At 42.5% G+C, this 132,877-nt stretch overlaps 1 protein-coding gene across 1 annotated transcript; it reads right to left on the bottom strand.

The window, feature by feature from the left end:
• Window positions 1-12,337: 12,337 nt before the first annotated feature.
• NWD2 (NACHT and WD repeat domain containing 2) lies at window positions 12,338-118,737 on the bottom strand. The gene is made up of 7 exons (XM_074991781.1): window positions 118,585-118,737; window positions 69,494-69,582; window positions 55,503-55,619; window positions 20,172-20,375; window positions 18,364-18,508; window positions 17,468-18,057; window positions 12,338-16,597 (listed from the first exon to the last, which is right to left on the bottom strand). Exons 1-7 carry the CDS (start codon window positions 118,733-118,735, stop codon window positions 12,665-12,667), a joined length of 5,229 nt encoding a protein of 1,742 aa, XP_074847882.1. The 5' UTR covers window positions 118,736-118,737; the 3' UTR covers window positions 12,338-12,664.
• Between the last annotated feature and the right edge of the window lie 14,140 nt (window positions 118,738-132,877).

Raw genomic sequence — 132,877 nt, 5'->3', positions numbered from 1 at the left:
TGATTTGGTATTTGATACCAAGATGACACCCACGCCACTGCAGAGGAAATGCTAACTAGAGATATTTTAGGAGATATTTCTGGAGATACTGATACTCCTGGAGATTGCAGGCGGAGTTTTGGAAGCAACTTGTAGCATCACAACAACACTGCACAATTCTAGTTGGTCATTGCAGAGTTGTGGGTTGAACCATGAACACAATTTTCTCTAATCTGATGAGACTTTGGAAGTATTCTACAAAAATCCTTTCTCTCTGTCCGTTTTCATTTGGGGGCTTATGAAAATAAGTGTGATAGTACTGAGTACTGCTGCTGTACTTGTAGGTGCATTGCTGTCATGCATTAGAAAGTAACAATATCTGTATGCATGGGACTGTGCTACTTTGCCAGCACACATCGTGTCCTTGCTGCGAGAAGAGAACACTGATCATGCTAAAAATGTGGCGATCAGTCCTGCTTGCCTTATACACGTGAGGAATCCTACTGACAGCTCATGTATGTAGAGCAAGTGGGAGTTGTCTGTGGTGATTTTGCGTTATGTGCAGTGGGGACTGAATAGATTTCAGAACATCAGACCCATTTCACTCGTGGCCTCTATAAACTGGACACAGGCTCAGAAGATGAAACATTAATGTGTAAAACAACTGCGCCACCTAGCCTCAGTTTCTTACAGCTCCCCTTTCTCTAGCCACATATTCAAAGGCTAAACATAAGATGACAGTAAGCAAGTTAACAAAAATTGTTTGACAAGTATCAGAGAGGTAGCCGTGTTAGTCTGTAGCTTTGAGAACAAGAAGTTTTGTGGCACTTTGTAGACTGACAGATATTTTGGAGCATAAGCTTTCGTGGGCAAAGATGATGAAGCAGGTCTTTGCCCATGAAAGCTTATGCTCCAAAATATCAGTTAGTCTATAAGGTGCCACAAGACTTCTTGTTGTTCTCAAAAATTGTTTGGGTTGTGCTTGATGTAAATGAAGAAAGTGTGTTATGCAAAGCTGAGTTTAGTGAGCTGGTATGTGAGCTGAGTGCTCACACTGTCTGCTAACTCCAGTAACTGCCACGGAAACTGTTTGGTGCATCTTAATTCTTAATTCCTCCTCCCAAGCTTTTAGAGTTGTTGAAAATAATCTGAAAGAATTAGGAATGTTTTAAATATAAACACCTGCATTAAACTATGATGAAGATTTGCACTGCAAGTTCTGATGGTAGCCTGAAGGAATCATCAGTCTCTTAAAGATAAATGGACTTTGTAAAAGGAAACAAACAAACAAAACCTTTTGTGGAGCCCAGGTCAGCTGACTCCAGCATGCAATTGATTTGTTCCTGCTCAGGCTGAGATTTATCCCCCTGCTGGGTTTCAGGACACAGGCTCCAGCCTGAGCCTAAATAATGACACAGGTAGTTTTAGTCCATTGCATAAAGCCTACAAGCCCAAGTCAGCCAGACTTAGTTCTGACACTTACTGCAGCAGGTTTTTATGTTTCTGGGTTTTTTTAAGTGTAGGTTTACCCTCTGTGAGCCTGGTTTGAAGGTGACATCTGGTATACTCTGAGACACCACACTGGGTCCATGCCAGGGTATCAGTTGGTGGCTGTTTCATGGAGCAGTGAGTGGCATCTTTTCACAGGGCTCTCCAACATCTGGCCCTTTTCTACCAAGCAGGCTACCCTGGTGTGCATCTGTGTAGAGTGTGTCAGGTTGCCATCAGTATTTCAGTCTGCAGCTCCCATTGGCTGGGAACCATGGCCAGTGGGAGTGGCACTTGCAGAAGGGACAGAACGGCCTGGCTGCACCTCTGCATAGGAGCTGGAGCTGGGAGGTGCCACTGCTTCTGGTAGCTGCTTGAGAGAAGCACCTTGCCTTAAGCCTGCACTGCTCAGTGCCCCTCCCCCGAACCCCAACTTCCTGCCCCAACCACGATCCCCCTCCTGCCCTCTAAACCCCTCTGCCCCAGCACGGAGCATCCTCCTACATCTCAACCCCCTCATCCCTGGCTCTGCCCTAGATCCTGCACCTCCAGCCAGAGCCCTCACCTCCTCCTGCATCCCTACCCTCTGCCCCAGCCTGGCACCTGCCGTCCACACTCTGAACATCGGGTGTCTGGACCCAGCTCAGAGCTCTCATCCCAGCCCAACCCTCAATTTTGGGAGCATTTGTGGTATGCTGTACAATTTTCTTCCCCAGATGAGGCCCTCGGGCCAAAAAGTTTACCCATCCCTGTCCTAACAGGCCAGAATTGAAGCTGCTCAGGCAAACTTGATTCTGGCACTTCCTAACTTTGGAGCATTTAACTTTTCAGTCTGAATGAGATTCTTTAAAGATAGTTGTTTTGTGTGTAATTGCCTTGATGTTTGCTAAGCAAACTAGGAAGAAAATCCCCAAACACACACTCCACCATATGGCATCATATTGACACCCCCAGCTACAGTTCCTCAGCAGGCTTGGAGCCTTTAGCTTCATGACACAGAGTTCTGCCCCATGACAGTAACTGAGAACAGCGATAGAGTGGCATCCTGCAGGCCAGCATTTGAGGGGGAATGAAATATTTTGCTGGTGGGATCCACGGACCTTTACTGAGGACTGGTGAGATTCTGAAACTTGGGTTCCATTCTGGGCTGTAGAGGGGAGCATCCTCAACTAGGCACTGGTTATTCTTTCCATGGGCGGTGTGTGAACCTAGAGCTGGGGGAAGTAAGCTCCACCCCCTCCACTACAGGCCGCCTACAGGAGCCAAGCCCCACTCCCCATAGGAGCAACCCTCCAAGCTCCGCAGCCCCAGAGCATAGGGAGTGAGGGCTACATGTGGACCCAGTCTCACCGGCCTTGCAGCAGGGGGCATGAGGGAGGCCTGTGGCCACAGCTTCTTCAGCCTTGGATATGGGAGTCTGCAAGGAGCTGCTCTGAAGTGTGTGTGTGGGAAATGGGAGGGTGTGGCCAGGGCCACACCTGGCATTTTGGAAGGCATTGTCTTCCCCAGCCTATGATACCTGCCACCATGCTTCTGCCCTGGTTTCTCCAAACATGACACCTTTTGCCCCTCTCCTCTTATCTGTCCCAGTCCTGTCTCTTCCCCGGCTCCTCTTCCCAGTCTCAATATCTTAATCTACCCGGACCAGTCTCCACTCCTCAGGCTTCTTACCTCAGTCCCAGGCTTGTTGTTCAGCAAATCATAGGTTTGCCTTTGCCCTGCCCAACCAGAGTCCATTTTCCAGTCCGATTGGCCTTGTCTAGCCAATCCTCATTTTCCCAGTCACAACTTCTTATCCAGTCTGTGTCTCTTTCTCACTGGTCTCCAGTCACCCCTGCCCTTTTCCCCACGTTCCCCATCCTTTCTGGTCTTCCTCCACTGGGCTCCCATCGGTCTTAGTGGGACCGCTTCCCAGCTCTGTCACAATCTCTTTATCCAGCTAGTGTCTGTTCTGTACTTTGCACCCTTTTTGTCAGATCTGCCTCCCTTTCCTTTCTATCCCCGCTGCCACTCCTACTCCCACCCCGACTCTGGTTCCCACTTCATCTCCCCTCACTTAATGGACTTTCAGGCTCCACTCCCATTTTTCTCCCCAGCTCTCAGTCTTTTCCCTCATCTCATCTCCCAGTCTCCCCACAAGCTCCTTGTCTGATTTGATTCCTCCCTCGAGCAGCTCTGCCTCTTTTAACGTGGGCAAAACAAGTTATTTTCCCCTAAATTCTTTCTTAGAAATAGCCAATCTATTTTGGCTGAAATCCACCCCCCGCCCCTGACCACTGCTCATGTAAAGAAAATGCTCAGTGTGAGGCAGATACCTGGCATGGAATATTTCAGCTGAAATCATGAAAGTTGGGTACATTTACAAATAATTGAAAATTGTCTCATAATAAGCATCAGGGAACCTTAATAGTAGGCAGCACTTCTAGCCCCATCTAAAATCTTAGACCAGACATTCCCAATCTGAGGTCCATGAGGATATTGTAGGGGGGCTGTGAAAAAGAAAAGATAAATAAAAACGATCACAGAAAATATTTTAAATAAATTGCAGAGTTACAGTTATTTTAACATTAAATATCTTCCAATAATGTTGTTATTTGCTGTCCAAAAATCTATACCAAGGTTTCATTTTTCATTTAGTGAAGCGTACGTAGCGACTAGGATTGGCTTTGATGGGGGCTGCAGTTTGGGAGGGCGATTGGAGGGGTCTGCAGATGGTTTGGGGGGTGATTGGGGGTCTGCACTAGTAAAAAGGTTGGGAACCACCAATACAGACAAAATAATCTGGGAACATCATTTCTGGGGCTGTTGCGTTTTAATTTATACTGTGATACTCCTGCAGTGCTCATTGAGACTCATTTATCATTATCATTGAGGCCTGAACCCTGGAAACTTTCAAATGTACACATCACTTTAAACGTGTCACAGCTCCATAACAGTCAGTGGGACTTTCAAGTGAGGCATGTGCGGACATGTATGCGGAATCAGGGCCTTGGTACGTAAACAACCTGAGCAGAGGCCTACTGCCTTTTGTCTGTGTGAAAATAATATCAAGTCTAGTGCGTGGGCGGTTATGACATACTCCTGTGTGCGGTTCAGGATCTAGGCATTTGCTTTTAGGTGAATCCAGCTCCAGGTGGACAGTCTCGGATAGCAAACATCTCTGCTTCATCACAGCACAGACACGGCATGGCAGCAGCCACAGTGAAAGCTTCCTACCATTGTTCCTTATGAGATGGCTCAGGGTGTTACCTGGAGGGACCATAGCTAAAGGGCTAGCCTCTATAGCATGTGTTTTAATTGGGAGGGTGGATGATTAGCATTTAGGAACATTAGTCTGAGACCTTTAGTTCATTTCACATAGGCCACTAAACTGTTGTCAAATGATATTGAATGATTTTCAGTGACTACCAATGCGACCATGTTTGAAAAATTCAGTGTCCCATTACCACCTTCGTCAGCCACTCAGTACTCTAGAAAGAATTATTCCAGTGCATTAAAAATATTTGTAACCTTGAGTGCATTCTTCAGTGGATTATGACAACTTTAGTGGGTTGCATTTGCAGTCTAAATGCTTGACAGTGGTTCTTGACACACTGATCCTACATTAAAACTATCTAAATGGCCTTGCAAACATTTTGATACGATTACCTGAAAAATAAGTTAAAAAAAAACCCCACCAAAAAAACCCACCAACCTGGTTCTTCTAAATACAGGGACTCCAGAAAGTATGTCAATGAAAAGCCCTCTCAGAATGTTGCCCTCTCAGTCACCTAACACACTACCTGAATACTTGCTGAGCTGGCTTTTTTCAGAATTTTAATGACTTGTGTTATTTGCATTATAGTAATGCACAGTGCCCTCTGTGAGGGCTGGAGTTCGTTCATCGTGTGTGGTGCACAACCCTAGAAATCATGAGCCCTGGTTCAGTGATCTTACAGCCTAATGTAAGATGATGATTAAGACTCCGTCCTTTAAGCCAGCTTTGGGCCCTTGTTATTTTGGTTCAGGGATGTACTAATTTACAACAGCCTCCTGAGGGCTGGCTGTGGGCGCATCTGCAGTCTGGAGCAGCTCCGAGTTCCTATAGCAACAACTCCCAACATGTCCTCTCCACAGAGGTCTGGGAGGAAGGACTTTGTAATTATGCTAGGTCAGTACTTATTTGGTGCCGTAGCTTGCCAGGTTTGAGCCCCAGTAAGGCTAGGCATGAAAGTTCATAGCATGGGCATCTCTGAGCTCACTGCATCAGTTCTGAGTGTGAAAAAAAAAGCTACTTGCACCCAAGCAACTCTTTTGTTACAAATTAAGCACTGCCCTGTGCTGTGCCTGTTTCGGGAATGAGCAGGTGCTGGTCTTACACTGAAGGAATTTCAAATGTGTGCTTCCCTAGGTGTCATGAATAAATCCAGGGAAAGGCTTAACCCTTACAGTGGCCTCTCTACAGGGGGTGGTCAGGCAAGCCAATGAGAAGAAGAGAAGCTCTTTTGAATTGAGAAGAATTGCTGTCTTAGGGGGTCTTTGCATGGCTGGTGCAGAGGAGACACCAAGAGAAATGATTGCCCTTTAGCAGTTGAAATGAATCCAGTAAGTATTCTTGCCATCTCATAATTAGCCACAGATATGTAAGTAGGGGGGAAGCCTTTAGCTATACACGAGGAGGTGATTTGTTATTTTGAAACTGGTGTGGACTTTTTCAGTTGTTCTGCCTGGTTAATGATTTTTTCCCCTGTACTCTATTATTGCTAAGATTAATCCCAGAGAACTAATTCTCTGTGCTGCAACTGAAATGCTTTTCTCTCGTTTTGTGAATAAATTACTTTTTTTTTTAAGGCAATGATCTGATTCCTGTGCCCTAGAGAAGCGTGTGTGTATATCCATGCCTTAAATTGAAAGGCCAGCATGAGATTACAGCACTTTGTTTCCAAGCTCTCTGCTAAGGGAAGGTTAAGAGCTTGGGGTTCACCCCACAGAAAGACATCCCAAGTGTGTCTTCCTGGGTTAAAGGGGGATTTTCTCACTTGGATGGTGGTGGCGACTACCCCTCAGGGTCAGGGAATCTGTGACCTTGGGGAGTTTTTTAAGCAGAACCATTCTAGGGAAGGTATTTTTAAGGTTTGGTGGGCCCCCGCTTTCTGCACTCAAGAGCGTCAGAGTGGGGAGGCAGGCCTGACACTTGGCTGAAGTAATTTTCTGAAAACGGGTTTGTCATGTCTTCCAGTTTAGTTATAGGGAGGCCCATTCTTCCTGATTGGCAAAGGATTCACTGTTTGTTACTAGGTACTCCTGTCTCATTCCTGATAGACTCACTACATGGCTTTGCACTGAAAGCCTGTAACCTGTCAATAGTCCTAAAGGTTGTATTATGTACATATGCATAATATTTAAGGAATAGTGTGACTATGCTGAAAAAATTGTGCCAGTGTGGTCTTGGAATGAAAGTTGGTCACCAAGGAATTGTATGTCTTGGCAATGGCCCATTCAAATGGGAGGAGATTTCACCTATTCTTTGTTAGCTGATTATTTCATATATTGCTTAATTATCCACCTCTGAACCAACTCAGAAAAATATATGGGAAAACCTCAAGGCTATCTGTCAGTGAGCTGGAATGATCTGAGAACTTTGGTGTGAGAAACTACTTTATTAGATAGGGAAGGTGACTTAAGTTTAGGCTGTAGTTCACATTGTATCATTTGATGTGTAGTAACGAAGAGATAGCCAAGCAAGTCTATATGCTATCAAAACAAAAAAGCAGTCCAGTTGCACTTTAAAGACTAACAAAATAATTTACTAGGTGATGAGCTTTCATGGGACAGACCCACTTCTTCAGACCATAACCATACCAGAACAGACTCAATATTTAAGGCACTGAGAACCAAAAATAGTGATCTAGGTTGACAAATCAGAAAAATATTGTCAAGGTGAGCAAATCAGAGAGTAGAGGGGCAGAAGGGAGAGGGGAGTCAAGAATTAGATAAAGCCGAGTGTGCATAAGAGCCCCTATAATGACCTAGAAAATTCCCATCCCGGTTCAAACCACGTGTTAATGTGTCGAATTTGAATATAAAAGAGAGTTCAGCAGCCTCTCTTTCCAAACTGCTGTGAAAATTCCTCTTCAATAAAGTTTGTGTTTTACTGAAGAGGAATTTTCACAGTAGTGTGGAAAGAGAGGCTGCTGAATTCTCTTTTATATTCAAATTCGACACATTAACACGTGGTTTGAACCAGGATGGGAATTTTCTAGGTCATTATAGGGGCTCTTATGCACACTTGGCTTTATCTAATTCTAGACTCCCTTCCCCTGCCCCTCTGCTCTCTGATTTGCTCATCTTGATAATATTTTTCTGATTTGTCAACCTTGATTACTATTTTTGGTTCTCTGTGCCTTAAATATTGAGTCTGTTCTGGTACGGTTATGGTCTGAAGAAGTGGGTCTGTCCCACGAAAGCTCATCACCCAATAAATTATTTTGTTAATCTTTAAAGTGCTACTGGACTGCTTTTTTGTTTTGATATCACTTGATATGTAACTGTTTCCATCACTCACCCCCATTTCTATTTAAATTTGTTTTCTTAAATATCCTTTTGTTTTATTATAATTAATTGAACTGCTGGGTGCTACCCAGGAATGGTGTAGTAAGGTAGAGCTGGTAAATGGGGATGTGCCATTCCTTGGGAATATAGTGATGTGGGGCTTGTTATCATGGTGGACATGCTGAAGGGATATGGGAGCTGGTATTTAACCTGCAGGGCAAAGGCAGAGCTGGTGTAGCCCAGAGGACAGGGTTGCTGACAGGTCAGTTGTGGTAGGGAGCTCACCCTAAGGCACAAGCACAATTTAGTCATGTTGGAGGCAGCGGTAACAAGGTGACTCACGGCTGTGGGTGCTCTAAAAAGTGTCACAAATGTGCAGTCAGGAAAAGTTACCTGCTGGTGTTGAGGAATAGGAAGGTATTTCTTCTCGTTGGAGAATGTCAGTTATACAGTCTGTTGATTCCATATTGCTTTTGTTCCTGAAGGCTTCTATGGAGAACAGACTGAGAGGAAAGGGACTGATATTTAAATGTAGACATATCCAAAGTGAACACTACAGTGTACTCCCAACCTGCAAATGCAGGCCCAAGCCTTCTATCTGTGCACAAACCATGCTTGCTCCAGGCTGGGAGCCCAGGGCCCCATGGAGGTGGACAAAGAATCGCTGGGTGTCAGCCGATGCCCAGGTGCCAGCTAAAGGTCCAGTGGGGCAAAGGGTGTGATGCCACTACGCTAAGCAGCCAGGGCAGGCTGGGTTCTTTTGTTTGTGTTTAGTTCGGGTACAGCAGCAAGAGGAAAATACACTTATTAGAGGCTTTAACAATTACTTCTTTATTTATACAAAGATAGAAACAATTTAACTCACAGGTAATTAAAAAGTACACAGAAATATGAATTTGTTATAACTTTAGTAGCAGTTACTAGGAAAACCGCTGGCAGCGGTTTTACAACAGAAGCGGCTGCCGCGAGTAAAAGGGGTTCTAAACTGACCACCCAATTTTATGAATGAAACCAAGATGGCCGCCGAGTTTGTGTGACAGGAAAATGATTTTCTTGCGGTTACTAATGTTTAATGAAGGTAATTGCTGACCGCAGCTTGCCAATTAAGGTACGGACCCGCTGTGGTTTGACAGGCAGGATAATGATTTTCTGCGGTTCTATGCAAAAGGTAATGGCCGACCGCAGTTCCCTAATAGAACTAAATAGCAAACGTGTTTTACAGATAAGACAAGGGCGTCTCGCAGTTTGATTGACAGGCTAATGGTTTTTAGTAGTTTATAGCTAGAAACAGTTAGTAAACGTGGTTTTAAAAGGGAAAACAACACAATTTAACTTAAGAAAAGTATTAAACAAACTAGTTAGCTTAAATCAATACAATTAGTGTGTACACAAGAAAAAGGTACGTTGCAGGTGTGATTTTCAGCTCTGCCTCTTAGACCTGGTGGAACCAGAGTCTTTTCCCTCAATTCCTATAGGAAAGAAGTGTAATACAGGTGTAATTCTTACCCCTGCCTCATAGATCTGGTGTGACCAGAATCTTCCTCTCAATTCCTTGGGAACGAGTAGATACGAACCAGGCGTCCCCATGTCGGGAGTCAATACCGGACCTGGCCAGCAGGTGTAGGTGATTGGCGCTCAAATGGGGTGGGGTACCAAACACCTTTTTATACCCCTTTGGTCACATAGGCTTCTTCCTGGTCTCAAGTGGCCAACTGGGGAGGAATGTGTTTGAACCCCAGGTTTCCCAGGGCAGGTGCAAGGCTCAATTCGCACCTGTGAATTGTGGACAATTGGGCACCTTTGGAGGTGATGGGCGGAGGTTCCTCCTTTTCCTGGGGCCTTGATCAGGCGTGTCAATTACCGATATCAGCCAGAAGGGCGGCCATTAGCTAGCCCATTCACTGTCTGGTTTCTGTGTATGCTAGACAGTCTGGGTGAGACAGCACACCTGCGTTCCCAGAGCATCAAAGGCTGTCTTTCTCCCTCTCTGTCTCTCTCTCTCCCCCAGTGGTGGAGGGGGTGGAGAAGAAAAGGCCAAATGGGGGTTCATATCTGGCTACACTGGGTATCCAGTTTTCTACCCAAAGTGGTCAAAATAGATCCTGACGAGTCTGGGTTGGGCTGTAAAAAGTCCAGTCAGTGGTACAGTGGGGGCCCTGGGCTAAGGCGGATTTACTACCTGCCCTGGCTCTGCATGGCTCCCAGAAGTGACCACCACGTCCCTGCAACCCCTAGGCCCATTGGCAGTAAGGGAAGCTACATGTGCTCTCCTGCCCCGAGTGCTGGCTTCATAGCTTCTATTGGCTGGGAACTGGGACCAATGGCAGTTGCAGGGGGCAGTGCCTATGAGAGTGAGGGCAGTGCACAGAACGTCCCTGGCTAGCCATGCACCTAGTTGCTGCAGGGACTTGTCAGCTGCTTCCTGGAAGCTACTAGAAACACCACCGGGTCCCCCAAACTCCCTCCTACACCACCAGCTCCCTGCGCTAGCCTTGAGTCCTCTCCTGCAGCCAGTCTCCTTCCAGGAGCCTGCGTTCCTTTTGCTGCTGTTGGCCCTATTGCTGACAAAATACTTCGAGCCCTCACAAGCTGTTTTGGGCAGCACTCCTGGTGACAAACAATGTTTGCTCTGCTCTTGTCATGGTGAAACATTTGTTGTTCGGGGAGGGGTAAGGTTTAAGCACTCATGAATGAGAAAAGTTTTCTCAGTCAATTGCTAGTGTAGACACCTCCCTGCAACCCCTCTGTAAAGCCCATGCATCACTTATACTTTACTTGTCTCAAAATAATGCTCAGCGTCTACTGAAGCGTCGCTGATTAGCACATGCTGAGCATCTGGCCCTAAAAATGTAACCCCCTTCAGAAATTTCTTTACAAATTAAAGCCACACATGCAGAGATCTTTTTACTTAGTTTATTCATACAAACAATGATTACACAAGACTTTATATTGTTTGAAGACTGCAGTAGATTTCTAATTTAACAACTCTGTAACAAAATTTAACTAAATTTAACATTTATGAAAATATAAATCTCTGATTGGGTAATCCTTCCCAACAATACAAAGTTTACATAAAAACATTCAATATGATCTATTAGTTGCAAACAAGTTAGGAAAATTTATTCAAGTCACTTGATATACTATATTGGCTTTTACATAGAACATTCACACACTATGTTAAACCCTAGGTTGTCATTCATTTCTTGGAAATTTTAGTGGCATGGAGTTCTTCTAAATTCCCAAAAACAAAAATGTGTTTTTTTTTCAAATTCTTTGAAAAGTTTGCCAAGGACATGCCATGTTTAAGATGGGGGTGTTTGTGAGGGAGCTTTCTCACTTTTTTTAGGTATAGATAGACACTTCTTTTAGATAGGTCAAACAGTTTTTTTTTAAAAAAAAGTTGACAGTAGTTCTCAATTTCTGCTTTGAAACTGATAAAATTGTATAAAAGGCTCAGAACAGTCCTAAAGCAGGTAATGGAACACAAAGGGCATACATACAGTATGTAGAAGTAAGAAATCCATTACAAATTGGAACAATAAAGAACCTTTGGATAGCTTTAGAGTGTATGGAATATTTCAGCACATATACAGGCATATTCTGTTAGTCCCAGAGTATTTGGTCATATGATGTGTGTTGAACACAGGAAATAATAGAAATGGTAGTAAGGCAAACGTTATCAAGAATAATACATGGCATGTCTGAAAGCTTTGTATTAAGATCATTATGGGGGCTTGACATATTCCAAGTTTCTATACAAGAAATAAAATATCCTTTTAACATAAAGATAGAAGTGAATGGGGTATTTGACTGTTAATGCCCTTTCTCTTTGAAAAAGTATTTGTTTTATCCAGTACTCATATGCACTGTGCAAGAGACAGAAAAACAAAACAGTTTCAGGGTTACACTTCTTCTTTTATGACCTAGATAATAACTAGTTTTTATCATTTTTATCAGACTATAGTAAAATCCTTGCATGCAATGTTTTTAAGTTTCAGTACTTTCAGTTAGATGAAGAGTGATTTATTACCGCACACGTAGAAGTGTTTGCTGATTGGCTTCTACCCCTTTCAGCCCAAAATTAATTACATATTTTGTTTAAAAAGTAGGTATTTTTTTAAATGATGGAATGCATCAAGTGTTCCAGATTGGCAGGTGACATCTTGTCATTGCACCATCAAGCAGAAAAATATTTTTGCAAGTGGGTATAAACTTAAGGTAACAGTTGACCTAGGTGTGTCCACAACAAGAGTATCTGGATTATAAAAGAGGGGCTTGCCTCTTCTCCAACAATAAATGGAGTTTCGTCTCTAGCTAAAACTCTGCCAACCTCCAGATAAGATTTTCTAACTGCTGTAATGGTATAACAATTGTAATAGTATTGCTAGAAATTGTCAGTCAAGGCCCTGGATCCAATGTTGGATTAAACCTTATACTCCAAAATTTTAAAAACCCTGCAGCCCGTTGGACAAATCATTTGTTTCACATTTGGTTTTTTTGCTTGTTTTAGTTCACATAACTGTAAGAATATTTATTGAGAAAATCAGCATTTCCGCCTTCTGCTGTTCTTAGTCTTTCAAGGAATGCACACATACTTAATTTTTAATCAAAAGACTAGCCTATGCACATGTACTATGTATTCAGGAACACTAGTGCATGCTTATAATCAGTTATCAGCAGCAAAATTCTGTCCTCTGCAATCTATAGCTGAGCACACTTTCTCATAGCAATAGTTGTGTTTTTTGGGTGTTGTTGTTTCACTTGTCTCAGGATCTGTGACCGTGATGGGGCTATCTCTTGCAAACACCTCAGTAGACTCTCTCCAAATGCAGTCTGCATTCACCTTGAAGGTATAATTGTGACACTTTGGCCTAATCACTTGTGTTGCATTACTGAAAATTTGACGGCTGTTTGAAGTAGCAATTTTAATTTTCAGTGCGGCATCTACACGATCCACTACAGTGTAAGTGCCTATGCTTCCGTCATCAAAGCCAACAATAATATTCAAATGCCTCTGTGAAAGAGAAAGAAAGGTTGGAGCTTTGTAAAGGGAACAAGCACCAATGCTTTTACCATCAGCAAGTCTCATTACTGTTAAGCTAGAGATGGCACCATTGTCGTCATCATCCTCGTTACGAAAACAGATGTACACAAGATAGCGGCCATCACGGGACAACCTCTGCCTCCAGATAATGCCGGGAGCATGAACTACTCGAAGTTTTCCACTGTGTAAATCAAGCACATTGATGTTCTCATCACCCCGGGAGAGAATTCCTAGCTTCCCATTCGGGGATATTTCAAAGTCGTCTAAATCTTTTAAGAAATTATTAGGCAGTTGTACACGCCTGCAGATTACTTCCTCTGTAAGACTCCAGATGTTCACTGTTTCGGTGGATGTTATAAAAACTACAATATCTGGGCAGTCTGGGATTGGTTTAATATTAACAATGGTTGCACTGTCATCACAACAAAACTTCTTGGTTATACTTCCTGTCCAGAGACTTACAGCCAACACTTTATTCTTTGTCATTCCAACTACAAATGTATTAGCAGTAGTTATAAATGCATTCTGTAAGGCAACTAAAATATTGCAAACTCTGTGACCCGTGGCCAGTCGCCACACCCTGGAGGCATTTTGTTCACAAAGCGAGACAACAAACTGATCGTTGTGTGTAATCATCAGCTCAGATATTCTTTGTCCATTAATGCGGAAGATATTTTCACCAGTAATTGTGTGCCATACATATTGACTACATTTGTCATCTGATGTAATCATTATTTCTCCAGAAGAGGTCAGCACACAGTTTTCAACAATACCTTCATGCTTGAACACAGCTTCAATGAATCCAGTGCCGAAGTTCCACTTATGTACAGATTCAGAACCATCCAATGTATAAATTAATTCACCTCTAGTTGGCAACACCAGTCTATGAATGGGCTTGCCAGATTTGTCAATATTGGACATAGCAGTTATGATATCTATATCCCAAATAGAAAGGACACCACTGGTGGATAAGGATAGCAGCATGTTGTGGTGATTAGACTTAATTAGCCTCACTATGGTTCCTGAGATTTCCTGTAAGCTTGCCATACACTGTCCTGTATCTCTCCTCCAAACAAAAATAGCTGAGGTATTTTCCATAGAAGCAATTATACAGTTGCCATTTTTGGATAACACAGCAGATATAAAGCGTTCATTGTGTTTTGCTCTAAACTTTTCAGCCACTTTCCACATGCCAGTGTCGAGAAGTTCTATACTAAGGGCCTTACAAATTAAAATTGCACTTTGGTCTTCAGCAAGTTCAATGCTGACCACTTCGCTGCCTTCTCTCCTGCAATCAAAGTCTTCTGTCAATTGGGGATTTGTGATTTCCTCAGTGTTCCACACTGAAAGGCCACCTTCGTTGTCCACCATCACCATTTCTTGAACAGTGTCCAGAACAAGAAGAAATTTCACAAATCCACCTGAAAATTCAGAGGTCACTGTGGACAGTTTCTCTCCACTTCCCAAATGAAATATAGTGGTGGTGTTTAGATACTGTCCGCAGAATGCATAGACTCCATCTAGAGAACACTGTACACAAGTCACTTCATACCAGCAGTGGAAGTGATAAAGAGGCCACCCATAAAGTAGATCTATTACAGTAACATCTTTGCTGGCTTCCAGCCAAGCAAGTGCATGATTAATGGACAGTGTAAATCCATTTATTAAATTTGAGCCTCCCCCAATTCCACAATGTTTCGATCCCTTAATTTCTACTTCAGACAAAAGACAGGAATTTAGGTTATCATAAATCAAAAGTGTGTTCTTTGTCGTAGCCACTACGAGATATTTTTCATCACTAGTAAGTTTAATCCCTAAGATAACAGATGGAGCTGTTGTAATTTGCCTTAGTAGCTGGCGTGTCTCTACATCCCAAGTACTGATGGAACCATTTTCAAGAGCAGCAATGACTGTATTTGGATTAATGGTGGGCAGGATCTCAGTGACCTGCATGCAACTGGATGACAAGGGTAGCCGCTCAGGGCTGTAAGTCACATCCATGGAGGAGTGCAAGGGAACAATGGAGCAGTATTTGGGTCCATCTTTGTCACATTCTAGAAGAAGATGCCTCAGTTTAGGCAATGAGCTAACAACTGGAAGGAGCCTCTGTTGCAATTCAGCAGATAGCGAACCTGGATATTTTGTTACTTTGAACTTTATACTACGGAGGGTGCTTGCCAGAAATTTCAGCTCCTTTTCTTGTGAATAGTTATAAGCCAGTTCTATGTCAGAAAGTGCTTTGTCAAACTGTCCTATTTTAATCATTGTGTACAGCCAGCTGAAGTTCATGATGACACCATACAGGAGATCATCTGTTCTTCCACATCTTGTCAAGTGATGCAAAAGTTCTGTCATTTTTCTGTGATTGACAAAAAAGATGTCAGGTTCTAATGGATTACACTGGAACACCCATGGTTGATCAGGGGCTTGCCTGTCAAAGGAGGCAAGATCCATACAGTGCTTTTCATCATTCATGCTTCTACTCTCACTGTCAAGGCACCCATTCAAATATTGATCTTCACTATAAAAAGATTTCCTCCTTCCACCTGACCAAACACCAAGGAAATACTCTGCCATGATAGTATGCATTTCTTTTACACCTTCCTCACTGTGGAGATACAGTTTCTGGGCAATAAGATGCAGGTGCCTATTTGCCCACACTAGAAGAGTTACATTTTTCACTTGTCGCTCCATCAAATATCCCTTTAAGCCCTCCTTAAGTCTTGCAATGTATATGTACGGTACCCTCAGTGGATTACATTGCCTGGCATTCTGGTTCAGCTCAGACATAACAGTATTGTCAAGAGCTAAAATATCTTCCAATTCCATTTCACTCAAGCCAGATTTGGACATTGTGATGTAGCCCAGCGCTCTCGACAACAGCTTTATCCCACACTTGTTTTCTAATGACCAGAATAACTGTTCTATGCTTTCATGAACAGTGACACAAAGGGAAGACGCATCAACATCTTTGTGGGATCTCCAGTTCCTAACCTCTCTGAAGGTTAAGTTCACAAACATAGGCAGTGTGCACTTTGAAAAAGCTTCATTGACATAAATTTGTTGACCTGATGTTACTTTCCTTTTAACACGGAGCAGCTGATGTTTCAGTACTTGGCTGCACATCTTTCTGTCCTTTGAAATTAACTCAATGTATTTGTCCTCGTCATGAATAAGGCACCTCAGTTTTTGCAGGATCCCATGTTTGTTCGGCAGTGTTGACATGATTATTCGTACTGAACGGGGAAGATTAACGGGGAGCCACCATAGTTTCCTTGCATCATCATTATCTGGAAGCTGCTCTAGGGCATCAAATATTATAACCAGTGGTCTGTGAAATGAAGACTCATTCAACAGATTTATAAACAAGTCCCGAAGATCATGAATCTTTTTAGGGTAACTTTGTACTAGGCAACGGTAATTAATTGCTAATTGTTCACAAACACTTTGAAGCAGATTCTTAAGATCTGTACTCATTTCTGTGGATCCCAAAAATCTTACAACTACCACAGGGTCAGATTCTGGTCCCATCTCCTCCTGCAGCCAAGTATAAGCCTATAATGTAGAAGCATAATTGAGTTAATGTCTAAGGTAACAAAGCCAAAGGAAGCACAATAACAGAGCACATAAATGTTTGACAAACAATATTAACTTGTTTGAAAACCAAATTTATTTTTGAAGTGTTTCTATTTGAGTTGAAATATTAACAGGGGGATTATAGGATGTGTTAATATTATATGTCAAGAATATTAGATTCTATGTCATCTTTAACTCAAGCAATGCTGCCAGAACACTTAGCAATACAGCAGTGTAGCTAAGATTGTCAGTGGGGACCATGTCACAGCAGCATGAAATGTGCTTCTCACACTTTACTATCATCATCAGTGACTGGAAGGGCATGCACAAACTAAACAACTCATGAAATAGACACAAATTAATGAATGTCTGGACTAATTCTTCAAGAGAATATGAAACAAATTAGCATGTCTTGGAAACATGTTTTACTTCTAGGAAGGATATATGATAATAAAATTGTGTCAAATCCTTATGACAGCTGGGAACAAGAAGGAAAGGACTCATGATGTTACAGTGGTGTATTTGTAAAGCTGTTTATATCACAAATAAATTCATTCTTACCAGTTGTCTAGGAATTAGATGAAATATTCACCTTTCCTTAAAAAGCTCTGCTAGCAATTATGTTTTTGCTGGAAATACAATATGCAGAGGTGGCAACTAAGAGGCATGCTGCCTCTTTCCTGAATAAATATTTAGTAATGTGCAGAAGACTGGATTTACTGCTGTATCAAAGACTAATGTTAGATCTGTTGATACCATAACAAGGAAAATGGGAATTAATTTGGTCTACATTTATTTTCTCTGTTAAGATAAGCATATTATAAAATATAATTGGTGTTTATATTTTACCTTCTTTGCCACTTCAGCTAATAAGAGGGTTTTTCCAGTGCATGGTCCTCCATATATGATAAGAGGGTTAATATGTCCTGTTTTGCTGTGCAGAATATATTTATGAACTATGTTTAGTGCCTCACACCTGTACTCATAGAAAGAGGAGTACGTTTTACATAAGGATGAGTGTTGAAGGACTTCATCATAAAGCAAGTCTGTCTCAGTGTCAAAATTCTGTTGTACTGTGGCCTGAATTATATCAATCATGTCTTCGTAGAACTGTTTACCAAGTCCTTCAATGTAGTGGTTCTCCACTTCTTGTGAATAACCAAGTTTCATGTCACAGTGAGTAACAGAAGTGTATACTCGGAGATTAGATGCTGCGACAATAGTAGGAATAAATTCATCCCGGAGTTTGATCAGTTTCTCATGAGCTTCTGGATCCCGCAGAACCTTTCCACCCACATGAATTACATCCATGTACTTTCCCATCTCTGGAACTTTAACAAAACGTTCAATGTTCGCAATTTTCCGAATGTAACAGACACATTTTTTCAGAAATGCTGGCGTTTGTTTGCCCAAGGCAAAATCAAACTCATCTTCAACAGCTGGAGGGAGCGAAAAAAAAAAGAATAAAGGAAAATTAACTTATTTCAAAATGGAGGGGAAATTTTCAGTTCCCTTTAGATGAACGAGCAAAATATATAAAACTTATTAGGTGAAGTTTTATTTAGTAGTAGCTATAATACAGGGCTTAGGCCCAAGCATGTATATATTTATTTTTCTTCTCTTTTATATGGTGTGTGAGAGAAATGACAATCAAAAATATACTTTGGAAATTGTGGAAATATTGCTAGGCTATGTTATGAATGCACAGATATAGACTAGTTTGTGTACAGTATTCTAAACTTTACCAGAAGAAAGATATCTCTTTGCTTGGCTGTGTTTCATTTTTCCTTTTTCATGCAGCAACTTCACAGCAGTCTTAAAAATCTTCTTAATCTCTTCTGCTATGTCCTTCCATTTGTTTTCTTTCACAGAATTTGAAGATGATTCCATCTTTTAAAAATATTCATAGTTAAACAGTAGCTGTAACATCAGTTTCTACAACTTCAGGAAGCAATGGATTAATATTTAAGGTAATGATATATATAATAAAGGAGAATACAGTATATAAAATAATGCATACATTAAAAAAACTTCCTATATATTCACTCTTAACCTTTTATATTGGATAAATCATAATTTTATAAGTTACTCTGTTCTGAATATAAAACATAAGACTTCCTGAACTAACATAGTGGGGAAAACGAAAATGTCTGTAACATTATTGTGGGAGAAATGAGAATATCTAATAAAATATGAAGAGAAAGTAGGATTTAAGGTCAGGACTGGAGTATTATTATTTGGGAATAATATCTGTAGATTAACTTTCATCCTGGGATCTCAGATCTGAAAATTAGGTGCAAGGCATCTCAGCCCCCTCCAAATTAAGTGCCACCTTTTTATTTGATGGTATTTCCATTCTTCTTTTGCAGAATGTGGATTGTAATCTGACTTTATATTCTGTCTGTTACTTCTGTTTTCTTTACTGGCTGTAACGCTGCAGTAATATTGACTTGTGAAACTTCTTTTGGTTACCCTTGTGAAATGAAAAATCTGTAAGGTATTAGAAAATAAAATACAAAAAGCCCTTTCTATATATCTTTAAAAGTCTATTTTGGGGTTGGGTGTAGATGTTATGTAAATTGTATTTTCCCCCCCGATAATAAATATTTTAGAGACTCTGTTGCATTATACTTTCTTCAACTCTTTAAAGTCCTTACTGCTCAAACATTCTTAGGCAACAAAAGAAGTATTGCATTTTGTAACAGTAAATGCATGCTGTATAGTAGTTTCATTTCCTTTTCAGTGTAAATACAGTCAATACACACTAAAATAAAGTGACATTTTGGTATTGCTTTGGGATATAGCTCTCCACTAAAGAGTTTATTTTCCTCTTGGGGGGCCAAATTTTGCTCTTAGATATAAAACAGCACTTGCCATGTGAGGGTAGAACTTTGTCCTGTACCATACATAGGTATGAGCAAAGTTATGTGGGCATATGGAAGTGGAGACTAGATGGGACTGTTCAGAAATATTTTACCAAGAAACTTCTTTTGCGTCAACTTTATAGTAATATGAACCCCCAGTTCAGGGTAGTCCTGGAGTGTGTGCTCAGTTTGGATCATTTACTTAGCTTTAAGCATGTGCTTAAGTGTTTTGCTGACTTGGGGGCATGGGGAGACATATGCATTAGCCATGTAAGCCCTATCCTGGACTTTTGATGAGGGCCCAAAGAAAGGGCTGGGACAGAGAGAATCTTTCCCACTTCAGCAAGGCGGATGGATAGAGACGCCTATGAAGACATTCCTCAGTTGCTACAGAAGGCTCATGAACTATGTTTGCAGCCCATTATCACTGCCCTACAAAAGTGACAGTGATAGTCAGTGGACCATTCTTAGACCCAGTAGCCTTGGCCCATCACTCCCTGTGGTGTCCCAAATTTCATTCTTTATGATCCACCAGACTGTTCCATCACAGAGCAACCTCTGCAGTGTACAAAGAGCTCATAGGTTGTGGAGGTTCATTATGACCCCTAAATTGTTTTCAAATGATGTTGGTGAATTCCATCTACTGTGGCCAACTGATGTATGTTTGTTTTATTAAGGACATAACTTACCGTGTTATGATTGTTCTTCGGCATTTCAGATTTTGGTCTGAGGTAATAGGCTGGTGGCACTGCATTTTCATCTCTGCAATACCACTCTTCCAAAATCCTTGTCTCTAGCTTTGCCTCCACAGCAGCATCAAGGATCATTTCAAATTCTGATGATTCAACTTCTCCAGGTATTCGGATGGTCCCATATTTTTCTCCTAAGAGGCCCTGTGTATTTGCAATAAAATATGAATTTACTTTCCCTTTCCAGTGATGCTATAACCTCAATCAGGTCATGGCTAGATACCTTCATAAGAATCAATACAACATTAATAGTTCTATCACCTTGAAGTTACTGGGAAAATAAACATAGTTAATGCTTTGTAGGATTGGTTTTTTACTACTCTCTATAGCTAATATCAGTGTTCATTTATATCATTTTTCCAACTTTCACGTATTTAATTTTTCATAATTCTGGGCAGTTGTAGAGGTAACAGATAATTATTTAATGAAACAGACATTAAGAGTTAAAAAGTTAAAGCTTTATAATCATTAAATCATGATCTGTCAACAATATATCGAAACATACAAAGTAGATATCCTTAAATCAAGCTCTGAGTTCTTCAGGAGTGTTTTTCTTTGCATCTCTGTACATTTCTATCATCATCTATGGAAATAATTTTTCACCAGTTTGGCTGCATCTACATCAGCATGTTATTTTGAAAGATTTTTCAAAAGAAGGGGGCTCTTTCAAAAGACCCCATGGAGCGTCCTCACACAAAAAGTGTTCTTTTGAAAGTAAATTGAAAGAATGCTGGGCTCCTTTAGAAATCGCTTTTCCTTTCCCGTTTCAGGAAGTGTCCCCTTTCGAAAGCATCTTTTGAAAGAAAATGTGTGGAGGCTTCACAGGCCCTTTTTTTCAAAAGAGCATTCTTCATGGGGCCTGATTTTTTGATTCTGGCCTGTTCTTTCAAATGGGTGGGGGGGCTGTGTGGATGCTCTCATTCAAAAGAGCAGATCACTCTTTTGATCTGCGTTTTAGTGTGTGGACGCACTCTTTTGAAAGAAGTTCTTTCGGAAGAGATCTTCTGGAAGGGCATCTTTTGAAAGATCTCTGTAGTGCAGACATAGCCTTTGTGTGTATTCAGTGAAATCAACTGTTATGAATGTTTACTGATAAAAATCAAATACTTACAAGCCTAAATATAGCAGATGCTGAAATCTTATCAGGAGGTGTGTTTTTAACTGCAGTTTGGTTTTAAGGGCTTGGATATTTAAATGATATGATGTTGACCTAATATCTTCCATAACAGTAAATGCTAGCAGAGAAATTTAAGTGTCAGGGACACTAATATACTGCAAATGAAAACATATACAGGTTGGACCTCTGTATTCTGAAGCTCTCTGGTCTGGCAACATCAGTGGTCCGGCATGATTTTAGTCAGTCAGATGTTCACTTATCATGGATGTGGCCAAGTTTCCTGTGGTCCCATAAAATTTTTGTTTAGAGCCATCAGTTCCGGCTCTCTGTGTTCTGTACTGTTCTTTAGCTGTAATTTTTGCCAAATATCTTCTAAAAGCCCAGTAAGCAGAAGGAGTGTTGGTAATGCTGCCAGATAATATTGACCTCCCAATGTATGGCAAATTCTCTGGTTCAGCACCAGTCATGTCCCAAGGGTGCCAGACTATAGAGGTTCAACCTGTACTCAAAATATATTTTATTAGGGAAATAACTGTATATTAATATGATATGACGGCACAGACCATAGGCCTGTGAAAATCCTGTGCAGCAGTAAGAATGAAACCTCCTCGATTTGGACAAGGTAGAAAAGAAGCATCAGGTTTTCCAGAATAATCGGTTACTAGTCCTATTGCTCTTTGAGTACTCCAGGTGTTCCAAATAGTGAACAGCTGCACTCTAAGCAGTATTAATCTCTTCCTTTTACAGCCAGCTCTGTGCCACTATAGTGATAAGGCCAGGGATGGATATGCCAGCTTTATGACCAGACTCCAGCAATAGCAATGTGGCGTAAAGCCACTCATGGCCATGTAGAATCTGGCTCAGGGTCTTTCTTACGTAAAAAAATATGTTGTTAAAGCAGAACAATCTAAAGATTTCAAACAGTTTGAGTGAGTCATTTATAAAATCCTCATTATAGACATGTATTTTTAATGTAACTTTCTTCCCATTTTTATGAGCCTAATTGTCCTTACTTTCCATGAAGTCTGTGTATCTAGATTACAGCTTCCTTAACTTCTGTGCCTTCCTCTCATTTTCTACCATAGAACAGGCATTTTCATTTTGATGAAAAGTCACATGGCATCTTCAGCCTGATCCTAATATTATTAAAATGTGACTATATGGTTTGCAGCAAAAATTACCAAGATTACAGCTTTAGGAACATAAGCTGCTTCACTGCCTTCAGACTCTCATTAGCAGAAAGTCCTGAACACATTTATCCAAATAGCCACTTGGTAAATGAATGCATGTAAACACAGGAAAGAGAGAAACTGGTCAAAACTAACCTAAATAGTCCGGTGCCACCATTTTTTGTATTAACAGAAGACTTGTTTAAAATATCAGTGCTGAGACTTCAGGAGTTAAATTATATTTCAGAAGTTAAGATTGGGTTATAATAACTCTTGGATAATAAATTCCTGGAGGTAACCCATCACTAGTATTCCACAGAATGAGCATTGGAGGATAATCATATAGGAGATAAAGCTATTTTCTGCAGCCTCCAAATAGAGGTTTTAAGATCTGCAGCTAGCTGACATTAATTGTGGACACTGTGGTTTATTAATAAATATTAATATTAATATTTTATTATTTTTATATGAAATTAATTTATTACACAAATATCTTAAAATGCTTTCCATCTTAGCCAAAACTGTCTGAATTCTTATGTGAAAGAGTTTTTGCTTTGGACAAATTAATGTATTTGTCCCAGCAGTTCTGTACTCGGTTATGCAGTCTGCTTTTACTCTGAACTTCAGATGACTCTAATGTGTTATCAATGAGCTTTAGCTGAACATCGGCATATTAGTAATAACAAATTGTTTGTCCTTTAACCTGCAACCCTTAGAGAAGTGTGCCCACATGTCCAGAAAGGAAGTGCTTCTAACTGAGATAGTGCAGGTGTTTTCTGTGACTATTCAAGAAAAGAATGTATCAAAAGATGGTTTAAACTAACCAGGATTTAGTCTAGTAGATGATTTCTTTCACAATGATTTCATTACAGATATTTATTCAATTAATAAAATAATGGCTGAATAGATGAATTGATAGTTTATCAGTCGAGTGAACTAGATACCATGAAAAAAGTCCCTGGCCAATAGGTTATTTTCCTTGTCTCTTTTCTGTGAAAACACACAGTATATTAGTAAATGCATATTGAAGTTATAAATGCAAAATTACATAACTTATCAAGGATGCTCAATTGACAAGATGGATGAGGAACACTGTATAGCAGGTGTTTTCTATCACCGATGTAGCAGCAGAACATTAATGCATGGATTAAGAGCATTAGGCACTAACTGTGGTCAAAGTGGTCCCAATAGTAATAAATTAGAAATATGACTGGGTTTTTGATTCAAAATAAGATTAAGCATGAGAGGATTTTTCTTTGTTGTGACCAGTACTTAAGGGGTCAGTATTAGGGCATTAATCAGAAGTGATCTTCCTTCTAATTTTTTTCCATCCATGTATAGAATAAATTTTATGTGCACCAAGACACGCACAGATGTGCACTACCAGTAGAGAGACATGGTGCTGGCTGTGGGCACTGTGGACGCTCTGGTAATCAGCTGGGCGGCATTTGAATCACTCCTGGGTGGCTATCTAAGTGCTGACATGGGAACATTGCTCAGAAGTGATTGGAAGTATAGCTGCCGTCACTTCTCCAGTTACCAAGAGCTGATATGCTTGTTTACTTTGTTTTCTCACAGTGCTGTATTAAGGATTGATTAACTGTCATACTTAAACAAGCCTTCAGGGGAGTTATTTGACATCATGTCTTATTAGCTCTAAACACAACAGTGTGAAATCCAGGCCCACTGAAGTCAGTGGGAGTTTTCTCATTGACTCCAGGGAGGCCAGGGTTTTACCCTGTATACTATGTTTGATTTATCGTCTTTCAGTGACTAGTTTATGTAAAGATTTTGAGGTAAGTACAAAGAAGTTAAAGAGAGGGAGCAAATGAATAGGAAGGAAACCATGTCATTCTCTCTAATTGAATTTGATATGGCTTTTCATTTAAGGGATCTTTATACAGACACTTCCCTAGAACTACATATGTAATTGTGGTCTGGGACTCCGGCGTGCCCACTGGCAGAGGGCACAGGGGATGCACAGGCTTTCCAGGGACACCTGGATTGGATAGCTGTATAGTATTTCACTAGAAGGGGCATAGGAGGTCTTTACCTCTATGGACAAATACATAAGAATTGGTTTTTATATGAAATATTACTTTCTTTAGGTCTTGGAGATCAGAAAGATCACCAGGAGGTGACGTACCTTAGAAATGTTCCTTTCAGGCAAGTGATAAGGGACACCTATTTCATCTCCATCTTCACCCATTTGTGTGTTGTATGCCTCCCGCTGTGTGCCTAGTTTCACACTGACAAGTATCAGAGAGGAAGCCGAGATAGTCTGTATCTTCAAAAACAATGAGAAGTCCTGTGGCACCTTATAGACTAACAGATATTTTGGAGCATAAGCTTTTGTGGGCAAAGACCCGCTCTTGCAGTGGACTGTTCTCAGTCATGTGTCACTAGATCATCATTCTGATTAGTGGAGCAAAGCACAAATAGAATACTGATATGGATGTAGACAGTTTATGGATGACTCTTATCAGTGTCTTTTTAATAAAGTTGAGGCATATCCATATTTAATTGAAAAAATTTTAATTACTTTTAACCAAATGCTAATATAGTAGAGGAGACGCCCTTTTATTGCTGCCTGTTTATACTCGGTGGATGGCACTGTCAATACATGACTCAAAGACACTTGAAAAAAATAGCCACAGGAGAGAAGGAATAGTAGTTGCCCACCCAAATGTATGTACCAAAGAGCATCCCCCCACATCTGCTATTAGGATAGTGACCATTGGTAAAATGAGCATACAAGAGCAGAAAGTTTGTGCCAAGCTTTAAAGAAGACTTTCCCCACCTCCTGCAGTGACTGAATAACTGAGATGCTTCAAGCTAGTCTGAAAACAGAATATGCATTCTGTCCAGCAAGAAGTGCAGTGTCCCATGAAAGTGGCAGCAGGCATGGAGTGGAAGGAAAGGGAAGTGTAATTCACAGCACACTGCATGATGAAGGTCTATAGCCCAAGACACTAGGGCTGGCTTTGTTGATATTCTGTATTTAAGATAGCCTGGAGCTGACAGCTATAGAGCAACAACTGTGAACAACATGCTGTGGGAAGAGACTGTGTGAACAGAGATGACTGAGAGTGCATGGGAAGTTGCTTAAGGTTAAAACCCATATGCGTAACCCATTTCCATCAGAAGGTTTCCCCAAGGTCTTTTCAAGGGGCAGATGGAGGAACAGCAGCCAGCTGCAGTGCATATACAGCCAGTCTCCTACTCTTCTGCTCACTGGAGCTCAAAACATTGTTAAGAGGGAGGTCAGGCAGTTGTCTCAAAAGAGACTCTATTCTGGAATTCTGGGTTCCTTTGGGGTCCGGATGTACAGAAAACAATGCCAGAACTGGATTATGCTTTGGTGGCACCACTCTAAAATACAGGAAGGGGGAAGACTCCTGCTGTATATATAACAACATTGCCAATTAGTGGTGGAATTGTAGTACTGCAGTCCCAGAGAAGACATTATTTCTTCATCTGCACTGCTGTTTGTCCTCTCTTTGCATTCTCTGTATTAGAAAATAGGTACTCTTTTTTGTTATATAAAACCTATACTAATGGTGTTGTATTCCTCTGGCTTCCTGCTGCATTCATCATTTTTTTTTTCAAATCAAACTAAGAAAGGGGTGGAGAGACACTGGTAAGGCCCAAGGAGTGAACTGGCCAAATACAGGGAGAACAAGAAATCCATAAAATGGGTATTCATTTTCTAGGTGTGTCATTTCAGGACAGGGCATTGTAAGACCCTGAGATCTTATCCAAATTCCCACCAAGGTGTCAACAGGAGATTACCTATGGTGAGGTGTCAATACCTGGCTGTAAGTGTCTACTTGGGAAAAAAATCTAGATGAAGAGCATTGTTTGATAAAGACCATGTTCTCTAATCAAGCCAAACTAAGCTGATGCTACAGTCCACAGTTATCAGACAAAAATATGGTGACTGTGTGAATCATTGAAAACTATTTTGTCAATTTTCTGAAGGATGACATAAATAACTGACGTGTTTTCATAAACACGTCAGATCCCCATATAAGAACCAGACACTACTGTGTGTACTGGCATAAAAAGTGTGGTGTTCGCATGATGCAGTAAGTCGTGCAAAAACTAGTTTTGTTGACTAATCTAAGTCCCTGTTCTCCAGCGTGACATCCTGATTGTGATTCACTGTTGCAGTTAGCACAAATAGCATCTCTACTAAAGTGAGGCCAAGGACTACACCAGGTAGTCAGTAGCCTGGAAACTTGCATTTTGCTTGTTTGCATGTTGCTTAAAGTTAGCCAATGATGTCTCCCATATTCAATTTAAGCAACAAAATAAAAAGCATGTAAAAAATACCCCCACTTTATTCTCTCAAAAAATCCAGCCTATTAATCTTCTACCCTACCAGAATATAACACTGAAAAATAAATCAGATCATAAGCTGGTATAAACATACATACCTTTATGCCACCTGAAGATCTGGTTATGTAAATACAATCTAGGGAAACCCCATCCATATATGTACACACTTACAAAAATAAATCGGTATACTTTGAAAAAGATTCATCTTTGATGCCTACTCATATTAAATTGAACCCCCCTCCCCAAAAAAAAAAGAAGTGGGGGAATATTGTCATTGATCACTCCTGGGAAAAATGACTGTATTTTACAGTAATGACCCAAACAATAAATTTTACCATATCAATACTATATTGTTTTGTGTGACTGACAGCCATAAAAGCTAAGTATTTTAAAGGGACATAGGAATTCCTAAGAATATTTGTCCAACATTATATACCCAGAGACAGCTTGATATGCCAACCTATGAATTAAATCTCCCCCACAATAACATTAACTTTTAACAGCAAAACAACAAATTACAGAATTGTTAAATTGGAGGTGATGGAAATGCTTGATGCTGCCAGGGCGACAAACGTATAAAAGACTGAGCAACCAATCGTATCTAGCTGGGGTTTGCATAATTAACATAAGCTGTAATATAATGCCAAGAACAAGCTCAGCAGTATCACTGTTAGCTTTGTGATGCCTGGGGCCAAAGCTATTATTAAAGGAAGATTAAACAATTATTGTTTAAATGCAGCTGGAAGATGTTTTTCTTCTCTTTCTGCATGGTGTCTAAACATACTCACATTACAGCCACGTACTTAGTCACAACAGAAGGAACAAAACTGAAGTGATTTGTGTTTGCTCTTGAGTCCTGACAAGTCACAGTGCTGTAATTATTTCAGACACTTCAACACCAGAAAGCTAGCAGGCATTTACACTAGCAGCACTTACGAACACAGAACCACTGTGTCATTTAGGTTAACTTGCAGTCCCCTGAGATCCTTCATGATAAAGTTTTCTAAGAGCTGTTAGGTCTCAGGAAGTTGTACCAGTTCCCAATTAGCTTCATTCATCTAATTTTTAAAGAAATGATACGGTAAGGCCCACAAACCAAACCAGTTTAACAGGCTAGGTTTCTTGCGATCTGGTCAGGTACTGTTTATTGTGGGGATTGTAATTCCTTGCTTCATTACTGCTAAAAAGAGAAAATGGCAGATTCAGTGAATACCCAATATTGTAAATGTTGGAACTGGAGCTAAAACTGGTGTTCTTTTGTTGGACCATGTAGCTAAGTACTAGGGCTGGCTCTAAGTCTTTGAACTCTGAATCTGGCACTGAAAATGGACACAGCTCATTTCTGTTTCATTGGTTGACTGTGTCTCTTTTCACAGAAATCCCGTGGTTGCCAGCTCTCTTTTCTATTAACTTATGGAGAATGTTAATTGGGATGTGAGTCTAAGAACTGACATCAGGAGGAATCAAATATAATTGGTTCAGTTTTACAATATTCCTGTTACCTGAAGTCAAATAATACTTTCAACAACCACCTTGTCACCTAGCCATTTTGCTCTAAGAAAAAAATGCTTTGATTGCACTAATGTTTGTCATGGTGCTTACCTATTTATCAACAGACAACCTAACAAAGAGTACAGTTAAAACATGTTGTTGGTATGTTTTTGTATGGGTGGTGAGGCAGGTAACCTCAACACTAGTGCAAAAATGGTTATTAATACAATTATTGTAATTTATGATAATTTTGGTAATTATACACCTGTCTTTACCTTTGTTGATGTTTAGAAGATTTTTATGATTACGCTTGTAGTGCTTGGAAAATAACAGCTCTTATGCTTACATCTTTAGTTGTTTTACTGAATGAAATATTCAAACCCAATTAAAAAAAACTCCTAGGAAATCTTTGCTTTCTCCCCGTTAGTGAGGGATTTCAAGAAGAAGACCCGCGTCCTTGGCTATACAGGTAATAGTACTTTCAGATCCGATTGCAAATGCTGGACTGCAGTTTTTCAATGATAATTGTGTTGCAGTAGTCTGTGTAGTTTATTTTATGTGATGTTGGAATTATCTGAGTATTAGTTTATTTTGAATTTTGTAGGGAGGGTTTGATAGGAGCTTTTGTTTGTGAACTGTAAGGGAAGCTACTGTAGGCTAATACTGGGAACCGTTTGTTTGAAAGCAAACATTTAACAGCAGTTAAAAAAAAAAGAAAAAAAAGCAGTCCTGTAGCACCTTAAGATTAACAATATTATTTATTAGGTGATGAGCTTTCGTGGGACAGACCCATTTCTACCTGCCTGCCTCTCTGAGACTAACAGCAGTAACTTCTCAAAGAGCCAGACACCTTCCCTGCTTAGCAGGGATATGAAAGACAGGAGCCTCTCATCATCCCTTTCCTCCTCTTTTCTTGCCCCAGAAGTGAGAAAAGCAATATTCTATGGCGACATTGAAGTAATTATGAAGATATGAGCAGTGTGTTTGGTTATCTTTAGTACACTAAAACAGGATTTTGTGATTTTTTAAATACAAAAGTTGGGTGTCTCTTACTAGGGGAGAACTCTCCCACCTGGGAAGATTCACTCTTAAACTGTCATCTCTGTTAGCTTTCCACAAAATAGCATGCAGACGAGGGTGGTGAAGCATTGGAATGGTCTACCCAGGGAAGTAGTGGAGTCTCCATCCCTGGAGGTGTTTAAGCCTCACCTTGACAAGCCCTGGCTGGGCTGATTTGATGGTTTTGGTCCTGCCTAGGGCAGGGGGCTGGACTTGATGGCTTTTTTCAGTCTCTTCCAGCTCTATTGTTCTATGATTCTATGATGAGATAACTGAAGTAAGCAGTGTGTGTTTGTTCTTTATTCTCTTTCTATTAACAATAGCAGTCATAGTTAATTATTGCAATTTACTTTGTTGATCTGTAATTGTAGTGGTCTCAGGCATGGTAAGAATTCCTGGTGACTTGAGTTATGTGAGTCAGGTCCCTGAATTGACAGTAAACAAAACAATTAAGATTTGGTTTACCATTTCTTGTTTCTCTGCGCTATAAAATTTAATAACTTGGGGATAAAATTAACTGGTGAACAACTTGAAACACCACTTTCTACTTCATGTTTGAGTATTCACAACCCATATTTATATTTGCAAAACTGCCTCTAGGTTGCATGTTCAGGTTAGTTATGAGAATGCTCAATCTGACTCTTACCCATGCACTTACACCATTCGGATGCACAAATTTGTTTTTTATATATGTTAATAGGTACACTGACAAATCAGGCATTGTTTCTTAAAATCTGAACCACAAATAGTCAGGATCTCAATCTTAAAAGGAATTTTATAATCTCATTTATTTAAACTTCCGTTCAAAAAACACACCTCTTTATTAAGAGAGCAGATGTCATTGGTGCTCCGCTATATAATAACTTTAAATTAATTGTTTAGAAATTATGCTTATGCTTCATGTTATCCTTCAGATATTGGAAAAATCATCTGGAAGAAAAATAAAATGAATCTGACAGACTTGTTTGTTTCTCCAAAATAAATGACACATTTGTGGTTTTCTCATAATTAACCACAACAAACAGAAGAGAACATCTTACTTTTTATATACTCCTCAAGGGAAGAATGGCTGTTCCTTTACATCCTAGCTGCGTCTACAATAGGTAATTCTTTTGAAAGAGCAGGCCCCAGTTCGAAGTAGCGTGCGATGCATCTACACATACTGTGTACTCTTTTGAACATGAAATTGATAGGAGGCGCCACAGGAATCGAAACTGCTCTTCCAAACAGAAAATAGGAAGAGGCCGCCCTTTCAATGCCTTTTTACAAAAAAGGACGTGTGTAGACACTCTGCGTCCTGCGTTTTTGAAAGAGTGGGGTCCGCCATGGAGGCAATTGGCTGTTAGGCAGGGACGTGCTGCCAGCCCATGCAGGGCGCTATGGTCTGTGCATGCAGCAACTCTTAAAGCCGCACGGACCCAGAAATCCCACTGCAGGAAGCTGTGTGTGTGCAGGCAGCTGTCCTTGCATGTGCTGCCCCTGCATGCCTTGGTGATGTTCTGAGGAGCTGCCAGACAGCCCTGGCCAGCACCCGAGCAGATCAGGAATCCCAGGATCTCCCCTCCGAGCACATCCAGGGCTTGCAGGGCTCCAGCCAGGGGAGGGAAAAAGCATACTCCCTCCTGGATGGAGCATGAGTTCTGGAACCTGCTGGGGCTTTGGCAGGAGGAGGAGGTGCTCCAGGTGATGGGGATGACATGGCAGACCATGACTGCCTTCGCACAACTGGCCAAGGGCCTGAGTACCTGGGGGTCACCCTGCCCGCACTCCTGACCAAGTCAGGAATGAGGTCGAGGAGCTATGGCCGGGTTACGCCTGGGCTTGGGACTTGGCCAGCTGGTTAGAGGCTGCCCCCCCCCACCTTTGTGCTCCTACTACCGGGAGCTCAGGACCATCCTGGGCCCCTGGGACACCTCTTCCCCACCTGCCCTCCTGTAGGCCTCAGCTGAGGAGCCCCAGCCGGGAGAGGAGCCAGGACCCTCGGCCAGCCCTGTACCACCAGGGCTGGAGACTGAGCTGGGCACAGCAGCAGACTGGCTCAGCAAGGAGGGGGACCTGGTCATAGATCTCCCCTCCCGCACCTCCAGCTGGGCATTGGCCAGAAGAGCATTCTTCAACCTCAGTGGTGGACCCTCAGGTACATACCTGAAAGGGCACGCATGCTGGATCGGGGGGGCCCCCACACCCCCAGCAGACCCCGGAGTGCCAGGGCCCAGCCAGACCACAGCACTGGGATGGCCGCATGGCTGCCAGTGCCAGTCAACACCCGCTCCCGCAGACACTGCTGCCCCCTGCCCCCAGGGGAGTGGCGAGGGGAAGCGGACCGCAGAAAGGGGCTGCCCACAGGGCCACCGCACCTATGGACAGGGGATGGGGACCCCCTGCTGACGGGGAGCGTGGGCTATGGGGCAGGGATCAGTATTCATCACCTGTTTGTCTCTTCCCCGTTTCTGCAGCTGTACCATCCGAGGGTCGGGAGAGCCTTGCCCTGTCAGTGGTCCTGGACAGGCCCCTGGAGATGAGGGACAGCGACCGTCCAGAACCACCCCCAGCACCAGGGCTGGCCTGGTCATGGCGGAGCCAAAGGCAGCTGGTGGAGGACCCAATCTTGCTGCCTCCAGCTGGGGCCAGGTGAAGCTGGCAAAGCACCGGCTCCATTTTGAGGAGGGGAAGGCTGCCTGGCGCTGGGCTGCCTAGGGGGAGTTCCTCGCAATGTACTGGGAGTTGCTGCCCTCTCCCACCAACCCCCCTGCTGCCCCACCTGCCAGCCCCCCAGGAGAGGGCTCTGCTGGCCCAGAACACTGGATGTTCTGTTATGCTGACCCCGTAATATTAGCCATGCCCTGTTTGTAGTTCACAACATACCTGTTTATTTTTCCAAAACCCCTGCATGCTGTGTGCTCAGTGGGGGGTGGGGGGGAGGGGTATGTGAGAGATGGGGGGCAGGGTGCAGGGGTGGGGTGCACAGGGTGGGGGGAATGTGCAGGAGGCCCGCTTCAGATGGCCAGGGAGGTGCTCACTGGGGCCCCTGCTTGAAGTACCAGTGCAGGGCCTCCTGGACACAGATCCCAACCTGGTGAGCCTGGCACCAGGGGTGGCAGCTGGCTGGGGGGTAGCCCATGCCAGCCTTAGGCGCCCACCCCACACAAAGGCCCTCCCCCTTACTCTCCACAATGTTGTGGAGCATGCAGCAGGCTCCCACCACCTGCAGAACATTCAGGATGCCCACCTCCAGGCGGGCCAGGAAACAGTGCCACTGCCCCTTCAAGTGGCTGAAGGCGCACTCAACCACCCGGCGGACATGGGTGAGCTGGCTGTTGAAGCATGCCTGGCTGGGAGTGGGATGGCCTGTAGGGCTGCATGAGTCAGGACTGGCGTGGATATGCTGCATAGGCAACAAGACAGAGGGGCACAGTGGTGTCCCCCCAGCAGGCTCTCCCTCTGGGGGATGTAGGTCCCTGCCTCTTCAGCCAGCGGCACAGGCCCAAATTCTGGAACACCCACTCATTGTAGGTGTAGCCAGGCCAGCCCACATACATGTCCTGGAACCAGTCCCGGCTGTCTACCATGGCCTGCAGACTACCGAATGGTTGTCTTTCCTGTTTATGAGCTGTCCTCCACTGTGCTCCAGGGCATGGATGAATATGTGAGGCTTGTCGAGGGCCCTGAAGCAATTTCAGAACCCCAGTGCGGCGAAGCCCACAATGGCTGCATCCAGGTCCTTGCTGCACGACCACCCTCTGGAGGAGCATGGCATTGAGGGTGTGTACCACCTGTGGAGAAGCGGGGGAAATAGGCACTCATGAGGGTGTGCACGGTGTGCCTGGCCCCCCGTGCTCCTCCCTGGGGGTGCATGCTCAGGCCTCCATCATGACAGCCCCAACTGTGGCCTCGCCCACACCAAATTGGTGCCCCACAGAGTGGCTAGCTTCCAGACAACTATCGTGACCCTCTTCTCCATGGGCAGGGTATGCTGCATCTGGGTGTCCTGGTGTCTCAGGGCCGGGGACAGCCACTGCCACAGCTCCAGGAAGGTCTGCTGCCGCATCTGGAATTTCCAGAGCCAATGGTCATCATCCCGCTCCCCCATGACCAGTTGCTCCCACCGCTCAGAGCTGGTGGGGTAGCTCTAGAGCTGGTGGAGCACCTGGGGGGGCAGAATACCCATGGTCTGGGGCATCCCCTTCTGCCCCGGTGCGGGGGGCGAACTCCCTTGCCCGGAGCTGCAGGGCAGCCACCAGTGCTCCAGCCAGAAGGGTTTCCAGCTGCTGCTGGTCCATGATCTTTCCTGCAGGCAGTATGTCTTTGGGGCTTGTGGCAGCTCTCCAAGCCTCGTGCTGTGCAGGCTGAGGGTGTTGGGCAGGGGACCTTTAAAGGAGCAGCTTGCTGCTGCCCTGGAATGGCTTGGTGGCTCTGCAACCCTGTCTGTGGCGTTTCCTGCCCTGTTCTTTCGAAAGAGGGCGTGGGCGTGTGTGGACGCTCTCTTCTGACAGCCTGGCTGGCCCCTTTCGATGTGGCACGTGACCATTTCGATGGTACTCATCGATGGCACCAGCCCAGGCCTGTGTATAGATGCTCCCCTTCAAAAAGGTGTCTTTCAGCCACTCTCTTTTGAGAGAGCACTCTAGCGTAGACGTAGCGCCTCGGAATAGAACTGCTAATACCTTAGACATCAGCAAATGCTTTGAATAAAAACACTTATTTAAATTGGTTTTTAATGCACTAATGATCACAGTAAATTCAAATAATTTAAATTTTGCTTTACCTGAGGAGCTCAGTAAAGTGTCCATTTGTCATCAATTTGTTAGGGTCAGTCACACTGACATTAGCTGAATCCATGTTGCAAATTATTGTACCAAACCAGTTCATCCAAACCAAACAGTGGGAAGGCAAAGTGAAAGTTGTACAAGTGGTGGCTGAGAGATGTTATGAATATGGTTTGCTTTGTTTTCGCTGTGTAGGTAGCGGCGGTGATGGGAAGAGCTATACAGACTGCTCTGCTGCACACTGGCCTCCTGATGGACCAAGTAATAGTGTACTCTCTGAGCAGACCCTTTTAAGTGGTTTTACTGACTAAAGGCAGCAATCAAAAGTAAATAGAGAAAAAGCAATTTGCTGCTCAAAACCTGCAAAAATGCGACCTGTGGATAATTTATATGCCATCATGTCTCCAGAGCAATGCAACAGAGTGATAATTTTTTTGCTGCCCCAACGAAGAGGCAGTGTGGCCTATTGGACACTGGGCCTGGACTCAGGTACAGGAGACCTGCGTTCCTTTCCTAGCTGAGCCACTAGTCTGACATGTGACATTGGATAAAATCATTATGCATGTTTGTGCCCCAGCATTGCCATTTGCAAAATGATCCTTCATACAGTACTTGGATATCATGTGATTATCCACACGTGATTTTGTACAGCAAACTGCATAGGGTTTAACTCAGAAACATGCACAATTGCTTCTTGCCTTATCGCTGGAGTGCCTCCAGTGAGTACCTGGTTTAGACCACACGTGCCTTTGTATTTCAAAAATATAAGATCAGTGGAGTTATAAGACAGGCTTGGGGGCTGTTGCATGAACGATGAAAGCTGGCTCCTGAATTCTATCCTAGGAAAGCAGATTAGACTGGAGATGGCAGCAGTGTTCCTGGGAAGACCCTAGATTGAAAGGAGAAATGAGCCCTTCAACCCTGTCCTGTATGAGTAACATTCCTGTCTCAGTAGGTAGGGGGCCAGAGTGGTGGTATGATGGTTCTGATCATTTACCAAACTTTCAAAAAATTTGATTTGGGGTTGATGCTGGGCACACAATATCTGATGTTTATATATGTGTAATAATCTATCCTCCTCACAACTTTCCTTTCAAACAAAAAATAGTGCATCCCCAGGCCTTCTGCAGACTCAGTGTGACTATTTAACTTAAGCCAATTCCTTACTGACTTAAGCTGCATCAGCATAATGTCCCCTTAAACCACTGGTTCCTGAACTTTTCACATCACCCCTTCCCCTGGGAGCTGGGGCTAGGAGTGGGGCCCCAGCTCAGGGGAGGGGTTGGTGATGAACAAGGGTAAAGGGGCTGCAGGTGTGGGTGGCTGTGAGGCCAAGAGCACAGCCCTTGCCAGGAGCAGTGCCACAGCTGGGTTCAAGGCTGGGGGCCAAGCAGCAGTGGGGAGTGTTCCCTCCTCATGCCCCTATGGGGATCGTGACAGGCCCTAAGTTTGGGGAATGGGTATTACGTCCTCAGAAAGAGATTGCGATGACTTAACTCCATCAGTTTCTCATCTGATTTTGGTAACTGACTACGCATTCTTCTGCAGCAAAGGCTCCAACTTGTTAAAGCCAATGAGGAACCGTGATGGCCTGCACACCCCATACAGGTGATGAAAAGGTTAAGAGGAGCATGAAGAGGAGCTGGATAGCTGCACCTTGTGTGTGGGAGGGAGGGAAATGGAAGCTTACGTAATGATGAAGCCCAGATGGAGAAGATGGTGGGTTGTTTCCAGAGGAAACCCACTGTAGAGCAGGGGGTGTAAGGAGAGTGGTAAAGAATTCTGTACTGGGTTCTCTGAGGGACAAACTGTGGATCACTGAGAAATGCAGAGCAGTGATGAGTCCTGACAAAAAGACAGGATGGGCCAAGGTGTATAATGGACAGGAAGGGTGATAGCAGGTGGGCCTGGGTTTTCCTACCTGCTCCTGGGAAGGTGGCATGGACTCTGTTGTCAGGAGTCAAAGATAACCTAAAACACTGGGAGAAGTGTGTGAGAGTGGGCAGAAGATGCTTTTGTGTGGCTTGTGTTCTGCTTCAGAGTTTGGTTAAAAGACTCAAGGAAGACGTTCTTAGAGGAGCTGTCCAAGGAGTGGAATGGAAGAGGAGACTGGAAGGGTGGAAGCTCAGACTGATAACTATGCCCCGTATCAGCGGAGTAGCCGTGTTAGTCTGTATCCACAAAAACAAAGAGTAGTCCTGTGACACCTTATAGACTAACCGATAAGCTGAGAGGAGCAAGGTTGCAGGGAAAAGGAGAGCAAAGAGGCACAGTGACATTGCGAAAAGGATGAGGAGAGGTGGCAGGGACAGTTGCAGAGGAGCAGGGAGGGCAGTGAAAATAACATGAAATAAATTAGAAAAAGGGAAGTTGCAGCAAACAACCAGCCGTTAGAAAAGACCAATGCTCATAGAGCAAATTGTAAAATGGAACATATGCCACCGGTGTTTGGCAGCTGGGAAGATGTGAGAAGATATTACATGGTTTCTTGTTCAGGGCCCAATCCAGAAGGGTGCTCTTAAGGTGGAGTCTGAGCGTGCCTCCCAGATCGGGCTGCACAGACAAGACTGCTGGAAATGCCTAGTTTGAGAATCCCTGGAGGGCTCACACATGACTGAGGTGTCAGGACTTTGGTGGCTCTGCACATGCCAATGGCTAGAAACTTACATCCTTAAGACATTTAGGTGTCTAAACTGGCAGTTACATGCTTAAATCTCTTGGTGGAACTAGCCCTAAATGCTTATGAGATTTTGCAATTGAGTCACTAACTTATTTCCATCCTCATCCCATCAAATGAGTCACACACATCCTCCATCCTTTTCTGAAAGTGTGTGGGAGGCCATCTGATTGGCCATGATAGGGGGAAAAACCATGTAAAATTCAGTACTTTGAATGTAATTCCTACTGCAAGCCCTTCAGTTCTTCTCTCTTGCTCAACTGCGTCTATAATTGTTCCCTTAGTGTAGGTAAGTGGTGGTGAAGGAACAAACTTTAAGGCTTTATTCTGTTCAGCAGCATAATAAGATTGTTTTTCTCAGTAAAGTAGCAATTGTGCTGGTGCACAAAAGTGTTAACTGGCAGGCATTATCAGACAGACACTTATGAACTCACTGGATGCAAAACCCCAACAAACCCCTTGACTACAAAAATATCTAATATATGACGCTTTGAGTTAATTTCTCTTAGTTGTTTTTTCCTCCTATTAGAGCTACATGGCTTTAAAGTAATTGAGAAATATGATTTAATTTAAAAATAAGGCTAAGAAACTGATTAACACCTGAGTGGAATAACAGTCACTAACGAATAAAAGAAATCTGCCATCATACCAGACCAGCTTGATATCCTCCTTTGAAAAGAGAACTAATTTTTTAAATAGAAGAAATGCAGTAGATCTAATCAACCTAGATTTCAGAAAGATATTTGATACAATCCCCCATAGGAAATGAGTAGTTAAATTGAAGGTGATGAGGATTAATATGAAAATTGAAAGGCGGATAAGAAACTGGTAAAGGGGAGAATGCAGTCGGTCATACTGAAAGGTGAACTGTCAAGCTAGAGGGAGATTATTTATAGAGCTCCTGAAGGATTTTTGTCTTGTGACCAACCTTCTTTAACAAGATCTAGATGATCTTGATCACTGGGGTAACAGAAGTCAGATAAAACATGATTGTGCAAAGTGCAATGTCTTGCATTTAGGCACAAATAACAAGACTTTTTGCTATAAAGCTGAGGGCGGTTACACAAGGGCCTTCAGAAGGGCGAGATGAACATCACACAGCTAGCAGAGGAGAAGCAAGCGCACAGAAAGCACACTAAGGACTTGCCAGACACCCACCACATCTGCAAGAGATGCAGCAAGGACTGTCACTCTCGTGTGGGCCTTCATAGTCACAGTAGACGCTGTAAATGAAGTCCTCAATTGAAACTATAAAGGGCGCGATCCATAGTCTATGCAGACTGAAGGATGCCTACTAAAGCTGAGGGAATATTAGTTGGAGGTAGCAAAGGAGAAAGACCTGAGCATACTGATCAGAGGATGACTGAGCTACCATTATGATGTAGCCATAAAAAGATTAATGCAGTCCCAGGATGCACCTTATATTTCCAATAGACAGAGAAGGGTTTTTTGCCATTGTGTAGGATGCTGGTGAGACTTCATCTGGAGTACTTTATGCAGTGCTGGTCTTCCATGTTTAAGAAGCATGAATTCAAAATAGGACAGGTGTAGAGAAGAGCTACTAGAATGGCCCAAGGAATGAAAAGCCCACCGGTAACAGAGGAGACTCAAAGAGCTTGGCTCGTTTGGTCTAATCAAAAGAAAGCTGAAGGAAGATACCACTGCGCTTGACAGATAAATCAGAGGAGGGAGAGGAGTTAAACATCAGTGTTGACCCAAGAACAAATAGACATGAACTGGCCATCAGCAATTGTAGGCTGAAATACTTAAGGTTTAATTGATCATACTAATGGCTGGGAAGGAATTTCCCACAAGGTCAGATTGACAGAGATGCTGTATTTTTGCCTTCTATTGTTGTGTGGCACGTGGATCACTTGCAGCTTTGAACTAGTATAAATGGTGGATTCTCAACTTTGTGTTTAAATCATGATATGGGGACTCCAGTAATGCAGCCTGAGGTTAGGGTGGAGGGGACGTTCTGTGGACTGCAATAAGCAGGTGGTCAGACTACCCGATCACAATGGCCCTTTCTGACCAAGTCTACAAGTCTCATGATCCACGTGTGAGCTGGAAGAGGTAGCTATTGTGTAGGGCGCAACAACATGGCAAAGAGTAGACTATTTCGCTAGTTCCCCAGTATTTACTGTCCTGTCCTCTTCTCTCCCACTATAGTGAATGGTTGTCCGATTATGCAAAGAGGATGGTATCTTTAAATGAACCTGTGGGATGATGTACTGAGTGCTGATCTTCATCTCCTTCCTCCTGTGATTGATGGAGAAAGGGACCAAACCTAAGGGAAGAAACAACTGAGAACAAAGAGGTCCATTAGTTCGTCCCAGTTCTGTTACGTCTGAGAAACAGGTATGTTGGGTCCCGGCACAAATCAGGCTGAGAATCTAAGAATGGACACTGTCAATTTTTATTTGGTTTCCTTATCTGAATATTCTCACAGTATTTTGAACATTCACAGTGATCTGTGTTTTACTGCAAAGCTTTCTAAAATATGAAACGGAAGTTGTTAGGCAATTTTAATATACCTGTTTTTATACACTTTTCATTTCCTGTGTCTTCTCTGTTGTATGGTATCAGTGTAGTGAATAGTAATAATAAAGGCTGACATTACTGTCCTCTAATATATGAATTATAAGTAAGAGCATTTCATTTACCAGCACGTCTCAGAGTCACATTACTTAAAACAGAAGAGCTCCATGCTCTCCCTTGTGTTGCCTGCTATGCACAGAAGAAAACACTCACTGCCTTATCTTCCTTCAAACCTACCTCCATCTCACTGCCTACAGACTACTGCTGGAATGGCACAAAACACAGATGTGCTTACGAACATGTGCAATCTCTCTAGGCTGATACAGTGACATGAAATTTTACTCCAAACTCTTCAATCAGTACTAGATTATTTTTTATATGGAAACCCCTCTTTGTACCCACAGAGAAATATATATAAAATACCAAAGTAGTTAACACACCAAAGGACTTATTATAATAATAAAGATAAGTAACAGGCAGGCAACTTTCTGGTTTGTCTCTCTGATGTGATGAAATTAAGTTTGTCATACTTTGTTGGTTGTAATATGTTAAGTCCTAGTGGACATCACTGTTTACTATATAGATACATGAGCAGAACAAGCCAAAACAAGATTCTGTTAGGAGGGCTATTAAAAATGCAGTGTCTGGCAATAGACATCTGGCTCTCTAAGCCTAGATTAAATAACCAGGAAACAGGAACAAACAGCAGATGCAGTCCGTAAGGTAGAAGAAGCACGAAGTGGAAGCTTGCTGACTGAAAAGATTTGTTAACGGAATGAACTGTATGAGCTATATTTTTTCATGTGCATATAAACACTTTTGCATGTGTCTACACTATGTTTGCACACTCCATGTGCATACAATCCCCAATTTTCACACATTTTCATTGCAGACTCGTATCATCATTACACTTCATAGATTTGGAAGCTGCAAGCAAGTTAAAACAATCTGGACTGGAGATAACTACTAGAGATGGAAGAGGGAAATACAGGCTGACCAGAGGCAGAAAGAGGGCACAAGACTTAGTAAGTGTGTGGCTGGAGTAGCCAACTGATCCGAACACTTGCTTCTTGTTGCTTAATGGAAAATTTATTGTAGAGCTCCTTATACATGTCTCTAAATAAGTGTATTGGCTCAGGTTTTGGCATCTGATAAGTTTTTCTGCTACCCAGATTGTTAATGTTCTCAGAACAGAGTGTTTGCAAGCCTAGTTAGGAAACTCCAGTTAGTAACTAAAAACAGGAAAAAGATGAACTTCTCAAACTGCACGTATAGGGAGTGAATTGCTGCAGAAGTGTAAATCCACAGACTTAATCCATTTTCCACAAGCATGCACAAAATACCACTTTCAAATATTCATAACTTGACTAATTGCCAACTAACTTTTCAGACTCTAGTACAGAAGTCTTCCTGAAAAAGAGATTGATGAGGTACCTCATTTGAGCATTCTGCTTGTCTAACAATCTGACTTTCATTTATGTAATAGGAAAAGGGTGTTTTTATTTAAAAACAAAAAATTCCTCAAGCTTCCTCCAAAAGTCTGCTTTGGTCAGAGACCAAGCATGGAAAATTTTAGCCAGAAATTAGATTTTGTTTGGAAAATTTGATGAATGAAAATGGGGGTTTCATAAGTGAGACTGTTTTGCAACCTCTGCAGCCAGTTAATTACTGAAGTTGTAATTTGGAATCTCCTTAATAAGGTAATTAGGAAATTTGGGTAACAAGAGCATCTTGTCCAGCTTAAGGAGTTGCAGACAGCCTCCAGAAATAATTTTGCAGGAGTAGTATGACAGGGTCAGATGACAAAGGTGGATGAATCAATACACAGGAGAGCAAAAACAAAGTTCAAAGTTAGAATTGTGGATACAGCAAAACCACTGGCTGCACGACTGTGAAATGGTTGCAGAATAACTTGGATAAACTGAAAAGATTGAACCACTAAGTATCTTCTTTCATCCCCTTTTGGCTCTTTGGCTTCACTCCGTGCCTGGAGCAGCTGGTCCCCTTCCCTTTCAAAACACTTCTGAAATCTACTTAATCGATAAAACAGTACGGCCATCACAGCGGGTCGAATTCTGACTTACTCTACTACTGTACTTTAAATTCAGAAATCCCATGTATCAGAATGAGTCATTGTTCAATGATTCACTTGCTTACATCGCCATATTAATAGACTAGTAACACTTTCAAAAGGGCTTAAGTGGCTTAGAAGCCAAAGTCCCATTTTCAAGAATGACTATTACTCAAGCACCTACATTCCATTGACTTTTAATGGGCATCTGACTTATTTTGAAAATGTTGCCTACAACTTAATCATAGAAATGTAGGGCTCCAGAGGTCATTTGATCTTGCCGACTGCCCCGACGCAGCAGCTAGTAAACCTAGAACACTGCTGACGGGCATATGCCCAGCCTGTTCTTAAAACACTTCCTGTGGTAGGGTTTCATGGCCTCCCTTGGGTGCCTGTTCAAAAATTTAACCACCCATAGGCTATGTCCACACTAGCCCCCACCTTTCAAAAGGGGATGCTAATGAGACACTTCGGGACATGCTAATGAGGTGCATCCATGAATATGCAGCACCTCATCAGCATAATGGCAGCCACGGCGATTCAAAAGTGCCTCTTTCGAGTTGCATGCTGCCCGTGTAGATGGGGGCCTGTCAAAAGGACACCCCAGTCTTTGAAAGCCCCTTAATCCTAAAACCAAATTTCTCTTTCAGGAATTCTAGTGGGTTTAAAAAGAAAAGAAAAGAAAGTCTTTCCTACCTCTCCACTCCAAATTCAAATTTTACTTGTAGGTTAAAAGAAAAAAAATCTCATAACTAATTTGGCATTTTTAAACACTTTTTTTCACATGTCTTCTGCTTATTAAAAAAGGACAGACTAAAGAAAGAATTGTGGTATCTTAGTCATGGTCAACATGACAAACTTCCGTTGGTATAACGATGTCACTCATGGCATGGAAAACCCACTCTCCTCTCCAATGTAGTTATATTGATCGAACCCACGTGTAGACAACACCCCTCGACTTAGCTACTGCCTGTGACTAGTTCTGCTGTCGGCATAAGTAGCATCCTCATTAAGTGCTACAGTGATGCACTTATACTAGCGTAGCTGTAGCACTAGAAGCATAGATCTGCTCTGCTAGACTCAAATGTCGCTGTGCTTCATAACCCACACCCTTTACATTTGATAATAGATATTGTTTATGAAGCTCTGACATGAAGTCATTTATTTGGAGCACCTTCTATGTCTCTTACTGCCTGTTCACATTATCGACTGATGAATGTTGAAATGTCGTTAATATAAACCATCCCTTCAAACAGCCAGGTAGCCCTATGTTCAGAATTACCAGTTTTTAAACTGTTCTTAAACACCATCTGTTGATGTGTCATTAAAAATGTATTTGGAATGAATTAATTCTGATGCCTTCAAAGTGATTTTTACGAGCATTCAATTCTTTTTCACTCATAAAGGCAAAATAAATCAAAATAAGTGTTAGATATCTGAAGTTGCTTGCTGTGACTTTTTGGTTTTATGAATTAAAAAAAGATGTACAGTATTTAAATATTTCCTAGAAAGTGGCCATGTACTAATGGGTGAGACCACCTGTCAGCTGCGGTTATGAAACCAGAAGCATTGGCAGTTGATACAATCAGCAAATAGGTGGGACCAATATTCTGTATTTTTGACAATTTAATGAACTAGTTTATATAACTTCTGTGCTCTGCAAAGTATTCACAGAAGAGGAAATATAGCAGCTACTTACAACAGCAATGTTATAGAAACACATCAGTGAACATTTTGTTTATGAGTTCAGTGGCATGATAATTGTTCTAGGAATGAAAGAAACAGGGATATGATATTTAGCCACTTGATGGCACTCTAACAGAATGGTGAATTTGAACAACACCAAAATAAGATATTTTTACACTAGAGGAAAGTTTACAGATATATAACTACTTCACCATCCTGGTTCTGTAAACAAAAATTCATTTTCCTATTTTACTTTTGCAAGTTACTGTCCTTCAATGAAGGAAAAAGGTTTCCTTTTAAGATAATGGTGGACTTCAAAAACTTTATGTATTCTGAGTAACAACAGTACTTTTTGAAATCACTTGTAATAAGAGCAGGTAATTATAAATGTATTTACAGATTTTAGAATATTCCACAGACAAAGCTTAATCTCTCACAAAAGAAATATTTGACCAAAATTTAAAGAAATAATTTGAACAAATGTGATTGTTTAATACTATAAGAAAGAGTAATAGCAAGACTTTGTGTTACCAAAAAAATGTGCTTTCCTGAGGTCTGTTGGAATCCTATGAAATGATTCACTTGGATTATTTTCTTGAAAAAAGTCTAATGATTATCAAGCAGATGAAACAAAATTCAGACTGATACCTGAAATGACAGCTGGATTTTATTTCCTAACAAGGATTTCTACTCCTGGAACCACCACAAGTAGGGCAACCATATCTCCCTGTCCCAAATAAGGGACAGGGAAATATGTGGGGAAGGAGAGGCTCCTCCCAGCTCCATCAAGCCCTGGGGAGCCGGGGAGGAGGTGGCAGCCACTGGCCCTCCCCTTGGGAGCCGCAGGGAAGTGGCAGGGATGCAGGAGCCACCCATGCTTACCCAGAGCTCGGGGACGTGACTTACCTGTTCTCTGGCCAGCAGCTGCACCTGCACAGCTGCTGGCAGAAGAGGTCAGCGGGGGAGGACCCAAATAGGGGACAATTAGCCCCTTTTAAAAAATAAGCCCCCCCCCCCGAACTCTCACTACTTGTATGAAAAAGTGGTTACTTTAAATCGGTAGTGGTAAATGAGTTACAGGAATGGGGGCAATTTAGCAACTAAATTCAAATATTCTGCGGAAAACCTGCAGTTCTGAAGTACACTTAAAAAAGTTTGCAAAGGGACCTCATGGGCAATTTCAAAAGAACATTCTCAAAAGCATAAACATTTATAACTATTTCAGACTCAAAAGGTCACTCACAGGGAAATAACTTCCAGGGATTAAGCCAGACCAAAGAACCTGTAGCAGTTTAATCACATGGCAGGGCTAGAGGCATCACTGCATGCTTCTCAGTTCAACTGCCGGTACTGTCTTGCCAAGAGACATATAACTGCTGCAAGGAAAAATACACTCCACTACTTGTTAGTCTGGAGACTGCCAAAGAGAAGGATAGTCCAAGTGTGCTTAGAGGAATTCTCCTGCTGTATGTCTGACTGCAAACCACAGTTCAGTGTTCGTTTTTGGAGATGACTTTATCAACATGAGGGATTACTTATTGTGGCGTGTCTGCACTAGCCCAAAACTTCGAAATGGCCATGCAAATAGCCATTTCAAAGGTTACTAATGAAGCGCTGAAATACATATTCAGCGCCTTATCATCATGCGGGTGGCTGCGGCACGTCGAAATTGCCGTGGCTCTCTGCTGTGCAGCTCGTCCAGCTGGGGGCCCTTTTCGAAAGGACCCCACCAACTTCGAAATCCCCTTATTCCTATCAGCAGATATCAGCAGATAGGAATAAGGGGATTTCAAAGTTCCCAGAGTCCTTTCCAAAAGGACCCGTTTGGACGAGCCGCGTGGCAGCGAGCCGTGGCAATTTTGAAGTGCCGTGGCTGCCCGCATGCTAATAAGGTGCTGAATATGTATTTCAGTGCTTCATTAGGAATCTTTGAAATGGCATTTGCATGGCCATTTCAAAGTTTTGGGTTAGTGTAGACATAGCCTGTGTGTGTGTCTGTATGAAAGAGGAATTGAATGATGAGCGCTCCATCAGGAGGAGCCAAGCATTGCTTGTGGCATGACACAATATTACTGAGAAAGGGCCAGATTCTGCTGTCCTTGCTTTGAATGGTAACTTACCCCCATGAACTGTCCTATTTAAATTAATGAGATGACTTGCAGAGAAAGCTACTACCTGATGAAGATAAGAGTGGCCAAAGCAATGGGTGCTCCTGTTGATGTCTGTTAACTCAGCTGTGGAGGATAGTGAATAAAGGTATCAGAATCTGGCCCACAGTAATTGTAAGGCAGCAATTTTAGAACTTTTTTGATTTGGAGGTGGATGGGGAAGGCAGCAATAAATTGGAGTTGGTTGGTGCAACAAATTGAGACTTGTGATGTGTGTAGGTAAGTAAATGTATGTATGTGAGTAATGCCAAGTTTTAATACCTATTTCCTGCTTAGCTATACCTCATGCCATTACAAAGGGACAGGGCTAGATGTCCCTTTTGCAGCTACCAGGGAAAGCAATTGGGACAAAGCTGGATGGAAGGGATCCAGGCTGGGCTAATGGTGCTGAACACTGCTATGTGTGAGCTCTTGATATGGCAGCTGCACAAGGGCCAAGGACAGACTCTTCCACTGGATTGAGACCCTACCAAATGCTCTCACAAGGCAATAGCTTTCCTATAGGCACACAGAGACTTCTTCAATCAATGGGTTGCTTCTCTGGGGGAGCACCCATTATCCAAGGATCTGGTTTGTATATAGGCCAGGTCTTCCCTAAAAGGGAAGTTTGAATTAAGATACGCAACTCCAGCTGTCTTAATTACATCTGTTCTGTCTCCACTGAGGGAGTCAATGGGAGCAAATGCTCCCATCCTCCTCCCTGATTGCTCATGTGGAAGAGGAGTATGGTTGCCAATGGGAACACCCTCTGAATTCAATTTAGCGTATTCCTACCAGACATGCTAAATCAAACTCCAGAGGATCAACTGCAGCAGTGTCAATCTTCTACATAGTGAAGACATACCTCCATTGAGCTACCATTGCTAGGGTAAGTCCAGTGCCCAGTCAGGTAGCCCAACGAGGGTACATATTCACTACACAAAAGATTGATGCTGCACTGGTTGATCTTCCATAGTTTGATTTAGCACATCGGGTAGGGACACACTATATTGAACTCAGAGGGTGCCCCCACCAGCACCCACACTATTCCTCCTCATGAGGAATAAGGGAAGACGATGGGAGCACGTGCTCCCATCGACTCCATCAGTGAAGATGGCAAGGAGAGTATATCTTGATCTGCTGGGGATGGCCTACTGTATACCAGTTAACCTTTTACATCCCTATCTTTTAGGATGTGGGATGGGGACATAGCTCAGAAACCTCCTTCTCACTGGACTGGAAACATTTTCCTGTTCAGCTCTAATTATAGGTTTGAAAGAGTGAAATAAGTTCCTGTAGAAAAAGACTGAGTTTACATAATCTGTACATCTAAATTGCTGTTTACTACCTTTACGTGCACGTGTAGGCTCGTCAGCACATTGTTGAACAATATTGTGCAACTCCTGAGAGTATCAATGCCATAGTGAAGTGCTGAAAGTTAATTTGAGCACAGTGAAAAATAAAGGATTGACAGCTGGGGAGACAGAAATCCTTCAGACCATGACAAGAAGAATATGTATCATTCTCTACTGACCTGTACTGCACTCATATTGTAACCTCAAGGTGAAATGCTTCATGTCCTTTTAGCAGCTCCCTGAACTAGCCATTCCCAGGTTTTATTTATATTTATATTTTTGTCTTCTTTCACTGTTTTGCAGTTCATTTAATATTGAGTTTAAATTAGGACAGAAAAAGCCATAGTTATGCCCTGCAGTTGCTCAAATGCTTCACTGATTTAGGATTAAAACAAGGGTCAGAAACAATATCCTGCATAGGGAATATTTATGTGAGTTACAATCTGAGTCTTCTTGAAGAACAAAGTATCTATATACTCACACTTCAAAAGCAGAAAACTTTCAATTTCAATAATAAAAGTTACAAATTCAAATGTACAGGAGACATGCTCTGCATAACGGTAAGCGTGATAGATAAAAATCACATTGTTGCTAAAATCTGGAATATATTACATCTACCATTTTTCCTCTAGTTTATTTTGTAATGAAATGTCTAAAAAAAGAAAATGAGTTTGCCTTGCAAATTCTGTCCTTTGAAAACTCGTAGCTTTTCGATCATAGCATTTTTATGTTCTAGAAGCCAGGTTTTTTGAAGTTACATACCTCAAGCAAAATATATCCCTGAGACTCACTTATGCATGGAAACAACAGATGAACATGCTTGTCCAAATCAGTTATTTTCCACATAGAGATTAGTAGCTAGGGCTTAGACCTACGAAGCTCTTAGGAGTTACAGTGCTCAGCAGCGCATCTCCTACATTGTCGGCACCAAGCAATCACTGGACTAATGGAATCCACAAAGCTTGATTTAGATGACGATTACCTATACAATAGTGGGGTTGTGAGGGGAGTGGTGTCTTAGAAAGCTCAACTTGTTAGGCAGGGAGCTGCTTCAATTAGCCAATGGAGATGTTGCTGAGGGGGGAGGGGTATTAAAACCCCACCCCTCTCAGAGAGATAGGCCTGGATGTTGGCACGTATCTCTGCTAACCATCTGCAAGTGAGAATCTCAAGAGGCACAGGCATCTACGTTGTTTTTGTGAAAATGAATTAGGTATTTGCCTCACTCCACGACTAGAGAAGGAAGAGGCAATGCCTTAACTTCTAGCCTAGTGATGGAAGTACTCATCAGGGAGACAAGTGTCCCACGCTCAATCCCACTGCTACCTGAGGGGTAAGGGGAGAATTATGAGATGAAGTTCTCTCTCACTCTCACCTGCTGAAGCCATTTCACTGTAAATAGAGAATCTTTGGGCTGATCAGAGTGAGAGTGACATTATTGCTTAGTGATGAGGGCACCCACCCTGGAGGGAAGCACCAGTCCTCCTGCTCCAATGTCTTAGCTAATGTGGAGTAGCTTTAAAAGGGAACTCTGCTTCTCTGCAATCCCATGGAAAGGGTCTTCTTCATGCACTGACCTGCCCCCAGCACAATCTCACAGCTCCCCAGCCTGAGGGTCCTGCTGGGCTGCTGGCTGGCAGTTGCCTAGTAAGTGCCTCCTGTCCAGAGCCTGCGCCTGGCACCCCAACCTCTCCCTCCTCCCTACCTTCCGCTCCCCCTCCAGTACCCTTGCCCCAGGTCACAACCCTTTCCCAGATCCTTCACCTCCACCTCTCCTCCAGGTCAGAATCCTTTCCTGCACCCATTTCCCTTCCCACAGTGGTGACTCGCTACCTGTCTAACCACTAAACTGCTCCTCTCATCACTGCCACATCCAGGGAACGGTAGCAATGATAGATCAGCGGTTCCACCGTGCAAGTCTTCCATATCATTCAAGTCTGTATAAAAACCTGTTATTAGTTTTAGCCTTTTTCATCTTTTGTTCTTTAATAACAATCTAAGACTAGGACTTTCCTAAAAAAAATAAAAAAATAAAAATCTTCTCTTCTCCCTTTAAAGCAGCCCCTGCCATTTTGCTATGACAGGTACAAGACTCATATGTCCTTTCTTTATCAGTATTTAGAGACTCAAGGTGAAATATTTCTAACCCAATTTTTCTTTGGGAACATTCATGAAACTCTAGGCAGTTAAAACCTTAGACAGAAATGGAGATGGCAAAAAAAAAAACAAACAAAAAAACCCACACCCCTTCTACAGAAACTGGTACATATCACTATTTTTCTCCAATGCATTTAACTGTAGCAACTCATGTCCACCTGTGAGCCACTTTCTTGAATCTGAGCTTTTCATGTTGCAAATGAAGCTCATTAAAAGATATGAGTGCCCTAGTAACCTAGTCTGAAAAACTCTATTAACTTTTCCTTAAATGGTTATTCTAATAAATCAGCACAGGTGTCTTGTTTTTATTTTTTGGTGTGTTTAAAATAACTTTAGTCTCACAAACCTTTCACTGTCTGGCTGTCTCAGGACTCTAGATTCTAGTAACATGCAGGGACTCCAGCCTGGCCTTTTCACTTTAGTTCACAAGTTTTACCTCACTGTTTGTTCCTTGAATAGCTATTATAAATACTTCTCCTGTGCTTAGGATTTCAGTTCCATTTTTATGACTGCAAGGTGAAAATGGATCTCTGGATAGTTATTATGGCCCTTCAGGACTTGCAGATGGGGGCATACTCTGCAAGTAATGGGACATTACAGGAATCTTCTAACAGGTTATCATATGTAAATGAAAATCTCAAAAAAGAGTGGCTGGTGTCCTGTGTTGTCTTATGACATATGCCTGCACTAGCTTGATATTTGCAATACGGAAATAAGAGGGGTGGGGGCGGGAAAAGGGTTCATTAATAGTACATTTTCATTTTCAGTTCTGAAATAACCCAGTAAAACTACAAAAGTGTAAGAATTACAGAATTGGATTTATAGGTGTTAATGTTTTGTTGAAAATATCTGGGCTGAAGGACAAGAAAGGAGAGATTCTGCCTTTGGCCCTGTGTATGTTTAGGTAAATCTGTTGTGGTTCAAATTTGTACAATGTAGGCTGCTTTCTTTTATCTTCCACAAACATTTTGCATTAAAACCATGTGAGTGACAGCTGTACATCTAAATAAAGAGCTTTAATAGTGTTTGTCCATTAAGGAGAACTGATGGAATCTGAGTCATTCCTAATAGCATGACTGTAGTCTACAAAACTGCTTTAGTAGTAACACAGAATACACCATTTACCCATGTTTCATTTCTGAAACCATAAAATCTAAATATCTTTATAGAGAGAGGCACCCACTCTCCATCATTGTCCCAAACATGTTATTGCTCAGTACGTGTCAAATACTATTGCTAAATTGGATACAGGGATGTACCTCCTAAATCGGCACTCTCTGGGCTAGCAGCATTCCTCATTCAGCAGGACCAGGCATGGTTCTAGACCAGAGAGCCAGGCAGGAGGACATGCTGCAACCCCCCTCCTCCAGCTTCCCTGTGGGGCTGGAGACATCCTTGGAAGCCCCACAGAGTGACAGCTATGCAGGCAAAAGCCCACATCCCCGAGCAACCCCATATGTGTAAGCAGCAGCAGCTGCACAGGGCCTGGGCCACTGTTCGCAGGCAGCCCCATGGGGCTGGGGCAGTCATGCAGGGCTGGAGTTGAGTCCTGGGAAGTCCCATGGAGCCAGAGCTGGGGCCGGATTCTCCTGGCAGCCCTGCAGGACTGGGGCAGCCTCACGGGGCCGCAGCTGGAACCAGCTTCCCTTGGAATTTATGCTGGGCCATGCTGGAGCCGGCTTCTCTTCGTAGCCCCGTGGGGCTGGAGACATATCCCCAGCAGCCCTGTCAGGCCAGAACTGGTGTCCCCCAGCAGCAGTCTAGGCCAGGATGCCCACACAGCACCAGTCAGGTAAGCAACTCATGGTGGGGAGGTAGTGGCTTGAGAAATGGCGCCAGGAAACCTCCCTGATCTGACAGATTCCCTTGTTTGAGATCAGTGAGGTCTTGACCATGCTGAGTCAGGAAGGTGGAACGTGTAATTTAAACTAGCTGCCTGAGATGCAGAAGCTCAGTGTGAGAATGCCGAAGTCTCCTACTGGCTCAGAAGTCAGTTATGCAGAGTTGCTATTTTTATAGACTGCCTTTTCAGATTGTCTGACTGTTCCATAGGCCACATGGGGTAAGACTTTGACCTGTACCTCTCGGAAGTGCAGCTGAGAATTCACAGCTCCCTGGCAGTGCTGAGGAGAGGCTAAAACCTGCCTTTTCACTACCACAATCTGTGGCAGCTCTCAGGGCCTGCGAGTTCTTTGTGTAATTTAGAGAGTCCCAAGGGATTACCCGCAGCCCTCCAGAGCTGCTCTGACTCTCGTCAGTGCTATGTGCTGCAGCCCCAGCCCAATATGCATATTCCACCCCAGTGATGCCTCTCTGGGTCACGGCTTGGTGCACTGAATCAGCTGAATAAGGAGCAAGTGAGTGATTATGTGATTTGGTAGATAGCCTGGGCCACTCATAGAAGAGGCAGAAAATAGTAAAGCAAAGGGCTGATTGCTGGGGCCACACCAATGTCCTAGCCATGCATCATGGACTATGAACTCTGGTCTCCCACCATGAACGCTGGTCTTGTGTGTGCTGTACCCTATGCTATGCAGATTTCACAAAGGAGACCAGCATTTCAAATTGAGGGTCCTGACCCAAAAGGGAGTTGCAGGGAGTATGCAAGATTAGTTTAGGGAGGCCGCCCTCACTTCTGTGCTGTCTTCAAAGCTGGGTGGCCAAGTGCCCAGCTCTGATGGCAGCAGCACAGAAGTAGGGGCAGCGATACTGTATCTTTACTTTACTTCTACACTGGTGCTGATGGCAGCTTTGCCTTCAGAGGTGGGTTCCCGGCCAACAACTGCCACTCTCCTGCTGCCCAGCTCTAAAGGGAGCACCACTGCCAGCAGCTGTGCAGAAGTAAAAGCTGTACTGCAAACCCCTACAATAACTTTGTGACTCCCTGGCCCCACATTCCTTTTTGGGTTAGGCCCCTACAGTTACACCACCATGAAATTTCAGATTTAACTATTTGAAATCCATTACATCTAAGATTTTTAAATGCCATGACTGTGAGGTTGACCAAACTGGGCTGTGAACGTTGTAGGGCCCTACCTATTGCTAATTTTAAGTGGGACCAGTGAGTTTCTCAGCTGGAACCCCCAAGAGAACTGTGATATCTTGGCTTTATTGAAGTTGATAGAATTTTAATACACTTGAACCTCTGTGCGCAGGGTGTCTGAGATCTAGGCACACCCAGGATCTGGACCCTGGCAGAGGGAGGAGGAAGAGGCTCTGTATCCTGCTGTTGGCTGAGTGTTTTCTCATTCCCTAAGCAGAAAGTAGGGTGTGGAATCCTTAATAAAGACAAGGTTCCCAGGTGTTTATTATTCTTCTGAAGTTAGATTATTATTCACTGAAGTTGTTTGTCAAAAACAAACAAACAAAAACAAAGTCCAAAATAAAAAAAAGTCTGACTACAAGTTCCTTCCAGGCAGTATAGCTATGCTCGCCTTAATCGCAAAGAATTACAGCCTATACACAGGCCATGTGAACAAGACAAGTCCACTTGCCTCCCAGATTGGTTCATGCATTGTGTTTCAGATATCAGGGCTTACCTGTAATGCTTTAGTCTAAATTGGTCAAATACTGATTTCTGCTCTGCTATTGTATATTCCATCTCATTAGCAGAGGTAGAAAAAGTACCCAAAAGCTGCTTTTACTTCTGGACACTGGAGTACAATCAAGATGTGATATTTTTTGGGTGTGTGTGTGTGTGAGGGGGAGAGAGAGAGAGACTTGTACTTAAGTACACCCCATCCCAAGTAACTGCACTGTTACTCAAGTATCTTTTTGGGAACTTTTCCCACCTCTGTTCGTTAGTTTCCTTAATCTACTCAGAAAATGCTAAAAGGAACAAGGTACTTAAAGAGTTGGCAGAATGATGATATATTTTGTCCACTATCAGTATGTAAGATTAATAAAATATATACTACATAAACTGATATTTTCCCCCTATCTGTTCATCAAAGCAAGACACCTATTTTTCAAAGGAAAATAGAAATAAAACTTGGCATTTACAAGTCTATTCTGCACCATACAACGAATACCACTGCCAGCAACATTAGAGCATATGCATCAATGAAATGAGAAAACTTTCACAGAATTTAACTGACAGTCTATTCCTAGTGTCTTTCAGTAACTGAGTTCAAAATAACACTTGACTTGGCACTGTAAGTTTAGATTAATCCAAATGAAGGTACTGTGATGGGTAAACATAGCTCTCTCTAACAAGAGGAACAGCTATGACCCTGGTGAATTATAGACCAGTCAGCCTATTTTTGTTACCTGGAAACATGCTTCAACAAATTATTAAACAATACATTTGTAACCACCTAGAAGAGGATAGGATTATACAGAATAGCACTCATGGATTAGTCAAGAACAAATCATACCAAACTAACCTTATTTCCTTCTTTTGACATGGTTACTGGCCTGATTGATATGGGGGAAGGAGTAGACATGATGTATCTTGATTTCAGTAAAGCTTTAAGAACAGTCTTATGAACATTCTCATAAACAAACAAGGGAAATGTGATTTAGATTAAATGACTGAAAAATGGATGCACAACTGGTTGAAAGACGATGCTTTCTCTGTCAAACCCAAAGGGCACGTCTGCCAGGGTCAGTCCTTTGTCTGGTACTAGTTTATTAATGGCTTAGATAATGCTGTGGAGAGTATGCTTTTAAAATTTGCAGCTGACACCAGGCTGGGAGAGGTTGCAAGATCTTTGGAGAATAGGATTAGAATACAAAATTAACCTTGACGAATTAGAGAGCTTGCCTGAAATTAACAAGATAACATTCAGTAATGCCAGGTACAAAATACTATACTTAGGAGGGAAAAAATGCACAACTACAAAACTGGATAGAAAGCAATGCTGCTAAAAAGGATCTGCACGTTACAGTGAAACACAATCTGAATCTGAGTCAACAGTGTCATGTCATGAAAAAGGCTAATATTCCGGCATGCATTAACAGGAATGTCATATGTAAGACACAGGAGGTAATTACTCTGCAGTACTCACACTTGTGAGGCCTCAACTAGAGCACTATCCAAGTCTGTTTGGCATGCTTTAGAAAAGATACGGCTAAACTGGGGAGAACCTATAGGAAACCATTACAAAAAAACAACAGGTTTAGGAAACGAGACCTATGAGAAAAAAGTTAAAATAAATTGGACATGGTTAGTTTTTAAAAAGAAGATTGAGGGGAGAACCTAATAGTCTTCAAATCCATTAAGGGATGTTATAAAGACGACAGTGATCAACTATTCTCCATGTCCACTGAAAGCAAGATATGTAATAATGGGCTTAAGTTGCAGCAAGGGAGATTTAGGTCAGATACTAGGAAAAACTTTCTAACCCTAAATTCTAGAATAGCCTACCCAGGGAGGTTACGGAATCCTCACCATTGAAGATTTTAAGAACAGGTTAGATAAATGCCTGTCAGGGGTGGCCTAAGTTCAAGGGGTGGACTTGATGACTTCTTAAGGTCCCTTGTAGCCCTATATTTCTCTGATTCTGTGGTAGGAGATCTTTTACTAAGCCTCAGATATGAGACTAGCTACAGTCTTAACAAATACTGACACCTATTAAACAGGAGCACACACACTGCTTTAACAAAACAAAAAGCAGTCAAGTAGCACTTTAAAGACTAGCAAAATAGTTTATTAGGCGAGCTTTCGTGGGACAGACCCACTTCTTCAGACCATAGCCAGACCAGAACAGACTCAATATTTAAGACACAGAGAACCAAAAACAGTAAGCAAGGAGGACAAATCAGAAAAAGATAATCAAGGTGAGCAAATCTTGATTATCTTTTTCTGATTTGTCCTCCTTGCTTACTGTTTTTGGTTCTCTGTGTCTTAAATATTGAGTCTGTTCTGGTCTGGATATGGTCTGAAGAAGTGGGTCTGTCCCACGAAAGCTCGCCTAATAAACTATTTTGCTAGTCTTTAAAGTGCTACTTGACTGCTTTTTGTTTTGATAGTATCTAGACTAGAACGGCTTACTCTCTGTTACTGCTTTAACAAAAGCAGATGGGAGGGTCCAGTGAGAATAAGCAGAGTAATTACTTTTTGCCAGGTGTCTACAACGTTATTGTACTTTAAAGTAATTTCTAAAAGCAACCTGTTGTGGCAGCAGTGAACTATCGGTGTTTTGTGTGCATGCATGGATATGAGAAAGCGAGAACCACAGCCTTCTGAGGTTGTGAATGTCCATTTCTATTCTGATGTTCAGATCAAAAGAGCATCCTACAATTTTCTCTTCTGGCCAGGCTGACCACCACAGAATGGATGGAATTAAAAATGCCATCTGCCTGCTGCTGTTTTATAGGCATGCTAATACCAGGACTTGGAAGAAGTACCGGGAATTAACTTTCTAACAGAGGACCACTATCATTGGCCAGCATTTACCATGCCCTCCAAGTGGGGGCATCAAGTCCTCCAAAATAGGCTGGCTGCAGAGGGCCAGTCCTTTGTGTCAAATATCCATTTTTACTTGTGTCAAATATCCATTCTCAATTTACAGCACTGTCTGGGAAATCTTAAGTCTGGTATTTCAAATGCACAATAAAGATATACAAGATATATAGAAGTAAATGAGAAAATGTTTGTCTGGAGGTGGTGGGGGCTTTAACTGCACTACAAATGCTACGACAGCTACACATGTATTTTTGTTCTAATGTAAAACATTATTTTTATACCCACAACAAAACATGGACCTGCAGAAGTTTTCAAGCAATCTTCTAACAGCTTCATACGAGTCTTCTGGAGCTCAGGACTCTCCCACTCTTCTGTTTCTACTCCCCAGTATAAGTCTATGACCTGAAAATCAATGTATAACACTGTTAGTTTATCCATTAGCTTACGCTTCTCCTACATATCCAGATGTACAAGATCTCAATTAATTTTGTTTTTGAGTTAATATGGTTCAGTGGGTAGAGCACTGGACAGATGTTGGTGCTATTTACAGGCTTCACATGGACCTTCTCTGTGATGTCAACATACCTCTATGTTTCCTCTCCCACTGTCTTGCCTATTTTGACTGCAAACTCTTTGGGGCAGGGAATACCTCTTACTATATGTACAGCACTTAGCACAGTGATGCCCTGACCTCAATCATCATAAATCATCATCATCAACCACCATGGGCTCAGTGCCCATTGGTGTCTGATGCCTCTCTTGCTCTTTCCTTCCATCTGACCTCTGTGGGGATGTTAATCCTGTTTAATTGGTTTACCCGTTAAATGCTTAGTTTAAATGTTTAATCGGTTAACCAGGTGTGGTGGTGATGGTGTGGGGTGTGGCTGGGGAGGCCTCCTGCCCTGCACAGGGACTGCGCCAGCTGAGCTGGAGCACTCCCATTGGCGGTGTGCTGGGGACCGAGGCTGCTCTGAATGCTGTCACAGGTGGGGATGCTCCAGTGCAGATGGAGCAGCCCCCATCCACAGCAGTCATGCTTGGGAATCATGGGGGTAGGGCCACTCCAGTCCGGGTGGAACAGTCTCAGTCTATGGCAGGGGCTTGGTTGGAGTGACCTCCCCAGCCACACCTTTCCCCCAGGGCTACTGCAGATGGGGCTGACTCCAGCCTGGCTGGAGCAACCCCTGCCTGCAGTGACCATGCATGGCTGGAGCAACCCCCACCCGTGGTAGGCTGCTCCAACCCATACCAATTAACCATAACCAGGAACCTCATCCATTTAAGATGAGGCTTCATGGTCAACTCGTTACACTTTAACATCCTCAGCTCACACAGGGATTTAGTTGCTATTATAATGCAAATGATAAATGAATAATAATAATAATACTTATAAAAATCTGGAAAAAATGCTGGTTCTTATGAAGTCAACTAGAGTCTTGCCACTGATTTCAGCACAGCTCATATTTCACCCAATGACTTTGTGGCCCACCAGAGACCAAACTAACCTGTGCTAAAATAAGCAAAAGACGACAGGACTGGATTAGATACTGTACTATCACAACTCCTTTGTTCCTATAATATTTTGTTGTTTAGAAGCAAAAAATGCATAAATGTATAATAGCAGATGGCTTGCTGTTCAGACTGTCATCTGTTGCTATAGATTTGGTTTTATAATGCTAAAAAGATGCAAGCAAATGCCTGGAAGAAGCTGGTTGATGCTGCTACATTTATTTGAAGAGAGTCAGTGATGAAGTGTGGTTTCACTACACATTTTAACGGTTAAAAAATGGAAGTTTCATTATTGCAGACACTTTACTTAAAAGAATAGTGTCTTATCCCTCTACATGTCGTCTTCTTTTTTTTTTTTAAACTAAACTGATCACACGTCCTGTTGTGAGCAATGTTCGCGCTAATATTTTTCATCCATGGGTGGAATACATTTTATGTGCATAAAGGCATGTGCAGATGTGCACCACCAAAAGATGCACATGCTGCCCACTGTGGGTGCTCTGCTGATCAGCTGGGGGTTGGCCCAAGTGCTCAGTTTTCAGGTAATGGTGGCTGTCATCTGCTTATTTATGCTACTATCAGCTTTTAATACAACCATGTGCTACTATTACACAGAAGTAATTACTGCACAATTTTTTTTAAAAAAGGAGCTTATGAGATTCCTCAATTATTTAATTTACATATTTATTTATACGTAGTAGCACCTACAGGGGCCTCACTCAACCCCCACTCTGCTTGATGCATTCTGAACACAGTAGTAGGAGTTCCTGCACTGAAGGCCTTACCATTTAAAAATGTATGTAGTTGACCCATTAATCAAATTATCCCACTTGGAAACAGGCAAATCATCTTAGAAAGGTTCTGGTTACAATGACTGATAAGTTATAAGACCCAGTGTCTCAAACAGTTTTGCACATGCTTTGCTGTCATAAGTACTCATCACAGTAAAACGAAGCACATGCGGAACTGTTTGCAGGACAGGGGCCGCAGGCACTGTACGCTAGAAGTAAGAGATGACATGTGGTGAAGCAGCCTAAAGTGTGGAGTGCACCATAGAGCAGAACACAAGTACATAATGTAAGAAAGAATAACTTCATACTTTTACACTTTACATAAATTGTCACAAACAGCTGTCAGAGCAAGAAACTTCTTTGCAGCTCTTGTCATCTCTGCCTTCCCGCATCTCCACTTCCCAGTTCTTTTTTCTCTTTTCAAGTATCATGTGAAAATATTTCTTCCCTCCTTCCCACTATTTATCTCTGTGGTTTTATACTGAAGCTATGTAGTATTTCATCAGGTGCCTGAATATTAGAATTGCAGAGGACTAAATTAACTAATTTAGTCATGTATTCTCAGCTTGAATTTGCAGCTGGATGAATTTACATCACTCATGAATTTTCTCAGGCATCAAAAGGAAATTTTTACTCTGACCAACCATAACTCAGAAAAACTTAAGCTAAGACTGAAGAGAGAACACTATGTCAAGAGTAGACTTCCTGGCTTACTGTTGCTTGTCTTCTTTATTACGAAAGTTGAGAAGGTATCTTTCTCATAACAAAAGCACCGAGCAAAATTTCCATAGTCTAGAATAGTATATCTTATGCTTACATGCTTATGGTTATGGTCTTCTTACTATATGAATCAAAGACTGTGCCACATACACATGGAAAATATATCCTGCTTTATTAAAATGTGATTATTGCCAGAAACTGAACTACTAAAAAAAATGCCAAAAGTCTTCTCCTTGGGCATTTCCTGGATCATAAATTTATTTTTTTTTACTAACAAAAAGGATGACTGATACGGAATTTTACATGGATTCACTAGCCATCAGAAGACAAGGGCCAGCATGAGAAGAGCTGAATGAGAACTAACATTCTTCCTAAGAAGGATTTTGCTAGGACATGAGACCTGTAAATTTGCACCTCATTTGCACGCCTCTTTCAAAAGAGAAATACAAGGGTAGACACAGCCTTACATATAATACACATGGATCCATTTTTTAAAAGCGGTTTATAATTTTGTGCCTAGTAGTTGCATATACAAACTGGCATGCACGCACACCTTTTTGTATGCAAAATAAGGGCCCACTTTTGAAAATGTGTCTGTCTCAAAAAATATCTTTTGGTGCTGCCATGACACCATCAGGGCCTAATATTGAACCAGGACCCCAGAGCTTTGTGTTACGACATGATGGCCCTGCATCTCCATGTTCTGCTGTTGCAGTACAATGAGGCGATTCAGTGTCTTGCTATCAAAAGTCACCTGTCACAATGGGAGGACATAAGTTTTCCTTGCCCAATAAGCTCATACAGATGTCAAACCTATCTGTGCATGAAGGCCACAGAGAATTTAGAAAGAAGGGGTATATGGACTACAATGGGACAAGAAGGTGCTACTGACTGATGTCAAAGTATGATGTCCATACTGGAGCTGATGGACCGTGAGTGAAGAATTAATACTCTGTACCTTTACACAGTTTGTTGAGTTGAAAAGGAAGTACGCTTTGGTCAAGACAGTATCGGCATTTGTTTCCCTCATGAGCTTTTAAAATTAGTTGTGGAGAACTGTCAGAGGGTCTGCTCAATTGTATATCTCCGCCTGATGACTCTGGGAGTTAATATCTTCCAGGTCCAACAGCAGCTTTCTACCTCTTGCTGCTCATCTTGCCTTTTTTTCCTGGTCCTCAGCAAGGCAAGATTCCCTGTGTTAATGGCTTAGCCCTCTGGCCAAGTTACAGGTCTCCCCCTGCTGGGGTATTAAAGTTTGTCTGACAAACGAGTTCAAGCCGTCTTCCCGTTCACTGTTCAGCTGATGACACTTCCCCAGTGGCTGGCAGGGGAAGCTGGACTGGCTGTCTACGCTGGGTTCCAGCTCATGGACTATCTAATTAGCAGCCAAGGTTAGTTCCATTCTTTATTTTAGGGCCTCTTCCCTGAGCCTTTCCTAACCTTCTGTCCCAGCCTGCTGAGCCTCACTGCGTGGCTAGAGGCCTCCCAGCCACCCTTGTAGAAGTGGGGCTCAGCAGGACAGGAGGCTGAGCTGAAGTACCATGCGATGAGTGCTAGGGAGAGAGGCCATGGGGAGACCATCCCTTGCAGCTGCTGCTGCCGTCCACTATCTGTCCCCATCCCAGGGCTGAATAGAGGGGAATCTTTGAGATGAGTCGGGGTGGTGGGGGTTTCCTTGGGCTGGATGGGGGACTGTTTTCAGGCAGGTGCGGGTCAGACAAGGTGGAGGGATGGTCTCCTTCTTAGTCTACATTCATCCTTTCAGGGCAAGTGAGGGATCAGAGCCCCATCAGGTGAACTTAGTCTCTTGAGAGTAGAACTCTTCATTCCTGACCTTGTACTTCCAAAAACCACAAAAAAGTCCTGTAGCACTTTAAAGATTAACAAAATAATTTATTAGGTGATGAGCTTTGGTGGGACAGACCTACGTCTTCAGATCTGGAAAATTCAGAAATCGGTGGTAGAGAGAATAATGCAGCACTAAAATAGATCCCTGTGGGAGACCATTGGTCAATTCTTGATTTACTGGCAAATTCACTAAGGTGTACAGTGATTCAGCACCTTGGTGACGTGTCTCATTTTTGATTGGCATAGAAAAGCTTCAGCAGGAGACCTTTGCACTACACAGTACAATATGCAGAAGATAGATCAATGAATGCTGCCCACTGGTTTTAAATTTTGCTGGCGGACAGATTCTACATAGCTGGTTGAGGCCAGCTGCTGGTCTTAGCAATTGTGACTTGTTTTAAATTCAGCTTGTTCTTTGGGGGCTTGTTGCTCTAGAATTGCTGTAACCTTTGAAGTAAGAGATGATCCAACATTTTATAGCAACTGATAAAGAGGGAAATGAGCTGGTAGTTTTTTGGGTCACTGTCCTCTTTTCTTGGCTTCAAAATGGTTATGATCTTGGCTACGTTCCACTCTTTTTGTTATGATGCCAGAAGAGTGGATGTTGCTGAAGAAGTATAGGCCCTTCTCGTCTTTGAACCAGGATTCTTCAGGAATTCAAAATACATTCCATCCAGTCTTCCCTCTTTGCTGGGCTTCGTGTTGGAGACCTTTGTCAACTTCCTTATACTATCTAGACAACAAAAAGCGTAAAAACATTGGCCCTAGTTTAGTGCACAATAAAGTGGTTTGTGGACTTCTTGTCTTATGCTCGTATCCATCAGTACATGGGACATGGCCATGTGACTATGGCATTTGCACTAACCTGAGATAGCATGTAGACTGCTGGAGCTATGGTGCCTAAAAACTAAGCAGCTTCTAGGCTTTGCGGCTTGACACTTTGAACTCAGGTGCCTTCACATTCACACCATCATTCTCTTCTTGCTGAGTTCAAAGACCTATGCCATTGTGGTTTTCGAACTTTTTGTTGGCCTTGTATTGCCAGAAGAGAACTTTGCTATTTATTCTCTTTCCAGCAGGAAGTGAATGTTCTTTGTGAGGTCCCTTGCAATGCTTGGTTTGTCAACTTATATGAGTAGGTCGATAAGACAGGGATAATAATCCAGATATATCAGGTCTTCCATGATGAACACATGTCAAAGAGCTGCGGCTGTCGGCATGCTAATGAGGCACAGAATATGCATTTCAGCACCTCATTAGTAATCTTGAAATGGCCATGCAAATGGCCACATCGAAAGTTTTGTGCCAGTGTAGACACCACCATACAGTCATCAGACTGTAGATTTCAGCACAGATCGAATGAGTGAAATTTGTAGGCTTGTGCAAGTCACAACTAGGTGCTGATCTTAAGGATGGTATTTAGTGGTTGCTGATGTTGTCCAACGCAGAACAAAGTACTGGAGTGTAGCACTTCTTCCATTGAGCCAATTTGACCATGCCACAATCTTTGGTATTGCAGAGGTGATGTTGATCTACAGTGAAACCCCAAGATGTCAGCTGTTCTCCAGTACAGACATTCTTGTATAGACCCATTGACTATGGTGGTTATTGAAATCACTGACATGGAGGATAGGCTGGCTTGGTATTGCTGCACATGGCCATTCCAGTGATGGTGGCTTATACTCATTTATGACTGACAGATTGAGTAGAGATTCACAATAGGCATGACCTAGACAGAATTCTTAGTCGTGTTTTTTACATATGTTGCAAGCCCACGATTAGGATAATGGCTTGTAAATATGAGTGGGTTTTTGCTGATCTTTGAATGGTGGCCTGCACTCTCCAGGGTGTTCCTTGTAGCACAAGGACATCAACTTTGAGAGTCCACAAGAGGATTGTGATCTAATTGCATTTTGTGTTAAGCCCTTGATACTGAACTGCGTAATTGGCAGTGATGACCCTGTTTGAAGGAATGTTGGTCCTGACCTGGTCCATTATTGCCATAGCTTTTCTTAACAGGAGGTCCTTTGAGGACATTCTGTCACCAATTTGATTACAACAAATACGTGGCTTGTAAATTGGTGTAACGTGAACAAAACTGTAGCCATAACTATCTCCATATATTTGACAAATCTCAGCTAGTAAGAAAGTAATTTGAGAGAAATATTATGAACTTTTACATATTTTTGTGGCTCCAATGTACAGAGACTGAAAGAACAAACCTGCTCACAAGTGACACCAAGTAACTCCACTTACTACTGTTACAAGCATTGATGGGACCAAAATTCTTGCATGCAGGAGAGTAACTTGGTACAAAGTTACCTTTGCAGAAAAATGCCCCAGGCGAAATGTCTCACACTTTGAAAAGAAGCATGGTCTTGGTGATTAGTGTGTCTAAATGCCTAAACAAATTTCAGTGGGAGGCAATGCTTATGTCACAGCTGCCTAATCCTGAATGTTATCTCCAGAGTAGCTGAGTGTAAGTTATGTGTATTTCTATGAGGAGGTGGTATAGCAACGTGGCCTGTGTAAGCCCAAATGGTAGTCAGGATTTAAATAGCATCTTGCCAGTTGAATGGTTTGGTAAAGTCCCAGACTTGTATTTCCACAAGCAATGTGGAAATTTCTTTCGGTGTTGACTTTGATCTTGGATCTCCCAAGATGCTGCATGTGCAGTCCTAGATCCAGTTAAACACGTTTGAGTTTAAACATGAAGGAAGTATCTTCTGAAATCAATGGAAGCCAATCCTTTATAACTATTTACTCTTATCCAGTTAATTTTTAGCTATACTGAAACAACTTGACAATAAAATGCTTCTCCATCTCCCAAGAAACAGGTAATAATGTCAGAGAATGAGAGTTAATTTTGGCAAGGGAGGACAGAAGTAGAAATCTCTTTACCCTCCACAAATTGGTGAAGAATATAGCTTAAGATAGTGTCTTTTAAAGATATGCAGCTTTACATCTTCCCTAGCTTATTAGGGGTGAGATAAACATAAGTAAATTACCAATGGCCTCTAGCTTATTCCCCACCTGTAAAACTAAAACTGCCTGGGAGATGAACACCCTCATCGGCCCATTAGTTTTCACACTAAGGGCATTTCACTCCTCTCATTCTCTCTTGTTGCACGCGGCAAGGGGTTCAGGTTACTTCCCTCACCCCTTGGGTCACCCACAGCCCCAGGTTTCCTCTAGTCTCCAGATTACGCCTGGGTTTCTTTTCCCTGGGGTTGCATCACATTGAGCTCCCTTTGCCCCCAACCTCTGTTCAGGAGTTTTGGCTGTCTCCCCTGTACCGTCTTCTCTACTTCCCTGGGAACATGTCTTGTTTTTCTGACTCAGGCTTTGCTGTTTAAGAATGTCTCCTGCTTCTTTTGGCCTGCATCACCCTCTCTCTCCAGTTTTCCTTTTCCTAGTATGGGATTCTTCCCATCACCTCACTTCTCAGTACTTGAGGGACTCCAGTTGGTGCCCAAGACAACTGGATAAGGCAGGCCCTCCATTACTCCAACATGTTTCCACTAAAATGTCTACTGGCTTTCCAGGAACACCTGGGTTTGATGCACTGCCTGTTGTAGTCATGGACACACTGTGTCCATAACTGCTCCTGAAATCATCCACTGAGCCTTTATCAGCACCCCTCAGACAAGAGATCAATCTGAGGCCTTATCCACAAGACCCATCTGAAGTTTTTGCTCTTCTCTTCTGGCTTCCAGCCCTGGCCCAGCCACAAAACTTGGCAAACCCACCATAAGTATACTGGTAGTCCCCTTTCGTGTCGCAAGGTCATCCACAGAGGTAGCAAATAATGGGTCAAGCTGCAGCTGGAACTCCATCATTCTTCCTGTCCATGATCTTTCCTTCTGTGGGTTCTTTGGCCTTTCTCCCCAGCCCTGGACCTTGAGATAGGTAACCGTCTTTCCACTTCATCATGAAAGCTCATCACCTAATAAATTATTTTGTTAGTCTTTAAAGTGCTGCATGACTGCTGGCTTGTTTTGTTAGACTACAGCCTAACACAGCTACCTCTGATACTATACATCTTTCCTGGGAAAGACTACCTCTGCACACTCCTCTGTCAGCATCACAATCATCTCTGTTCTGGGGAGGTGCAGGGCTTGGGACAAACCCCTCCTCTGCCCCAGGCCCTGCCCCTATCCTGCCTCTCCCCACTCCGTGCCTTACCCCGATCCTTGCTCCTGCTGTAGTCCCATTCTGCTTCCTATTACACCCCTTCACCCAAGCCCCCTCCCCAAGTGACATGACCCAGGAGGATCACCGGGAAGCCTGGTGCCAGCTGCAGGGGTTCCCACCCACACTCGCTGTTGCCGTGGGAATTAAAGTGACCTGGCTGCAACCTCTTGGGCTCCTCTTCTCATCACGGCTTCCTTCCTGCACATATTTATGGCCTCTGGCTAATGGCTTAATTAGTTTTTCTGCCTGGTCCCACCCACAAATTAGGCAAAGCTCCGCTTAGTCAGCTCCAATCTGCTTTTTTCCTGATTGCCAAGACTGCCCCTAACAATATACAAACTATGCAGCTGCTTATAGTACCACCAAAGTGTCCCAAATTTCGTGGCACTATAGGCTGCAGCAGCATGCTGTGTATGGGCTGGTTCCAGCGGCCAGGCTCTTCCCAGCCACTCTACAAGCTGCACCCAGCCTCTTTCTGTCCCTGCTCCTCCCCTGCCCTGCCCTCTTTCCTCCCATTCCTCTAGGCCTTGCCCCCCTCCCCCAGTTCCATCCCCAAGCACTGCAGGCCGATGGACTAGAGGAGGACCTGGCACCAGCAGCAGAGTCAGTCTCCCCCAAATATACTGACTGGCAGCAGCGGGGGGCAGCAGAGTGACCTGGCTCCTGCCTGCTCTGCTGGCTCCCAGCCACACCACTCTGCTTCCTGCCTCTGGTGAGTGTGGAGGTAGTCTCCTCTCTTCCCCAAAGCCCACCCTTGAGATAGTCCTTCCTACTTCACAGGGAAGGATAAATTCATTAAAGACCAAGGTGCTCAGATATGGCAGTAATGGGAGAGTACATAAATACCCAAGATGATCTTGAATAAACTTGTATTTAATTTTTAAAATTCTCCCATTGACTTCAGTGGAGTTTGGGTCAGGCCATCGGCGAGGAAGAATAAATTCATTGTGCAATACTGTAAAAATGTAATTTATGCAAAAGTGTTAATTCCAAATCTTCAGCCATTCCACCGGTGCACTACAGTAAACCCCCGTTATATGCGATTTTGACTCATGCTTAACTTGCGTTAACGCGAGTCGAAATCCTGGGGATCCCAGGGGCTGGGGGTTGTATGTCTTTTCATTGCTTCCCTGTAACTCAACTTGATGAAATAAAAAAGTGTTTTCTTTACTGGTAAGGAAATGTCCTTAAACTATCACTCTGATCACTCTTCATGTATGTTCATCAACAGGTGCTGACTGTTGTTGGGGCTTTTCCTTACAAAAATATAATTTGAATTAAGAGGGTCAGTCGTAGATCCCCTCAAATCAAAATGACTCCTTTAGGTATAACACCTTGCATTTAATCCATTATCAGGAAGAAAACACACTGAGATGGGCTGTAGCGTAAAATGGAGAAAAACCTCAATTCCTGCTTTGATGATGATGTATATAATCTGGAATGAGGGCTGTTTTCCCTCTTAGCTATATTCACAAAGGCTGTGTCTACACTAGCCAAAAACTTCGAAATGGCCATGCCAATGGCCATTTCAAAGTTTACCAATAAAGCGCTGAAATACATATTCAGCGTCTCATTAGGATGCGGGCAGCCACGGCACTTCGAAATTGACGCGGCTCACCAGCGTGTGGCTCGTCCAGACAGGGCTCCTTTTCGAAATGATCCCAGCTACTTTGAAGTGCCGCAGGCGCCCGCATGCTAATGAGGCACTGAATATGTATTTCAGCACTTCATTAGTAAACTTCGAAATGGCCATTTGCATGGCCATTTCGAAGTTTTTGGCTAGTGTAAACACGGCCAAACACTGTTATTAACTAGGTTCAACTATTACATGAAGACAAAGTGACATAGGCCTCAAAACACCAGAAAAGTCTTGGTAGGGGTCTGATGGGCTGCCCAATCAGCACTGATGCAGATGTTAACTATTTTAGTTATGTATCCTGAAACAATTGGGGATCCAATAAAAGGCAGCGACTACAGGTTATAACCCCCAAATTTGGCACACTCTCGTCTGGCAACATCCATGGTCCGGCAGGACCAGAGTGTCCCAGGGCTGGGAACAGGAGGGGGAAATTAGATCAGTGGAAGGAGCCCAGGGCAGGGCAGCCACTTCTGGTCTGGCAGTAAAGGGCAGTGGGGGCAGCAGTAGCCATGGAGCTTGGGCTGGGAGCAGCAGCAGGGAGCAGTGGCCCAAGCTGGTAAGCTGGCAGCCCAAGTGGGGCAGCGGCAGCTCAATCCTGGGACTGGGCAGGAAGCTACAGCTGGGGAGGGTGGCTGAGGCCAGGAGCCAGCGGCAGCTGGGGAGCCTGCGGGGCAGGAAAGGGTGTCCGGAAACCATGGGCAGGGAACCCAGGAGCAGGGGCTGAGCACTGAAGGGGGGACAGAATTACTGCCACCACATGGCAAAATCCCTGGTCTGTGACCACTCAGGTCTAGGGTGTGCCAGACTAGGGAAGTTGAACTTGTATTCAAAGGTACTTTTCACATAGCTATGCAAGTGATTTTTAGCAGCCTAAAGAATACATAAAATTAATGAAGGGGAAGCAAGAAAGCATCATGCAGCAGCTCTGACGTTGACTTTTCTCTCAAAAATATCTTGGCAGTCTGAGCTCCCACTACTTATGGCTATTATGGTTGTTTTATTAAGATAATACTTCCCATTGTTATTAATTGTAAGTTTGTAGTGATGACCATTAACTGCTAGGCACTTTTCTAGAAACAACATAGCTAGAAACAACATAGCTTTCTTCCTGTAATAGATATGGTATTTGAGTGGAAGAAGAGGGGGAGTACTTGACTTCTTATGCTTTTATGTAGTCCTCTACGTAAAAGATCTCATCAGTTTCTACCATGAAAGCTATACACTGTAAAGTATATGTAATCATCTACTTGATAAATCATGACTTTACTTAAATTCATTCTAATATATTCAGTGCTCCAGTTTTCTCTCAGTCATCTGGCTCCACCGATAACAGGGTCTCAATTGTTGGAAAACATCACATCTGTCAGGCTTCTTGTTTGACCACTCTTGTGGGAATAATTGCCGTATGTGGGAAAATGTGACTGAACACATTAATTCCATCTCTGAATTGGTTTATGGTTGTTTGTTGCATTTGTTTTTCTTTGTATCATGAAAATGAAAATCTGAAAAACATATATTTTGATTTTGGACTACTGTTTAAATAGAGATACAAACTATACTAGAAAGCCTACCTCCAGACACATGATATTTTGAATCTTCAAGCAGAATTAAATATATCTGATTTTCTAAGTTTCTTATCATAAAAGAAACATTTTCTCAGAATGAATCGGGGCCATCTGCTGGTGTATAGCTGAGTGGAGGGGGGTAAAACATATGATAAATGGAAGACAGAAAATGAAGGCATCCAGTTTCATGCAAAAAAGGCCATGTATATTGTTAATTTACAGTGTTTTCTGCATAAAGGGTTCAGCGGGATAAAATGCTAATTTATTTCACTTAGTCAGTGATAAAAAATGGCCTATAAGGATGATATGAGTTAAGACAGAAGCTGAGAAAAGCAAGCAGAGAACACTGAGTCATGAGAGAAAAACATTTAAACAAAAAAAAAAAAAAAAAAAAAAAAAATCAGATGTGCAAGTATACTAGCCCCAAAGCCTATCTAGCTTGGGCAGTCAGCACTTACACAAGTATCAGAGGGGTAGCCGTGTTAGTCTGGATCTGTAGCAGCAACGAAGGGTCCTGTGGCACCTTATAGACTAACAGAAAAGTTTAGAGCATGAGCTTTCGTGAGTTTAGAGCATCTGAAGAAGTGAGTTAACTCACAAAAGCTCATGCTCTAAACTTTTCTGTTAGTCTATAAGGTGCCACAGGACCCTTCGTTGCTAGCACTTACACAGTGTGTCAGGTTGGCAAGCCACCTAGGCAATAGTACAGAGTAATATTTATATCAGGGTTGACATTTGTTGAGCAGCGTTTTCCAATTATAAGTAATAACTTTCATATTCATGCCTGATACTATTCCACAAGAGGTGTGGCAGGACCAAGTTACTGTAAACTACAAGGTGGTAAAAGTTCATGAGTGAAATCCTAGTCCCACTGAAGTCAATGGGAACTATTGCCATTGACTTTAATAGATCCAGGATTTTACCCCACATCTTCCAAACCTGGACATAACTGCAAATACATGGGATAAGTTAAGAAAAGTTCGGCATTTGCTTCACTGGTTATCAAGGCTTCAATAACCTGCTTATCAAATTAATTTCCCTGTTACTGCTAACAAAATTGTGTTGGAACAGTCAGTCAGTGTGATTTAACATTAACCCAAATATTGAAACCGTGTGTGGCTTTCTATTTTCTGAATATAAACTGTAATTTCTAGAAAGATACCATAGGTTGTACCTCCCTCATCCGGCACCCTTGGGACTTCAGTGGTCCCGGATGAAGGGAGCTCAGGCTGGCTGCCTGGAGGGGAGCCCCTCACTCCTGCAGGGGTCCCCACCAGGGCAGAGGTTCCTATGGTTGTGAGGTTGCTAGTAGGGCTCCACACCCCAGCTGGCTCCCAGCTGTGGGGCCACCAGGTTCCCCCAGACAGGCAAGGGTCCCTGTGTCTGCAGAGCAGCCTGTGGCGCTCTGCGCCCCATCTGGCTTCCAGCTGTGGGGCTGCTGGAGTTTCCCCACCCACAACTGGGGTCCCTGCAGTTGCTGGCAGGGCTCTGCACCCCAGCCAGCTTCCTGCAGCAGGGCTGCTGGGTTCCTCAGATGGTGTCCTACTGCTGCTCTCTAGCCCAGCAACATTTATTGTCCTGCTGGACAAGGGATGTTGCCAGATGAGAGAGTGTGCTGGATAAGGGAGTTTCAACCTACAGTGTAACTTGGATATGACATTATTTCCTCTCAGGTACATTGTATTTTTAAAATAGACAGTTTGATTATGCAAAATTTTTTTATGGTTATGTTCTTGTTTACCAGTGAAACACTTACAGTGTGGATTATTCCAAGCTGTCTTTTTATTAATACCAGCAGTCTTTACTGGTGATGCCTTGAGCACTTCAATTTGACAAAATCAAATTACATGTTCTTTTTTCATTTTATGTAGTCTTCTATTTCATGCCATATTTATCAATATGCATTTTACATATAATTCAAATATATTTTCTGAATACAAGTAAAATATTTTCAAAAATAGGAAGATTAATTATATATTATAAATTGAATATTTAATCTGAAAAATTTACCTGAAATTCCAGCCCATAATTTTCCCTGCAGAATTCTCTCAGCTTTGGGCAAACATGTTCTCTTAACGTACTTCTTTCTGCTACCGTATCTGTGGTGGGAAAAGTAGTATGTTAATATGTATACAAGCTCTGTTTTTATATGGTATGTGTGTGTATATATGTATAAAAATAAATAAAGGAAAATAGAAAAGCCTTGGGAAAGGGAAAAAAAAGTGAAAATCTAGCAGGGATTTCAATACTCAAACTTTGTTCCTGGATGTTGTTTACTGTAAATGTGTGATATTTAATAAATCCAGCTTAATTAATATTTTACTAATACATTTACATAAAACATGGCTGAATTGATCCTGTGAGGTCAAAGTCATATGTCTACTTGACTTAAATTTTCACAGAGCTGAATTTTACTGAATTAGCAAAGCCTTCATAAGTGAGAAGCCAAACATTGGGCAGATATAGCAGACTGTTCATAGAGAAGTCAAAGATTCAATGCAGTAAGAAACAAATTCTGTATTTGTATCTTCTATTTTTAGTCTGTTATAACAAGGGGATTGAAATTAGTATACAAAATGCACCAACCCTCACACCCACATGTGGCCTACAAGTCTGGGTATGCAGATCTCCAGAGGTCTGTTTTCATTAAAATAAAAATTAAAATAAAAAAAAAAAAAAAGTCAGTAGATTTCTAAGGCTACATTTGTTCTTTTTACCTGGGGATTTCATTCTTATCCTGCACAGACAGACATTCTTGTGGTTCTCTTCTCTGAGCTAGTGTGCTAAAAATAGTGTTGTAGCCACAGCAGCAGAAGCAGCACCCATGGGATTCAGGCAGGTTTGTACTAAGGACGGCTAGCACAATGCCGCTACGGCCTATGCTACCATGGCTACACTATTATTAGCATCCTAGCTCGCATGAGAGCTAGCAAGAGTATGCCTACATGAACTGGGAATCACACCCCTGCTATAGATTTAGCCTTAATATCAAAGTGCTCTCTCTTGGCCACCCTCTAGGACTGCTGTGAGGGAAATCCAAGCCTCTGCTGACCTGTGTTCCCCCACTACGTTTCAAGCTTTTAGAGCTGCTGCAGCACTGGTTCCCCCTTTGGCTTCTCTATCACATCCTGAGAGAAGATTCTCCATCTGTTCCTCCAGGAAATGGGGAGCTCTCAACTCGTCTGCTGTAGTCCTTCAGGACCCAAGATACCCTGATTATTCAAACTATGTCCCAGAGGTGTAAAGCTGCGTCTTTACAGCTTCCTTCTCTCAGAGGCACACAACAGTTCTGAAGGAGTCAACACTTATACAACACTTTGCACAGTCTTAAACGCCTTTATCCTCTTCTGTACGTAACCAGGAGCACACAGACTGTACAAAACAAACACAAAATGAATGACCCTGCCTCACTTTCCTCACCACTCCAGGGCATTCTTGGGGTGGGTTCTGAGTTCCTGGAATTGTGCAGTGTCCTTGGGACTCGTGGGCTTGCACCCTTACTTCTCTTTACACCCTTTATGACCATCTGTTCTCTTTTGTTCTCCTCCTTTGTTCCACTGTCCCTACCTTCCCGCCAGTGGAAACAGTTAATGTGTTTTTTGGGGTTTTTCTTCAGCTGCACCTTCTTTTTACTATAACCGTTGAGAAAGTACTATCAGTAACCTTAGCCTTTGTATCTGTCGTGTTGCACACGCCTTTCTTCTGGGGGCATTCTGTACCAAAAAAAGTAAAACTTCTGCAAATTTTATTTGTCAAAATAACACTACATAATCACCACTTTTTCAATTATTTTGCCAATTTATTTCAAAACACCTGTCAAAAAGTATTTCTGTAACAATCCAGGCCTACAAAAAAAAAAAATCCCCCTATGAGTGTGAAAGAAATCCCTATAGTAATCTAATTCCTGTTTCTCTCCCCCTTTTCCCTCCCCAGAGCCCAGCTGGGGGTGGGGGGGTGGAAGAACAGGGCTAACACCCACAAATTCTTCCCTAGAGTCCAGCCACAAGAGCCACCTTAGCCCAAACGCACATCCTCTCTTGCCCCCAGCCCAGATACTGGAACTCTCCTGCCCCGCCCCCACACGTGTCATGGGGACAACCCTTTGCCAAGACACTTGCCTACTCCCCTCTTCCAGAGCCCAGGGATCCAGAGGGAGAACCAGCCTGATGCTTGGTCCCAGGCTTGCATGGGGTTTCCTGTGAATTGTCTCCTACCCTCAGGGCATGTTGGGAACTGTAGTTGCCAGGAACCTTCTACAGGCTGAACCTCTCTGGTCCAGCAACGATCGCAGTCTGGCAGGACCAGGGACATTGCTGGATCAGGGTGCCACTGGATCAGAGATCCCAGGGTGCCAGTGGTCGGGAGCTGGACTGGGTTACCAGCAGCTGGGAGAGGAGCCAACAGCCGCGAGTGCTGGGGCTGGGGCCAGTAGCAGGGGCCAACGTTGGAAGTAGAGCCTGGTGTGGGCCAGACAGACATCAGAGTCCGGCCAGGGCATAAAGCCCACTGACTGGGGCCAGCAGCCTGGGGGCATGGATTCCAGGGAGGAGCCCAGCCAGGTATCCTGACAGACCCTGGAAGAGCCTGGAGACCATCAGCAGAGGGGCAGAAACTGACTACCCCAGTCTGGCAAACTCACTTGTTTGGGACCAGTCACCTCCTAAGGGTGCCAAACCAGGGAGGTCCAACCTCTGGCTCTCTCCTCCTACCCACAGCAGTGTCTTCTATGTGTGAGCTGAGCTCTTCTGAGTCCAGCACCCCCTAAAAGTGGCTAGCAGCACTGCAGCCCATTTATGTGAGGGAAAGGAAATTTTGCATGAGTGTGAATTTCTGGAAAATTCTGCACTGTGCAGCGGTGCAGAATTCCCCCAGGAGTAATACCGTCAGGCTCTACCAGCAAAAGTGTATCCCCATACATATAGGCATTTGGGAATTGGGAAAGAGTAGCTTTTCGTAATACAAAATTTCACAGTATCGTCAGAGTTTGTAAGTTGTGCAAACAGAACCCCAAATGATCACACTAAAGCACCAAAGTTCTTATTAAAATACTATCTATTCAAAGTAGGTTTGCACCCATTTATTTATAATTCAGTGTTGAATAAATGTACTGACACATTGTAGCTAAATTAGTTGGTTCATCAAGAGCCATCTCAGTCATCAGTTTCATAGCCTGAGAAAAAGTGGGCCACAGCTACACCTACACTGCAAACATGTTTCATAGCCTCTCAGTCTAATCCTAAAATAAGTATAGGTTTGTGAATTGGATTTTTTTATGAAATGAGACATACTCTGTGGGTCTGTAAAGGTTAGAGAACGGCACAGAGTGGTTTGTCAGTGCAAGGTTGTTACTGGGAATAGAATTATGCTTGTGAACGAGTGGGTCTGTGTGCCACAAAAAATGTAACAGAGTATTCATTTATGAATGATAAAGTAGAGCTGTGACAGATTGAGCAATATTTGTGTAACTACTTTGACATTAAGGAGCCATTTTAAAATTGACTTAACAATTCTTCTAATGTTCTAAGCTACAGATGTCCACACAAATCAGATAATACGCTTGTTTACCAATGCCATAACTGACACATGAATGCTGATTCTGAGGTCCATTTTCATAATCTGGAGTGTGACAGAATGAGGTAGGCTCCATAATTATTTAGATCATTAGTTAATATTCACAGATATTTGAAGTGCTTTGCAAGTGTGAGCTATTAAATTTTATTATTGCAAACTAATAAATTTGTTTACATTATATTTATCAAATATGATCTAAAATCTATTCTATTCTATTATTACCAGTCAATTGGTATTTCTGCTCCAATACTTTTTGAAAGAAACATTTTTTGAAGCTGTCTTGTTTGATTTCTCTAGTTTCCAACCTCTCTTTTACTCCTTCACTATCCCTTCACCATCAAAAGATCCAAGATGCTCTGGTACATCTATTCCTCACAATTTTCTTTGAAGCTAATGAAATCTGCAAACTACAGAAGATGTTCTGTAAAAGTTTTTAAAATATATCTCCATATTAAAGTCACGCAACTCTGGGTAATGTAGGCTCTTTCTGCATAGATACCTCGTGGAGAAAAAAATTATAAATAAAATGCTTTACTGTAAATATTTTTTCTCTACATAATAAATTTATGGTCTGATATCTTAAATTATGTCAAATATATTATTAAAAAAGGAAGGAAGACTCAGTGGTTAGGGAACTTGAGAGAGACAGGCTCAGTTTCCTGTGTTACCACAGACTTTCTATGTGATCCCAGGTGAGTCACTTATCTAAACTACAGCTTTTAGTAACAGAAATGCATTGATAGCCCTGTCACTAAAATTCAGCATGTGTAAATCATCTTTGTTGACACTTTTACCTACAAAATACTTCTACTACCAACAAGTGGATTTTACTTTGTTGGCAGGAGAGAGCAGGAGTTAAACACCCATGAACAACAAAGGTTTTACTGAGCAAGTGTGGATACAACCCAAGTGTGTCTGTCTCTGTGCCCCATCGGTGAACTAAGCATCAAAGTACCTTCCTACCTCACAGGGATGTTGGGAGGAAAAATACATTCAGAGAGATTAGGAGATGTTCAAATACTACAGGAACAAGACAGAAGACAGAAAGCCTCATAAGGAATGAAATCCTGTCTATGGTGGCATATGACTCATTGGCAACTGCCAGTAGCAAAAATCCCCAACACCCAGAGACAGCATACTAGCAGGGGAGGACTGTGAGTTACTCAGAGAATTTTTTCCTAGGTATCTGTCAGATAGGTCTTGCCCCTTCTCTGATCACCATATTTACAGTCTGGGAGGAGTTCTCCCCTGATCAGATAGGGAGAAACCTTTGGGAGGTTTTCAACTTTCTCTGCAGCATATTTTGACTAATGTACATGGTGAATTCCCTGTAATGTGAAATCTTTAAATCATAAGTTAAGGACCTCCGTTACTCAGTAAGAGGCTAGGGTGGCTATCACAAGAGTGGGTGGACGAAGCTCTGTGGCCAGCAACATGCAGGAGGTCAGTCTACCTGATCGCAGTGGTACCTTCTGGCTTTAGTCTGTATCAGAAATCTGTTTAATCCCAAAATATTTTACAATATCTGTTTCTACACTTAGCCATTGAAGTGTCATTGACCCAGGATGGACTATTGTATGTTCTTTATCTTAAGACAGGATAATTTTGGTGTGAAATAGTCTACCAAAAATAGGAAATCTCATGCTTAAAAGTACATGTTGACTTTCTACAGAAAACATTTATATGATGACTTATATGAATACAAATCATACTTGTAGTAGAATCATGGGTCTTAGTGACTGCAGACAAATGTTGCTGGAAATTCAGAACCCTTACACATTATTCAGTGGAGAATCCTGAACCAAACTGCAATCATCTTTTCCTGGCTGTCCAAAATGTGGTGCTTAATTGCAAAGATATCGTTGTCTCTTATGGGCCAGCTACTGCCCGTCATACATGAGCTTTCACAAAAATAATTTTAATTGGCTAATGCTATGCACAATTACTAAAATTACCAGACAACATATTGTCTATAATGAAAACGTAGAATGAGGAACAAAAGTAAGGATCTACTGAGGGGCAAAAATATGAAGTGATTATGATAATTTTGGTCTGGGTAACAAAATATTGCCTACCTAGTACAATTCCACCATCCTCACTCAAGCTGTGTGATTTCAGTGGCACAAGTACTAAGTCTTCAAATCAGAAGCTACAAACATTCATAAACAGATGCCTGAGGAACATCCTTTGCATAAAATGGCAAGCTTTGTCACAAATGAGAGCAGAACAAGAACGACTTGACAGTCAAATCAAGAGAAGGAAGCAGGGATGGCTAGGCCACACTCTCAGAAAACCATCCTCCAGCATAGTCTATCAAGCTCTCACATGGAACCCACAAGGAAAATGCAGAAGAGAAAGACCTCAGACAGCATGGAGAAGATCTACTGAGACTGAACAACAAAAATTGGGGTACTCCCAGAGTCAGCTAGAAGTTTTGTCCTGAGAGTGACGTGGAAAAGACTTGTAGATGATATATACTCTACTCTGAGTACAAGGGTTAAAAATCATGCACAGTCACTTCTGGAATGACGCACTCCTCAAACAGAGCTAAAGCATGTGTCTACCTGGAATTCTGTTCTCATTCTGGGACAAGATACCCTGCATTTTTAACTCCTGTCTACAAATCTCAATGGAAAAAGATAACGCAGTTGTTTAACTGGAGTTCTATTCACTTTAACTCTTAATTAAATTACACTGTCCCTGTCAAAATGGGAATAGAGGCCCCTACTGATTTTGTGATCGCTACATATCTGTCATTCCTGGATGAGCCTGCTGTGTGTTAGATGCCCATGTACCTGTAACAGCTGGAGGCCCTGCAGTGTTTGCAGGTTGGAGCGGAACACTTTTGCCAACATTTTTGCCTTGGAGGGAAGGGATAGCTTGGTGGTTTGAGCATTAACCCACTAAACCCAGCGTTGTGAGTTCAATCCTCGTGGAGGCCATTTAGGGATTGGGGAAAATAGATGTCAGGGATGGTGCTTGGTCCTGCCAAGAGAGCAGGGGACTGGACGAGATGACCTCCTGAGGTCCCTTCCAGTTCTAGGAGATGTGCATCTCCAATTATAAATAAAATCTTAAGTTTCATACACTTGAAGAAACAGTATCATTACCATAGAACCTCTCTAATTCAGAAGTTTTGACACTTGTATTAATGAAAAAAAATCAGTAATTCCTTTTTTATTACTCTGTGAAGTTTGTCTTTCTGGAAACGTGGAATGGCACATAATTAAGATGGAGCAGAGTAATTAGAATGGACGACAGATAAACTGGTTTAATTAAATAAAACTTAACCTGATTCATAATGGCAGAAAAATCTGAGAGGTTGGCAAGTTCCTAAAAACTGGAATGTAACAGGCAAATGTTAACTTACAGGCTGCTTTAGAAGAAGAGATTAAATGACGTTCTTCTGGTGCCAGAACTACGTAGTAGCAACAGCATAAGAGTATTTTATCTGAATGTTAATCAGGTACTCTGAAACCCCCTGAAGTAGCTTTGGATCTATGATGAACTGTAATCACAAAACTGGAGGATGAGTTAAGATTTTCTAAAAATGCAAGGCTGATACAGATAGCAAACGAAGAACACAGTATCCCTTGTCAGATACAGCCTCACTGAACAGACTGCCCACAAGCAGCAACTCCTGCAGATCACTGCTTTCCTGAGAGCACACCTTGCACCACTGCAAAATGCCCTGCTTCATTCACAACCTGCACTAGAGCCAACTTGCAGTCAGTGCAAAGAACACAAGTGGCTTCACTGAAGTATGGATCAAGATAGCATGTGTTTCACTTTGCAGAGCATGAAGCAGAGCTCCTGATGCTCACATTGGAAAATACACACTGAATAATGCAGAATACACAAAGAGCCCTGCCTCCTCTGATGAGAAAGCCTTCAGAAAATTTTTGATAATCTAGCTAAATTAGCTATGCACATGTGGCTCATGTTCTTGCCAAAAGACAGGTGATCACTGTTTAATAACTACAGTTCATGTGACATATGATTTTTCAAAAACCATATCTTTTCTTGCTGCAAAAAGATTGTATGCACTGTTGATGCTGCCAAGATCATTGCCAAACATATGTCTGTCGATTGTTGGCCCTCTTCCTTTCTTTTAATAACTTCAAGTTTGGTAGCCATGGACATTGCTTTCCTTTGTTTCTTGCCTTAGTGACAGGTCCTAAAGAAACTTTTTTACGTCTAGGACCCATGATAATCACAAGCAACAAAGGTATTTTAAGATTAATATCACTCACACTCAAGATGATATTGTTGGCACGGGAAACATTATATTCTGATCTCATAGAGACATTGTTTTGTAAATGAATGCTTATTGATGTTCTCATAAGGTTCAATATTGAATTTAGCATTGTTAGTGAATCCTCCTTAATTTTCAGTATTGTTTTGTTAATGAGATCCTGTTCATGTTCTATACGACCGAATAACTCTACCTTCCTGTAATTTACTTTTTGTTAATAATCTATTGGTACTTGACCTCCTGCTCAATAGGGAATTACCAGAGCGGAATGGCATAAGACCAGTAAGAATTCAGTTTGAGCTGGGGGAGTGGATAAGGGAATTATGAGAAACTCTCCCCTGGTTTGTTGGGAGGGGGTGAACAAAGGAGGAGAGAGGTATAAGTATTGCACACTGCTTGTTGCAAGGTGTGCAGGCTTTGAGGAGAGATCCCCCTGCACCTTACTTGGCATGCCAAATAAAGATTCTTCTTCCACTCTCGGTGTGTTATTGGGCCAGCGTTGCATACCGGGCACGAACTGCCACTGTGCCACCTTAAGAAGGAGGCAACAATATGAACACAACAAAGCATGCAAACAAACTGGGAAGAGCTTGGCAAATGAGGGAAATGAGTCAGCCTCGCACTGGGTTCTGCGGTTTTTCTCCTCTGCATTCGTTACTTATGAAGCCGATGCTCAGCCGAAGGGTGGTTCTTCCTTGTAGTGAAAATGTTTGTAAATTGAAAAACATAAATTTACTGTTTGTTGTAGCAAAAACTCAGAAATTGAAAGTTTGTGAATTGAGAAAGAGGTATACTCCCTGAGATGTAAGAACAGCTCTATTTGCCCAAAATTGCCGAGGAAGTTTGTACAGACCAGGAAGAGGTGGGAAAGAAGCAGCATAAGGATGGTGAATTGGGGGAAGATGGGGGTAAAGCTTGGGGTGGAGCTGGTGTTGGAGTACCCCTTACCCAGACAAGCTGATGCCTATGTGCAGAACATTTAGTTTACAGCCTATTTACAAAGTTGCTATTCCTGAAGGCAATTGTTACATATGGCTAATGCAAGCTCAGGTCCTGAAACAAGTGAAAATTGCAGCTATTGTGGTTGCCTGGGCCTTAATGTGATTGACTGGATGGGAGTGTTGTGCCATCCGGCTTGCAAAGGATAGTAGGGAAGCTGTTGACTGATACAGCAGACAACACTTGTGACAAGCAGGCAGCTAAACCTGGAACCAAGAAAGAGAAAAAAGCAGCCCTTGCAGCTGCTGAGACCACCACACAAATGAATGCTCTGCAGAGTCTCACAAAGTCCAGAGCCATCCGCAACATTAGCTATGATCATTTCTTCTAGGGGTGCTCCTCATACACAAGGGGTGAGCAACACGATCCATCCTAATGGATGCAGCAAACTTCTCTCTATCTTCCACCTGCCAGCCCTGCTCTGCAGGCAAGCACAAAGACTTGGTGGGGGTTTGGCCTTGCCTCTTCTATATCCATCTTTTCCTAGCTTACTCCTCCATATGATCAGGACTTGTGCTCTTCTGAATGCAGGAAGTACAATATTATCATGGGATGCTCCTGTACAGTCATAGAAGTGAAAGGGGGAGACCTTTCTCTGGCACCTCAGCCCTTTCATGGGTGAAGAGACGATCTCTCGATCTAGCCTTAAGTGCATAACCATTCAGAAACCTCACTGAAGAACATGGTATAAATACAGCTATCCCAAGAAAGCTGGATATTAACATAGATGTTTGGCACAGAGAATATTTTATGCTCATAATAGTATAACGTGCTCATTTTATTTTGCCATCTCTACAAGTTTTTCTGTTCATTGCAGTGAGAATCTGTTAGAAATAGCGAAGTGTGTGGTGAAAATAATACTGAAAATTACTTAGTAGCAATACTGAAGGGCACTACTTGCATATCAGAGTACAAAAAGATGCTCTTATTACCCAAGACTTTTCAGCAGCTCCTACTAAGCAGCAGGTTTTTCAACCACATTTTACTTGTGTTACTAAAAGCTTTTGACTATCAATAGGAAAATAATGTTCTCAAACCTTAAATATTATGGAAACCTTGTCTCTGCATATACCACCATTATAATAACTGTAATTTGCATTTCAATAGTGCATTTCATCTGAGAATCTCAGAGTACTTTACAAACATCAGGCTAGATTCACAGAAACTGGCATGCAGAGATGACAATTACTTGTCCCTTGTCTATCCGGAACCCTTGAGTCCCTGGAGAAATTCACACTGAAAGAGGGCAGGCTGTCTTGCTGCCTTCTCCCTCCCTTGGGTTTCCAGGAACAAGGAGCAACTGGAATTAGCAACTGAAGCTCCACGAAACACCATTTAGACTAAGTTGTTAAGGGGATGCATTGAACCAGCTCACATCATAGCGTCCCCACTGTAGGAATAGGGGGTGTGGAAGATTATAATTTAGAGATGCTCCTTCCTAAGGTACAGTACTATGAATATGGATTTAGAATGTGCCCTGGAAGCTGGGGTTGAGAACACTGTGTAGCTGCATGAATCAGTTCACTCCAGAAGCTCTCTAGTTGTATTAATACTGTAGTTATATTCCTCTCTCATTCATTGGCTTGGTGTTCAATGGACCCCAAGATCTTTACATGGTGTACCAGGCACAGAACGTGAAGGAGACTGCAGCCATTTTGAAGTTAACTCCAGCGTTTGCAATTAAAACCAGAGGCAAGAGGAGCATATGGTGCAGCAAGAGAACAAATCTTGTATTTTTTTTTTTTATTAGCACAGTAATAGCTTGACTAGTTTAAGAATGCAGAAACTGTCAAAAATGGATGTGTCGCAACCTCCACCCAGCGTGCAATGGTCAGACAACTGGGAAGAATATAGACAGAGATTTGAATTGTATGTAGCAGACATGGGAAGTAGAGCCAAATAGCTGAATTCACCAGAAGGATTTATCCAAGTACTAAATATAAAAGAATACCACCAGAACAGGTCAAATCAAAAAGTCAAACGGCTTGCTATGAACACCATTGCTGCAGGAAGGCTGGTTACAGACAATTACATGGAAGTATGAACAAAACAATATAGCCCCAAAATAGAGTTTGCCTCAGGAAACTGTCAAATGTGTGTGGGGGGAGGAGGAGGGGACGCTGCATATCCCAAATGCAGAAAAATCAAATGCATTCAGTTGAAGACAACATGGTTGAGTTCTTCATAAACATACTGGAATCAAGAGGGACTCTACACTGCCAATGAAAGCGAATGAAACAATTATTCCACTGACGTTGGTTGCAGGAGCTCATGTTAATATTCTGTCTGAACAAGATTATGAGAGAATGACAATAAGACCAAAACTGAGACCAATAAAAATAAAAGTACCTGACTATTCTGGAACAAATACACCATGAAGGGGAGGTGCGTTCCTACTGTCAGACGTAAAAACACAGCATATACAGGCTTCTTTTCATTGTCATGCTAAAGGTAACATGAACTTTACGTCTGGCTGCATATGAAAAACTTTGTCTGATTTGTTCTTACTACAAGATGATACTGAACCTACCTATGAGCATATCATTTGGGCATATCATAATCTGGGTTTGAGTTTTAATATGGGTTGGACTTTCTCCCTACCACAGTCCTGGATGCCACCTGAAGTACTGGGGTTCCACAGGGCCTCTCCCGCTTCGTGGCTTGGATTCTGTGCCTGAGTTAGTTTCTGCAGCCTCTTACTCTGTGTGTGTGCGCGCACACCCCCCCTCTCCCTCCCTGGCTATGTCTACAGTACAGCGATCCTTCAAAAGAAGTTTTTCCAGAAGATCTCTTCTAAAAATACTTATTTTGAAGGAGCACGTCCACCCACAAAAGAGCAGATTGAAAGATCAATCCACTCTTTTGATAGAGGCTGGCCACACAGCCCCTGCTCTTTCAAAAGAATGGGTCAAAGATCGAAAAATCTGGCACCATGAGGACTGCTTTTTTTTTTAAAAAAAAAAAAAAAAAAGTGGGGGGCTCAGGGCATCTACACACGTTTTTTTCTGAAAGATTCTTTTGGGGAAAAAAGTGCTCTTCCTCTTCTAAGAGAGGAAGGAAGAGGGCTGTCGAAGGAAGAGCCATGTTCTTTTGATTTTAGATCAAAAGAGTGTATTTTGTGTGTAGATACGCCTTGCATTTTTTTTGGAAAAGCCAGGCCTTTTTTAAAAAAAACCAAAACAAAAAAAAGTTGCTAGTGTAGATGCAGCCACATAGATATTAGGCCACATCAAACTGCAACAACAGACAAATCAGCTCTGTGCAAGTGGATTCACCTAATCCTCACGTGCACATCCATTCTAAGGGACAAACTCAAAATAATATTGTCTTGTGATATACAGAAAGATCTGCACATCATAAGCTCATAAAATTTGCCCTCTCGCTCAATGAGGAGAAAGCTATGCATATCTTCTTCTCCCCTTCCAGATACGAATTGCACAAAATGGGTTATGTTATAAACATGAAACAAGGTTTTTAACTACAAACAGTAAATTTTAAACAATTATAAGGGATCAGCAAATGGATCAAAACAGATTTCTTTCATAAAACAAACAAAATACACAAACTGATCTTTGCACACAAAATAGATAGGGTGAGAATTTGCTAATGTATAGCCTGAATGATAAACAGATTCTTAAGATTCCATCTCAAGAAGCTGTTGGATTCTTAAGGCACAAATTGCCTTAGCTGTCTCAGGTTTTCATACACAGGCTCAACCATATGCCTATTTAGTACACCTTTTGGATGATGCAGATTATTATACTTAACCTCTGGCATAGTGTCAGCTCCAGACATGCACCACAAAACCATAGAGATGATCCATGAACAAACTAACAGCGCTGATACCTCAGTGGATTACGACATTGTATCATCAGGGGCCCAAAGAGACGCATGATTGCAGACTTTGGGGCATCCTGGATACTAGTAAAGCAGCAAACATCAAACTAAAGAGGGAGATATGTTTTAGGGTTACAGAGTTAATTTTTGATTAAGAACATTTTCAATTAAGGTGTAAAAGCTGGTGAGAGGAAGGGATGTTAATGATTAACTGGTAAGCCTCACCCTAAACCGATGAGGCTTAGGAGTTACAGTTAACTAGTGGGGGTTGCTCCAGCTTTGGCCTACTGAAGGTGAAGGGGTGCCCCAGCCCAGTTGGAGCAGCCCACATCTTTATACACATCACATACACATCTCCGAGAGCTGGAAGGGACCTTGGCGGGTCATCTAGTCCAGTCCCCTGCCCTCTTGGCAGGACCAAGCACCACCCTGGCATCTATTTGCCCCAATCCCAAAATGGCCTCTTCAAGGATTGAGCTCACAACCCCAGGTTTAGCAGGCCAATGCTCAAACCACTGAGCTATCCCTCCCCCTATCCCATCTTTGGGGGGTAGAGGGCCACTCCAACTTATTCAGCCTGGAAGAGCTTCCCCAGACACCACCACCCACATTTAATTGGTTAACCGATTAAACTTAAACAAGATTTTATATCCCTAGTAAGAGGAAGATTTCAGTGATTGATGTCTAATTTGTATCCATTTGTTCTGTTGTGTGAAGGCAGTTCAGTTTAATCCAATGCACTTGGCAGAGCAGCATTGCTAGACAGTTACACACTTGAAAGTTGTCCCCTTCAAGCAAAAATATTTAAAAAACAGGCTGCAAGGTGAAACTGCTGAGTTGGAATTCTTATGAACATTTGACACCATCTGAATAGGGACTGGGAATGGCCCTCTCATTACAATAAGTAATTTTCCACTTTTGGTATTCTCACCTTACCCACATCCACCCTGACTGAATTAGTTTTGATGCAACAGTCCCCTTTCTGTATCCCTGCTATCTGTTTCTTTTTCTCCCATTCGTGCTTCTGATGATCACCAAAGATTATGCCATATAAAATTGTTAGTCTTTAAGGTACCACCAGACCCTATGTTTTATTCAAAGGTAGATCTTAGTTGCAAGCCCAACCCTTCCACTTGTACCAATTAACTTTACATTCTGTCTCCAAGATTAAAAGAATAACAATTTAAAAGGAGGCAATATTTTTAAGAAACAGAATAAAATTCCCTACAATAAACTATGCAAATAAAGTTTAAATGGAGTAGATTTTATTTCTCATCAGACATCACCGATACAGCCACAAACAGGAAATAAGATGGTACCATGAAGTGAGATGTTACAGTACAGAACTGTTGATTTTAGGCGATACACCAGCATAAAACTAGAGTGACAGACTGGCAAATCAGTCTGTATGTGCTCATACTCAAGAGAATTTCAACATAAATAATTACTTCATACATACTCAAGTTTTCTGTGCTCCCAATTTCAAATAGACTTTGTTTTCTGAAAGTTCACAATTTTTATTCAAAGGATAATATTTTTGTATGATACAAGTTTAAAGCCTGATCCAAAGCCTGCTGAAGCAATTTAAAAGACTCCAGATGACAGTAGTGGTGTTTGCGTAGGCCCTACATTTGTACCATATTACACCATTATGCATTGAAATCAGCAGCTTTTTCCATTTACCTCAATGGGCTTTGGAACAAGTCCAGTTCTGTACTCAGACACATGCAAACAATTCCCATGAAAGACAATAACATGGCACGAGTACCTAAGGCAGAATTTTATCCCCCTTTACAATGCTTATAAAATTATCAAAAATTTTAATACACTCATCTTTCAAGGCTAAATTCACTCATAGGCCCAGATTTTTAAAGGTAAGAAGGGACCACCTGGATCTCCTAGTCTGACCTCCTGCAGCCTGCAACCCACAGAGCCTCACCTACTCCTGCAATGGACCCCTAACCTCCAAGGCAGGTTCTACAAGGAGCTGCTCTCCTGGCAGCTCCATGCTAATGAGCAGCCTTGCAATTGCAAATGGCTGCTCATTTGCATGGTCTCACAGCTCATTAGTATAGCCACGCAAGATCTCGCTCTAGGCAGAGGGAGGTCCCGGAAGTAAACAAGCCATGTGGACTTGCCCCTGCCGGCAAAAAGCCCTTCTGTCATTAATGACCTGTGGGACCATGCTAATGAGCAGCCATTTGCAATTGTGAAGCTGCTTATTAGCATGGAGCTGCTAGGAGAGTGGCTCCACTTAGACCCAGCCCAACTGAGTTACTGAAGTACTCAAATCATGATTTAATGGAGAATTTACAGAGAATCCAATAATTATATTAGTTTAAACCTGCAAACAACTCGTGCCTCACTCTGCAAAGGAAGGCAAGCCCCTCCTCACCTCCTGCTCCTGTCCCCCCACAACTCTCCCAATCTGATGCCATCCAAAAATCCTTCCTGCATGGGCTGTGCGCGAAAGCGTCTCGTCTAGATTGCTATGTCATTGCCTCACTGACTGCCCCTCAGGTCCCCTTTGCATGGGTCCATGGGGTAGGTGGAGGGGTGTGGAGTACACACAAGTGGTGTGAGTATTTTGCAGGATATGAGGCAATGAGCAGAAAGAGATTAATTCAGTTAAAAAGAGATTTCTCTTTCATTTGACAAAGCAGACTCCTGAAAACAAGACAATTTACAAACTATTATTGTCATGCAATTAAATGATGTGAAGGAAGAAGCTGTTGACAAAGCACATTCCAGACACCAAAATTAAGTCTGAAAATTACTTTTACAGAAGACCAGTGCTCATTACAGCTAAATACAAGCCAAGAGCAAAGCCTACAATGACAAGAATTGTTACCGTAATCACAATTAATTTGATATAACATTATTAGTTAACCTAGAGTAGGTTTCTTGTGATTTGTATAACACAAATTATAGCATAAAAATCAGGACTAATACAAGGCTATCAAGCAGTTGCACAAAAGTATTCCATGAAAATTAATCAAAAAAGTTAAGGAACAGAAACTGGGAGTAGAAAAAATGGAAAATGTTTTAAAAATTATTTCACATGTACTCTGTAATTCTAGCAGTTTTTCCAATGCTATACGAACAAAGACAAACAACTGGGATATGAATCACTAGGGGAACTGAATCCATATTAAAAAAAAAAAAATCAATATAACCACAGGGTATCTCAGACATTTTGTCTCCCAACTGAACTGCATATAAAAGTAATGGCATCAAAAGAAATAGGATACTTTAGCTGATTGTTTGAATAGACAGAAAGCACAAAAGCATCACGTGAAAATAAATTAAACTGAACATAACGGTGCATAAAAATCATATATACGATATTGTTGTATACATGATAGTTAACAAGTATCAAAGAGAAACTATTGTAAATAAGACATTTGTTGCTGATATGGAGCAAATGACACAAAACGATACTGAAAGGAAATTGCTGAGGAAACACCATTACGATCCACCTCATGTTCAAACAACTAATATAATGAGCAGCACAAACACTAAGGCCATGTCTACGCACGCTCCTCTTTCAGAAGGGGCATGTAAATGACACAGATCGGAACTGGTTAATGAGGCACTGATATGAATATTCAGTGCCTCATTAGTATAATGGTGGTCAGCCGCACTTCCAAAGTGCTGCTTTCGAAATGCAAACTGGCTGTGTGGACATGGGTGCTTTGAAATAAACCCTATACTTCAAAATTCCCTTATTTTCAGAATGAATTAGGAATAACAACAGAGATAGCTGTGTTAGTCAGTATTCTATCAAGACAAAAAAGCAGTCATGTAGCACTTTAAAGACCAACAAAATAATTTATTAGGTGATGAGCTTTTGTGGGACAGACCCACTTCTTCAGATTGCAAATAAGAGAATTTCAAAGTCTGTGGTTTATTTTCAAGTGCCTGTGTCTACACAGCCACTTCATGTTTCGAAGCTGCACTTCTGAAGCGTGACTGGCTGCTTTTATGTTAATGAGGCACTGAATATTCATATCAGTGCCTCATTAACCAGTTCCAATTTGTGTCATTTACATGCCCCTTCTGAAAGGGAGGGGAACACATAGACATAGCCTAAGTGACTTTTAAAGCTCTCCAGTGAGGTAGGCTTAGATTCTTGTGAACGGCTGTATGGGTTCAAATCTTAAGCAATCTGGATACTTTCCCCACCCCCCCAAGATTATATATAGGGTACATCCATATTCATGGCTCTTAAGAGCACATAAAAGACTGGAAATCTGAAATCTGATCTCCCCCATGCAATCTGATCTCCAGAGGCTCAGGACTCCAGCTGTTAGCCCCAGCAGGGCAGTTGGAGGGACAAGACTCTCTCTTCCCCTGGAGGGGCCACTCCCAGGGAGGGTCACACTGATCTTCAGGAACCTGCATGGCTCAAGGTGTGACCTCCCCATGCTGCTGGGGAAAACAGATACATGGTAACCCACCCCCATAGTACCCTGCGATCCTTACTTCTGCATGGCTGCTGGTGGTCCTGCTGCTGTTAGAGTGGGACAGCTGTCCACTTCTGAAAGCAGCACCCCTCCCAGCAGCAGGGAAGTAGTAAGGGTGGCAATCCTTCAACCGCCCCCCACCCCCCACTATTGTGAAATACCCTTATCCTCACTGCCTTTTAAGCCAGCATCTCTACAATTATAACACCACCATGAAATTTCGAAATTGACGCGGCTTGTCCAGACGGGGCTCCTTTTCGAAAGGACCCTGCTACTTCAAAGTCCCCTTATTCCCATGAGCAGATGGGAATAAGGGGACTTCGAAGTAGGCAGGGTCCTTTCGAAAAGGAGCCCCGTCTGGACGAGCCGCGTCAATTTCGAAGTGCCACGGCCGCCTGCATGCTAATAAAGCGCTGAATATGCATTTCAGTGCTTCATTAGTAAACTTTGAAATGGCCATTTGTGTGGCCATTTCGAAGTTTGGGGCTAGTGTAGACATGGCCCTAGAGCGTACACACTAAATCGAACCATCAAGGCTGTACAGTCAGCCTTGGTACTCCTTATTGTTGCGAGGAATTAGGGAGGTCTACAGGAGAGTTTCTCCTATTGACCTCCCTCTGTATGGATGCCCAGAAAAACTGATCTGAGATACGTTGATTCCAGCTACGCAATTGTCATAGCAGGAATTGTGTATCTCAGATCAACTTTTCAGTCTGGTGTACACCTGGCCTAGGTGTGAAAATGTTCATTGTATGGTAAGACTTCAGGTTAGATAGATTTGTGTAGCCTGCTTGTGATTTCAAAATCCTCTAAATGTTTTGTTCCTACTGAATGTTTTGTTACTGTGTACTCACTGGTCAGAGACTCCATAAAAAAGAACCACATATACTGAACACAAGTTGCTTAGTGCAGCTGGTACACAGTATTTTAGCCCAGCGTCTAGTCCAAGTGTCAGAAAATCATGGAAGCCCATGCCAGGAGTGGTAAAGGGGGTGCACTCAGAAACAGCAGAAAGGAAAAGAAGGGTTGTGTCTTATAACCCTTACAGTACCTCTGCAGAAGTCAAGTAGCAAGTTCTGGGTTTTTTTAAATCTAAATTGAGATGGCTGTTAAATTACACAACTTCACATTAAGAATAGTACTTGACTGCTGTAGAAATAATCAAAAAGGAAGAAACGAAGTGCTGCAACAGTGCAAAAAGCCCAAGATAATGGTAATATAGGAGAGACTTGATTTAAGCCCTTGTACTCTGAGTAGAGCATAAGTCATCTACAGGCCTCCTCCACTTTTCTCTGTCTCGGGACAAAAATCTTCTAGATGACTCCAGTTGCTGTCCTTCAATTAAAGTAGACCTTCACGTTGTCCAAGGTCTCTCTTCGGTGTTTTCCTTGCAGGTTCCATTTGAGAAGTTGATGAACTATGCTGGAGGATGGTTGTTTGAGATTGTGGCCTAGCCATCCTTGCTTTCTTCTCTTGATTTGAATGTCAAGTGGTGCTTTCCTGCTCTGTACCAAAGCTCCTCATTTGTAACAAAGTCTTACCATTTGAAGCAAAGGATATACCTCACACATCTGTTTATGAATGTCTATAGCTTGTGATCTGAGAACTTTTTAGTATGCCAGGTCTCACATCCATACAAGAGCACACGCTTCACATTTGTATTGAATATCCACAGTTTCGTCTTCACAGACATTATTGGGAACTCCATACTGGACAAAGTCTTGAATGCAGGTGTTGCTTTCCCTATCCTGGCATTGATCTCCTTGTCTGTTCCTCCATCTCTGCCCATAATGCTCCCCAAGTTCCAGGTCATCCCCTCCCACTGTGATGATGGTATTGTTGAACTGGTTGATCCTCATTTATCTTGGTCTTTTCCTTGTTAAGGCTCCGTCCAGTCGCTGAGGCAGTTTTGGCTAGTGTTGTGACCATTTCTTCCATGCTTTCATGTTGGTGTGAAAGGAGGGCAACATCAGAAAAATCAACATCCTCTAGCTGTTTGAAAAATGTCCACTGAATGCCCAGCTGAGGGACATCTGTTGTCCTGCTCATAATCCAGTCCATTGAAATCAAGAACAGGAAAAGTGACAATAAGCACCCTTGTTGCACTCCTGAGAGTATGCTGAAGGATTCTGTCAGAACACCATTGTGAACAACGTGGCATGTTGAGGGGTTGCACGTTGAATGGATCTGGTTAATAATTTTGGATGGGATACCACTGTGTTGCAGCAGTTTCCACAAAGTGTCTCTATCAACAATGTCAAAGGCTTTTTCAGAGTCTCTGAAGGTTATCTATGGCAGGGGGCAGTGGGGGAATTCTACTCAAGTGACTGTTCTATGATCACTCTGATAATTGCTATTTGGTCAGAACAAGATCTCCCGCTTTGGAAGCTGGCGTGTTCTTCCCTGAGCTGTCTGCCAATTTCTGTCTTCTTTCTCTCCAAGAGAATCCTATTGAACACTTTTCCTGGAATAGATGTGATACTCCTCCAGTTCTTGCATTCCTTCAGGTTACCTTTCTTCAGAAGCTTGATAAGGTAGCCATGTTTCCAGTCTTATAGGATCTCTTCAGTGTCCCAAATAGATTATATATCCTGTTGACTGATGTCTCACTACTTGCCTTGATTGCTTCTGTGGGAATGTTGTTGTCTGGACCAGGTGCTTTTCCACTTTTCAGATGGGCAATAGATGTTCTGATTTCTGTTTTTGTAGGTTTGTTACTGTTAATTTGCAGATGTATATTTGCAGGTGGTAACTCCAGAGGTTCCACGTAAGCAGTGCAGTTCAGCAGCTCTTCAAAGTGTTCCTTCCCTCTACTGAGCTGCTCACTTGGGTTTGTTAGCACACGCCCTCTTTATCCTCTACTGGCTGATCCACTGTACACCATGACCCAGCTACCTTCTGCGTGATGTCCTACAGCTCTTTCAAGTTTTTGTCCTGCAGTTTGTTCTGCTTGTTGTGCCAGGTTTTCCACAAAGTTTTTCTTGTTCTGTTTTACAGCCTTTTTAAACTTATCTGTTGGCTTCTGAATAGAGTCTCTAAGCTTCCACCTTGGCTGCTCTTGTTTTACTGTTGTTGACTGCTGCTTTTCTGTCCTTTCATTCCTTCACTTCTCAGACTTTCTGCTGTGATCCATTCTTTGTTATGCCTTGTTCTCTTTCCCAATGTTTTATTGCAGGTCTCTTTCCAGGTTGTTTTGGTGTGTTCCCAAATTCATTCCATAGTAGCATATTCTGGGACAAGGTTTGTCAGAAGTACATATCTGCTGGACAGTTCCACTTGGAAACTGGCTCTTATCACTAGGGAGTCCCACATACGTAATTCTAGCCATGACATTAGCATAGCTAGAATCAATGTGTCAGGATAGACTTTGTTCCCTGGTGTAGATCAGAGCTCTTCACGCTGATGTCTGTTACTCCACATGGCAGTGTGGAGTACCAGGGTCAATGGCTGAGCCCAGAGAGATTGGTTTTGCCACATCTTCACTGATACAACAAAAATCGAACTCTGGAGGATTGATCACAGCATGTTGAACACACAATAAGTACAGGCACACCCTAAATCCTTCTCCTTCTCAGTGCTGAATCTCAATCCTAGCTTGGTCACTTTTGTGGTGTACTTCTTGAGCTTGAACTTGAGTTTTATTGTGACCAGATGGTGGTCTGAACTTACATCTGTTCCTCTTCTAGGGCAGATGTCCTGCATCCATCTTCTGAAAGAACTGCCAACACAGATGTAATCAATTTGGTTCTCTGACTGATGGTCCAGTGAAACACAAGTGACCTTGTGAATCCTTTTGTGTGAAAAAACACTATCACCCATCCATTAAAGGAACAAAAATCACTGAAGCACTCTCCATTTTCATTCATGTCAGCTGGGCCTTCTTTTCCGATGGTCTGTTCTCTGCCTGTATTTATGCTTTCAATTTTCACAATGAAGTCGACCATCAAAATCAAGGTATCCTTTTTTGCTTTCTGGTTCACAACACTTGGTAGTTTCTCATAGAAGTCTGTTTTACATTCCTCAGCTGCTTCATTGGTTGCTGCATAACATTGAACAATCAGGGCCTTCTGCACTTTGGTGTAGAATCTGGCTGCGACGATGCATGATGATACTGTTGTCCATGCCATTAAAGCACCAGATGTCTCTCTTGATAACATCAAGTCCACACCTTCTGGTAAGGTGCGCCCTCTTCTTCGGGACTTGAGTAGATCAGGGTTTCACCTGTTGCCAAGTGCAGCTGCCCAGATTGTGTCCATCTTGTCTCACACAAGCCCAAAACTGTAAGCTTGTACTGTTTCATCTCTGCTGCAATCTGTGTTTTTTTCTCCTCTTGATACATGGTCCAAACATTCCATGTACCAAACTTGGTGGTTGTCTTGGATGAAAGAAGGGTATTCTGCATGGCAGCTTCCTTTCAGCTTTCCCTGCCATACTTCATACTCAATCTGTGCCGACTGCCAACTCCTCCCAAGGCTTGTGGGGTTGTAGGTTTCTTTGCAGATGCTCCTGTAACTTCTGTTTTTTTAAGGATAGAATTGTTAACCCTAAGCTGTCCCCTTTAACTTCAGGAAGAGGTAATCCGCATCTGTGTGGTCTTCACCCTTTCACCTATCCAGTTTGGGTGACCCTTCAAGGAGCTGTAGCTCCTGCTGGCATAGTTCTCAGGGTCACTGAGACACACAAGCCATGACACGGAATGGACCATGAGGTGGGAGAGAGGGGAGCCAGAAATTCAAACGTGCCTTGTCTAATCAAAAAAGTCCACCAGTCTATTAGTACAATTATTTCTTGTATCTAAATTTTGGTTGTCTATAACCAACTGTTTTCATTGTCTAACTACACTGAAAGATGGACAAGAGATAGCTGGCATGGAAAGTTTATTAAATGTCTGGGATTAGTTTTCAGATAAAAGTGTACAGAGCAGATAACCCAATGTTTATGCCTTAATTACTAGGAAGGCTCCCATCAACTCCCCCTCTTCCTAGCTACGTCCCTCCAGATTTATAAACAGGACAAAGCTTAATTTAAGTGCCCAAGTCCCACTGAAAGTCAACAGGAGTTGGATACCTAATGCCCATTTGTGCCTTTGAAAATCTCCACTGTGGTTTTACAGGTTTTGGTATTCCAATGTACTTTGGTTACTAAAAATATTATATTTTGAACCTAGTATATACAGTAATACATGATAATATAATCAAAATACAGTAATCTCTTTCATATTTGGTATTCTATCTTCTGGACCTCTCAAATAACCAGCATTTTAAGCATTAGTAAGTTTTAGTTACATTTTCCGTAAGTACAGTATAAAGTAAATACAAATAAATACAGCAAAGACAGTATACCATAACACTGCTGTTGATGAATAAAGTACTCCGCACACATTTTTGTTTCTTAATATTTAATTTTTTGGGGGGTTTTATGTGTTGCTAGGTATACCTGTCCATTATCCAGAATAGCTAAATATCTAGCAACTGGTTCCGGAGCTTGCAGATATGAACGAGTTTGCTGTATAGAGCATAGTATATATCACCTTTGACCTAAACCAGGGTTATGTAGTTGACTATGTTATATCAAGTTTTCCATTAAACAGTCATCTTTATTTGAGCTTGAATATTACATTTGTGCACAGAGAATCGGACAGTGTTAAACCACACTCCACATCATGCAGGGTATGTAGGAAGAAAATACAGCAGGATCCTAATCCAAAGCCCACTGAAGCCAATGGTAAAACACCCACTGAGTTCAGCTGCTTTCCATGAGGTCCCTGCAGCAGGAATCTCCAAGAGCAGATTGGCTTAATCAACCAGAGTGCTTCTGCGTGGGGAGCTCATGCAAGAGTGGGAGCTTCAGTAGCCTGTGAAAGAATGCAGCATGTGCTCCCTCCATGCCAGCCATGCTCTATTAAGCAATATGCAGGATCATGATTGGCCATCTGATGTCAAGCCCCTGGTTTCCTTTCGGGTTTTTAGTACCACTACCAGTATTAGAAACAACTAATGTCCTTGGTAAGGACTGAAGTTGTCTGTCCCCTTGCCACAGGGCTGAGAAAGTACATGTGAAGCTTCTTGTAGCTGGTCATAATTCAGCACATAATAGGGGAATTCGATTTTTTTGGTAGTCTGTTCATTTCACTGTAAATATTTTCAGTTGTGTCACAGCTGTATCACGCTTCAGGGCAACGGCATCTGTATTCCCTCTCATTGGCCAGCAAGGACACCTAGGCTACGTCTACACATGCAGCCAACATCGAAATAGCTTATTTCGATGAATAACGTCTACACGTCCTACAGGGCCAGCAACGTCGATGTTCAACTTTGACGTTGCTCAGCCCAACATCGAAATAGGCGCAGCGAGGGAACGTCTACACGTCAAAGTAGCACACATCGAAATAGGGATGCCAGGCACAGATGCAGACAGGGTCACAGGGCGGACTCAACAGCAAGCTGCTCCCTTAAAGGGCCCCTCCCAGACACAGTTGCACTAAACAACACAAGATACACAGAGCTGACAACTGGTTGCAGACCCTGTGCCTGCAGCATGGATCCCCAGCTGCCGCAGAAGCAGCCAGAAGCCCTGGGCTAAGGGCTGCTGCCCACGGTGACCATAGAGCCCCGCAGGGGCTGGAGAGAGAGCATCTCTCAACCCCCCAGCTGATGGCCGCCATGGAGGACCCAGCAATTTCGACGTTGCGGGACGCGGATTGTCTACACGGTCCCTACTTCGACGTTGAATGTCGAAGTAGGGCGCTATTCCTATCTCCTCATGAGGTTAGCGACTTCGACGTCTCGCCGCCTAACGTCAAAGTTAACTTTGAAATAGCGCCCGACGCGTGTAGACGCGACGGGCGCTCTTTCGAAGTTGGTGCCGCTACTTCGAAGTAGCGTGCACGTGTAGATGCAGCTCTAATCTTAGATTTCTAGCTCCCCAGCCATTACCCTTGTTGAGCACAGATGTATGTCTCTCTCACCAATCTGTGATATTTCTGGGTTAGCCAGCTCCCTGCCTGCACTATGTTATTCCCTAGCAAGACTGCTCAGCATGTGTACTTTAGTTTTCTCCTCAGAGATGGTTAACTGTGTAATTGCACAATTAAGTTACTGCACACCCCTTTATAAGCAAGCACATTTATTCTTATGTGAAAAGCGTTACTGAGAAAACATATCAAAACATTAAAAGAGCCCACAGGCATGCAAGCAGGAATATCAGAGATCAACCCAATGCCAACAAGAGCTCTGACTGGTGAGCTATCCAAGGGGTTTGTCTGCAGTTTCCAGCTTGAAACCACTTTGGCTCAGAACCAGCACATTCACAAATCTGAAAGTCACTTTTTCACATGCTTTGGGTCTTTGAAAGCCATAAATAAGTAACTAGCCAGAAACTGGGTTTTCTCCTGAAGGCGTGGCTTCAAAGGCCTAGAGACAGAGGTGGGACATTTTTGTTGCCTACTTCCCAGGTATGTCCTAGGCATGCTACTTAATTCTGTCAAGCACATTGTCACAGAGTCACTCTATAGCACTTCTCAAGGTGTATACTAACCCTATTTCCTCCTCAAAGAAGTTATATACCATCCCAAAATAATACATAAACATTTACTTTCTTAATTCAATGAACTCCTAAAATACTTAAATTCAATAAAGTTTGTCCAGATTACTGCAGCAAATTACCATCTCTGTCACAAACTATATTATAACATTTGTGAAACTGAGCAGCAATACTGATATTGCATTGGAATATCATTTCCGCACAGCAGAAAATACCACATTATACAATTATAGATGGCTTAATTATGGAAAATGTGAAAACTAAGAGTCATCATTAAAAATGAATTTGATTGCAGGCAGACACTGAATTATCTTTACTCAGGCATTTTTTACATCCTGCTTTACATTATTCATGCCAATATTTGGCTGGCCTATGCAGGTATGTTTCTTGGAATGGATTTTCTGCCGCAGAATGTACAAGCACTGGACAAAGTACCAGAAACACGTAGGCCTGGAGCAAAAGATTAACTCACAGAAGCGATGCAAACCCATTCTGAATGAGGAAGATTTAAATTGGCGATTTTTATTCATTTGTTTTTAAGGTGTTTTTAACAGTATTTCCAATCGTAGCTTATTAAACCTTGAGAGGAATTTGTAACAAGTCTTCTGAGAGCAGTGCTATGGATGTCAGTTTTGGGGCAGGTGGTTTTTAAAGGGATACTGTGAGAGCTACTGTAGTGTACATTCTGTTATAAATTGCTTTGGGACTGTTTGCACCACAAAAATATAGGTTTATTGGAACAGCCTCTGAATGCCACTTTTGGCCAGCTGTACTCTCTTTAGGCACCACTGCATTTAAACTATTTTCATAAACTCATAGGACTAGAAAGAATCTCGAGAGCTCACCAAGTCCAGTCCCCTGTACTCAAGGCAGGGCCAAGCACCATCTAGATATCTGTGACAGGTGTTTGGCTAATCCGCTCTTAAAAATCTCCCAATTATGGAGATTCCAAAACATCGCTAGGCCAAGGTTATCCGTCCTCACAGTTAGGAGCCTACATTTCTCTTGCTGCAACTTAAGTCCATTGCTTCTTGTTCCATTGTCAGAGACGAAATGAAAATAATTTTTCCCTGCTCTTTTAACAACCTTTTATGTACTTCAGCTGCCCTCCTGCACATTAAAGGGGGCCCACATAGCCCAGGGCCCTGGGTTGCAGCCTGTAAAGCCCATGTTTTTGATCTCCATATACTGTCATGCCTCTCCCCCGGCTGGAGATGCAAACCTCAGCCCACAGCTTCAGCCTTGAGCTCACTTTACCACTACAGCTGCCTCTTATACTTCACACCCCAACCCTGACACCCCTCCTGCATTGTAATTCCTGTCCAGAGTCCATAATCTCATCCCACCCTCCTGACCTCAGCCCACCCCCACACTCCAAACCCCTTGGTCCCGGCCTGGAACCCCCTCTTGCACACCAAATGCCTCATCCTGCAAGAAGGAAATGTAGAGTAGTGGTGGTTGGAGACTCTCTTCTGACGGGGACGGAGGTGCCCAACTGTCACCATGACACTTCCTCTTGGGAGGTCTGCTGCCTGCCGGGGGCCCGTATCCGAGACGTTACGCAGGCATTGTCGAGGATTATCCGGCCCTCTGACTACTATCCCATGCTTCTCATCCTTGTGGGCACTAATGATACTGCAAGGTGTGATGCTGAGCAGGTCAAGAGTGACTTCAGGGCTCCGGGGGCACGGGTCAGGGGGTTTGGGGCACAGGTGGTATTCTCTTCAATCCTGCCTGTCAGAGGTAAGGGCCCAGGCAGAGAGAGGTGTATCCTAGAGGTGAATGCTTGGTTGCGTAGATGGTGTCGCCAGGAAGGCTTTGGTTTCCTTGACCACGGGATCCTTTTCCGGGAAGGACTGCTAGGCAGAGATGGCGTTCACCTTTCAAGGAGGGGGAAGACCATATTCGGACACAGGCTGGCTAACCTAGTGAGGAGGGCTTTAAACTAGGTTCGACAGGGGCAGGGGAGCAAAGCCCGCAGGTAAGTGGACAGCATGAATACATGGGAGATGCATTTGAAATGGGAGGGAGCATGGGCTACACTGGGAGAGTAAAAAGAGGGCCAGGGCAAAACTGGGAGGCAAGACCAAATCAATGTCTGAGATGCTTATATACAAATGCAAGTAGTATGGGAAATAAACAAGAAGAATTGGAAGTACTAATAAATGAATACAACTATGATATCGTTGGCATCACAGAAACTTGGTGGGATAATACTCATGATTGGAATGCTGGTATTGAAGGGTACAGCCTGCTTCGGAAGGACAGACAGGGAAAGAAGGGAGGAGGTGTTGCCTTGTATATTAAAAATGTACACACTTGGACAGAGGTGGAGATGGATGGGTTGAAAGTCTCCGGGTTAGACTCAGAGGAGTAAAAACCAAGGATGAGGTCCTACTAGGAGTCTACTACAGGCCCCCTAGCCAGGTGGAAGAGGTGGATGAGGCTTTCTTTAAACAGCTAACAAAATCATCCAGGGCCCAGAATTTGGTGGTAATGGGGGACTTCAACTATCCAGGTATACGTTGGGAAACGAATACAGCAGGGGACAGACTGTCCAATAAATTCTTGGATTGCACTGCAGATAACTTTTTATTTCAAAAGGTTGAAAAAGCTACTAGAACGGAAGCTGTTTTAGATTTAATTTTAACAAATAGGGAGGAAATTATTGAGAATTTGAATGTGGAAGGATGCTTGGGTGAAAGTGATCATGAAATCATAGAGTTCACAATTCTAAGGAAGGGTAGAACAGTACAATAGAGATAATGGATTTCAGGAAGGCAGATTTTGGTAAACTCAGACAGCTGGTAGGTAAGGTCCCATGGGAAGCTAAACTGAGAGGAAAAACGGCTGAGGAGAGTTGGCAGTTTTTCAAAGGGACATTATTAAGGGCCCAAAAGCAAGCTATCACACTGTGTAGGAAAGACAGAAAACATGGCAAAAGACTGCCTTGGCTTAACCAGGAGATCTTGCATGATCTCAAACTAAAAAAAGAATCGTATAAGAAATGGAAACTAGGACAAATTACAAAGAATGAATATAGGCAAACAACATGAGCATGCAGGAGTAAGATTAGAAAGGCTAAGGCACAAAATGAGCTCAAACTAGCTCCAAGCATAAAGGGAAACAAGAAGGCTTTTTACAAATACATTGGTAACAAGAGGAAGACTAAGGAGAGGGTAGGGCCATTGGTCAGTGAGGAGGGAGGAACAGTAACAGGGAATTTGGAAATGGCAGAGATGTTTAATGATTTCTTTGTTTCGGTCTTCACTGAGAAATCTGAAGGAATGCCTGACATAGAGAATGCTAGTGAAAAGGGGTGGGTTTAGAAGTTGACATACGAAAAGAACAAATTAAAATTTACTTCGAGAAATTAGATGTCTGCAAATCACCAGGGCCTGATGAAATGCATCCTAGAATCCTCAAGGAGCTGATAGCAGAGGTATCTGAGCCTTTAGCAATCATTTTTGGTAAATCATGGGAGACGGGAGAGATTCCAGAAGACTGGAAAAGGGCAAATATAGTACCCATTTATAAAAAGGGGAACAAGAATAACCCGGGAAGCTACAGGCCAGTCAGCTTAACTTCTGTGCCAGGAAAGATAATGGAGCAGGTCATTAAAGAAATCATCTGCAAGCAATTGGAAGGTGGTAAGGTGATAGGGAACAGCCAGCATGGTTTTGTTAAAAACAGATCATGTCAAACCAATCTGATAGCTTTCTTTGATAGAATAACGAGTCTTGTGGATAAGGGAGAAGCGGTGGATGTGGTATACCTAGACTTCAGTAAAGCATTTGACACAGTCTCACATGATATACTTATCAATAAACTATGCAAATACAACTTAGATGGGGCTACTATAAGGTGGGTGAACAACTGGCTGGATAACCGTACCTAGAGAGTAGTTATTAATGGTTTTCAATCCTGCTGGAAAAGTATAACTAGTGGGGTTCCGCAGGGGTCTGTTTTAGGACCGGTAATGTTCAATATCTTCATTAACAATTTAGATATTGACATAGAAAGTACACTTATTAAGTTTGCAGATGATACCAAGCTGGGAGGGGTTGCAACTTCTTTGGAGGATAGGGTCATAATTCCAAAGGATCTGGATAAACTGGAGAAATGGGCTGAGGTAAACAGGATAAGGTTTAATAAGGACAAATGCAAAGTGCTCCACTTAGGAAGGAACAATCAGTGTCACACATACAGAATAGGAAAGGACTGCCTAGGAATGAGTACAGCAGAAAGGGATCTAGGGGTTATAGTGGACCACAAGCTAAATATGAGTCAACAGTGTGATGCTGTTGCGAAAAAGGCAAACATGATTCTAGGATGTATTAACAGGTGTGTTGTGAACACGGCACGAAAAGTCATTCTCCCGCTCTACTCGGCACTGGTTAGGCCTCAGCTGGAGTATTGTGTCCAGTTCTGGGCACCGCAGTTCAGGAAGGATGTGGAGAAATTGGAGAGGGTCCAGAGGAGAGCAACGAGAATGATCAAAGATCTAGAGAACATGACCTATGAAGAAAGGCTGAAAGAATTGGGCTTGCTTAGTTTGGAAAGGAGAAGATTAAGGGGGGACATGATAGCAGTTTTCAGGTATCTAAAAGGGTGTCATAAAGCAGAGGGAGGGAACTTGTTCTTCCTTGCCTCTGAGGATAGAACAAGAAGCAATGGACTTAAATTGCAGCAGGGGAGGTTCAGGTTGGACATTAGGAAAAAGTTCCTTACTGTCAGGGTGACCAAACACTGGAACGAATTGCCAAGGAAGGTGGTAGAATCTCCATCACTGGAGATATTTAAGAAGAGGTTAGATAGATGGCTTTCAGGGATGGTCTAGAAAGTGCTTGGTCCTGCCATGAGGGCAGGGGGCTGGACTCAATGGCCTCTCGAGGTCCCTTCCAGTCCTACTCTTCTATGATTCTATCCTCAGTCCCAACTCAGATTCCACACCCCTAGCCAGAGCCCTCATCCCCTCCCCACTTTGAATCCCTGGGCCCTACCCCTGCCTCAGATCATCCACATGCAGAATGAATATTATGTGCACCAACATGGAAGTGATGTGTCAAACAACATCTCTATGCTGGTGCACATAACAAAAGTCATTCAACTTATGGACATAAAAAAATTAGAGAAAACACTGCTTAAGACTGTGAAATTTACCAAAACTGATAGTGACTTTGGCATGGCCCTACTTATGTGTGTGTATAACTTTTGATCACAAAATAGTCCTGTCCTCTTGAATTCAGTGAAATTGCAGACATGGAAAAATATTACTTATAAACACAAGCATTTGCAAAACTGGACTCAATCAGCCACTGAAAAGTAGACAGATATGGGGTCAAAAACCCTTGCACAAAACACAATGGGCCCATTCCCCAAATGGTATATGTTACAGATTTAAGCCATTTGAGGACCTGATTCAGAATCATCAGTTTTAAGGCTCCATCATGTGATACAAGCACAGTACCACACTAAAGGATGATACAGGGGTTACTGGGAGGAATTCCACCTCAGAAAAGGTAGAGAGGTATGCAAGAGAAGATCACATACTAGGATTGAAATAAACTTCCCTGGCATACCTGGCCAACTCCAGTGCCTCGTACTTATGGCAAAGTAGGAATCAGGCCAAAAAGCAGCAGTCCATCCCGGCCTTACAGGCTTACAGCCCCCAGGAACACTTGGAACAGCAAGCACAAGAAGGTTCCTGAAGATGACTATTTTCTAGGTGATGGTCTATATTCTGCTCCCTCCCAGACTACAGTGCAGCTGCTGGCATTAATGGAGTTAATGCTGGCATTAATGGAGTTAATGCTGGCATTAATGGTGTCAAACCTGTACAAGCAAAAACCCTATTGGGCCCACTGGAATTATTCTAGATTTACATTGGTGTAACTATGATGTAAGTTTGTCCTTTATGATCCTTCCTTAATTAAAATCCCAGAAAAGTGGTGAAACAGCTACCTTGAACAACAGTGCCTACATTAAGGAAAAATTGTCCAAGCGCTCACTAAACACCTTCCATGTCACTATTTGGAATTGAACAGCAACAAATGCATTTCTACCACGTTCAGTTCTATTTAAATACTATTGGGCTGTATATATTGCAAATGCATGTTATATCTGAATGCATGCCATATCTCAGGAGTTATTACTGTATATTTTTCCATATAAGAAAAAAATCAAGTACTGTAAATCTGATTAATTTCTTTACTTGAAAGTAGCCATTCAAGTAATGGTCTCATATATACAGAACTGTAGTACAGCAATCTTGTTCTGAAGACTTCTTTCAAAAGTTAAATATTTTTAAAATTCCCTATGCAATACTTAGATATTTATTGCTACCTTCAGAGTATCTTTTCTACATACCAATATTTCTCATGCATGAGGTGTAATAAATTATGAAGGCTCATACCACACTATCAGTTATGAAGTAGAAATCTTACTAAAGTCAATGAGAAGTTCTTAAATAGTCAAGTGAGATGGAGTACAGGTTGAACCTCTCTAGTCCAGCACTCTGTCTGGCAAAATCCGTAACCTGGAATGATTTTTGTTAACCAGACAACCACTTATCACAACTATGGCCAAGTTTCCCATGGTAACAAAGTTAGTTTACAGCCACCAGTCCTGGCACTTGGTGCTCTGTGCTGTTATTTAGCTGTAATTTTCCCCATCTGTCTTCTAAAAGCCCAGTAAGCAGTGGAAGTATCAGTAACGTGCTTGGCAATATTGACTTCAGGTGGTCCAACAAATTCTCTCATTCAGCGCTGGTCAGATCCTGAGGGTACCAGACTAGAGATGTTTAACTTGTAACTAGAAAAAAGAAATTGACTGTCCAACTTTTTACCTGGCTTGCTTTTTTGGGTGAATTTGCATAGTTTGACCAGGTCTGCACAGGGAGCTTAAGTTGAATTTAAGAGTCTGAGCTCAATTTTAAGAAGCTCTAAGGCTGGGTCTACACTTACCTTGAATATCAATGGTTGCTACGCAATTTTAGATATGCCGATCGTGTACTAAAAATCATTTTGCAGCCATCAATATTCGTCCCCGTTCCCACTGCAGAAGACCAACAGGCGCGCTCCTCCCATCAGCACTCCTAATCCTTGTGGCCTGCAGCGAGTTTCAGGGTTGACGTTGACCTTGGAACACGATGTTTCACAGCACACCGCAAGATCAAACCTAAACGTTCAATCTTTTGTGGTGATGGTAGATCCAACTTAAGGTCAACTTTTGTAATGCCAAATTCCCTGGGAGTAACTTCTAAAAGTTGATTTTACAATGTTGACCTATACAAGTACAGATGGCAGCATTATTAAAATTGATTTTATTAGCCTTGGAAACCATCTCACAGTGCCCCTTGATGTGTCCTTTCTGGTCATCACTTCACCCCTGCTGCCCTCCAGGCGAGCAGGAAGTACATGACAGGAAGCAGTGGTCATCAGCCCAGGAATTTTGAATCCATTTCCTTTCCTCCCTGGCCAGTGTGGCAAGGAGATATCAGGAGCACACCTCTGCAGCACACCTAGTAGCCACGGGGTCAAAAGAGAGTCTGAGCATGGAGCCATCAGGAGATCTTTGACCTCATCATAGTGTGGGGGTGGGGAGGGTGGGGAAGAAGCTATTTTGCCTCAGCTCAAAGCCAGCAAAAGAAATGCCGATATTTATGCGAAGATATTGCAAGGCATGATTCTAAAAAGGGTACACCAGGAATGCTCAGCAGTGCCACGATAAAAATCAAAGAAATGAGGCAAAACTACCAAAAGTGCAAAGAAGCTAATGGTTGTTCTGGGCCATCTACCCAGAAATGGCAATATTATGATGAACTTCATGCTATTTTGGGGAGAGACACAACCTCTTCCCCCAGAAGATGCACGGACTCATTAAAAAGCATTCCTCGGTACGATGATTAAGTAGGGTATGATTTGCTGTATGAGAAACCGGTAGACGACAGTGGTGTCCAGTTGAGTGCAGAAGCAGATCCTGAAAACCAGGAGCTACTTCTCCCCTTATTGCCGGGGGCAGCTTTGGAAGCAAACTGGGATGCTGGCGAGGGCACTTATGGTAAATATGCTTTTTTTCTACTGATCATAATATGCTGCAATCATGGGGGAGGGGGAGAGAGGATCTATGCCCATTTCCCTTAGAACAGTTTGTTGATATTTCTGGTGATGGTGTGCTGATCCTGCTGGGACAGTTCACTGAAGGTCTTAGACAGGCACTTTTGGATTCTCCTCATGAAATTCTGGGGAGACCTGACTTGTTTGTGCTTCCGTAGTAATAGTGGTGGCTTGGCGTGGTAAAGTGTAAGTAATTTGGAATCATGACCCCACAGAACATTGTTGCAAAATTTCCAGCATTATATCTGGACAGAACAAGCAGTCTTTCCTTATCTTATTTTTTATTCTGAGGTGGCTGATGTCTCCTTTGGCAACCTGAAACACGTGGGAAGTTTCATGAGTCAGTAATGGTTTTTTGCCTGTGACCCATCCAGAGCAGAGGAAAACTTATGCAGCCTGACTGACTTTTAAATCATGGCATGGCAAGCCAAGTTAAAATGCTGTTTTAACTCCTTGAGCAGCCTGCTTTTAAAATCAAGGCACTGCTTTAAGAAGCCCATGTGTCAGCCTCCCTGCCCTGGGCTGTGCTAGCATCTGATTGCAAATGCAGCAAAATTTTTCCCCATGACCCGAAGGTAGCTGATCATTGTGTTGAAGGTAAACATCAGCTGCAGAAGAGCTTAAATTGTTCTGCTTGGAATCATGGTTTCTTCAGCCTTAAGACACCACAGAGTGACCGTGCAGTTGCAATGTGTTCTTCCATAGAGACAGACAGCCATTCATTCCGTCATTATGCTCATTGTACCAAGTAAAGATGATAAAAATGTGCTATTGGCAGTACCCTTAATATTTCATTTTTTTTTTTGGCAGGAAATGATCTTGCGACCAGAAGTAAAGGCCCCCTGAAATGAAGCTGCCACAAATGTGGAGGAAGAAGTCACTGCAAGAAATGATGGTAGAATTTTTTTTGAAGTGGCAATAAAGAAAAAAGGTGAGCTGAGAGTGTGGAGGAAAATGTAGTGGACAATCAAGCAAAAGTGAATGCTTCAGCACTCTCATGATCTCAGCCTACCTTGTTATTATTGATCTCTCTTCACACACTCAATCCCTCCCCTGCTTGTGGCTCTGCACCCCCCCCCCCACAATCTACGCCCCACTTTCCATGCCTGCTCTCTCCACACATTCCAACCCGTCCTCTCATGAGGGACCCAGAACAAAGTGTGGGGGGAAGGTCACAGAGATCCCTGCATTCTACCCACCAGGGAATCCCCCCCATCAGCAGAAGGCAAATATACAGTGAACCATGAGCTTATCACCTTTTTGTTTTCCCTATACCCACCACTCTGCCATTACAGCCCCCTAAATAAAAAAAAACACTGTAGGTTGGAAAAAAGTTTTGTTTATTAGTTAACATGCTTGGGGTGGGGGCATGCTTGGGGGTTGGGTGTGGTGGTGAGGCTTGTCATGCAGTTGGAAAGAGTTTCACAAAGGACAAGGAAACAGGATAGGTGTAGTGGGAGATGCTAGTTAATGCCCTTCATACTCATTCATAAACTTGGTTTTCAAGGCATCCCTGATTTTCATTGCCTCTTTCTGTGCTTTCCTGTTTGCCTTGTGTTGGTTTCTGATCATTTCTGGCCAGGATCTCTACCTCTGCCCCTCATGCTGGTATGAAATTCTCCCCCTTTGCCTCACAAATGTTATGGGGAATACAGCAGGTTGCAATGACAAGAGTAATGTTTTCTTCACTGAGGTCTAAGTGGGTCAGAAGGCACCTGAACTTAACTTTTAAAGGCCAAAGGCACATTCTACCACCATTCTGCACCTGCTCAGCCTGTAGTGGAAGAGCTCCTTATTGGAGTCCAGTGTGCCTGTGTATAGCTTCATGAGCCAAGGGAACCAGTGCTAAGAAGGGTCACCAAGAATCACTCTGGGCATTCCCACTTCCCCAGTGTTAGTTTTCTGGTCTGGGAATAAAGTTCCACTCTGGAGCCTGGTAAACAGACCAGAATTCATAACGATTCATGCATTGTGCACCTTTCCTGATGACCGCAGGTTCATGTTGGTGAAATGACCTTTTGTGATGCACCAATGCCTTCAACACCATAGAGAAGTGTTCCTTGGGGTTAATGTACTCTGAGGCCTGGTGGTCCACTGCCAGGATGGGATGTGTGTTCCGTCTATGGCCCCATAGCAGGGGGGAACCCCATGGTAGCAAATCTGTCCACTATGTCCTGCACATTCCACAAAATCGCCATCTTTTGCAGAAGACGTTTACTGATCCCCTTGGCTACCTGAAAGACAGCTCCCGCCACTGTATATTTGACCATTCCAAATTGATTTCCCACTGACCAGTAGGTGTCTGGCCCTGCAAACTTCCACGGAGCACTTGCCACATGCTTCTCAACTATCAAAGCAGGTCTCATTCTGGTATTACTGTGCTTCAAGGCAGAAGACAGAACTTCACAGAGTTCCATAAGTGTGTCCATATGCATGCAAAAGTTTTGCAGCCACTGCTGATCATCTCATGACTGCAAAACAATGCAGTCCCACCAGTCTGAGCTGGTTTCGTGGGTCCAGACCCTGCAGTCCATGCTGTGCAGTAACTCCAGTGCTGCCAACAACTCCACAGTGCCATTCTCCAGATCTTCACATCTTTTAGTGCCCCCCACATCAATCCATTGATGGTACATGTGCATTACATTCAGAGTATACTACACTGCAGTGTGGGAAGTCATCACAAAACACTGCACCAAACATTGAAGCATCTTGGGATTCATGTTATTATTTGTAATGGCAGATGGCAGTCAACGTAAAAACATTACAAAAATTCCCTTGTCTGTTTCTTTTCAGTGGGAAGTGAGGGAAAAGCATTCTATGATGATGGCATCAGAAACCCAGAACCACCTGTCGCAACTCTTTTGTCCCACAAGACACTGGAACAGAATCCCAAAATGCAAGGGGTCTGCAGAAACCATGAGATAGGCATCCACAATGCACTACTGCCATAGTGGAACTTAGTATGTCCCCACCAGATTGACTAAGTCAACTTTGTGAGCAGTTTTGGACACTCAAATGCAATTTTATAAAATTTAGGGTTAAAAAGTTGACTTCATTAAATTCAACTTTATTCCCAAGTGTAGACATTCTCTTAGCCATGAAGACGACAAAATGTTTAAGCAACAACATAAACAAGTACACTAATGCAAGTATTTCAAAGTGTCACAGAACAATAAACTTCCTGGTAGCTCCAATTCAGCAACATACTATTCTAATGCTGTAGGAATGAGCTTTGGAAACTAGGTAATTCTGGGGACTGGCGTGAATCCTGACCAAGGTAACGTAGACCAATAGGAGAAGATAATCTGATGGGAAAAATGTGTACCATTACGTACTATGAAATTTGTGTGCAGGACTGACTCCTGTCATAGAAATACAACGAACATTTTCACATTTAATTTTAAAAAGTTTCTTCATTATCTGCAACATATTTATCCATGAAGATATCTAGAATAAGACCACAAAGTTACACGAAGTTAGTACATTTCTCCATCCCAGATGAAACTACAAAATAACTCTGTTGAACTATAGTTACAGGTGCTACAAATAAAATTCCTTATTGGTCCTCCACTAGAATTAATCAAAGGATGCAATCTGTAGTAAAATTCACTGTATTTTAATGTAGCTATTTTGTCCTTTAAATGTATTACTAAGGCTTTTGAAAAGAGTTACTTTGCTGCAGTAACTGCACAAAGGGGGCTGAATTCTTCATTTCAACTAATAAACAATTATGTGAGTACCTTGGAAAGGCAAGTTAACTTAAGTGTCCCAAGCAGTATATGGGGTTTATTTAATTTCTCTCATTATTATATGGGACTGAGACTGTTTCAGTGTTTAAATGCTGAATGCCTGCCTGAAAAGAAGGCTGAAGCCCTAAAAGGCCTCATTAGCTAGCTTCACAGTGGGACAATCATTAAGAGAAAGGTCAACCTATTACACTAGATGGAGGAAAAAGCAGCTCCTTAACTATTGAGTTGCTCAGGAAGGAGAGAGTTTATTTTACTAAACACAAGTTGGGTCCTCACACCAGGCTGAGGCTAAAGAGATTATCGGGGTTCAGGAGTGGACTTTCACGCCACCATTTAATCTTTTATGTAAGGCAATTTTGGAGGTATAAGCTCTCCCAGCTCAGATCACTTCAAAAGGGTGATGTTCCTCTTCTTGATTGCTAAGTGTGGCATAGTGCTAGTCACCCACCTAGCTGATGAGCAAAGACTTTGTTGTTTTTTATTTTGAAGCAGAGTGAGATAATAGGGACCAGACTCAATACTGTAACTACACAATTTTTAACACATACTTTAACAAAGTGGAGTTTGCCCTTTGAAATTTCATTTTCATAACCACTCTTGTAAACTATACTAAATGTATGGAGCTCAAAATTCCTGCCTACAAGCCAAAAGGTGAAAGAAGTTGTAACACACCCAAGGCAGTGGCACGGAACCTCTAAACCAAACAATATGAGATATGCTCATATGCATAAAGACCAGATTACTAGGAGCTAAGACTGGTATGTTAACACTTTTCAGAATATAAAGCAACATTTCAAATGGGCATTGTGATAAGAAAGAAAATGATGTTCTCTGCCACGTTATGATTTTTTCCCCCTCTTTGATGGTAATAAACTGATCCAAAGCTATATACCCAAACAAAATCTGAACTTTGGGGAATGTAAACTTCTGGATACAAAGCAAACGCCTCTGAAGGACCCAAAATAAGCTGAAACAAAACCCGGGCTCTGTATATCCTTCAATTTTGCAGAAATCTGGGTCCCAGTTTAGTGGTTCAGGCCCCTCTTCCGTAATAACTGTGTTTGTGGAGAAGGGCTAAATGTTGAGTGTGTTAGTCTCGCTATAGTGGAAAAGTTCTCTCAAAGAAAATTTTTCAGTTTCCTTAAAAAGTGAGTTTGCCTAAATACAGCAACAAAGGGTCCTGTGGCACCTTATAGACTAACAGAAAAGTTTTGAGCATGAGCTTTCGTGAGCACAGACTCACTTCATCAGATGATCATCACTGCATCTGATGAAGTGAGTCTGTACTCACGAAAGCTCATGCTCAAAACTTTTCTGTTAGTCTATAAGGTGCCACAGGACCCTTCGTTGCTGTTACAGATCCAGACTAACACGGCTACCCCGCCGATACTTGCTTAAATACAGATACAGATTGAACCTCTCCAATCCAGAACTTTCATCCAGCAACATCTGTAATCCAGCATGATTTTCATTAGCTGGATGACCACCTGATAGGTGTGCCCAAATCTCCGATGGTCCCATAAATATTGTTTACAGCCATCAGTCCTGGCTCCTAGTGTTTTGTGCTGTTATTTTGCTATAATTCACCCCTAAATGCTTTCTAAGAGCCCAGTAAGCAGTGGAAGTGCTAGTAGTACTGCTCCGAAATATTGACTTCCTGTGGTCTGGCAAATTCTCTAGTTTGGCACTGGTCAAGACCTGAGGATGCTGGATTAGAGAGGTTCAGCCTGTATATGAATGCTGATAGTGACATCCGAATTACAGTGAGAAAAGAAGGAACTACTGCATTTATGATCTAACAATTTCCATCATAGCCGTTCCTTAACTTTCTGCAACACATTCCTTTTATTGTGTGGAGCAGGGAAATGGGTTGGTTTAGGTCATTTTTTCCCCACTGATAAAATTGTATCAGAACAAAAACAAAGCTGAAGAACCAAATTTTTTTTTATATGTTATGGGACTATTAAAAGTCCCGAAACCCCTTTTTTGCTTTCTCAGTTGATCCTCTACACTGTGTGCCCTTAACATACATCAGCAAAATCTGTTCAGACATTTCTGGCATCAATAAGACAATCTTTGAAAAAATATATATTTTTCAACACAGACCCAAATCCTTAGCCAATCACCAAATTAGATGGACTGAGCACTCCGCAAATGCACAGGAAATCATAAGGAGTAATTCTCCCTATAGAGACAGTCTCCACAGCTGCCACACAGAAGCTACTGTGGTCCAATTCACCCTCAATGAGCAATTCCCACAATGGAAAAAAGCACCTAAGGATCTTCACCCTTTTTGTGCTACTTCTGGAATAGCCTTTCCCACCAAACTATTAAAGAAACTTACAACTTACAAAGAGCAAAGTTCTACATTCTTCAGTTTGAACACACCTAAAACCTTGCCTTCAGCAACTGATACAGTTGCAGAGGAGAGGGTCCTACAGGGACAAAACAAGCATTCAGGTTTTTAGACAGAGTCCTGACTGATAGAATCATAGAGTCTGTCTATATTAAGTGAAAGATGGACCTACCCAGTTGATCTTCCAGAGTTCAATGTGCATCTTATGTAGTAAAATCGATCACTCGGGGGTCGGCAGTCAACTGTTGTACTCCATGCTATCATGTGCGGTAAGGGAGGTTGACATGGAAATTTAGAGGGTAGATCTTCACTAGGGAAATAAGTGGATTCCAATATAGCAATTCTAAATATGCAAATGCAGTAGCTAGAATTGCATATCTGAAATCGACGTATTTCCCTAGGATAGACTTAGCCCAAATGTTTCAACAATACAAATCTCTGAGACTCGTGATACAGGCACTTGTTTCAAATTAGAGATTGTTTTAAAATGAGATTATTTGAAATTTGCTACCATCTCAGATTTTGTGACACTGAGCTTCAAAAATACCTCACTTTAAAACTACTGAACTGTTTTTAAAATACAGTTTGTTTTGTTGCTATTACGCACCTCAATAATAAGTGCCACATAAAACCATATGCAGCTACAACTTCAGGTAACAGGAACTAATACTTAACATAATAAAATCTCAGAGTTGTCTCAATATCTCATACACTCAAACATCTGTGTTTTTCTTTAGACAAGAAATAAATTCTTTTCGGATTATATGAACTTTTCTTTATAAATAAGGTATTCCTATGATGCAGTTGATATGAAAGAAGACCATGTAGTATTTTGGGGCCAAATAATGGACCACCATTAACTACTTTAACAAGTATTTTCCTGATTTTTTCTGTTTGATTATTTGTTGCTTTAATGCTTTTTAAGGGAAATCAAGATTCCAATAATAGATGCATTTCCCTGTTGTAGTGTATTCCTATCTCTCCACACGTGACAAGAACATCATAAGTGGAGCTATCAAGATTCTTCATCAGTTTTGAGTTATTAGCTCTATGCTCACTGGTGGCAGTAAATGCAGTATGGCATGTCCACAGAAATGCATATCCAGTTTTTCCTTTGTCTTTCAAACATGCAAAAAATGTCTCAAAAAATTGCAAACATAATAATGCAGATAAGATCATTTTCTGCAACCTTCTATCAGAAGAGTAATCCTATTCTACTCAATAGGATTAATCACCTGAATAAATACTATAAGATCATGGAAAAAGTTGAAAATGTCTTCGGAATATTCAATGTAGGTTTTAAATAGAATAATGTTTGCCTTATAAAAATGAGTATAAATGTAATGAAATTCTATTCTGATCATCTTGCCAGAGACCAATAAAGTTCCAGCTGTTTAGGCTCATGTGAGCAAAACCGCCTAAATCTTTTATTAAATGATGTTTTATCTAATAGTCTTATATGCATAAATTATGGCTCTGTATTTAAGGTTACATTGTTTTGTTTGTTTTTTTTTTATTTTCAAATAAGTGGAATATCAGTATCCTTGTTAGAGGTGAAAATAAACATTTGTCATTACAAAATACTGAATTCCCTAGTACAGTACAAATTTCATTTTCTAGTGAAGGAAACTAAGGTTACATGGGCTCTGATCCTGCAAAGCGCATACACAGGTGCTTAACTTTAAACAAGTGTATAGTCCCCATTGACTTACTGTGCGTTGCTGCATCAAGGCCTGGTTTAAGAGTTCAAAGGAATTAAAAAATTAAAAAAAAATTTAAAGTATTAAATTAGTACTGATCTGTTGTAGGACCCTTGTTATTTACAATACAAGCCTTGTAAGGATTAGTTTTTTAATCAGTAAATGGACGAAAACATTGCTGTCACCAGACAACAAAAAAGTATGCAAAATATTTCCATAAATAATTAAAATGCGTAGGTAGGCAAAGTAAACAAAATACTGCTTCAAACCTTATTAAAGTTTGATATAAGAACATTACTTTGTAAATTTTCACATGTGATATTGACTATTTATGTTTTAATAGTTTAAACATTTAACTTTCTGAATCTAAGAAAATCTCATTAAACAATTATCTTCTCCCGCATTGGGACCTGACCATAGTATTCCACGGCTCCAAAAATTTAATTTGGCAAAAATAAAAACAAATCCTTAAAATAAACATTGGTATCTGTCAAATTATTTAAAAAAACCTGCATCCTAGCAAGGCTGCTTATACAAGGCTCTAATATCTAAACTTATATAGCTACTGAGTGAAAAATTTTTCACGGATAGGCCAGCAGTTTGGTTTATAAAATGTCTTCAAAAAGCTACCCACATCGATAGTTATCTTGTTTCTGATTATGCCATAGAAACAAGTGTGTAAAATTTCAAATGTCAAAAGCTACTGTTTGAAATGTTAACCATCAAAATCTAATAAAAAAAAGTTCTACCAACTCCGGAGGATCCTCCAGAGAGAGGGAGGAAGAAAAATGCAGTTGGCTCAGGCTTAGGGAAATGGAGCCCCAAGCAAACACTAAGGGGTGAAATTAATTCCTAAGTGAAAGGCCAGTCAAGACAAGTCCCCCTTGAGCCCTCAGGACTTACTCTGTCCATAACAGGACAATGCATGTGGATGATGTATAAAAATACGAATCGCTGCCTTTGTCTTCAATAGGACTATTTACAGGTGTAAGAGGGCAAGACTTAGCTTTATATATAGTCTTGCTTATGGGTTTCACTCTGTTTACTCCTGAAACACAGCATCCTCCAGATATAAAAAGGTAGCAATAAAATAAAAACTAAACAGCTGTTTACAGTAAAAAAATTAATAACTTAATCCTGCTCTATTTTTCCCATTGCTTATGGTAATGGATAAAATTTCCCAAACTTTACTTTGACAAAGATACTGAATTCCCATCTATCCTGCTTTCCAAACTGCCACGGAATTTTTAATTAAGGCGGGTGGTCAGAATTTTGATTTCAAAAAATTAAAAATTTTGAGGTCTTTCAAAATACATGATCTTCAGAAGCCACACTCCTAACTGCATGCCACAGTACTGCTCAACTGGGACCCATTCATTATGGCACCTATCAGAAGTATCACAACCCAAATCATCCAGGTTTTCCACTTTTAGACCTACAGTCCAAGTACTGTATTCACAAATACTATGTGCTTAATCTATGGGATATGATGACATCACAGCCAAGTACTACCCGACAGTTCAGACCTAACTATTGTTATAGTTAGTATGGGCTCTGTGTTAACAGAAGGAAGACACAGGTGTTAATATTATTTACAGAAGTAAACAGTAAAATTTCAAAGAAGCTGACTCTACATTTAAAAAGATGCAATTTTGTACAGATTTCTTCGAAATAAAATTGTAAAATCATTTATTAAAAATATTGAGACTAAAATTTACTTCCTTATCACTTTAAGACAACCAAAAGTTCTTGAAAAAATTGAAAAAGTTTTTTGAAAACTTTTCCCCTTAAATAGATTTGTAATTAGATAATAAAAAGGGATGTAATTTTTTTTGATTCAGCATTTTAAAAATTATTTAATACTTGACTGATATAGGAAAAAGCCTTTTTTGAACCGATAAGGCAGCCTTAGCTTGATTTAGAAGACAAATCATTTTCAACCAAATTAAAATCATAGAATACTAGGACGGGAAGAGACTTCGAGAGGCCATCGAGCCCAGCCCCCTGCCCCAATGGCAGGACCAAATACTGTCTAAACCATCCCTGGTAGACATTTACCTAACCTGTTCTTAAATATCTTCAGTGATGGAGATTCCACACCTCCCTTGGCAATTTATTCCACCATTTGACCACCCTGACAGTTAGGAACTTTTTCCTAATGTACAACCTAAACCTTCCTTGCTGCAGTTTAAGCCCATTGCCTCTTGCTCTATCCGCAGAGGCCAAGAACAAGTTTTCTCCCTCCTCCTTATGACACCCTTTTAGATACCTGAAAACTGCTATCATGTCGCCCCTCAATCTTCTCTTTTCCAAACTGAACAAGTCCAATTCTTTTAGCCTTTCTTCATAGGTCACATTCTCTAGACCTTTAATCATTCTTGTCCCTCTTTTCTGGGCCCTCTCTAATTTCTCCACATCTTTCTTGAACTGTGGTGCCCAGAACTGGACAAAATACTCCAGCTGAGAACTAACCAGCGCAGAGTAGAGCAGAAGAATGACTTCTCGTGTCTTGTTCACAACACACCTGTTAATGCATCCCAGAATCATGCTTTTTTTTTTTTTTTTTTTTGCAACAGCATCACACTGTTGACTCATATTTAGCATGTGGTCCACTATAACCCCTCGATCCCTTTCTGCTGTAGTCATTCCTAGACAGTCTCTCCCCATTCTGTATGTGTGAAACTGATTGTTCCTTCCCAAGTGGAGCACTTTGCATTTGTCCTTATTAAATTTCATCCTGTTTACCTCAGACAATTTCTCCAATTTATCCAGATCATTTTGAATTATGACGCTATCCTCCAAAGAAGTTGCAACCCCTCCCAGCTTGGTATCGTCTTCAAACTTAATTAGCGTACTTTATATGCCAATTTCTAAATCGTTGATGAAAATATTGAACAGAACCGGTCCTAAAACAGACCCCTGCAGAACCCCACTTGTTATACTTTTCCAGCAGGATTGAGAACCATTAAGAACTAGTCTCTGGGTATGGTTATCCAGCCAGTTATGCACCCACCTTATAGTAGTCTCATCTAAATTGTATTTGCCTATTTTTTTTATAAGAATATCATGTGAGACCATATAAAATGCTTTACTAAAGTCTAGGTATACCACAGCTACCGCTTCTCTCCTATCCACAAGGCTCGTTATCCTATCAAAGAAAGCTATCAGATTAGTTTGACAAGATTTATTCTTTACAAATCCATGCTGGCTGTTCCCTATCACCTTACCAGCTTCCAAGTGCTTGCAGATGACTTCTTTAATTACCTGCTCCATTATCTTTCCTGGCACTGAAGTTAAGCTGAGTGGCCTGTAGTTTCCTGGGTTATTCTTATTATCCTTTTTATAGATGGGCACTATATTTGCCCTTTTCCAGTCTTCTGGAATCTCTCCTGTCTCCCATGATTTTCCAAAGATGATAGATAAAGGCTCAGATACCTTCTCTACCAGCTCCTTGAATATTCTAGGATGCATTTCATCAGGCCCTGGTGACTAGCAGACATCTAATTTTCCTTAGTGATTTTTTTAACTTGTTCTTTGTTTATTTCAATTCTAACCCTACCCCTTTCCCACTAGCATTCACTATGTTGGGCATTCCTTCATCAGATTCTCGGTGAAGACCGAAACAAAGAAGTCATTAAGCATCTCTGCCACTTCCACGTTCCCTGTTACTATTTCTCCCTCCTCACTGAGCAATGGCCCTACCCTGTCCCTGGTCTTCCTCTTGTTTCTAATATATTTATGAAAAGCCTTCTTGTTTCCCTGTATGCCTGTAGCTAGTTTGAGCTCATTTTGTGCCTTAGCCCTTCTAATCTTGCTCTCATATATTCATCCTTTGTAATTTGTCCTTGTTTCCATTTTTTATACGAGTCCTTTTTTATTTTGAGATCATGCAGTATCTCCTGGTTAAGCCAAGGCGGTCTTTTGCCATATTTTCTACATTTCCTACGCTGCAGGATAGCTTGCTTTTGGGCCCTTAATAACGTCCCTTTGAAAAACTGCCAACTTTCCTCAGCTGTTTTTCCCCTCAGTTTTGCTTCCCATGCGACCTTACCTACCAGCTCTCTGAGTTTACCAAAATCTGCCCTCCTGAAATCCATTTTCTCTATTTTGCCGGTTTTCCCTTCTACCCTTCCTTAGAATTGTGAACTCTATGATTTCACAATCACTTTCACCCAAGCTGCCTTCCACTTTCAAGTTCTCTACCAATTCCTCCCTATATGTTAAAATCAAATCTAGAACAGCTTCCCCCCAGTAACTTTTTCAACCTTTTGGAATAAAAAATTGTCTCCAATGCAATCCAAGAACTTAGTGGATAGTCTGTGCCATGCTGTATTCTAATGGTTAATTAATTATAGTTATGTCAGAAGGAAGGGTCACTCTGTTAATATCACATGCTCCAGAAAAAGATTTTCACTTATCTAAGTTAGAAAAAGTTTCTGTAGCTCATTATTCTTTCTAATTAGCCATGACTGTTTCTTATTGGGTTTTTTTTCCCAGTATAACAGTGTTCAAGAAATTTTAAAGGTAACATCTTTCCTAGTTGTAAAAAAGCTAGGTGACTCTTACGGAGGGTCCATAAGTGTTCCAGGATTAGGGTTATTCAGAAATTTGCACTTAGAACAGGTATTGTACCCCTAATTCAGCAAAATCATTGTGTACCAGTACTCCCTCTACTTTTTCCATTCATGGACAGAATAAATTTTGTTATGTGCATCAAGGCATGTGTACCACCAATAGAAACACATGCTGCCAGCTGTGGTCATTCTGCTAATCATCTGGGCTCCACCTTAATCTCCCCTGGGTGGCCACCCAAGTGCTCAGTTTACAGGGAACATTGGTATGTACCCAACTTTAATAGTCACTGGCCAGCAGGGCGGACAACCAACATGCACCCCAGGGAGTGGGAGTGGCCCCAGCTTCACATCCACAGAAGGGGCAGGGCTTAGGGCAGTCAACCCTTAACACTACCTGGACTGTGTTGATACCCTTCCACTCCTAGCCACGCAGAGCAGCACTGCCATGGCATTTCAAAGGGGCCGGGAGCTCTGGCTGCTGCCACAGTAGTGATAGGTGGAGCTCTGAACCCCTTTGAAATGCCACACCCCAGAGCAACTACCTCCTCTTCTCCTCCCCCCACAGCTGTGGGCCTGATGCTGGTAATTTAAGGAAACTACTTATGTGCTTCAACTATTTTGCTTATAGGCTGTTCTGGTTTGGGACCAGAATAAAGAGTGACCCAGATCATCAAAGATCCAGTGAGATACTCCAAAAACTCTGTGGACCTTGGTCTGTGTGCCTAAACGCCCAACACTTACTATTGACAGCTTGGTTTGTAAGGTCTTGTGAAATGCTGTACACTTTCAACTCCTACTGAACTCAGTGGGAGTTGAGGGCACTCAGCACATTTCAGAAATGCCCTGAAACCAGAAAGATCAAGCACAGAGGGCGCTGGCACGGGTGGTGGGGTCCACGGCCGTGGTGGCGGCCTCCCAGATGTTTGGGAAGATCGTCTTCTTCCTGGCTTCGGAGGCCGCCGCCCAGGAGGCGGTGGAGAGGGGCCTGGCGGTTGGGGGCGTGCACGTGCCCCTGGAGCCGCTGGAAGACCTGGGCGTGCGGGTGGTGTTCTCATCCGTCCCGCCCTTCCTTCCCAACGCCGCCCTTCTGCCTTTCCTCACCGAGAAAAAAAAAAAAAGAATGCCCAAATAAAGGTTGTAACAATTAGCAAGCAAGACTTTGAACCTGCAAGCACACAAAGATCAGATTCTAAATCTGTTTGCAAATTTGAAATATTTTCAAAGGTTCTTTTTCAGAATTATGTTTATATTTACTTTTCAGGGGAGCACTTTAGAAAACAAGTTCCTGAAGTTTTTAAAATGTGAAAACAACTAACTTCTAGTTTACAGTTAAATCCAAGGCACAAGCAACTTTTTTCCAGCTCATTTAGATTTATGCACACCATAGTTATTTCTGTCTGTGTCACAAGGACTATCAAAATATTTGCATGGATGGATATTTGTTATCAAGAGGATTATCTAGACGCTAAGGCCAAGATTTTTCGAAAGGACTAGTGACTGTGGATGCTTCAACTTTAAAAGATTTCATACCACACACCTTACCCTTCTCCAAATCAAATTCCTTTTAGTTATCTCAGGTCAGGCATTCAAAATTACTAGTTGCTATGGAAAACCTTGTCTCAGGCTTTCATTTTAAAGACTAACTTGCCCTTACTGTTGTGAAGAGAAATTTGGGAACATGACTTAAGTGTAAATCAATGCAGCGTCATCTTCCCCAGTCTGCAAAAAAACCTGGAAGAAATCACTCAGAAGCAAAACTGCTCCATCCATCTCAATATGGTTATTAACTGATATCTCAAAGTACTAATTTAGGGAAGGAGTCCTGATGACTGTGGGATGTGGCCCACTAACCCACTGAGTGCAGAGAATTTTAACAGACATCTAGTTCTTATGACAAATGGATGGGATATCAAAAAGTTTTGATGACAAATATTATGGAGGTATCACAATCAGAGTGGCTCAGTAATTAAGAATATATTTACACGTTTAGCAAGGTTTAAATGTTTCTTATGCATAGTTATAATTATGTATCTCTCCTACAGCACTTACTCCTTTAAAGAATTAGTAGCTTGTAGGTTTACACTAATCTTTTAAGTAATTTAAGAATTGCAATCATTTAAGAACCATTAGTTGAATTTTATTTTGGTGAATACACCTTTAAGTATCCTTCTAGCAACAAGATGTCCTAAATTAGAGAACAGAAAATTGACTTGTGGATTCAAAAAAAGCTTGGAAAAAGTTTTTGTACTGTTAGTCACACATCTATTTATGCTTTCATATTTATCATTTTAAATTTAAATTGTCATTTTAAGTGTGATTTTCAGTTTTCTGTTATGTGGATTGAAGCTGACAGTAATGCTGAATTAAGTTAGCACATTAGGGAAGGCATGATGGTGTTGATGTAAATGAGTATGGTAAAATTAGCACACTGTTTCCTGGCAAGAGGTAGGAAATGCTTCCTTAATTTAGGATTCCCTTAATTTTAGTGTTTGCTGTTTTGTAAAGAAATCAACTTGACCAAATTTAATTCTGTATTAACTGAATTTATGAGTGTTAACTCATTCTCCTGAATGTATGCTACATTCTTCAGCTCAGCTGGCAGAATATGTTGTGCTTCTATGAACAGGACACTTAATTGTTTTAATACTTCTAATAAAGTGTCTGATGCTTCAGGGCTTTTAAACTCAGGCTGTGGCTTGCAATGGAAATACTTCCTCGCAAGTGAAAGATCAAATTACTGTGTTTCTGTATTCTGCTTAATGCAATACCTAGAGGAAAAAATTCCCCTTCATATTTATTTCAGACAAATCACTGTGTATGACCTACACTTTACCATCACACAGTGAAATCTGTGCGAGACTGTACTTAACAGGCAATCACACTAAGAGACTACTACATAGTCTTCTCAAGTAAAGTGCACTTTCTGCCACCTGTACCTTCCTAAGACGAATACCCTATTTTTGTTGCTGTCTTGAGCAGCCACTTCACTGTGGTTAGCTCACAGTACGTTTGATCGACCTTATTACAATAGAGGGAACCTGTGGTTCTGAGCTTTGCGGTGCTCTGTGTTACTCTTCAGGAAGGGGATTGAATCAATAATAAAGGCTGCGATACACTCGGATTTTTAATGACATGACCCGTTTCCTAATATTTAAGCCAAACTTCAGTGAGCTTGGACGGGACACGATCTTGCATATTTCGTTCTCGCAGCTGCCTATTTAGCTTTCACCCTTGACAAGAACAAATCCCCGAACGATCCTGGAGCTAGAACCAGCTACCAGAGCTCTTCCGCGGGGGAAAGCAGCAGAGACCCGAGTGCCCCCATCTCAGGCCCAGGGCAGGCTGAGCGGGGAGAAATAAAGAGCCAGCAGATGCCAGCCGCCCTCCGGGCTTGTAAGCTCTGGCGACTCGTGACTGTAGCTCCAGGCGCCTCAGCTCAGCACCAGGGGTGGCAGCACCAACTCCAGGAGAGCCCAGGCCAGGAGTGAGCCGCACGTGCCTGGACTCTCCCCGGGCAGCTGACACGGCTGCAGCCGCGGAACCGCCTCCTCGCTCCAGCGGCAGCGAGGGCAGTACCAGCCTTTCCAGGACCCCCGACCCCGGCCGGCTTGGAAAGGGCTCGGCCAGGCCCAGGAGGCGCGATCGCAGGAAGAGCCGAGCGAGAGCAGGGCGGGAGCTGGCTGTGCCCAGCCGGGGCCCTTGGCGGGGGAGCAGACGCATGGCTGAAACGGGGGCACCAACTTCTGCCAAGCCCAGCGGTGCATCACAGCTGCGAGCCACCAGGGCTGCTGACAGCGCCCGTCCCGGCCTGGCGGCAACAGCCTGCAGGCGGCCCTGCGGAGCGCCCCCTGGAGCCGCGCCGGGAGGGAGGCAGGGCAGGAGGCCGGGCCAGGCGCCTCCCGCGCGGAGCCGGCGTCCCGGCCGAGGCGACCTACCTTCAGGGTTGGCGCTGATGAAGACTCGGACGCTCCTGCCGCTGGGCGCGAGGTGAGGCGGCAGAGCCGCGAGGTTGCCGGAGAAAGCCGCCCGCCGGAGCGCCGAGTCCCGCGGGCAGGGCAGCCGCCCGCCCGCTCCCGCCGGCCACATCGCCCGCCGCAGCCGCAGTGCTCCGCCGAGAGCTCCGAGGCAGCCGCCGCCGCGGCTCACAACAGCCCCCGGCCCGCAGCGGCGGCAGGAGCAGCCGCGCTCGCCACCTGCTCGCTGTGAGCGGCCATACGGGCGCCTCGCTTGCCGCCGCGGTCCTCAGTGCGGCACCGGGAAGTCACTGGCGGCTGCCGGGCTCCAGCTTCCCCCGGTCTGGGAGCGGGCGAGGCACCTCCGGCGCGAGGCAGCAGCGGGGGGAAGGGCACCAAACTTTCTGCGCCGAGCCTGTGGCAGTCAGTCCCGGCGCCAGCCCCCGCAAGCGCCTGCGAGGATGCAGCACAGCGCGGCTCCGCTACTGCGGCCAGCCCGGGCGGGAGGGCGACGGGACCTCCGCGGGCATCCTCCCCGCCAGGGCGCGCCTCTCCCCGGCTCGCCGCGTGCGCCCGGCCGCCCAGTCCGCACCTGCCCCCGCCGGCAGCCCGGGGACGGGAGCGCGCGGGGCCTTCGCGGAGGTTCTGGGCGAGGGGCTCGGTCCCTCAGCTGCCGACTCCTGACGCGCGGGAGTTTGGGCGCCGCTGCGCCGCGCAGAGAGCAAGTCTCGGGCGGCTGGTGGGTTTTCCTCCGCGCTAACGACCTTTCCCGGCGGGGCGCTTTATAGTACAGCCGCCCCCGGCCCGTCCTTTGGCCGCTGGAGTTCAGAGGGAGACCTGGGGTTTGCTCGCGCTTTGAACCGCATCCGCCCGCCCAGGGGCTTCGTGTCCCCCGGCAGCTGGGGCTTAGCGGAGGGCGGCAGGGAGCGGAGCGGAGCGGCTCTGCGGGGGCTCGCTCGCCTGTGCAGCCTTGGCGGCCGGGCAGCGCCCATGAAATATTCAGAAAGGTTGCGACGTCTGGCAGGGCGGCCACCGCGTGCGGCTCCGGCCTTTCACTAGCCACGCGAGCGGCGCAGAGGCAGCCACGCGCGCGCACGGGGCGGGCCGGCGGGAAGCGGGGGGGCACTGCCTGGCCGGCCCCTGCCTGCCTGCCTGCCTGCCAGCCAGCGGCGGGAGGGTTGGGCCCTGCGGGGAACAGCAGGCGGCGGCAGCGGCCCTGCGCACGCCGCGGAGTTCCGCGCCTCCCAGAGAGCCCGGCAACGAATGGACGGGGGCGTCGGACTCCCACGCGGCTCGCCGGCCCCGTCTTGGACCACGCGCTGTAGGTGTCGTCCCCGCCCCCCCGGTGGAGAGGCCAAAGGGTCGCTCTTTATAGCGCTTTCTTGGCGGCTTCCCAGTGCCTGCGGTGTATGTGTAGCTTGGCTCCGTGTGTAACAGGTGTGCATAGGCAGGGGGACCACGCTGCCCTGTGGCCAGTCCGGGACAGTGGGCCCTGGGGGTGGGGGCTGCTGTCCCATGTCAGGGCTCCTCAGCCATGGGGGCAGTGAGGCCCCAGAGATGGGGGTTTTGTCTTCTCCTGATGGGGGAGTGGAGGATGGGAGCCCCACAACCTCCCAGCAGTGGGGTTCCAGGGAAGGAGGAGGCTGCCATGTGGCAGAGCTTATTTGCAGTAGTGGCTGCCTCTGGGGTGGCAGGGAGTGGAGCAGCAACCCAGCGGAGGAGCTCCTTAGCAGCATGGGTTGCTGCTGCAAGACTCTGGGTGCCAGGGAACAGGAGCCCCGCAAAATAGGGCACAGTTAGCCCATTTTCTGAAAAAAAGTTGGGATGCCTGTGAGGCAGCTTAAATAAGGGACTGTGCTGGGAACAGTGAGACAGATGGTCACCCTGTGTGGAGGACACATTTAAGTAAATACAGCCTTAGCATTGTATAAATGGTGATGGTATTGCTGGGGCCTCACACCTATGCAGGTTTTCCTCCCTGGGACTGAATTTGGTGCAGTGCAAATATGCAGATTGCCTGGTGTTTAGCAGTACAGGGGAAGTTGTCCCTCAGATACCTGTCCCTGTTTCTCTCTGATCTGGTCTACAGCTGGAAAAATGGGCTGTTGCTAAAAATGGGCGTCAGCAACTGGTGAAACAGAAGCGTGGTCAGATTACGGTTTAGCTCTGTGTGTGGCATTGTTTCCAAAATTGAAGTAAAAAGAGAAGAAAAAAGTTGTGCATTACTGAAGTGCTGCCACGGCTGGGTTCTCGTTTTCTGCACCTTGCCTCCCCTTTGTGCACCTGTGTTTACGGTGGGTTGACTGCTCCCATTGCTGGGGCTCGTTGTCAGCAACAGGTATTTGTCTAATGTAGATCAACCCCTTGAGGCTGCTCACAGCTCACCAAATGAGATATAGGTGATGTGTAGAACAGCAGGAGCCCCATCTTATGCATTTTACGGGGACTGATGTTTAGCTGGACTAGATCCTCTATTTCCTTCCCGCTCCCACTGTAACAAGATAGGCTGCATGGAGCCAAGAGCAAATCATGATTATTCCTGCAAGAGTGTAAGCTGCTTCTGAGGGATGCATGTGGATCCTGACTCCATAGGGCCTTTTTATGTTGCAGGTGGTTTGGAACCCACTGTAAACATTTTCCTAAGAGAGTTTCTTAAGGAGATTCATCTCCTGGCTTTAGGTTTTGGCTTCCTCAGCCATTATGTACTGCATTTTGTGATGTTTTTTGGCAGTCACTTTAACCTAATTAAGATCCCCAGGCTGTCCCATTTTAACTCACTGGGAATTTTGCCTTTGTAGGAATAGATTAGTCCTGTCTTAGATTCAGCTCCTGAGAATTGTTCAAGTGCAGCAAAACGAATGAAGTGAAATAATAAGAGGTTGATACGAAACAGAGGGCTGGGGAGGAGAGAGGTGAGTGGTTCATCAAAAAGGTGTTTGATGTGAGAATTTATCAATATTAAAACAAGCATGAGTTAATGTGGAGGATATTTGGTTACTCATTCTTTAAATAATTTAAGCTTTAATATGCTAAGCTAACAATACACGAAATGGGATACCAAGGGATATCATATACTTTGAAATATAAAGTATAAACAGGTTAATGTTTTATGGCTGACATAATAATAAAAAGTCCCAACAGACTTCATTATTAGTGAATAACAAATAGGGCAAGTTTTGATGGGGAACAAGATATGAGTTGTTATAGCTTATGCTTTAGAGCAAAGATACGTGTTTAGGCCTCACTCGTGCCACATAAGGACAGCTCTGCCCTCCTGTGGTAATATTCCATATAGGCACAAGAATTCACCCATAGAGCTCATTACAAAACTGGGCCTGATCAAAACCAGTCACTGTCGGTGGAAAGACTCCCATGCTGGCTTTAGTGATCTTTTGGCTCAGACCTTTAATATGCAGTTTTCCCTACGTCCTTAACATTAATGGGAGATTTTCTGCAGAATTCAGTGGGAACAGAAGCAGGCTCTCAAGTGACTTGATGTAAAACATTATGGCTAAGAGCCTGATCCTGGTAAAACATAAGCAGTAAGTTGCTTTATTCACATGAGTAATTTCTGAGTAGTGGAACTGCTCACATGAAACAAGCTGCTCACACACAAAGATTTTGCGTGACCGAGCCCTGTGTTAACGACATGCAAATGGTAAAAATAGATATGTTTAAAATATTTTTATCCCATTCCATTGTTTGCCTCAGCTAAATTTTCATAAAGACATTGGAACACTCACATTTATAAGGATATGTTAATGTAAACTCTTTCATATCCAGCAGCCCCGGGACCAGGAAGTTCCTGGATATTCAAATATTTTAGATAATAGAAATGTATATCTAGCAATGCATAACACTAAGGGAAAAACAAGGTTAGATATTAAGTAACAAGCAAAAATGTATCCAGAGTACTTTACCAACTACAGTACTAATGTACAGTGTAAACATACTGTATATGCTGTATTTGTATTTACTTTCACTATACTGTACTTATGGAAAAAGTAATGCAGATTTACTTACGGTTAAAATTCCAGTTATTTGAGAATTACGGATGTTAGAATGCCAGATAGGAAAGATTTTACTGTACCTTTAAAAAAAACATTGTTAGAGAAGAACATTGCAAAATGCTAGTATTTTCTCTTAAGCTTTTGGTGCTCTACAAAACTTGTTTCTTTACAAGTCAGCTTGTAGTTCATGTATGTAATGTATTTGAAAGATTTCCATTCTCTCTACATTGTTATATCATGACTGTTTTCTTTGTTCGAATATCTATTCTAAATGTTAGGTGGTTTGCCTGATTTTCAGTGAGGTGTGCTATTCACTGGTGAAAGGTCAGATTGGGAACCATTCACCCATGGCAAAGTACTAATCTACAGACAAGGTGGCTGATGTAGTATCTTTTATTGGAGATATAGAAGTTGGCCTAATAAAAGGTATTTCCTCACCCACCTTCTCTCTCAAATACCTGTGTCAGTTTCAGTCAACCTTCTGTATAGACAGACATTGAAGTAGACCACTGATAAATATGCGTAACTAAAATTTGTGTAGCTAAAATTGCATATCAGTGGTTCACTTCTATGTCTAGTAGAGACATAGCTCTTGTGGTGTTGTAGATTAATGCCACAGTATCTGGCTGGGATTTTCAAAACAAATCCACATTAGTTTGACTCACTGTCATTGACTTAACGTAAGCAGCAGATTTTTAGAAGTCCCCACCCTGTGTTGCTAGTGGGCTCATGTTGTTTAGAGCAAACCTGAGATTTTGCATTTTAAATATTAATACCTGACTTCTGTTATTGCTTTAGTGGGAGTGACATGATGTCTATTATCTTTCTGTCTGGTACTCTTAAAATTGCTTGCATGGTGGGTATGTAAATTAAGAAAAGTAGATATTCCACATAGTGGGTTTTGAAAATGTATTTATAGATACTTTTTCTTGATTATTTTGAACATGTATTTGTAAATACAATTATAGTGACATAAATATGTTTTGGAAAACAAAAAGGTAATATAACACAGTAGGTTAATATTTGGGTTCTTAAATTTTCTTATTTGTGTATTGTTTTTAAGGCATTTCAGGTAAACTTTAAGATACTCTTAGACTAAATGGCAACCCACTTAGGGTCTTGCCCTGGTTTAAATGACATTGGTGGATCCCATGAGCCTGGTCAGTGAAGCCTGTCCAATATTTTTAGTGGTGGAGTGTGGATCTATAGATTGTGGTGGATTTAGATTTTCGACAGGAATGTAAATGTTAAATGGGGGATGAGGAGAAGCCCAAATACAAAATTCTGCAAATGAATGAGGAAGTCATTTTAATTAGACTTTTTGGGCACTGAGCTGTGAAATATTCTGGATCATCTTCTTTTGGCACCATGAGATATTATAGTTTCTGCTATAGAGAGGATTTGAGGTGTCATATAATCTCCTATGTGGAGTATTTACTCCAGAAGAGTTTCTGCTATATTTCCTGGGGCAACAATGTTATATCATTAAGGGATTTATGTGATGTTATGCGGCACAGTCCAGACCTGTCAAGAGTTGTGCTATATCTTACCTTCTAACTCCAAGTGCCTTGCAACTCTAGCTCTCTGCTTTGGACATCCATTCAGCAACAAGAATGCACTCTGTTTGTTGGGCAGCCCTGATCCAATGCTTGGATCCTGGCATTTTCCTGTAAGACTACTGGTTTCCACCAGCCTTCTCAATAACTGAGAAAGTGACCCCATGCTGACCCCAGCCTCAAATTTTCCCAGAAATATGTGGTCTGAAATATCCCGTCTTGTCCTGGAACAATGGGAGAAAAGTTAATGTCTGTTACACCTGTAAAGAGTTAGAATTGAAATTTCTTATTATAACTAGAGTTACCAAATAGCTCAGTTTAAACTGGATTGGCTAAAATAAAACAACTTTTGTTCAATCACAAAGAGATAAGTGAAGGATAATTAGGGGTTTCCTGGCTCCTCTCTTTTATAGTCCAGTGAATCTTTGAAATGCATTTCTCTGAAAGATACCTTCAGATAAAAGTTTATTTCTAGATGAGAGATATACAACATGAAGACTGTCTAGAAGGAATTTTCCTGCTGCTTTTTCCCTGCTGGAGTTGCCTGCTAAAATGCAATTTATTTAGTTCCTACTTTCTCTGGTGCAAGTGAATGAATGTTGAAAATGTGATTGTCAGTCTTCTCCCCTGCCATGGTAGTGTGAAGTTTGTCTCTACCTCTTGTTCACTTAATGGGTTTGTTTACACAATGTATAAACACCTTTCTGTAATCTTCCAGATTATTTTGAAAGATTATTCCCCAAGTGGGGAAACCATCTTGTTTTATTTGGGTGGAGTAATTCCTATTTGGCATGCATATATATTTTAAAATTATAATTTAAGTTTCTGTCCATAACTTCACACCAGTTGCTTACACCTATGTTATGTTGTACTGTAATAACCAGTGAGTCATGATGAGCTTTTCATTGATACCTTCCATAACCCTTTTTGGAGCCCTTTCATGATGCCAAATAATTGGAGTGTGCTCAGACAGGTTAGTCATTACCAGATAGGTGCATGGCCTTTCTCTTTTTGTCCTTGGGCAAGAACAGCAGCAGTGACTTAAAAGTAGTAGTGGGGCCACAGATTCTCAAACTTTGGCCATGCCCCTTCATGCTGCACCTGCTCCCTGAGGCCTTGCCCTCACATTATCCCTACCCCCAAGACCACAGCCGCTCACTGCTCTGTCTCCCAAGGCCCTGCTCCTGTACTGACTCTTCCCCAGGCCCCATTCCTTGCTCCCTCCTTTCCACCCCTCTTCCCCATCACTTGCTGTTGCAGTCAGTAAGTATTGCAGGGGCCATGTCTCCCCTGGCCACCTGTTCCAGCACCTCTGCCCTTGGGCTATTCTTAAGGTCACATTCTGTCTCTGTTTGTATGTGGTACCTAGTACCATGCTATCTTAGTGACATCCAGAGTGTAACCTCCAAAATCCCTATCTTATATGGGATCTGAGGAGGCTTTTCAGAAAAAGACCCTCCCTACACCTGCATTCTCAAATATAGAGACCTTAGAATAATCATTTAAAGGAGCCATTAAGCATACAATTACACATATGCAGGTTATTTAATATTTCTGGATGCTTATCAACCCAGGCAAGAAATGGTAATGCTGCAGTCTTGGCTGCTATTGTATGTATGCAGTCACAGGGGTATTATACAGTCATCTCCAAGCTCCTGTCTACTCTGCCAGCTGGCATCAGTGCAGAGAATTTATTTCATTTTCAGGTTAAAATAAAACCCAAAACACCTGTCTTATCTTCTGTAGCGCTGGTGAGATTTGAAATCGAATGTTTTGAGGCGGCTCTGTAGAAATTCTCAATTCCCCTTTGCAGATAGATAAGCAAAAGCTTGTGATTTTTCTCTTAAGATGGCTCCAACACATCATTATTTTCATTCGTTAATCCCCACTTCCTTGAAAGGTTCCTGCCAACTTTAAAAGACAACAGACAACTTTAAAAGGTCTTTGAATAGTTTTTGTCTCTGTTTTTTATAATAAATCATTGGACGCTTGAAAATTAAATCTGCTTCCTTGAGCAAAGTCTCTCTCACACACACACCCTGCTCCCAGCAAGTTTATTGATAAATATGAACAAACTGTGTTAAAAGAACATTATAAGGTTGCAAAGTTAAGAACTCAGAAGTTAGGAAATACGAGAATTAAGTCTGTGCCACCTTATTTCACCTCCATTGTGTGGATGCATTTAATGCAGTCTTTAAGTAGGGGATGATCACATACTATTTATGTTTCATAGGAAAGCAGTGTCATTCAGTTCACAAACTGAACAATGCTAACTTAGTGAGCATGTATTCTGGCATGGAGAATTTCAGCCAGCTGAAGTTTACTAAAGCGATAAATAGTTGAAAACAGGGACTTATAATGGGAAGTTAAAATTTACCTTGACAATAGGTGGTGCTGCCAGCATTACCTCCAAAAATAATAGTTGGTACTTACACTTTACTGTGTATGTAATGTAGCATGGCACTTAGTAGAAAATGTAAGTGGCTGTTGCTGCAGAGAGAGATGAAGTCAATGAGAGTTGTGGGTACTAGATGTGTGAAGGACAGTACGTCTTCAAACTAAATGTTCAACCATTTGGAAGGTTGGGGGGTTGGGTGGTGTGTTAAACCTTTTCCCAGTGTCTAGGCCAAGATTTTTGAAAAGTGCCTTGTGATTTTGGATGCCTCGTGTTGTGGATCAGTGATCCTGTACAAGCCTGTGTCAAAGTGTGTCCTGCCTTTGCGATTTTGTGAGTGACATTTTGAAGAGTGTAACTTGTATGTGGAGTGCATAGCTGTGATGACGACAAACCAGTCAAGCTTATTGTGATGCCAGACAACTCCTAAAATAATACAGAGTGACAAGGTGATTGTCAGAATAATAGGTTTGCTAAAGAAAATGGACGAAAGTAGAGGAAACTTTTCTCAATCTGCCTCCAATATGGGGTTGGGAATTTAGCCACCCGACTGAGATGCAGTAGTGTAGGCAGTTAGTCCTGTGACAGAGGGAAGAGACTCCTTAACGTCAGGATCTGCTCCAGTCCATGTATTTCTGTCACTGGCTGAACATTGCTGGGAAGCAGAAGGACTGCAGGAGGTACAGGGCCGAAGGGGACCTATCCATCTGAGGCAGCAGCCGGACATAAGAAGTTGAAGAAGGGGTGAGCACAGACACAGAGGACAGGTTTTTTTTCCTAAATATCTGTATCTTTTGTGTGCAGTAAGAGTAAAAGTTGCTGTGGGTTTAGACACTCCTATGCAAAGGCAGTGCTCCTCAAGAGCGAGTCCCACAAAACATTGTGAAGACTTCTGTGAAAGCCTTGAGAAAGAGAGCTATTACACACTGGACAGTATCCTTTTGGTCAGAACAGTAATGTGGGCTGTTGGAGGGTGAGGTTCATGATCCTGTTCTGCCCCTGTGTACAAGGGACTTGATTCTGGATTTCCTTCATCTCAGCCGAGTTCCCTTGTTAGCTGGCTATGGTAAGGTGGGAATCTCTCCTGTACAAACTGTTCCATTTGATAAACATAATAATTCACTGAAGTGTGGATTTGATTCCAGGTGTATTATTTCTCAAGTGCCCTATGTATCCAGCTATAGAGTCAATCTCTGGCTTTCTTTCTGGCTCTGTGAATGAAAAGAACTTGCTTTTTCAGAAACTGTTTGAACACCTGTGTTTTGGAAACGAGGCTTCCCATATGGTTTCTCATGTGGGACACCCACCATTTGAGGCTAATCAATCTGGAAATCTCAGAGAAACCTTCTAAAAGTTCCATTGTTAAAAAAGGTCCAATAGTAGCTATTAGTACAAAAAAAAAGGAAATTTCAGACTAGTCTCACAGAGGAAGAATAGGCTTCAATCTCTGAAGAATAACTGACTTGAACTACAGTAGGGACTGCTGGTTAAAAAAAAACAGTAGCATAAATTTTGGGATCTGCCTAATTGCTACTGAGCATGCAAAAACACTTGGTGCAGAAAAGAACATACACATTATGCTGTCTATGAGGAAATGAAGGCCCACTTAAAATGGGGAAAGAAAGAAAGAAAGAAAGAAAATGTTGAGATGTTTCTATATGCATCTATCAGTTTTTCTGCATCAGTGCTATTGCATAAATTATTATGGTGAGTAATCTTGGAATAGGATTTGAAAGAGCAATTAGAGAAATGTTGACTCTGGTGAGTGTATGCATGTCTGCAGTAAAGTTAAGAAAGGGCCATCTGTTGTGAAGAATACTATCGGGACTTTCCTTCAGTAATAAGTGAGTTACACCCTCTGCACATGGGTTCATTAAATCAGAATAGCAAAGTCAGTATCCCTGTGCTGCAAGATTGCCAAGGAATACAACCCACCATTCTAATTTTTGAGAATATTATTTTATGCACATTAGCTAAAAAATAAAATCAGTGCTCTCTGATTTGCCTGTGTCAATCAGAGAAGATGGACAGCATTTACTCTCAACTCTTAATGTGGTTTTAGAAGATTTATCATTACTGCAAGTTGGCTTTGGAATTAAGAAATCCCAGGGGAGTGAGATAATAATAGTAACTATGATTTGCCAAGTTTATGCTGTGGGGAAAAATAGACTTGCGAAGCTTTGTTTTACCTTCTGGGGTTCTAAAGAAACAGCTGTCAATTTTTAGTCTCATTTAGTGCATGTCGTCATTTTGTATCCAGCTTACAATTAGATATTGCAGCTGTGCTTGGGGAAAATACAGGTTTCCGCCTGTTCCAAATCCAGAACAATGTATTTCATTTTGAAGACAAGCACTGAGAGCAAAAGGGAATTTCACTGTATGAATCCAATTGCTCTGCAGAAGAAACGATGTCAGTGGATTGCTGTCTCTAGTCTACTGTATCTAATAGTGATTTCTGTAAATTGATGGAGCATGCAGTACCCTATTACCGAATGCCATCATGGACATGTTTTGCAACTGTTGCTGTGCCACAGTTGCCCAGCACTGCACGCTGAAGTGTTATGAAAGCCCTGAGGCAGCCTGACTGTAAAAACATTCACTCAGTGATCCTGAAAACAACTGCCATGATTGGGAGTGCAAATTTTTCATTTTGAAATAATCTTCATCTCCTAATAAAATTTTCTAGGTTGTTGCTTTCATAGCACTAATGTTTTTTTTTTCTTTGCAAACAAGAATATTTGAGTCAGTTCGTGCCATCCTTATTCATGTTGAGTAGTACTTGACTCACTTTGTAGAGCCATAGAATCCAATAGGACCACTCAGAGGATGAGGAGCTACTCAATGTGAGTAACGGTAACAGAATGTGAGTGAATCTGTCTGTCCTTTAAAAATGTACCTTGCTTGCTCAGATCTGCCTTTCTGATCTATAGTGCTTGGGTTTATTAATGGCATCCTTTATTGTCTATGTTGTCCATTGGGTGAAGCTACTTCTTTCAAGCTTTTCTCTTCAACTGACAGCTCAGCTTCAAATGAAAACCACTTACCTCTTAACTGGATGCCTACTTCCACAGGTGGGACCTTTTGTTACAGGTGCTTTTATAAATAAAAGTTACTATTTTCAAAGAGACCATCTGCCTTCATGGGACATGAAAACAGTAAATTACCTCTCCTGAGTCTAGCTGTTTTCCGAGCGGTAGGGTGTGTGGTCTTGTTCATAGGTATTTTTGTTGCATTCAGTCTACAGCTGAGAAGCAGTCCTGTAGCACCTTAAAAACTAACAGATTTGTTTATTAGGAATGAGCTTCCGTGGGCAAGACCCAGTTCTTCAGATTCTCAGATGAAAGAAAGACATCTGTTATTCTCTAAGATGCTACTGAACTGCTTGTTTTTTTTTGTGAAGCTGCCGATTAACAGAGCTACTACCCTGAGACAATCTGCAGATGGAGAGCTGAATCACAGAGTGACTAAATGATTTCTCCAAGCCTACCTGTGTTGCAGCAAGAAACAAAACCCAGATATCTTGAGTCCCATTTCAGTACCTCACTTCTAAGAACAATCTTCCTCTCCTTCTGTAATGTACTCTGAGCTGAGGACAGATTATCCTGTACAAGCAGACCCTCATTCAGGAAAGCCCTTAAGCATGTACTTAACATCCATGTTGAGAGTCTGCAATAGAGTACATGCTTAGGTTAGCAAGATGAGTAATCCCTTTGAACTCAATTGATATGGTTTCTCTTTTCCTCAGTTTCCCATCTGTGAACGGGGGGAAAGGCAAAGCCCCTCACAGGTGTTGGAAACATAGTGTTGTGCTCAGTTATTATAGTGATTTGGGAGTGATATGGAGAGGGAGGCTCCCTCTCCATAGCTAGGACCTTGTTTTCATCTGAGTCAGTAGCATATCTTAGACTGATTTCAATGGGAGCTGGCTCAGCCACTTAGAACAGTAGAATTTAATTAAGTAAATTGTAAAAAAAATCTCACTTACCAAGTTAAAATATGGCCAAGGCAGTAGAGTTAATGCCCCTACACTTTCGAAAATTGCTTTGATTTTCATGATCACAAGTTGTTCTGACTTAATTTACTGTTTCATCTGGAAGGTGTTACCTCCACAGTGTTGCTATAACTTCGTCTTGTGGTATCCTTTCAGTACTCACTGGGATGTAATGAATCACAAAAATCACCCTGTAGTGTTCAGGGTTTTCCCGTCCAAGTACTAAGCAGCCACAACTCTGCTTAGCTAGTGGTTTCTTACGTGGTCACTGCTTGTGGCATAATGTTTGCTTTCTTATTTAGCCATATTTTATTTTTGCTTCTCCACACTGTGTGTTTGCAAGTTTAAAATCAGAAACTGAAAAGACTTAAGATTTCTCTTTTTTTTTTTGATAATACATAAACCCCAAATGCTGTGGGCCCATTGGTGATCAGCTAATTCTCCAATCATATTGTTAAACTTCAGTGGGACTTTTTGAGTAATGTGATGCAAATTGGCAAGTCAGCAGAATGGAAGTGCTCTGTGCCCTGCTAGGCAAGTGGCTTGAATTGAGGAATAAATTAAAGTCTCACTCTTCTAGGGATGTCACAGAGGCTGTTTTTGTGATCTCCAGGGAAGGGAGCCAGCCAAATTGCTCAGACCATGCTCACTGCCAAATGATCCATTGAGCAAATAGCTTGCTATGTGTGCTCAGCTAAGATTGCAAAGCTATGAAAACATGGCTGAAAGAAAATGTAGTACTGCAATGGCTGAAAATTATTGGGAATGGTAAATCCTAATAAAATTCATAACTGATTGGGGGGAGGGATAGCTCAGTGGTTTGAGCATTTGCTTGCTACTCAGAGTGTGAGTTCAGTCCTGCAGGGGGCCATTTAAGGGTCTGGGGTAAATAGATTCAAAAAAAATGAAAAAGAGATGGTGCTTGATCCTCCCAAGAAGTCACAAGACTGGCCTAGATGACCTGCCAAGGTCTCTTCCAGTTCCATGAGATGCAAATCTCCATGTATCTTATTCATCAGAATTAAATGCGTATAACTTTTTGCTGCTGTATGGCACATCTGCAAGCTTTCTGTAATATTTTTCAGTAATACAGAAAGAAGGCAGGGGGATGCTGCAGCTGTTACTTTCCAGAATCTTCTTGTGTTTACAGTAAAACTCAGTAGGCTGAGTCATGGAGAGACTTTTTGTCAATCGGAAAAATTAAATTTCATGTTTATTCCAGACAAAAGCTGATTTAATTAGCTATCCTCTCCATAGGTAGGAATTAATTAGCTAATGAATCTATAGTATGATTTAAGTAGTTTCTTACTGACTATGTCAGAGTTATTTTTCCCAGCAAATAAACAATCACATTACACTTTCAGACAAATGAAGATTGAACAGGGCCTAGAGTATGTTTCACTGTGGGATCTAAGTTCACTTTTACAACCAAACTAATATGAACAAAATGGAGATGCAGCCACCTCCAGGGTGAGATGAGATAGCATAGAGCAGCATCTCCTAACTCTGAACTTTTTGCATTGAAATTCATTCAACAGGAGATAGACACAGAAATCATTCACCTGTTCAGAAATGAATCAAAGTTCCTGGAGGTCAAAGATGATTATTTAAACCATGTACATAATCTCTTCCTGTGTTTTTTGGATTTTCATGTGATTTAAGTTTCCAAGATACAGATATCGGTAAGGAAGTAGCTTCATTTTTTTGCTCAAACTTTTCACTACTGCTGCAAAATCACTATTTCTAATGGGGGAAATTAAACCACTGCATTGCCTTTCTTGTCTTCAAATCTGTTTTCTTATCACATTTTGGTTTTCCCTGCCATGTGCTTCATGAAAGTTAATCACATTGCAATGAAAACTATGTTAAAAAGCTTCCATTCAAAGCAGCTTTGTACAAGTCATACTTTTTCCATCTCTCTTTTTCTCTGAGTGTGACTGTAATGAGCACCACAGATTAATTTTATATACATATACACATTCACATATAGGTACCCACTTTTATATGCACACACACACACACACACACACACACACACACACACACACACACACACACACACACACACACACACACACACACACACACACACACACACACAAAAGGAGTTGCTGGTGGGAGATGGTATAACCAAGGCTGAGTTTGAGCATCTATTCTAACTCCCCTTTTCAGTTGCTCATAATTTTGGCATTTTTTTTCTCTTTGCTTCCTTTGCTAATGTATTTACAGTCACAAGCTGTAGGGCCTATAACTAAGGCCTCTCTTTGCATTTTGGTTTGGTCCACTTCTTAGCCTTTTAATTGAAGGGGCATATCTCTGAATA

This window comes from Carettochelys insculpta, chromosome 4 (assembly GCF_033958435.1).
Source record: "Carettochelys insculpta isolate YL-2023 chromosome 4, ASM3395843v1, whole genome shotgun sequence".
Taxonomy (NCBI): Eukaryota; Metazoa; Chordata; order Testudines; family Carettochelyidae; genus Carettochelys; species Carettochelys insculpta.
Note: the sequence above shows the minus strand (reverse complement) of the source record. Positions and strands in the feature narration are given on the sequence as shown.

What these genes read in the sequence shown, in the direction of transcription:
- NWD2 (XM_074991781.1), bottom strand. Translation starts at nt 118,735, where the DNA reads ATGTGGCCGGCGGGAGCGGGCGGGCGGCTGCCCTGCCCGCGGGACTCG. An exon ending in CTGCAGGTCCATGTTTTGTT is followed by an intron (nt 20,376 to 55,502) that starts GTGGGTATAAAA and finishes GCAAATACACAG; the next exon opens with GGCCTCTTAGGAGAAAAATA. An exon ending in AAAGAGATATCTTTCTTCTG is followed by an intron (nt 18,058 to 18,363) that starts GTAAAGTTTAGA and finishes CGCTCCCTCCAG; the next exon opens with CTGTTGAAGATGAGTTTGAT.